The following is a 144,179-nucleotide window of genomic DNA, read 5'->3' as shown; positions in this document are numbered from 1 at the left end:
ACCTGGAGCATTGTCCGTGACAGCTTGGGTGTGTCAGTGCTTTTCAATTTGGTGTGGCCGTAACAATGTGATTTTGAAGCATAAGATGTCTGTTTCAACAAAGTTGTTGCATCGCCATTGCAGCGGATGCCTCTCTTACCGGCAAAGCATAAAGACGCGCTAATAGCGGCAAAGGGAAAGCTTCAGTGGAAGGTGAGGGAGCTTCTCCTAATCTGTGGCTTCCCTCGATATGTTGGGTAGTATGGTCAGTCTTTATGTTCTGTGTCTCTGACTCTTTGGTGCGCTTGCCTGCGTTGGAGTTGTATGCTGGCTGCAAGTGAATCTGTGAACGCTTTATGTGTCCTGTCTGTTTTGTTGGTCCAGCTTAAACCTTTGCTTTCTGTAAAGCACATGTGTTCTGATCGCTGGACATAATCATGAAGATTTCGTGAAGATCAACATCTGAAGATTTTCTGGAGATCAACATCGATGACATCTCAGGCAAGTGCAATGGCGTGGTCCATGGGTTGGGCTCGCATAATCCACGCGGAGATGATCGCCCGCTTGAATGCAGTTCAGTTTGTGGCTGAAGTTAGAATGGGTCCCGTCATTATCGAGAAGGATGCATCTATACTTTATGCCCGCTCTCCAATCCAACAAGCACGACCCTAAACACCGTGGAGGTGAAGTTTCTCCTGTTCAATATATTTATTTTGATTTTAAGAACCGACAGTGCAGGCGTGCGCGTGTAATTTGGTGGCTCGCGATTTAACCGATGGAGCTCACATATGGCTCCTAGTGGCCTTGGATTGGCATGATGATCATGTTTCTCACTTTGTATTTGTCGTGGTGGCCAACGATTTGGCGGCACCAGTATGTCAGTAAAGCCCAGTCGTTGGAATATCGTACAACCAAGACATGAGTGAGGCATGCGGTGGTCAATACAGACCATCAGTAGTGCTGTAACTTTTCTTTTCGTTGCAGAAAACCTCAAAGTACTTTGGCAAATTAGGGATTTGATGCAAGGATTAATGATAGCAAAAGCAGTGTGTAAATGTATATATTACATGGTGTGCCTGACCGTGTGGAGTACTTGCCCAGTCAAACAAGTTTAATTTTTGATATTCCTGACGCCCTCCAATTCGTCCCAATGAATTAAGCAAGTAATGCGGTCGCAACTTTTGAGTTCAAAGTTCAGACAAATCTGCACCTATAGTGGATAACTTGTGTTGTGAGCTCAGTGCTCGCGTCTGCTGGAATCTGCAAGGCCGCTCTTTCTTTGTGTTGAAAAACATGTTCCATGAGGCAAATTCGACAGTCTTGTGTAGATATGGAACATTAAGATAGACTGAGCATACTTCTCATTCTTTTTGTACGAATCAGAGCGTCAATAAAATCGCGCTTTTGTGGTGTGAGCACGATCATAGAGATATGCACATCATGAATTCCTGCTGCCTTCCAAGCCGAACCATGAACATGCAAGGAGATAATATACACTAAACATATATGCATATGAGCTAGCCATTCATGAGTGATAAGAGAGAAGAGTCTTGCACGTACTAGCTAGTCTGCCACACCTCTATATATATAGTCGTGGCCAGTAACCTCGACTCGAGTGATGAGTGTATGTGACGCATGACATATGGTTCACCGATATGAATTCCAAGTTGTCACTACTTCTCGATCTGGTTACATATATGCAGATATAACCGTCAAGGGAATTAATTGACTCGCTAGTAGTACAAGAAAGTAGTTGGGAGCAATTGAGCCCGAAAGATTGAATGTGGCGTCTTCTCCTAACGTTGCATGCATGTTACTTAGACATTGGAATCTAAATGAGTCATGTCATGCCAAAGTGCAAAAGTCTCTCGAGCCTGAAACATCCCCCTTGCTGGGGGCCTGAGCAGAAGCTTGGGAGTCAAATACATTAAAGATATCTCCACTAAAAGAAAAATGAGTTCAATGTTTGAACCGCCAAATTTCAAAATTGTATGAAGTCTAACTTTGTCAGTTTATGTACATGTTTTGGGTTTGATTTGATTGTAGGAACTACTATGCAAGTAAAATTTTCCTAGTCTCTTTTTCCGTAAAAAAAAAATCTTATTCACGTCAACTCGAGCGGTCTTCATCCAGATTAGTAACCTGCCCGGTCCTACTAGATACTCCCTTACATCACTGTGTTTTAAAGCCTGCCCGGTCTTACTAGATACTATCTTACATCACTGTGTTTTGAAGCCTGCCCGGTCCTACTAGATACTCCCTTCAATCACTGTGTTTTGATTCAGAACACAATGATGCAAGGGAGTACTATCTAGTAAGACTGGGCAGGCTACTAATCTGGATGAAGAAAGGTTTTTTTTATAAAAATGAATGGTAAAAAACTATGTTGAAAGAATGTGATCGCCTATTTTCATTAGGTAAATGGAAAAATTGTTCTCTGTTAGTTTTGGGGGCTGTTAGATCTCCATCCAACGGCCAACATTCTGCAACTGTTCATCTTCTTCCTCCATGTACCTGTTGCGCGCCTCCTTGCCGTCCCGCACTCCCCTCAACACTTCCCCGCCTGGCCTACCGCCGTGACCATCTCTCTAAGCCCCCCGACCTGCAGCAACTCCGGCGAACCCACACGGTGTCAGACTCGCTCCCGCAGGCTACCGCTGGCTCCCGCTCGTCAACAACTCAGTCTCAACGTGGTAGGCGCTCCTAACACCGTCCTCACCTTGGGTCTCAAGCGAAGCGGAAACGGTCCTGATCATGCAGTAATATGGTCGCTATGTTTTGCAAGTCTTTGTTGCACGTGATCGTGCGCCTGTGAACTAGGGCTGGACACGAGCCGAGCCGAGCCGAGCTTGATCCGAGCCTGGCTTTGGCTCGCTCTGGAGCGGCTTGGCTCGGCTCGGCTCGCTCAGCCAACGAGCCTACTTCAACCGGCTCGGCTTGCTTTGGCTATGGCTCGGCTCAGACCGAGCCGGCTCGTAAGCCAGTTTCTCCCAGAACCATTTAATAGTACAGACCTCTGTATATAGTGCATATACTTGATTTTTTGCGGCAATTAAACCTACATTTTGTACAACAAACAGTTTATACTACTAAAAATGAACAATCCAGCAGTCTATTGTTTTAAGAAATGGTCATAGTAATGAAAAATAATGTTCTTATATGAATTCTTCTACAAAAATTGTAACAATGGAACACATATAAGAGAAAGAATTGGGCAGCATTTCTGTTGAATTTTGGACAGCACTTCAATTGAACTTCACACAGGAAAACATCAAATATTGACAGCCAAACAAGGAAATTTTGCATATATAGCATAACACTTACCACTTTGACATAAAACTGAGAAAATGTTGACAACCAAACAATGACCAGTGAAAACCACATAATACAAAGTTCATAGTTCATCACAAGTTCACAACAACATTGTTGAAAGTGCATGGTTCATCACAACATCATTCAAGGTCCATAGTTCATCACAACAGCACACATAATTAATTCGAAGTTCATCACAACGGCACACATAATTCGAAGTTCATCACAACAAAAGAAATGGCACGAGATGATCACGTTGACCTCAACAATCCACATGAGAAGATCATGTAGACATCCATCTTCAAAATAGCAAGAGCAACACCCACATGGCGAAAATCTACATGTAACACAGATTTGTAAACTTGATATTCTCAATATGTCAAGATAGGAAAACTGAGACATGTAAAAACATTAGTTACCAATTGTTGTCACCCCCCACATCAACAATCTTGGGCAACTTGATATTCTCAACATCGTCCTCCTCATCTTCATCCCTCTCCTAATTATTTGTAAGTTAGCCACATACAAGAAATAGACAGAAATCATAGAAGAAAAAGATAGGAATCATACCACCACATTGAAGTCCTTGTGAGAACCTTTGATATAACTAGCACCGCACACCAAGGCTTCCACCATTTCTGGTTTCAAAGAACTCCTGTAGTCATCTAAAACCACACAAGTAGACATATCTAAGTTCGAGCATAGGATGACAAGTTGACAAGCTAACATCCAATGTAACAAGTAGACATACCTAAAACTCTTCCACCCGTGCTGAAAGTTGACTCCGAAGACACGGAGGTAGCCGGGACAGTCAAGAACCTCTTTGCCATCATTGCCAATACGGGGTATCTAGGTGCATTCACCCTCCACCAATCAAGAAGATTGAACATAGGATCCATTGCCTCATTCAAGTCATCTAGATAGTTTCTAAGCTCACTTTTTGATGGTGTTGATGAAGTGGCTGACAAGAAGGACTGAAACTCACAATCCATAAGTGGCATCGAGGTACTTGTGTTGCAATTGTTCTTGGCTGATGACCCACTAGCTCTTTCTTCAGCTTGCTTATTTTTTGCAACAAACTTCTCATACAATGTGTCCAACTCTCCACGCACAATATTCTTCTTGGTATTTGCTTTCCCCACAGCATACATTTGGTGATAGCCCCACTCAATATACCTCATCTTGTACCTTGGGTCCAAGATGGTAGCAAGCACCATGACATTGTTCGGCTCATCCTAATACTTGTCAAATTTATCCATCATTGCATCACCCATTTTGTTGTAGCATTCGTCATCATGAGCCATGGCTTTTCTCAAAGCAATCTTGATGCTCACAATATGAGGGTAGAATATGTTGGAGGTGGGATATAATTGCCCTGAAAACGCAGTGGTCACACGAGATAAAGAGAGGAGCAATGGCTTAATAACTTCAAACTTGTCCCATTCTTCTTTTTCCGGCTCCCATTGATAGTTGGCATTTGAAGCTGCATAAGAGGACAAGGCTTCCCTATATGAGCAGGCTGTATCAAGCATCTTGTACGTTGAACTCCACCCTGTGACACAATCAAGATGCAAATGGTCGCCAACCTTAACACCCGATATTTTGCAAGTCTCAACAAACTTGTGGAGGCGACTCGGTGACTTCTTGAAATACTTAACCGTGTCTCTCAAATTCTCTATCAAAGGGGTCATGATGGTTGTCCCATCTTGCACCACCAAGTTGATAATGTGTGCACAACAACGGACATCGAAATATTTGGCTTCAAAGTCCGTACCTACAAAAAAACAGCAAGCATATGACAATATATTCAACCAAAACAGCACACATATGAGCATATGTACAACAAAAACAGCAAGAATATGACCATATATTCAACCAAAATAGCAAGCATATAACCATATATTTGAAGCATTGTCTAGTGTGATGGATATTTGAAGCATTGTTTGAAGCAAGTATATGAACATATGTACAACAAAAACAACAAGTATATGAACATATGTACAACAAAAACAGCAAGCATATACCTCTCCGAACAGCAAACTTTGCCTTCAAACCTCTGACCGCAACATCATTGTTTGAAGCATTGTCTAGTGTGATGGATATAATTTTCTTCTCTATCTTCCATTCAGTAATTCTTGCTCTTGTAAAAAATAGAGTAGATTTTTCTAAAATCAGTAATTTTTTACTCTATCTTCCATTCAGTAATTCTTGCTCTTGTAAAAAATCAGATTCAGATGGATATAATTTTCTTCTCTATCTTCCATTCAGTAATTCTTGCTCTTGTAACTAGTATCATGGTTTTTCTAAAAAATAGAGTAGCTTGGATGAGATCCCTATTAACCTTGTCCTTGTAATTCTTGCATGTGTCCATATGTCTTCCCATGGATGAGGTGCTTCCACCTTGGACATATGCATATTGATTGTCACAATAATTACATTGTGCCTTCAACTCCATCAAACCTTCTTTCGATGGCACCTTTACCTTATTAAAGAAGGTCCAAACCGCCGACCTCGACCTCGAAGGAGCTTGACCTCTTCGCTTCTTGGCACTCTTTCGTTGCACTTTTCTTGCTTCATCCTCACCCGAACTAAGAAGTACGGTTTCTTGCTCTTGAGGCATAGGACCAAGGCTTAGACCATCCTCGGACATGTCATCACCTTCGAAGGCTTCTTCTTCACTATCCACAAACCCATCTGAATCTGATTTGTCACCAACCCGAGGTGGCACCTCAAACAAAGTATCTTGCTCTTCCTCGTCCTTCTCCCCATCCTCTTCCACCTCTTCATGATCCTCCTCCGCTTGCTTATCATGCTCCATTGCCTAGCACACAAAAACAACACACATGAGCTTGGACACACATATATTTGACTTATGGATAGCAAAAACAGCACACACATGAGCTTGGACACACATATATTTAACTTTTGGATAGCAAAAACAGCAACACATGAGCTTGCACAAACATATATTTGACACTTGGATACCAAAAATAGCACACACAGGAGTTTGGACACACATATATTTGACATTTGGGTACCAAAAACAGCACATATGAGCTTGGGCACACATAAATTTGACTTTCAAAAAGCAAAAACAGCACATAGAGAAGCTTGCACAAATATATATTTTGCACGTACATACCTGCGATTGCGAAGATGTAGCCTCCCTCTCATAGTAGTTTGCGGAGCCGGAGGCAACGGCGATTCCGGCACACACGCCAGTGCCGGAGGGGTCAGAGGGACGTCGAGGCGGAGGTTTCTTTTTTACCCTATACAACAACTCAGCGATTGGGACATTGCTGGAATCATTTGTCAGCTTCCTCGGCAGCCGTGTAGTAGCTGCTGCATTGCCCTTCCCATTTCCCTTGTGCATCCCCGAGACCGGCAACTTTCTCTTCATAATGGAGTCCAACGTCCTCTCTTTCTCCTTCTCCTTCCCACTCGCCTTCCCTTTTTGCTTGTCCATTGTTGCGACGATAGGCGTCTGCACACATCAGCAAACAACAAACGGTCGATCATCAACAATAGTAAACTAACTAGACATGGAGTCTATGTAATTTTTCAGCAAGTAGATTTTTTTTCAAGCTGCTATGCTACAGCAAGTAGATCATCAACTAGTTCATCAACAACAGAAAACTAATTACACATGGAATCAATGAAAATGTTGATCTATCCATCCATTCGGTCCTACAAGTCCATCCATCCATGATCTATCCATCCGTTGCTGCTACATCTGGCCGTACGACTACAACACATCCATCCATCATCCACCCATCTAGCACTACATCTACCTGACTACGTCCATCGATCCATCCATCCATCCATCCACCAGATGTGTACTAGTGTAGACACCTACGGCTAGGGTTTGGGAAGTTCGAACTACATGACTACATCCATCGATCCATCCATTCATTGGTCCATCAGATGCGTACTAAGTTCAAAGAGCTGCTGCTAGAGATTGGGATTTGGGAAGGAAGGAAGCACCTGCTCTGGCTCGTCACGTTCCGCGAGAAACCAGGGGAGGCGCGTCCGTCTACGTCGGGTGTGGTGAGGAACGGTCGCGCCGCCCGTCGCCGTCGGTGCCGAGTTGGCGAGGAAGCGCGGCGTCGCTCGTCGCCGTCGATCCAGATTTGCAGCGTGGCGAGAGAGAGGCGAGGCGGCGTAGAGCAGAGAAAGGGAGAGATGAGAGACTGGCTGTCGTTGCTTGTGCCCTAATGCGCTAGCTATTGTGATCGATGGTGGAATTGGGCTGGGCTGCAAGCGAGCCACCGAGCTGGACCGGCCGAAACTCGGCTCGGCTCGGTCGTGAAACGGGCCTATTTTCAGACCTCGGCCCGCTCGATAATCCTATCGAGGCGAGCTGTAACGGGCCGAGCTGGAGCGAGCTTCGGGCCGAGCCGAAAAGCTCGCTCGTACGTCCAGTCCTACTGTGAACGCTATATGTATCTTGTATGTTTGGTTGTCTTCAGGCATGGGTTTGTCTGTAAGAGTTTGAGGTCATGTACTCTCTGGTTGCCCCGCTTTAAACCTTAGATTTCTACAAAGTAGTGCCCGATGGCATTTCCTCTAAAATATTGCTTTGAAAAATGTTGAATCTTTGCTGCAAGTGTGCATGTAGTCATCTTTGCACAAGCAAACAAACTATTTTCATGTGTACTGATCTATGGAGTAAGCCATCTGAGGATCTCCTGAAGATCAACATCGATGGCTCCTTCTACCAGGAGACAAGTACATGGGCCGCGGGGGCTTCTGCATGTGCGACTGCAATGGCGTGGTCCATTGGTCGGGCTCCCATATTCTTCCCCGTTTAGCAGACGCTCTCCACACGAAGATGGTCGCCTGCCTGAAGACACTTGAGTTTGCGTCTGAAGTTGGAACGGGTTGCATCATTATGGAGACGGATGCCTCTGTACTCATGGTTCCTCTCCAATCCAACGAACACGACGTGTCTTTTCATGGAGGTGAAATTATTTTTCCTGTTCATTAGCTTTATTGATTATAAGATCCTAGAATGTAAGCATGTTTGCAATTGGGTCATGCTTTAGTTACCCATGGACCTGATATATACGGCCCCTTTGTGATACCTTGTATTGGCAGGATCATGTATGGTAGTTTCCGAAAACACATCACCGTACATGTTTGCAGCAGAAATACATCATTTGATCGTAAAACATATCACAAAAAATTCAGTGTTATTTGTATCTCTTTTAAAGAAAACATGGAGTACATGACATGATTGGAGTAATAATGCTGGGACCTAATGTAACACTACTAGAAAAGGGGGCATTGGTCCAGGCCAGGTCAGCCCATTAGTCCCGGTTCAATCCAGAACCGGGACCAATGGGGGCATTGGACCCGGTTTGTTAGCCTCGGGGGCCGGCCGGGCCACGTGGGCCATTGGTCCCGGTTCGTCTGGACCTTTTGGTCCCGGTTGGTGGGACGAACCGGGACCAATGTGCCTTGCTCCTGGCCCACCACCATTGGTCCCGGTTGGTGGCCTGAACCGGGACCAAAGGCTTCCCTTTAGTCCCGGTTCAAGCCACGAACCAGGACCAATTAATTGCCTATATATACCCCGCGAGCAGAGCACTCTCACTGCTCTGTTTTTCGTGGCCGGTGAGGAGAGAGCTTTATGGTGCTCTAGCTCACCTCCTATGCACACGAGGTGTTCGATGGAATGCCCGAGCCACACTACTTAAGCTTTCTCCTCTCCAAGCTCCACCTCCAAGCTCCACCTCCAAGTTCCATTTTTCTCAATATTTGTCTAGGTTTAGCGGTCTGTCACGCCCCGTCCCCGTCTTCACTGCCGCCGATCGCCCGCGCCGATGGCGTCACCGGCACCACCGTGGTGAGCCTCTTGTTCTTATCTTCTTTTTGAAAGGAAAAAAAACTCTTACTTGTATGTTTATATAGATACTTGTATAATTTTCTTACTTTTATTATTGCATCTTATATAGTGCGATGGTTTTGGTATCCGCCCCCGTCGGCCCTCGTCCTGTCTATGATTCAGATGTGGTATATATTATCTTTTCGTAACTATTAGTTCATTTATTGTTTATGACAATTATGCCGACCAACGTGACATAGATTTTATTTATCTACGAGGTTGTTGAACCGGAAATTCCAACCGACCCTATTGTCGAGAGGTTAAATTTAGTTGAAGAAGAAAACAATTTGTTGAAGGAAAAAATTAGAAAAATTGAGGAGGAGAAGATGATATTGGAGTTGCATGTTGCGGATGTCGTCGATGATCGCAAGATCAAGATGGATGCAATGCGCTTGAAGATTAGAAAGATTAGAAAATATGCCATTCATACCGAGGCTTGGTATCATTATGCCGTTGGATCAGTTGTTACATTGGTTGCGATTATGATCACATTTGTTTTCGCATTGAAATGTTTTACATAGTTTCAGTGTATGGTTTAATTAATTTAGATGCTCTGCAGAGCTTTATGTTGTTAGATGAGAACTATGTATGTACTTTGGTTTTAATGTGATGATGAACTTCTATTAATTTGGTCACTTAATTATCTATTCATGATGTTCTGTAATGATTTTTGACACACTTAATTATATATAATGCACGCAGATGAACCGGCAATGGATGTACGGTTCAAGACACACCTCCGAGTACATTAAGGGCGTGCATGATTTTCTCGAAGTGGCTGAGGCAAACAAGCAGAATGGTTTTATGTGTTGTCCATGCCCTATATGTGGGAATACGAAGTCTTACTCTGACCGGAAAATCCTCCACACCCACCTGCTTTACAAGGGTTTCATGCCACACTATAATGTTGGGACGAGGCACGGAGAATTAGGGGTTATGATGGAAGACGGCGAAGAAGAAGAGTACGATGACAACTATGTGCCCCCTGAATACGGTGATGCTACTGAAGATCAAGAGGAACCAGATGATGTGCACGATGATGCTGCAACGGGCGAAGCTGCTGAAGATCAAGAGGAACCAGACGATGTGCCCGATGATGATGATCTCCGCCGGGTCATTGTCGATGCAAGGACGCAATGCGAAAGTCAAAAGGAGAAGCTGAACTTCGATCGCATGTTAGAGGACCACAAAAAAGGGTTGTATCCCAATTGCGAAGATGGCAACACAAAGCTCGATATCGTACTGGAATTGCTGCAGTGGAAGGCAGAGAATGCTGTGCTTAACAAAGGATTTGAGAAGCTACTGAAAATATTGAAGAAGAAGCTTCCAAAGGATAACGAATTGCCCGACAGTACATACGCAAGAAAGAAGGTCGTATGCCCTCTAGGATTGGAGGTGCAGAAGATACATGCATGCCCTAATGACTGCATCCTCTTCCGCGGTGCGTACAAGGATCTGAACGCATGCCCGGTATGCGGTGCGTTACGGTATAAGATCAAACGAGATGACCCTGGTGATGTTGACGGCGAGCCCCCCAGGAAGAGGGTTCCTGCGAAGGTGATGTGGTATGCTCCTATAATACCACGGTTGAAACGTCTGTTCAGAAACAGAGAGCATGCCAAGTTGATGCGATGGCACAGTGAGGACCGTAAGAAAGACGGGAAGTTGAGAGCACCCGCTGACGGGTCGCAGTGGAGAAAAATCGAGAGAAAGTACTGGGATGAGTTTGCAAGTGAGCCAAGGAACGTATGGTTTGCTTTAAGCGCGGATGGCATTAATCCTTTCGGGGAGCAGAGCAGCAATCACAGCACCTGGCCCGTGACTCTATGTATGTATAACCTTCCTCCTTGGATGTGCATGAAGCGGAAGTTCATTATGATGCCAGTTCTCATCCAAGGCCCTAAGCAACCCGGCAACGACATTGATGTGTACCTAAGGCCATTAGTTGAAGAACTTTTACAGCTGTGGAATGGAAACGGTGTACGTACGTGGGATGAGCACAAACAGGAGGAATTTAACCTAAAGGCGTTGCTGTTCGTGACCATCAACGATTGGCCCGCTCTCAGTAACCTTTCAGGACAGACAAACAAGGGATACCACGCATGCACGCACTGTTTACTTGACACCAATAGTATATACCTGGCAAGCTGCAGGAAGAATGTGTACCTGGGCCATCGTCGATTTCTTCCGACCAACCATCAATGTCGAAAGAAAGGCAAGCATTTCAAAGGCAAGGCAGATCACCGGAAGAAGCCCGCCATGCGTACCGGTGATCACGTACTTGCTATGGTCAATGATTTACACGTAATCTTTGGAAAGGGTCCCGGCGCACTAGCTGGTCCGAGTGACGCTGGGGACACGCACCCATGTGGAAGAAGAAATCTATATTTTGGGACCCTACTGGAAAGACCTAGAGGTCCGCTCTTCGATCAACGTGATGCACGTGACGAAGAACCTTTGCGTGAATCTGCTAGGCTTCTTGGGCGTGTATGGGAAGACAAAAGATACAGCTGAGGCACGGGAGGACCTACAACGTTTTCACGAAAAAGACGGCATGCCTCCAAAACAGTATGAAGGTCCTGCCAGCTATGCTCTTACCAAAGAAAAGAAGGAAATCTTCTTTGAATGTCTGCTTAGTATGAAGGTCCCGACTGGCTTCTCATCTAATATAAAAGGAATAATAAATATGGCAGAGAAAAAGTTTCAGAACCTAAAGTCTCATGACTGCCACGTGATTATGACGCAACTGCTTCCGGTTGCATTGAGGGGGCTTCTACCGGAAAACGTCCGATTAGCCATTGTGAAGCTATGTGCATTCCTCAATGCAATCTCTCAGAAGGTGATCGATCCAGAAATCATACCAAGGCTAAGGAGTGATGTGGTGCAATGTCTTGTCAGTTTCGAGCTGGTGTTCCCACCATCCTTCTTCAATATCATGACGCACGTCCTAGTTCATCTAGTTGACGAGATTGTCATTCTGGGCCCCGTATTTCTACACAATATGTACCCCTTTGAGAGGTTCATGGGAGTCCTAAAGAAATATGTCCGTAACCGCGCTAGGCCAGAAGGAAGCATCTCCATGGGCCATCAAACAGAGGATGTCATCGGGTTTTGTGTTGACTTCATTCCTGGCCTTAAGAAGATAGGTCTCCCTAAATCGCGGTATGAGGGGAGACTGACTGGAAAAGGCACGCTTGGAAGGGACTCAATAATATGCAGGGACGGATATTCTTGGTCTCAAGCACACTACACAGTTCTACAGAACTCTACCTTGGTGACCCCGTATGTCGATGAACACAAGAACAGTCTGCGCTCCAAACACCCGGAGCAGTGCGACGACTGGATTACATGTGAACACATCAGGACTTTCAGCAGTTGGTTGGAAGCACGTATCAGAGGTGACAACACTGTTTGTGATGAGCTGTACTTGTTGTCCAGGGGACCATCTTTGACTGTATTGATTTGGAAAGGATACGAGATAAATGGGAATACATTTTACACGATTGACCAAGATCAAAAGAGCACCAACCAAAACAGCGGTGTCCGCTTTGATGCAACAACCGAGAGGGGAAAGGACACATATTATGGTTACATAGTGGACATATGGGAACTTGACTACGGAGTAGATTTTAAGGTCCCTTTGTTTAAGTGCAAATGGGTCAATCTGTCAGGAGGCGGGGTACAGGTAGACCCACAGTACGGAATGACAACAGTGGATATGAAAAATCTTGGGTACACTGACGAACCGTTCGTCCTAGCCAATGATGTGGCACAGGTTATCTATGTGAAGGACATGTCTACCAGACCGAGAAAGAGAAAAGATAAGGAAGCGAATACATCATACGATGAGCCAAAGCGCCACATAGTTCTTTCAGGAAAAAGGGACATCGTGGGAGTGGAGGACAAGACAGACATGTCTGAAGATTATGAAAAGTTTCATGAAATTCCTCCCTTCAAAGTCAAGGCTGACCCCAGCATCCTGATAAACGATGAAGATTATCCATGGTTACGGCGCAATAAGCAAATGACACAAGCGAAGAAAAAGTGAAGACTTTCTCCCGCAACTATTATGATGATACCATGCCAACTTTATAACTGACGAGTATGATACCATTGTCCGTTTTGTACATGCACATGCTATGTGGGTCAATTTATGATACCATGCCAACTTTCAACTTTTTCAGAGTTCATTTGAAATGCTTTAATGTCTTATGGTTCGGCCCTCGTAATAATTAAAAATAGCAACAATAAGTATTTTGTTGTAAGTAGAAACAAAATAAAATAAATAAAGCAAGAAAGAAAACAAAAAACAAAAAAAGTGTTTTCAAATTTGAAAACTAATGGCACTAACAGAAAGTTTATAATTTTCCTAAAACTAAAAGCAAAAACAATTAAAAAATAAAGCAAAAAACAAAAGAAAATAAACAATGCAGAAAACAAAAGAAGAAACAACAATAAGTATTTTGTTGTAAGTAGAAACAAAATAAAATAAATAAAGCAAGAAAGAAAACAAAAAAACAAAAAAAGTGTTTTCAAATTTGAAAACTAATGGCACTAACAGAAAGTTTATAATTTTCCTAAAACTAAAAGCAAAAACAATTAAAAAATAAAGCAAAAAACAAAAGAAAATAAATAATGCAGAAAACAAAAGAAAAAACTGGAAAAAAATAAATATAGCAACAATAAGTAAAGAAAACAAAAAAACAAAAAAATGCCTCCTACTGGGCCCCCACGGCCTGAATACGACTAGAAACCCTACTATGGGCCAGGATTCAGGCCCGCAGTAGGCCCAGAAGGCCCATCAGGCAAAGCAATAGCAAGTAGGCCCGAAAGCCTGCGGTGGAGAGGAGCTCGAGAGGGGTGCGGCAGTGGGGCTTATAAACCACTGCGCGCCCCTCTCGACTAGCGAGGTGGGACTAAACTTTGGCCCCGAGGCGGGCAGCACAGAGGCCTTTGGTCCCGGTTGGTGGCACCAACCGGGACTAAAGGGGGGGCATTAGTCCCGGTTGGTGCCACCAACCGGGACCAAAGGCCGCCGGTTCCCGCCCTTTGGGCTGCCGAAAAAGAGGCCTTTGGTCCTGATTGGTGGAACCAACCGGGACTAAAGGGGGGCATTAGTCCCGGTTGGAGTCACGAACCGGGACCAATGCCCTTCGTATATATACAACACTTAGCAGTTTTCGCCAAAATCCATCTGTTTCTTCTCGCCCCGACGCCTTCTGCTCCTCGTCGCCGTCGCCGCCGAGCCCTGCCCCGACACCGTCAGGCTGGTCCACCTCGCCGTCGCCGCCGCCGAGCCACTGCCCCGACACCGTCGCCGCGCCTGCCACCCCTGCCGGCCCCGACCCCGTCGCCGTCGCCGCATGCGCCGCCCCTGCCCCAACCCAGTCGTCGTCGCCGTCGCCACGCGCGCCGCCCCTGCCCCGACCCCGTCGCCGTCGCCGCATGCGCCTCCTGTTCCCCGACCCCGTCGCCGTCGCCGCGCGCCGCATCTTCCCCAACCCCGTCGCCGTCGCCCCGACCACACGCCGCCGCCTTCGGTCCGGCCGCCGGCGCCCTTTCCTCTTATTTTTTTGTGCATTTTATGTATATGTTCTCTGTGTATATATGTATATGTTCTCTGTGTATATATGTTCATATATGCAAAAGTTAGATTTTAGAAAAACTTTAGGATATATGCATTTTTTCTGTTGATGATATGATGATGTTTTTTTTCATATATGCATTTTTTCATATATGTATTATTTTTTAAGTTGTCAGTAGATATCGATTTTAGGTTAGTGCATTTTATCACTGATTTTAGGTTAGTTGATCAATTTAGTGCATTTTATGTTTGTTGCATTTTAGGATAGTTCATTTTATGTTAGTGGAGAGGAAAAAGTAAAATAAGGAAAAGGAAAATAAGTAGAGAAAGAAGGAGAAGAAGAAGGAGAAGACGAGGAGAGGAAGAAGAGAAAGAAGAAGAAAAAAGAGGAGAAGAAGAAGGAATAGAGGAGCTTCTTCTCCTTTTTTTCTCCTCTTTTTTTTCTTCTTCTTCTTAATTTTTATCGGGAACGAGGGTGTCGAGGATCGCCGAGGGGTCGAGGGTCGGGAACTAGGGTAGAGGGTCGAGGGTCGTTAAGGGGTCAAGGGTCGAGGGTTTCAGGGTCGAGGGTTCGAGGTTTCTAGGGTCGAGGGATCGAGAGGGTCGAAGGAAGAAAAGAGGAAGAAGGAAGAAAGAACAAGAAAAAGAATGAGAGGAAAAAGGAAAATAAGAAGATGAAGAAGAGGAGAGGAAGAAGAGGAGAAATAAATAAGAAGAGGAAAAAAGAAAAAAAGAAGAGGAGAAGAAGAAAGGAATAGAGGAGAAGAAGAAAAAATATAAATTTTTTTCTATTTCTTCTTCTTCTCCTCTATTCCTTTCTTCTTCTCCTCTTTTTTTCTTCTTCTTCTTCCTTCTTCCTTCTTCCTCTTTTCTTCCTTTTCCTTAATTATTTTCCTTTCTCGTCGTTGTCGCGTCGTTGTCGATATAACCCCCTCGAGATAACTTCGACATGAGGGGCGTTCGATATAAATACCCCCCCCCCTCGGCCCTCTCGCTCGACCAAAACTCTTGAGGACACCCAAACCCTAGAGAGAAAACGATCTTGGTCTCCTACCCCCTCCCGCCGCGCCCCTACCCGACAAATTAACTCTCTCGAAGCGTTGTTGTGTCGAGGCGACCCCAAACCCTAGAGAAGCAGCGTCGATGCCACTAACATGATTCCTTATTGTGATTAGCTGGCTAGTTCTACGTTTGCCATCTGTACCATATATAAACATGTTGTAAATATTTGCAGAAACTATGGAGCACTGCCGAGACGAAGAAACAGAAGCGATATTGAGGGACATAATCGCAAATGGAAGGGATGAAGTTGCGTCATTTCTCCTCGACTCCGTTGGTCAGCTGGAAGAACGGGGTGAAGAAGAGGGCTATGTTCATGATGGCTTCGGCCCATTAATGCCGGTACAAGAACAAGACTATGTTCATGATGGCTCTGATGACACAATGGAGGAACAAGAAGGAGACCATGCTGATTGCTCCGGTGACCGAACCGATCCCGGCCAGGTATATATATATTAGTTAAGCCCGTGCTGACTAGTTAATTGATGCTTCCATTGTTTTGGTATATGTACACATATTAATTACTCTCGTCTTTCTTCCTTATAATTTCTAGCCCTCCGGATCGAGCACAACTTCGGTAAGGAGACGAGGCCCGAAGAAAAAGTTGAGCTCGGATGAAAAGTTTGAGATCATAGAAATCGCGCCCGACGGCGAACCGATTGAACCCATCCGGACAAGGAAGGCATTTTCTTCTCAGTGCGGGGTTCTTGTTAGGGACAAGATCCCGATCAGCATCCAGCAATGGTATAAGCCTAAGGAGGAAGACCCTGAGGTGTCTTATGTCAATGATATGCAGAAAGAAGATCTTTGGACTCAGCTGAAGGCAAATTTCACCCTACCGCCAGAGGAGGATCCGGAGAAGCCAGTTAAAGAGGAATTAATCAAGTCTTGTGCTCTTAAGAAGATGGCAACCCTAATGAGGAGGTGGAGGAAAGAGCTGAACCAGTTTGTCAAAAATAAAAAGACACCAGAATTCATCGGCAAATATGAGAAGATCAAAGATCACTGGCCCGCATTTGTGGCCCACAAGACATCGGAAAAGAGTAAGAAGATGTCGGAGACAAACAAGAAAAATGCTGCGAAGAAGACGCTTCACCATCGCACGGGGTCAGGTGGCTACCTGCAAGCCCGGCCTAAGTGGTCCAAGGCTGAGAATGATCTGCTTGAAAAAGGGATCGAACCAGAGACAATGAGATGGCCAGACCGTTGCCGGACTTGGTTCTTCGGGTCTGGCGGAACCTTGGACCCTGTAACAGGGTTTTGCCAGTGGACGGACGAGCAACTGGAAATACCAGTCAAGAACCTTCGACACTATATCGATGCAGCGCAGCGAGGGACGTTCCTTCCAAACAGGGAGAAGGACGAGCTCACAATGGCCCTTGGGAATCCTGAGCACCCTGGACGGACACGAGGCACGCCAGGCTCCATTCCGTGGAAGGTTGGTTTTCCGGACGCAGGGGGTTACAAAACCCACGAGAGGAGGAAGAAACTGGAGCAGGACCAACTGCAGGCGCTGCACGAAAGGGTAATGGGGCTAGAGGATCGAGAAGAGGAACGAGAAGCAGCAGATCGCAGCAAACGACCTGCCGAAGCTTCCCCCGAAGCTACCCCGCCATCTCAGCGGAGAAGCAGCGTGGCTTCCACCGAGCTGCTTCAGCCGGAGCATGTCTTGACGGCTCCTGCCAGCTATCCCGTGGATGGTATCACGGAGTCTCAAAATTGCCACATGATGGCGCGATGGATGACTTTGAAGGTCAAGGCGGCTGTTGGCCAAGTTTATCCTAGTGGACCCGGCACAACTTATCACTGCCAGCCGATTCCAAAAGGATATGCTAAGGTGATGGTGGATGAAATAACGGAGGGATTTGAGGACCTCGTGCTTGACCACCCTACCGGTGAAGGGGAGACTAGGCTGGGTTCTGCTCTGAAGACTCCATGCCTATGGAAGAAGGAGCTCATCAACCTTCTGAACTGGACGCCTCCGCCTCCTCCTCCTGCTCCGGCGAGTCAGGGCACTCCGCCTCCTCCACCGCCTCCTCCTCCGGCGAGTGACGATCAGGGCACGCGTGGCGGCACTCCGCCTCCTTCTCCGGCGCATGGCGGCACTCCGCCTCCTTCTCCGCCTGCGCCGGCGCTCCCGAGCAGCCAGCAGCATCCTCCTTCTCCGCCTCGCCAGCAAGGGCGGAAGAGACCCGCCGCCGCCCCGGCTGCTCCGGCGCGTCGTACTCCTTCTCCTCCGCCTCGTAAGCAAGCACGAAAGAAGACAGACGCCGCAGCCGCTCCGTCTGCTCCGGCGTCTAGCAGCACAACCAGAGGCGGGAGGCAATACAAATACGGTCCATCATCTCTCAAGCCTCTAGAGAAGTTACCGTACGAGAGGTCCGAGGAGGAAAACGATACGATTGTGCGGACCCACGTGAAGGAGTTCTTTGAAGGGGTGAAAGCAAAGAGACATCCACCTCCGGAGGAGAAGGTAGATCCGGTGAAAGCAAAGCGCACTATCGATGCCCTGAGGAAACCACCAAAGTCTCCGCCGAGAACCAACTATGAGCGCATTACTGAACAGACATATCTCCAAGCCCAGCGGTCGGGAACTACTGTCAGTGCTAAAAGGTCAAAAGAACGAGCAAAGGGGAAAAAATTGCCCAGCTCGGCGAACAAGCACAGCAATCGTGCCCCCCGCTCAATGTGTCTAATGCTCCGGGGACGGTGGCCGGTTATGGCAATCTTGACGATTACCTGCCTGACGATGCACTTCCTGATTTCTTGGAGGTGGACGGATTCAGATACGAGTACGGGAAGCCTCTCGTCAAAGATGAAAAATCTCTGACAACAATGATGCGAAGATTCCATAATTGGTACATGGAAACCTGCAGAGAGTCTGAGGGTAAGAATGCTTTGTATCTGCATATTAAAGAGGAGCACGATCTCGTTGCAAATGATCTGTTGACTGTTCCATTTGAGGAGTTCTTCGAGTTCTTCAATCAAAAGGCCCTCGATAAATTAATGGTCTTTTGCTACTGCCTGTAAGTACTATTTCTGTCATTAAGTCTCTATATATAGCTCGGCTCTTTCATTGCATGTATTTATAATTAATTATCCTCAATATATTATGCAGATTGAAGATCGTCGAGTGCAAAAAACAAGAAATTTATGATATTGGGTTCATTAACACAAATATCATAGATGTATTTCTGGTTGAAAAGAACGTCAAAGAGGCCGAGGACAACTTGCTACAATCATTGATCAAAAATCAAAACAAAGATACCATACTCTTTCCTTACAACGGCCCGTGAGTGTTACTGTCGTGTGCATATTCGGTTTCCCTTATTACTCAAGCGAGCTTATAGTAATGTAATTGATGAGTTATGCATGCGTGCGCAGGTACCACTATATTCTTCTGGAGATTAAGCTTGAGCGTGGACTAGTAACCGTCTTAGACTCGAGACGGAAAGATCCCAAATCCTATGCGGACATCACTGAAATGCTCAGCAAGTAAGTTCAATCGATCATTATCGCACCATATCGGCAACTTTTTGTTCATTTCCTGATATCTCAAGTAATAATAATTATTTTCTTTGTCTTGCAGGGTTTGGAAACAGTTCACCGCAGAAGCTCCGGGACTGCCGAAGGAGCTGACATATAAATACCCGAAAGTAAGTACTACTGGCTAGCTAGTTGCGCGCATCTCCCGTTGATTCTATAGCTATACTTTCATCAATGCCATTTATAATGCTTCATTATCAGTTTGATTGACCTCTATTTCTCGTAAAGTGCTTGTGGCAGGAGGAAGGGAATGATTTCTGTGGATACTACGTGTGCGAGTTCATCCACACCGCGACTTTGAAAAACAAGCGGGGCTACTCTAGAAGACAATATGAAGTGCGTAAGCAATAATATTCACAATTTCATTTTATTACACCATCATTTCTGTTGAGTTTCATTCATATATATGTATTAATTAACCCCCTTCTTCAAATTAGACGTGGCAGATGCGGGATGAACTCCTAGAACCAGATCGCATGAAAGCAATTCAAGAGGAATTGGCGGGATTCTTTCTTGACCACGTCATCAGTAAAGCCGGAGAATACCATGTGGAAATTGATTTCAAATGCTAGGGGTTTGTAATTAAGAGATCTTATACATATTGTACATGTATGTAGCCAGTAGCGTCGGATACATGATACGAAAACTTGTTGTTCGACCAATCTCTCGGAGAAGGAGAGGTCGATCGATCACTTCTCTCGGTATGCATGACGAACTTCTGTACTGAATGGTTCTCTCGATCACTTATGTATATATAGTACGTAGCGTCGACCAAGCACGGACATAAGAGAGGACACTTCTCTCTATTAATTAGCTAGCTAACACAATATATGAAACACCTAAATTAACCCCCCAAAACCCCCAACCTCCCCTCCTTTCAAAAAAAAACAAAAATCCCAGCCACTGGAATGCTGACGCGTGGATGCCTTTTGGTCCCGGTTGAAGCCACCAACCGGGACCAAAGGCCCCCTCACTGGGCTCGGCGCACAGGGCCACGTGGAGGGACATTGGTCCCGGTTCTGGTTCGGTTTGAACCGGGACTAATGGGTGGAGGTATTAGTAACGGCCCATTAGTCCCGGTTCATGAACCGGGACTAAAGGCCCTTATGAACCGGGACTATTAGGTGTTTTTCTACTAGTGTAAGTAGTAATTACAACAAAGCAGGGTGTAAAATTGTGCAGTACATGACATGATTGACCGTGTGGATTAGTTGCCCTTTCAAACTTAAAATTTCTGACACCTTCGGACTCGGCCAAATGCATTAAGCTAGTAAATACTGTTGCAGTTATCGAGTTCAAAATTCGGACACATCTACACGAGGCAGTTGATGTCTTTGTGTTGCAAACTCAGTGCTCTCTTCTGCGTGATCTCCAGCGCTATCCTTTATGTTGGAAAGTGTGTTCCATCTCCAGCATATCCAGCATACTCGAGCAACATTGCAACTTACTCGAGAGGAATTAATATGAAGACATGGAACATGAAAGAATGAGCAAACTTGAGTTCAGTTCCCAGCTAGGCAAAGTGTCAACAATGACAGAATGGCGTTTGATTTTTTGAGAGGGATCTACTCCCTCTGTTCCTAAATGTAAGTCTTTTTAGAGCTTTCAAATGGACTACCACATTTGAATGTATATAGACATATTTTAGAGTGTAGATTCACTCATTTTACTCCGTATGTGGTCACTAGTTGAAACATGTAGAAAGACTTATATTTAGGAAGGGAGGGAGTAATGCGCATGAAGACCCTAATTCCCTCTGCCTCCCAAGCCGAACCAACGAACATGAAAAAGAGATATACACTACACATGTACATGAGCTAGGATTTATGCGTGAGAAATGAGGAGCAGTGATGAGGAGCCTTGCATATTACTGTCACGTACAAGTGTGTTCCACCTCAATATAGTCGTAGCTAGTAACACTTACTCAGTTGATAAATGTAAGTTGAAATATCAATGTTGTAAGGTTGTCCCATATGGACATTTAGCTCTCTCTAGTCTCTACTTCTCAATTTAGTACATATATGCATATATCACCATTAATGAAATTAAACTTGCTAGTAGTACCTATATAGTAGTTGGGACTTGGGAGCAACTGAGCCATGTGATATAATTTGCGTCCTTTGCTAACTTTGTGTGTGCATGTAGCTTAAGCATGGAAACGAAAATAAGACATGGTCATGCCAAAAGTCGAAGCCTCCGGGGTATAAAACCATTATTATTTTTCTTGTGGCAGGCCTGCTGAGCAGAAACTCGGTTCTCAAATTGATTAACAATATCTTATACAAAGGAAAAATGAGTTGAAGACCTGAGCAGAAGGCTAGTGATGTGCGTGATTTTTATTTAATGGTCCATGGGTCGGGCTTACGTGATCTTCATCATTTTGTCGATGCTCTGCATGCGGTGACAAGACGGTCACCTTACCCAAAAAGAATCTCGCACCCGCTTTATAAATAAAGCAATGATCAACAACACCTGGTACAAACGCACACCCCACAACACAGGCAAAAACACACACAGACGGTCGTCTTCCTGAAGGCTGTTTAGTTTGTGGTTGAAGTTGGAATGGGTCACCCGGCAAAAAAAAGAAGAACTTGGAATTGGTCGCATCATCATTCATTGATACGGATACCTCTGTACTCGTGGTTGCTCTCCAGTCCAACGAGCGCGATGCATCACACATGTAGTGTTTGTTCTTCAGGGAGGTGAAGTACCTCATGTTCACTACTTTTATTGATTTTCAGATCCTACTCCCTCCGTTTCAAACTAATTAAAGTTCTAGGATTGACTTAAGTCAAACTTCATTAAGTTTGCCCAAATCTATATTAAAGTATACCAATAGATACAAAACAAAATTTACTACATTAGATTCATTATGAAATGTATTTGCATATTATATATATATTTCATAACATAGATCTTTGCAGATTTTTCCATAGACTTGGTTAAACTTAAAAATGTTTGATTTGGACAAATCCTAGAACTTCAATTATTTTGGAACAGAGGGAGTACAATGCCATGTTTGTAATTCGGTAATGTTGGAATTATGTATCCTGCAACTATATTCAAATTACTTGAAATTGTTAATATGCGGAATACCTCATAAGGGAATTATACATGTATTTATACATGGAATTGCTTTACATGTTTAACATGGAATTGTTACTTGCTGGAATGTACTTCAGTAAGATATGCTTAAGGAAGCTGGTCGATTATCAGTGAAATATAATATACTATTTATATTGGAAAGACTATCTGGGTCACTGATGATTGGAAGTGTTGAAATATATTGCCCACCTCCAGTGGCGGAGGCAGGAATGCATATAATCGGATGTTGGGGAGGGCCGGCTGCAGGCAACAGTAAAAATTTGTCACTGTTCATATGCATAATACAAAGGAAATGAGGATGTTGGGGAGGGCCCGGGCCCTGGCTGGCCACCCCCCTGCCTCCACCACTGCCCACCTCCCTCCACCAGTTCGGACTTTTGGATGAGTTAGCTGGAGCACGAATTCAATATGGTATCTGAGCCAAGAGGTCTTGGATTCAAAACCCAACCAACACAATATTAAATAAAACGATTCTACCCTAAAATAGCCTAGACGTGAGGCGTAGCTAGATCGTATTGTTGGATTACAACCCTAATATTGATATATGTAATTAGAGAAATTTACATTCTGTTATGGCGTGTTGCTCACAAGCGCGGGCTCCGGGGACATAACGGATAGAATCCGTTAACAGAAAAATAAGATTGTGGTCCCTACCCCTAGCCTCAGATATGCAAATTGTGAGCGGCACCCCGAATAAGTACGGAGTAGAGGGTAGACCACTTTTTAATACGTCTCATTCTTTAGCTACCATGGAGATCATATCGCACCTTGTGCTGCCTTGCACTGGTGCACAATTATATAACTGACTTCGTAATTAATTGTATCATCAAAGCGTGTCCATAATATTTGGACTATCAGGAGCGCAGAAAAGCACCCCACACCCTCGGTTCGTTGCAATAACAAAACCGAGAACCCATACAACATGCAAAGCATGTTTGAAACTAAAGTGCAAGAGTTGAGAATAAACGCAATCAAGTCTTTTTGTTTGTTCCGAGGAAAAAATGAAATATAAAACATCTTCCAATTATCAACCACCTGCAACTACAACCAAGGCCGGCTGGCATGCGGTGTAACGTGCAACACAACACCTATATATCTTATCGTCTTGCCACCTGCCTTCCAAAACTGCCCCCACGCGCCACATAGCCCCAATGGACTGAGTGAAACCCATGTACTCCCTCTCTCTCATATTGGTTGTCGCTCAAACGGATTTATCTGGCACGGAAATATGTTTAGATACATCCATTCCATTGACAACCAATATGGGACAGAGAGAGTCTATCGTAAGTAGACATAGCCTATGCCGTCCTAAAATAAAAGGATTTGGCCAATCGAACTCAAGAGAACTTGGTGAGCTGGTAATGACTGTATTGCTGGTTTTACATTGTGTAACGAACATCTCTGTGCCGCCCATATGGCAAAATCTCTTATGCATGGCTCTCATACACGTTGAGGTTCTCTTGCTTCTAGTGAAGAGTCTCCTTTTGTTTAGCTAAAAAAATGCCAGGAAATCAATGTTGTGTGAAGACGGGACATTGTAATACTCACAAACAGATCCGCATGATGCAAGCATCGCACGTTGAGTTTCGGGTTGCCTCCCGAGCCTAGATGCAACACAGAGACATCAAAAGGTGATGAAATTGTTAGCATGAAAGCAATTATGCTTTCATACATCACTATTTTTGCGAGGGGGCATGCATACATCACTGAACCAAAAAACAACCACTTGCCACTGGCTAGCTTCTTTCAAACTACCCGTGGAATATAAAGAACTACATTGATACTGACCAAATTATTATTTTCAAAAGCATGAAGATTTATTGGTGCTGAAAGTAACCTATTAATCCGGGTCAATGGTACGATTTGATCCATAGCTCAACATGTTTGCATGTGTTCGGTTGCTACTATCAAGCCAAGATTTGATAATCTAATTGTCGTGGTTCTAAGTCTGACAGTAATATAGGGGGTACTAAGGAGAGACAAGATCCTAGCTATGGAGTAGTTGTGCGCACAAGAGTTTTACGAGTTCATGCCCTTCTCAGAGGAAGTAACAGCCCTACGTCTCGGTGCCCGGAGGCGGTCGACTGGATTATATGTGTGAGAGTTACAGGGGTGCAAACCCTTCTACCTGTGGAGGGGGGGTGCCTTATATAGAGTGCGCCAGGACCCCAGCCAGCCCATGTAGCAGAGAGTTCAATGTACATAAAGGCCAAACGTTACTGGTAACGCCTTACATAAAGTGATATCATGGCCATAAAGACTATTTAATAACGCACCGTTTGGATGTAGAGTGACCTTAGGTCTTTCTGGTGGTCGAGTGAGTCTTCATGGTCGACTGTCTTCGAGTCCGTCGAGTGGAATCCTTCCAGGTCGACTGAAAGGTAGTTTCTTCTAGAGATGTCCTTGGGGAGGGTATTTTGGACAGGTCCATGACCCTACCCTAGGTACATGGCTTCATCATTCATTACTAGTAAAAGGCATACTAATGGCGCACCGGTTTTGCCTACTAATAGCGCACTACCGGTGCGCCATTAGTAGCACGCCACTAGTATTTTTACTAATGGCGCATCACTGGTGCGCCATTAGTATCTGGTATACTAATGGCGCACCACGCAGTGCGCCATTAGGTTTGCCCACAGTGCGCCACTAGAGTCTGCCATACTAATGGCGCACCACATGGTAGTGCGCCATTAGTAACAATTTTTTTAATTTTTTTTTCTTAATCTCAGGTCACTATTTCACATATGAGATATCCAACACATATATATACAACAAGCATCCATATAACAATCATAGCCCACACACAAGTTCCATCATATATACATACATAGCCAACACATAATTCCATCGTTACATATTACAAAAGTTTCACATTGTTCATCCAACACCGTTATCCATCAATTCACAAAAGTTTCACATTGATACAAAATAAAAATACAAATGGAAAAGAAGCACTCCATCCATGCAAGCTTCCGTGAATTAAATCAAATCTGCAAAATGATAAACAAGAAGTTAGAAGAAGAAGAAGAAGAAGACTAGAAGAATACTAGAAGAAGAAGAACACTAGAAGAAGAATAAGAAGAATTTTCGAAAAGAAGAGGAATAAGAAGAAGACTATAAGCTTATTATGTAGACTTGATCATTTTGTGCTAACATAAGTAATTTTGAAGCTAACCTATAGGAAACTAAGCATATAAGCTCTAAGTTAGCATATTAGAGCCAACTTAGGTAAAATGAAGCTAACCTATGTGATTTTGGAAAAGAAGAAGAATAAGAAGAAGACTATAAGCTTATTATGTAAACTTGATCATTTTGTGCTACCATAAGTTATTTTGGAGCTAACCTATAGGAAACTAAGCATATAAGCTCTAAGTTAGTATATTAGAGCCAACTTAGGTAAAATGAAGCTAACCTATGTCATTTTGGAAAAGAAGAATAAGAAAAAGACTATAAGCTTATTATGTAAACTTGATCATTTTGTGCTAACATAAGTTATTTTGGAGCTAACCTATAGGAAAGTAAGCATATAAGCTCTAAGTTAGCATATTAGAGCCAACTTAGGTAAAATGAAGCTAACCTATAGGAAACTAAGCATATTAGAGATAACATAGGTAACTAAGTATATATATATATATATATATCATTTTGGAGATCTGACATACCCGAAAAAGTTCAGTTCTCATGCATTGTTCTTCTCCTTCTCCTTCCTCGGCCCGATGCGCCAAGAGCGGCGAGGCAGTGGAAGCAGTGGGATGTAGTCTTCTACCATAATTGGCGTGGTCATGTCGCCCAGCTGTGGGATTGCCGGCGCCACCACCGATGCGTGGTCATTGTTAGACACAACCACCATCGCGAGGCCACCTTCAGGCACGACCATCGCTAGGTCATCCTCAGCCACCTCCATCTCTTGCCCATGGTCAGCCGCCACCATCTCTTGCCCATGGTAAGCCACCACCATCTCTTGCCCTTGGTCAGCCACCACTAGCGCTAGGTCATCCTCAGCCTGATGCCCATCGTCATCCTGCAGCTCCTCATCCCCACTCAGCTCCTCTTCTCCCGCACTCCAGTCCGGATCATCCTTCTTGTTGTCTATGCTGCTGCCAGAATCGCTGCTGCTTTCGCTACATCCAGAATCGTTGCTGCTTTCGCTACAGCCATATTCGCTGCTGCTTTGGTTGTAGCCAGTGTCGCTGCTGCTGCTCCCATTACCTGTCCAAATGCAACAATGACCGTTAGCAATCGATGTGAGACAAAGCCAAATGTAGAGGAATAAGAAGAGGCAGAATGTACCGGCATCATCATCGTCAGCGTAGCGCATGCGACACATAGTCACATTGAACACCTTCATGATGAGCATGGTGGTGTCGTCGTCGTACCTGAAGAGAAGGAAGTACCCCAGCCGCAGGTCGTAGGCACGGTAGAACTTCTCCCACCCACGAGACAAGTACATGTGGCACTCCTTGATCACCAACTCCACATCCCATTGCCTGCGAAACCCGCTGCCGGCCTGTCGCAGCTTCACATTATTTGGCGGATCTTCACCCATCAGCTGTTGGGGAACGTAGCAGAAATTCAAAATTTTCCTACGTGTCACCAAGATCTATCTATGGAGAGACCAGCAACGAGTAGAAAGAGAGTGCATCTACATACCCTTGTAGATAGCTAAGCGGAAGCGTTCAAGTGAACGGGGTTGATGGAGTCGTACTCGTCGTGATTCAAATCACCGATGATCCTAGTGCCGAACGGACGGCACCTCCGCGTTCAACACACGTACAGCCCGGTGACGTCTCCCACGCCTTGATCCAGCAAGGAGAGAGGGAGAGGTTGAGGAAGACTCCATCCAACAGCAGCACAACGGCGTGGTGGTGGTGGAGGAGCGTGGCAATCCAGCAGGGCTTCGCCAAGCACCATGGGAGAGGAGGAGTAGGAAGAGAGGTAGGGCTGTGCCAGAACTTCGTGTATAGCTCTCATGCGCCTCCCCACTATATATAGGGGTGGAGGGGCTGGTTTCTTGCCGTCCAAGTCCATTGGGAGTTGGCCAAGGTGGGAGGAAAGAAATCTCATTATTTCCTTCCCCACCGATTGTTATCCCCCCTTTTTAGGGATCTTGATCTTATCCCTTCGGGATATGATCTTATTTCTTCTAAGGGGGGATCTTGGTGCGCCTTGACCAGGGGTGTGGGGACTTGCCCCCACTACCCACGTCCATGTGGGTCCCCCCATGCTGGTGGGCCCCACTCCGGAACCTTCTAGAACCTTCCCGGTACAATACCGAAAAATCCCGAACATTTCCGGTGGCCAAAATAGGACTTCCCATATATAAATCTTTACCTCCGGACCATTCCGGAACTCCTCGTGACATCCGGGATCTCATCCGGGACTCCGAACAACATTCGGTAACCACATACAAACTTCCTTTATAACCCTAGCGTCATCGAACCTTAAGTGTGTAGACCCTACGGGTTCGGGAGACATGTAGACATGACCGAGACGTTCTCCGGTCAATAACCAACAGCGGGATCTGGATACCCATGATGGCTCCCACATGTTCCACGATGATCTCATCGGATGAACCACGATGTCAAGGACTTAATCAATCCCGTATTCAATTCCCTTTGTCTATCGGTATGTTACTTGCCCGAGATTCGATCGTCGGTATCCAATACCTTGTTCAATCTCGTTATCGGCAAGTCACTTTACTCGTTCCGTAACACATCATCCCGTGATCAACTCCTTGGTCACATTGCGCATATGATGATGTCCTACCGAGTGGGCCCAGAGATACCTCTCCGTTTACACGGAGTGACAAATCCCAGTCTCGATCCGCATAAAACAATAGATACTTTCGAAGATACCTGTAGTGCACCTTTATAGTCACCCAGTTACGTTGTGACGTTTGATACACCCAAAGCACTCCTACGGTGTCCAGGAGTTACACGCTCTCATGGTCGAAGGAAGAGATACTTGACATTGGCAAAGCTCTAGCAAATGAACTACACGATCTTTTGTGCTAGTCTTAGGATTGCGTCTTGTCCATCACATCATTCTCCTAATGATGTGATCCCGTTATCAACGACATCCAATGTCCATAGCCAGGAAACCATGACTATCTGTTGATCACAACGAGCTAGTCAACTAGAGGCTCACTAGGGACATATTGTGGTCTATGTATTCACACGTGTATTACGATTTCCGGATAATACAGTTATAGCATGAATAAAAGACAATTATCATGAACAAGGAAATATAATAATAATACTTTTATTATTGCCTCTAGGGCATATTTCCAACAGTGTCCCACTTGCACTAGAGTCAATAATCTAGTTCACATCGCCATGTGATTAACACTCACAGGTCACATCGCCATGTGACTAATACCCAAGAGTTTACTAGAGTCAGTAGTCTAGTTCACATCACTATGTGATTAACACTCAATGAGTTTTATGTTTGATCATGTTGCTTGTGAGAGAGGTTTTAGTCAATGGGTCTGAACCTTTCAGATCCGTGTGTGCTTTACAAATCTCTATGTCATCTCCTAGATGCAGCTACCACGCTCTATTTGGAGCTATTCCAAACAACTGTTCTACTTGGAGCTATTCTAAATTATTGCTCCATTATATGTATCCGGTCTCTCTACTCAGAGCTATCCGGATAGGTGTCAAGCTTGCATCGTCGTAACCTTTACGACGAACTCTTTTACCACCTCCATAATCGAGAAAATTCCTTAGTCCACTAGTTACTAAGGATAACTTTGACCGCTGTCCTGTGAGCCATTCTTGGATCACTCTTGTACCCCTTGACTGACTCATGGCAAGGCACACTTCAGGTGCGGTACACAGCATAGCATACTGAAGAGCCTACGTCTTAAGCATAGGGGACAATCTTCGTCCTTTCTCTCTATTCTGCCGTGGTCGAGCTTTAAGTCTTAACTTCGTACCTTACAACTCAGGCAAGAACTCCTTCTTTGACTGGTCCATCTTGAACACCTTCAAGATCATGTCAAGGTATGTGCTCATTTGAAAGTATTATTAAGCATTTTGATCTATCCTTATAGATCTTGATGCTCAATGTTCAAGTAGCTTAATCCAGGCTTTCCATTGAAAAATACTTTCAAAATAACCCTATATGCTTTCCAGAAATTCTACGTCATTTCTGATCAACAATATGTCAACAACATATACTCATCAGAAATTCTATAGTGCTCCCACTCACTTCTTTGGAAATACAAGTTTCTCATAAACTTTGTACAAACCCAAAATTTTTGATCATCATCAAAGCATACATTCCAACTCCGGGATGCTCACTCCAGTCCTTAGAAGGATTGCTGGAGCTTTGCATACTTATTAGCATCTTTCGGGATTGACAAAACCTTCCGGTTGTATCACATACAACCTTTCCTCATTAAAATCGTCGAGGAAACAATGTTTTGACATCCTATCTGCAAGATTTCATAAATAATGCAGTAATCGCTAATATAATTCCAACAGACTCTTAGCATCGCTACGAGTGAGAAAATCTCATTGTAGTCAACTCCTTGAACTTGTCGGAAAACATCTTAACGACAAGTCGAGCTTTCTTAATGGTGACATTTACCATCATTGTCCGTCTTCCTTTTGAAATCCATCTGTACTCATTAGCCTTACGACCATCGAGCCGTTCTGCCAAAGTCTACACTTTGTTTTCATACATGGATCCTCTCTCGGATTTTATGGCCTCAAGCCATTTATCGGAATCCGGGCCCACCATCGCTTCTCCATAGCATGTAGGTTCATTGTTGTCTAGCAACATGACCTTCAAGACAGGATTACGTACCACTCTGAAGTAGTACGCATCCTTGTCATCCTACGAGGTTTGGGAGTGACTTGATCCGAAGTTTCATGATCAATATCATAAGCTTCCACTTCAATTGGTGTAGGTGCCACAGGAACAACTCCCTGTGCCCTGTCACACACTAGTTGAAGAGACGGTTCAATAACCTCATCAAGTCTCCACCATCCTCCCACTCAATTCTTTCGAGAGAAACTTTTCCTCGAGAAAGGACCCGATTCTGAATTAGGAGGTATACCCAACTGTTTTGGGTTTCCTATGAAGATGCATTTTATCCGCTTCGGGTTCGAGCTTATCAACCTGAAACTTTTTCATATAAGCGTCGCAGCCCCAAACTTTTAAGAAACGACAACTTAGGTTTCTCTAAACCATAATTCATACGGTGTCATCTCATCGAAATTATGTGGTGCCCTATTTAAAGTGAATGTGGTTGTCTCTAATGCCTAACCCATGAACGATAGTGGTAATTCGATAAGAGACATCATGGTACGCACCATATCCAATAGGGTGCAACTATGATGTTCGGACACACCATCACATTATGGTGTTCCAGGCGGTATTAATTGTGAAACAATTTCCACAATGTCTTAATTGTGTGCCAAAACTCGTAACTCAGATATTCATCTCTATGATCATATCATAGACATTTTATCCTCTTGTCACAATGATCTGCTACTTCACTCTGAAATTACTTGAACCATTCAATAATTCAGACTTGTGTTTCATCAAGTAAATATACTCAACATTTACTCGAATCATCTGTGAAGTAAGAACATAATGATATTCACTGCATGCCTCAGCACTCATTCGACTGCACACATCAAAATGTGTTACTTCCAACAAGTTGCTATCTTGTTCCATCTTACTGAAAATGAGGCTTTTCAGTCATCTTGCCCATGTGGTATGATTTGCATATCTCAAGTGATTCAAAATCAAGTGAGTCCGAACGATCCATTTGCATGGAGTTTCTTCATGCATATACACCAATAGACATGGTTCGCATGTCTCAAACTTTTCAAAAACGAGTGAGTCCAAAGATCCATCAACATGGAGCTTCTTCATGCGTTTTATACCATTATGACTTACATGGCAGTGCCACAAGTAAGTGGTACTATCATTACTATCTTATATCTTTTGGCATGAAAATGTGTATCACTACGACCGAGATTCAATAAACCATTCCTTTAGGTGCAAGACCATTGAAGGTATTATTCAAAAATAGAGTAACCATTATTCTCCTTAAATGAATAACCGTATTGCGATAGACATAATCCAATCATGTCTATGCTCAACGCAAACACCAATCTCGGTGGTAGAGGGAGCGTGCGATGCTTGATCATACCAACCTTGGAAACACTTCCAACATATATCGTCAGCTCACCTTTAGCTAGTCTCCATTTATTCCCTAGCTTTTATTTCGAGTTACTAACACTTAGCAACCGAACCGGTATCCAATACCCTGGTGCTACTAGGAGTACTAGTAAAGTACACATTAACATAATGTATATCCAATATACTTCTATCGACCTTGCCAGCCTTCTCATCTACCAAGTATCTAGGGTAATGCTGCTCCAGTGGTTGTTCCCCTTATTACAGAAGCACTTAGTCTCGGGTTTGGGTTCAACCTTGGGTTTCTTCACTAGAGCAGCAGCTGAATTGCCGTTTCATGAAGTATCCCTTTGTTCCCTTGCCCTTCTTGAAACTAGTGGTTTCACCAACCATCAACAATTGATGCTCCTTCTTGATTTCTACTTTCGCGGTGTCAAACATCATGAATATTTCAAGGATCATCATATCTATCCCTGATATGTTATAGTTAATCACGAAGCTCTAGCAGCTTGGTGGCAATGACTTTGGGGAAACATCACTATCTCATCTGGAGGATCAACTCCCACTCGATTCAAGTGATTGTTGTGCTCAGACAATCTGAGCACAAGCTCAACGATTGAGCTTTTCTCCCTTAGTTTGCAGGCTAAGAAAATCGTCGGAGGTCTTATACCTCTTGACGTGGGCACGAGCCTGAAATCCCAATTTCAGCCCTCGAAACATCTCATATGTTCCGCGACGTTTCGAAAAACGTCTTTGGTGCCTCTACTTAAACCATTTAATTGAACTATCACGTAGTTATCAAAACGTGTATGTCCGATGTTCGCAAACATCGACAAACGACGTTGGGGTTCAGCACACTGAGCGGTGCATTAAGGACATAAGCTTTCTACTGATCGCATAATCGCTACTATCAACTTTCAACTATATTTTCTCTAGGAACATATCTAAACAGTGGAACTAAAGCGCGAGCTTACGACATAATTTGCAAAAGGTCTTTTGACTATGTTCAGGATAATTAAGTTCATCTTATGAACTCCCACTTAGATAGACATCCCTGTCATCTAAGTGATCACATGATCCGAGTCAACTAGGCCGTGTCCGATCATCACGTGAGACGGACTAGTCATCATCGGTGAACATCTTCATGTTGATCGTATCTACCATACGACTCATGCTCGACCTTTCGGTCTCCGTGTTCCGAGGCCATGTCTGCACATGCTAGGCTCGTCAAGTTAACCCTAAGTGTTTTCGCTGTGTAAAACTGTCTTACACCCGTTGTATGTGAACGTAAGAATCCATCACACCCGATCATCACGTGGTGCTTAGAAGCGACGAACTGTAGCAACGGTGCACAGTTAGGGGAGAACACTTCTTGAAATTTTGTAAGGGATCATCTTATTTACTACCGTCGTCCTAAGCAAACAAGATGCATAAACATGATAAACATCACATGCAATCAAATAGTGACATGATATGGCCAATATCATTTTGCTCCTTTTGATCTTCATCTTCGGGGCTCCATGATCATCATCGTCACCGGCACGACACCATGATCTCCATCATCATGATCTCCATCATCGTGTCTTCATGAAGTTGTCACGCCAACGACTACTTCTACTTCTATGACTAACGCGTTTAGCAATAAAGTAAAGTAGTTTACATGGCGTTCTTCAATGACACGCAGGTCATACAATAAATAAAGACAACTCCTATGGCTCCTGCCGGTTGTCATACTCATCGACATGCAAGTCGTGAATCCTATTACAAGAACATGATCAATCTCATACATCACATATCATTCATCACATTCTTCTTGGCCATATCACATCACATAGCATACCCTGCAAAAACAAGTTAGACGTCCTCTAATTGTTGTTGCATGTTTTACGTGGCTGCTATGGGTTTCTAGCAAGAACGTTTCTTACCTACGCAAGACCACAACGTGATATGCCAATTGCTATTTACCCTTCATAAGGACCCTTTTCATCGAATCCGTTCCGACTAAAGTGGGAGAGACTGGCACCCGCTAGCCACCTTATGCACCAAGTGCATGTCAATCGGTGGAACCTGTCTCGCGTAAGAGTACGTGTAAGGTCGGTCCGGGCCGCTTCATCCCACAATACCGTCGAAACAAGATTGGACTAGTAACGGTAAGCATATTGAACAACATCAACGCCCACAACTACTTTGTGTTCTACTCGTGCAAAGAATCTACGCAATAGACCTAGCTCATGATGCCACTGTTCGGGAACGTAGCAGAAATTCAAAATTTTCCTACGTGTCACCAAGATCTATCTATGGAGAGACCAGCAACGAGTAGAAAGAGAGTGCATCTACATACCCTTGTAGATAGCTAAGCGGAAGCGTTCAAGTGAACGGGGTTGATGGAGTCGTACTCGTCGTGATTCAAATCACCGATGATCCTAGTGCCGAATGGACGACACCTCCGCGTTCAACACACGTACAGCCCGGTGACGTCTCCCACGCCTTGATCCAGCAAGGAGAGAGGGAGAGGTTGAGGAAGACTCCATCCAACAGCAGCACAACGGCGTGGTGGTGGTGGAGGAGCGTGGCAATCCAGCAGGGCTTCGCCAAGCACCATGGGAGAGGAGGAGTAGGAAGAGAGGTAGGGCTGTGCCAGAACTTCGTGTATAGCTCCCATGCGCCTCCCCACTATATATAGGGGTGGAGGGGCTGGTTTCTTGCCCTCCAAGTCCATTGGGGCGTTGGCCAAGGTGGGAGGAAAGAAATCTCATTATTTCCTTCCCCATCGATTGTTATCCCCCCTTTTTAGGGATCTTGATCTTATCCCTTCGGGATATGATCTTATTCCTTCTAAGGGGGGATCTTGGTGCGCCTTGACCAGGGGTGTGGGGCCTTGCCCCCACTACCCACGTCCATGTGGGTCCCCCCATGCAGGTGGGCCCCACTCCGGAACCTTCTAGAACCTTCCCGGTACAATACCGAAAAATCCCGAACATTTTCCGGTGGCCAAAATAGGACTTCCCATATATAAATCTTTACCTACGGACCATTCCGGAACTCCTTGTGACGTCCGGGATCTCATCCGGGACTCCGAACAACATTCGGTAACCACATACAAACTTACTTTATAACCCTAGCGTCATCGAACCTTAAGTGTGTAGACCCTACGGGTTCGGGAGACATGTAGACATGACCGAGACGTTCTCCGGTCAATAACCAACAGCGGGATCTGGATACCCATGATGGCTCCCACATGTTCCACGATGATCTCATCGGATGAACCACGATGTCAAGGACTTAATCAATCCCGTATTCAATTCCCTTTGTCTATCGGTATGTTACTTGCCCGAGATTCGATCGTCGGTATCCAATACCTTGTTCAATCTCGTTACCGGCAAGTCACTTTACTCGTTCCGTAACACATCATCCCGTGATCAACTCCTTGGTCACATTGCGCATATGATGATGTCCTACCGAGTGGGCCCAGAGATACCTCTCCATTTACACGGAGTGACAAATCCCAGTCTCGATCCGCATAAAACAATAGATACTTTCGGAGATACCTGTAGTGCACCTTTATAGTCACCCAGTTACGTTGTGACGTTTGATACACCCAAAGCACTCCTACGGTGTCCAGGAGTTACACACTCTCATGGTCGAAGGAAGAGATACTTGACATTGGCAAAGCTCTAGCAAATGAACTACACGATCTTTTGTGCTAGTCTTAGGATTGGGTCTTGTCCATCACATCATTCTCCTAATGATGTGATCCCGTTATCAACGACATCTAATGTCCATAGCCAGGAAACCATGACTATCTGTTGATCACAACGAGCTAGTCAACTAGAGGCTCACTAGGGACATATTGTGGTCTATGTATTCACACGTGTATTACGATTTCCGGATAATACAGTTATAGCATGAATAAAAGACAATTATCATGAACAAGGAAATATAATAATAATACTTTTATTATTGCCTCTAGGGCATATTTCCAACATCAGCATGTTCATAAAACTGTCAGGCAGCCTCTGCAGTTTGGGACAATGAGTGATGTAGCAAACAACAGATATCATAATGAGATGGGTGAAGGGGAGATCTCTCGTTTTATATACCTGCATCATGGATGATACTGAAGTCTCAAGTATGATAGTGAAGAACTCGGAAGCATCCAACTCGTACTGTGGTGTCGCAGAGCGGCGGTGGCTGCTTCCCGCCATCTCTGATAAGCAGCAGAAGAGACCAATTATTACCCTTACAACAGATCATAAAACATGCATTAGTCGCAAGTACCCCATATGTCCTATTTTTAGCAAGGTCATGCTAAAATTCACGGAAAATTTCAGCATGACCTTTTGCTGAAAATAGGACATATGGAGTGCCCGAATTTGCCGGAACGGAAGTTAATCGACATTCCGGCAAACTCAAGGGCCTCTCGGCAAACTCAAGTTAATCGACATCACAATAAAGCAACACCCTGCACTAGCCTAAAAACAAGTGAAGTTTCACCCATATAAGAACAACTTTATAAAATCAGAGAAGTTGCTAAATTTTTTGTATCCTTCATACACATTGGAGTACAATGCTTTATAATGTTCCATCATCATTACAGAAATCCAAGACCATGTGTTCCATCATCATCATCATTACAGAAATCCAAGAAACATCATGCTTTTTAACAGTTTTCAGTTTGGACAGAATACTGAAAACTACAGTTTGGACAGAATTCCTAACACTTTGGTCTTCTAGTTACAAAACAAAACTGACATAATTACATAAAAAGTATCCCAGGTTTCCATCTTAATATAACAATATAACACCATCTTAATATATGAACCCAGCTGATTTCTCTGAATTTATGACAGCAACCACCAACGGACAGAAAACAGTAATATGATCTACATCATCTAGATGATGAACCAAATCATAGCTCCTGACTAAACTTAAAATCAGCACTGTGTGTGTAAGCAGTGGTTAGTGGTTAATACATTCAGCAACAAGTACATGCAAAATTGCACTATGTCCACTATACTTGCCATCCTCGATTTTGGAAGCAGTGATGGTAGAATGTCCAGTTTTCAACTTAAAAAGCAACACGCCAGAAAGTAGTTTAGGTGTGTACCCCATATGGAACACCTAAACAGAAGCCTACAATAAAGTTCTGAACAGATATAAGATCATGATGCAATTGGCAGTGCATCAACTAGACAAGAAGCAAGTCAAAGCTTCTTATTGGAGTTCAAAATAAGATCAAAATAAGAAGTGAATTCCAGGTTAGTTGTCATTTTCCTTTACACTGGTAGACTTGCATCCAGAGTTTTCTTACATTATATTCACATTCACATTTTCCAAACAGTAAATCAAGTACAGTAAACTAATCAACCAGTCCTAAGCTTCAGGTATTTAGCAGTCCTACAGGCTACAGTTAAATGGCACGAAACTATATATGGACAATTCTGTGAAGTACAAACATTCAGATTTATATGTTGCCACTATCTGAAGCCAGCACAAAGGAGCCAACGGATCCTATGCTTCAGATGATAGATACTGCAGTGCAGAGCCAAAATCCTCTTCAGTTTCAGTGTGGCATCTATGGCCTGAGGAAGCCGTGGTTGATGAATTCTTATAACGACAACCGGAGGGGAGGGAGGAGAGGGAATGGGAAAGGGTGGAGAGGGAGGAAGGAGGAAGGAGGAAGGAGGAGAGGTACCTGGTCGCCGGAGGGGTCGGGATCCCTAGGGCTCGGGGCCGGCACAAGACCACGCCGGATTCCTAGAGGCGGTCGTCGTCTCCTCCTCCTCGTCGTCCTCCTCCTGGTGCTCCTCCTCCGGCTCAGGGCGCGGGGGCGTGGGGGCGGCGGCACGGGGGAGCTGCATGTTGGGGAACGTTGCAGAAAATTAAAAATTTTCCTACGGTTTCACCAAGATCCATCTATGAGTTCATCTAAGAAACGAGTGAAGGGGAAGAGTTTTCATCTACATACCACTTGTAGATCGAGTGCGGAAGCGTTCAAGGGGATGGTGATGATGGAGTCGTACTCGTCGTGATTCGGATCACCGATGACCAAGTGCTGAATGGACAGCACCTCCGCGTTCAACACACGTACGGGACGGACGACGTCTCCTCCGTCTTGATCCAGCAAGGAGGAAGGAGAGGTTGAGGAAGGCAGCTCCAACGGCAGCACGACGGCGTGGTGTAGTTGGTGCAGAAGTACTCCGACAGGGCTTCGCCAAGCATGTACGGAGGAGGAGAGGTGTTGGGGAGGGGAGGGGCTGCGCCTTGAGTTGTGTTTAGCAGCCCTCCCCTTACCCCTCTATATATAGGAGGAGAGGGGCAAGGGGGCCGGCCCTCTAGTGGAAACCCTAGAGGGGGGCGGCGGCCAAAGGGTGGGGTGCTTGCCCCCCAAGCAAGGGGGTGCGCCCCCTTTAGGGTTTCCCCCCCAACCATAGGCGCATGGGCCCAAGGGGGGGGCGCGCCAAGCCCACTAGGGGCTGGCTGCTATCCCTACGCAGCCCAAGTGGCCCCCCGGGAGGGGTGGCCCCACCCGGTGGACCCCCGGAATCCTTCCGGTGGTCCCGGTACAATACCGGTATGACCCCGAAACTTTCCGGTGTCCGTTTAACAACTTCCCATATATAAAACTTTACCTCTGGACCATCCCGGAACTCCTCGTGACGTCCGGGATATCATCCGGGACTCCGAACAACTTTCGGTAATCACTTACAAGTCTTCCTAATAACCCTAGCGTCATCGAACCTTAAGTGTGTAGACCCTACGGGTTCGGGAGACATGCAGACATGACCGAGACTCTCCGGTCAATAACCAACAGCGGGATCTGGATACCCATGTTGGCTCCCACATGCTCCTCGATGATGTCATCGGATGAACCACGATGTCGAGGATTCGATCAAACCCCATATACAATTCCCTTTGTCAATCGGTACGTTACATGCCCGAGACTCGATCGTCGGTATCCTAATACCTCGTTCAGTCTCGTTACCGGCAAGTCACTTTACTCGTACTGTAATGCATGATCCCGTGATCAACCACTTGGTCACTTTGAGCTTATTATGATGATGCATTACCGAGTGGGCCCAGAGATACCTCTCCGTCATACGGAGTGACAAATCCCAGTCTCGATCCGTGTCAACCCAACAGACACTTTCGGAGATACCTGTAATGCACCTTTATAGTCACCCAGTTACGTTGTGACATTTGGTACACCCAAAGTACTCTTACGGTATCCGGGAGTTACACGATCTCATGGTCTAAGGAAGAGATACTTGACATTGAAAAGGCTCTAGCAAATGAACTAACCGACCTTTGTGCTATGCTTAGGATTGGGTCTTGTCCATCACATCATTCTCCTAATGATGTGATCCTGTTATCAACGACATCCAATGTCCATAGCCAGGAAACCATGACTATCTGTTGATCACAACGAGCTAGTCAACTAGAGGCTCACTAGGGACATATTGTGGTCTATGTATTCACACGTGTATTACGATTTCCGGATAATACAGTTATAGCATGAATAAAAGACTATTATCCTGAACAAAGAAATATAATAATAACACTTTTATTATTGCCTCTAGGGCATATTTCCAACAGTCTCCCACTTGCACTAGAGTCAATAATCTTGTTACATTGTGATGAATCGAACACCCATAGAGTTCTGGTGTTGATCATGTTTCGCTCGCGAGAGAGGTTTAGTCAACGGATCTGCGACATTCAGATCCGTATGTACTTTGAAAATTTCTATGTCTCCATCTTGAACATTTTCACGGATGGAGTTGAAACGACGCTTGATGTGCCTGGTCTTCTTGTGAAATCTGGGCTCCTTCGCAAGGGCAATAGCTCCAGTATTGTCACAGAAAAGTTTGATCGGCCCCGACGCATTGGGTATGACTCCTAGGTCGGTGATGAACTCCTTCACCCAAATAGCTTCATGCGCTGCCTCCGAGGCTGCCATGTACTCCGCTTCACATGTAGATCCTGCCACGACGCTCTGCTTGCAGCTGCACCAGCTTACTGCTCCACCATTCAACATATACACGTATCCGGTTTGTGACTTAGAGTCATCCAGATCTGTGTCGAAGCTAGCGTCGACGTAACCCTTTACGACGAGCTCTTCGTCACCTCCATAAACGAGAAACATGTCCTTCGTCCTTTTCAGGTACTTTAGGATATTCTTGACCGTTGTCCAGTGTTCCTTGCCGGGATTACTTTGGTACCTTCCTACCAAACTTACGGCAAGGTTTACATCAGGTCTGGTACACAGCATGGCATACATAATAGATCCTATGGCTGAAGCATAGGGGATGACACTCATCTCTTCTTTATCTTTTGCCGTGGTCGGGCATTGAGCCGAGCTCAATCTCACACCTTGCAATACAGGCAAGAACCCCTTCTTGGACTGATCCATTTTGAACTTCTTCAAAATCTTATCAAGGTATGTGCTTTGTGAAAGACCTATGAGGCGTCTCGATCTATCTCTATAGATCTTGATGCCTAATATATAAGCAGCTTCTCCAAGGTCCTTCATTGAAAAACACTTATTCAAGTAGGCCTTAATGCTGTCCAAGAATTCTATATCATTTCCCATCAAAAGTATGTCATCTACATATAATATGAGAAATGCTACAGAGCTCCCACTCACTTTCTTGTAAACGCAGGCTTCTCCATAAGTCTGCATAAACCCAAACGCTTTGATCATCTCATCAAAGCGAATGTTCCAACTCCGAGATGCTTGCACCAGCCCATAAATGGATCGCTGGAGCTTGCATACTTTGTTAGCATTCTTAGGATCGACAAAACCCTCCGGCTGCATCATATACAGTTCTTCCTTAAGATGCCCGTTAAGGAATGCCGTTTTGACGTCCATCTGCCATATCTCATAATCATAGTATGCGGCAATTGCTAACATGATTCGGACGGACTTAAGCTTCGCTACGGGAGAGAAAGTCTCATCGTAGTCAATCCCTTGAACTTGCCGATAACCCTTAGCGACAAGTCGAGCTTTATAGATGGTGACATTACCATCCGCGTCCGTCTTCTTCTTAAAGATCCATTTGTTTTCTATCGCTCGCCGATCATCGGGCAAGTCAGTCAAAGTCCATACTTTGTTTTCATACATGGATTCTATCTCGGATTTCATGGCTTCTAGCCATTTGTTGGAATCTGGCCCGCCATCGCTTCTTCATAGTTCGAAGGTTCACCGTTGTCTAACAACATGATTTCCAGGACAGGGTTGCCGTACCACTCTAGTGCGGAACGTGTCCTTGTGGACCTACGAAGTTCAGTAGCAACTTGATCCGAAGTACCTTGATCATCATCATTATTTTCCTCTTCAGTTGGTGTAGGCATCACAGGAACATTTTCTTGAGCTGCACTACTTTCCCGCTCAAGAGGTAGTACTTCATCGAGTTCTACTTTCCTCCCACTTACTTCTTTCGAGAGAAACTCTTTTCCAGAAAGGATCCGTTCTTAGCGACAAAGATCTTGCCCTCGGATCTTAAGTAGAAGGTATACCCAATGGTTTCCTTAGGGTATCCTATGAAGATGCATTTTTCCGACTTGGGTTCGAGCTTCTCAGGTTGAAGTTTCTTGACATAAGCATCGCATCCCCAAACTTTCAGAAACAACAGCTTAGGTTTCTTCCCAAACCATAATTCATACAGTGTCGTCTCAACGGATTTAGACGGTGCCCTATTTAAAGTGAATGTAGCTGTCTCTAGAGCGTATCCCCAAAATGATAGCGGTAAATCGGTAAGAGACATCATAGACCGCACCATATCCAATAGAGTGCGATTACGACGTTCGGACACACCGTTACGCTGAGGTGTTCCAGGCGGCGTGAGTTGTGAAACGATTCCACATTTCCTTAAGTGTGTACCAAATTCGTGACTTAAGTATTCTCCTCCACGATCTGATCGTAGGAATTTTATCTTTCGGTCACGTTGATTCTCTACCTCATTCTGAAATTCCTTGAACTTTTCAAAGGTCTCAGACTTGTGTTTCATTAAGTAGACATACCCATATCTACTCAAGTCATCAGTGAGAGTGAGAACATAACGATATCCTCCGCGAGCCTCAACACTCATTGGACCGCACACATCGGTATGTATGATTTCCAACAAGTTGGTTGCTCGCTCCATTGTTCCGGAGAACGGAGTCTTGGTCATCTTGCCCATGAGGCATGGTTCGCATGTGTCAAATGATTCATAATCAAGAGACTCTAAAAGTCCATCAGCATGGAGCTTCTTCATGCGCTTGACACCAATGTGACCAAGGCGGCAGTGCCACAAGTATGTGGGACTATCGTTATCAACTTTACATCTTTTGGTATTCACACTATGAATATGTGTAACACTACGTTCGAGATTCATTAAGAATAAACCATTGACCATCGGAGCATGACCATAGAACATATCTCTCATATAAATAGAACAACCATTATTCTCGGACTTAAATGAGTAGCCATCTCGTATTAAACGAGATCCAGATACAATGTTCATGCTCAAACTTGGCACCAAATAACAATTATTAAGGTTCAAAACTAATCCCGTAGGTAAATGTAGAGGTAGCGTGCCGACGGCGATCACATCGACTCTGGAACCATTCCCGACGCGCATCGTCACCTCGTCCTTCGCCAGTCTCCGCTTATTCCGCAGCTCCTGCTGTGAGTTACAAATATGAGCAACGGCACCGGTATCAAATACCCAGGAGTTACTACGAGTACTGGTAAGGTACACATCAATTACATGTATATCAAATATACCTTTAGTGTTGCCGGCCTTCTTATCCGCTAAGTATTTGGGGCAGTTCCGCTTCCAGTGACCCTTCCCCTTGCAATAAAAGCACTCAGTCTCAGGCTTGGGTCCATTCTTTGACTTCTTCCCGGCAACTGGCTTACCGGGCGCGGCAACCTCTTTGCCGTCCTTCTTGAAGTTCTTCTTACCCTTGCCCTTCTTGAACTTAGTGGTCTTATTGACCATCAACACTTGATGTTCTTTCTTGATTTCAACCTCTGCTGACTTCAGCATAGAAAATACTTCAGGAATGGTCTTTACCATCCCCTGCATATTGTAGTTCATCACAAAGCTCTTGTAGCTTGGTGGGAGCGACTGAAGGATTCTGTCAATGACTGCCTCATCAGGGAGGTTAATATTCAGCTGGGTCATACGGTTGTGCAACCCAGACATCTTGAGTATGTGCTCACTGACAGAACTATTTTCCTCCATCTTACAACTATAGAACTTGTCGGAGATGTCATATCTCTCGACCCGGGCGTGAGCTTGGAAAACTAGTTTCAGCTCTTCGAACATCTCATATGCTCCGTGATGCTCAAAACGCTTTTGGAGCCCCGGTTCTAAGCTGTAAAGCATGCCGCACTGAACGAGGGAGTAATCATCAGCACGAGACTGCCAAGCATTCATAATGTCTTGGTTCTCTGGGACGGGAGCGTCACCTAGCGGTCCTTCTAGGACATATTGTTTCCTGGCAGCTATGAGGATGATCCTCAGGTTCCGGACCCAGTCCGTATAGTTGCTGCCATCATCTTTCAGCTTGGTTTTCTCTAGGAACGCGTTGAAGTTCATGTTGACATGAGCGTTGGCCATTTGATCTACAAGACATATTTGCAAAGGTTTTAGACTAAGTTCATGATAATTAAGTTCTAATCAAATTATGAACTCCCACTCAGATTAGACATCCCTCTAGTCATCTAAGTGTTACACGATCCGAGTCGACTAGCCCGTGTCCGATCATCACGTGAGACGGACTAGTCATCATCGGTGAACATTCTCATGTTGATCGTATCTTCCATACGACTCGTGTTCGACCTTTCGGTCTCCGTGTTCCGAGGCCATGTCTGTACATGCTAGGCTCGTCAAGTTAACCCTAAGTGTTTTGCTGTGTAAAACTGTCTTACACCCGTTGTATGTGAACGTAAGAATCCATCACACCCGATCATCACGTGGTGCTTAGAAGCGACGAACTTTAGCAACGGTGCACAGTTAGGGGAGAACACTTCTTGAAATTGTTGTAAGGGATCATCTTATTTACTACCGTCGTCCTAAGTAAACAAGATGCATAAAACATAATAAACATCACATGCAATTATATAAAGTAGTGACATGATATGGCCAATATCATATAGCTCCTTTGATCTTCATCTTCGGGGCTCCATGATCATCTTGTCACCGGCATGACACCATGATCTCCATCATCATGATCTCCATCATCGTGTCTTCATGAAGTTGTCACGCCAACGACTACTTCTACTTCTATGACTAACGCGTTTAGCAATAAAGTAAAGTAAGTTACATGGCGTTCTTCAATGACACGCAGGTCATACAAAAATAAAGACAACTCCTATGGCTCCTGCCGGTTGTCATACTCATCGACATGCAAGTCGTGAATCCTATTACAAAGAACATGATCTCATACATCACAATTCATCATTCATCACAACTTCTGGCCATATCACATCACATGATCAATCGCTGCAAAAACAAGTTAGACGTCCTCTAATTGTTGTTGCATCTTTTACGTGGCTGCAATTGGGTTCTAGCAAGAACGTTTTCTTACCTACGAATAACCACAACGTGATCTTGTCAACTTCTATTTACCCTTCATAAGGACCCTTTTCATCGAATCCGCTCCAACTAAAGTGGGAGAGACAGACACCCGCCAGCCACCTTATGCAACTAGTGCATGTCAATCGGTGGAACCGGTCTCACGTAAGCGTACGTGTAAGGTTGGTCCGGGCCGCTTCATCCCACAATGCTGTTGAAGCAAGAAAAGACTAGTAGTGGCAAATAAGTTGACAATATCCACACCCACAACAAAATTGTGTTCTACTCGTGCAAAGAGAACTATGCATAGACCTAGCTCATGATGCCACTGTTGGGGAACGTTGCAGAAAATTAAAAATTTTCCTACGGCTTCACCAAGATCCATCTATGAGTTCATCTAAGCAACGAGTCAAGGGGAAGAGTTTTCATCTACATACCACTTGTAGATCGAGTGCGGAAGCGTTCAAGGGGATGGTGATGATGGAGTCGTACTCGTCGTGATTCGGATCACCGATGACCAAGTGCTGAACGGACAGCACCTCCGCGTTCAACACACGTACGGGACGGACGACGTCTCCTCCGTCTTGATCCAGCAAGGAGGAATGAGAGGTTGAGGAAGGCAGCTCCAACGGAAGCACGACGGCGTGGTGTAGTTGGTGCAGAAGTACTCCGACAGGGCTTCGCCAAGCATGTACGGAGGAGGAGAGGTGTTGGGGAGGGGAGGGGCTGCGCCTTGAGTTGTGTTTAGCAGCCCTCCCCTTACCCCTCTATATATAGGAGGAGAGGGGCAAGGGGGCCGGCCCTCTAGGGGAAACCCTAGAGGGGGGCGGCGGCCAAAGGGTGGGGGGCTTGCCCCCCAAGCAAGGGGGTGCGCCCCCTTTAGGGTTTGCCCCCCAACCCTAGGCGCATGGGCCCAAGGGGGGGGCGGGCGCCAAGCCCACTAGGGGCTGGCTGCTATCCCTACGCAGCCCAAGTGGCCCCCCGGGAGGGGTGGCCCCACCCGGTGGACCCTCGGAACCCTTCCGGTGGTCCTGGTACAATACCGGTATGACCCCGAAACTTTCCGGTGTCCGTTTAACAACTTCCCATATATAAAACTTTACCTCCGGACCATTCCGGAACTCCTCGTGACGTCCGGGATCTCATCCAGGACTCCGAACAACTTTCGGTAATCACTTACAAGTCTTCCTAATAACCCTAGCGTCATCGAACCTTAAGTGTGTAGACCCTACGGGTTCGGGAGACATGCAGACATGACCGAGACTCTCCGGTCAATAACCAACAGCGGGATCTGGATACCCATGTTGGCTCCCACATGCTCCTCGATGATGTCATCAGATGAACCACGATGTCGAGGATTCGATTAAACCCCATATACAATTCCCTTTGTCAATCCGTACGTTACATGCCCGAGACTCGATCGTCGGTATCCCAATACCTCGTTCAGTCTCGTTACCGGCAAGTCACTTTACTCGTACCGTAATGCATGATCCCGTGATCAACCACTTGGTCACTTTGAGCTCATTATGATGATGCATTACCGAGTGGGCCCAGAGATACCTCTCTGTCATACGGAGTGACAAATCCCAGTCTCGATCCGTGTCAACCCAACAGACACTTTCGGAGATACCTGTAATGCACCTTTATAGTCACCCAGTTACGTTGTGACGTTTGGTACACCCAAAGTACTCTTACGGTATCCGGGAGTTACATGATCTCATGGTCTAAGGAAGAGATACTTGACATTGAAAAAGCCCTAGCAAACGAACTAACCGACCTTTGTGCTATGCTTAGGATTGGGTCTTGTCCATCACATCATTCTCCTAATGATGTGATCCCGTTATCAACGACATCCAATGTCCATAGCCAGGAAACCATGACTATCTGTTGATCACAACGAGCTAGTCAACTAGAGGCTCACTAGGGACATATTGTGGTCTATGTATTCACACGTGTATTACGATTTCCGGATAATACAGTTATAGCATGAATAAAAGACTATTATCATGAACAAAGAAATATAATAATAACACTTTTATTATTGCCTCTAGGGCATATTTCCAACACTGCAGTGGTGGGGGCGTGGGGGCGTGGGGGCGGCGGCGCGGGGGAGCTGCAGTGGTGGGGGGCGCGGGAGCGGCGGGGGTGGATTCCGGCGGGGGTCGGGGCGGCGGCGGCAGGGGATGGAGGGGACGGATGGGGCGTGCAGGTGCGGCGGCGGCGTACGGCAAATTAGGTCGAGTGGGGAGGAAGGGAGGGAGGGGAATAGGTGGAGTGGGGGGAAGCTTGCTAATGGCGCACCCCGCAGAGGTGCGCCACTAGAATGTTTTGTTTTATTACAGTTCGAGCACTCAGGTTATATTCCACCTAACCCAATCCACACCAGAACCCGCCCACTAGCCCGACTGGTCAGCACGCAACACACACCAGGAGGTCCTGGGTTCAATTCCCAGGCTCCCCAATTTTTTTATGCATTTTAAATGTTGTTTGATATTTATTTGTGTTTAAATATGTTCAAACTTGTTTAAATCATAACAGTAATATTTTTTTATAAAAACAGTAATAATTTTTTTAAAAAATATGTTCAAATTTGTTATTTGAAAATATTTATGAATATGAAAAAGATGGAGTGGAGGGTGCGGTGGCGACGGTGGAGTGGGGGAGGGTGCGGGCCGGGGGTCGGCAGCGGCAGCCGGTGGAGCGGGGGAGGGTGCGATTGATCGTCGGCGGCGGTGGAGTCGGGAAGGGTGCGGGCCGGGGGTCGGCGGCGGCGGCCGGTGGAGTGGGGGACTGGATCATTTCTCGATTGTATAAAATGCTGTTTGATATTTATTTGTGTTTAAATATGTTCAAAGTTGTTTAAATCATAACAGTAATATTTTTTTATAAAAACAGTAATAATTTTTTTAAAAAATATGTTCAAATTTTTTATTTGAAAATATTTATGAATATGAAAAAGGTGGAGTGGAGGGTGCGGTGGCGACGGTGGAGTGGGGGAGGGTGCGGGCCGGGGGTCGGCGGCGGCGGCCGGTGGAGCGGGGGAGGGTACGGTGGGTCATCGGCGACGGTGGACTGGGGCACCGGATCATTTCTCGATTGTATAAAATGTTGTTTGATATTTATTTGTGTTTAAATATGTTCAAACTTGTTTAAATCATAATAGTAATATTTTTTTATTAAAATAGTAATAATTTTTTTAAAAAATATGTTCAAATTTTTTATTTGAAAATATTTCTGAATATGAAAAAGGTGGAGTGGAGGGTGCGGTGGCGACGGTGGAGTGGGGGAGGGTGCGGGCCGGGGGTCGGCGGCGGCGGCCGGTGGAGCGGGGGAGGGTGCGGTTGATCATCGGCGGCGGTGGAGTGGGGGAGGGTGCGGGCCGGGGGTCGGCGGCGGCGGCCGGTGGAGCGGGGGAGGGTGCGGTGGGTCATCGGCGACAGTGGAGTGGGGGACCGGATCATTTCTCGATTGTATAAAATGATGTTTGATATTTATTTGTGTTTAAATATGTTCAAACTTGTTTAAATCATAACAATAATATTTTTTTATAAAAACAGTAATATTTTTTAAAAAAAATATGTTCAAATTTGTTATTTGAAAATATTTATGAATATGAAAAAGGTGGAGTGGAGGGTGCGGTGGGTCATCGGCGACGGTGGAGTGGGGGAGGGTGCGGGCCGGGGGTCGGCGGCGGCGGCTGGTGGAGCGGGGGAGGGTGTGGTTGATCATCGGCGGCGGTGGAGCGGGGAAGGGTGCGGTTGATCATCAGCGGCGAGGGGGACGTCGATGTCCCATGAACACGGTTTTCGAAGACCCGGGATCTCTATCTAGCTGGCGATACGTTGTGTCATCCATGCACCTTACGCATCCAGAAAATCCATGGACTACCTGCCCCGCGAGATATCCGTAATCGAGATAGTCGTGTAGTAGTGCAAAATATATATATACTAATGGCGCACCGCGTAGTAGTGCGCCATTACTAGTTTAAACTAGTAATGGCGCACTGTGACACGATGCGCCATTAGTAGTTTTGCAAAAAAAGAATAAAAAAATACAGTACTGGCGCACTCCTTTTCTGGTGTGCCATTACTAGTTAGAACTAGTAATGGCGCACTTCGGTCGGATGCGTCATTAGTATGTATGTAAAAATGAAAAAAAAATTATCACTAGTGGCGCAACTTTTGTCTGGTGCGCCATTAGTGTCTTCCACACTAATGGCGCATCCCCAACTAGTGCACCATTAGTATATAGTAGTGGCGCACTACATCCCTGGTGCGCCATTAGTGTCAATCCTATCTATAGCCCTTTTCCTAGTAGTGATTAGCCCCCGAATGGATCGAGGTTTGAGTGAGGAAGGAGTTGAGAATTCTTCCGACTCCTCTTTCTATGCTATGAGTATGTCTTGTTCTGGATCAAATGACCGTAGGTGACGGCATCAACTTATTTTTCAGTCGCCTTCATCCATTCTGGATATAGGTCGAGTGAATTTTCTATACTTGGAGATCTCCGAGCGACAGATCAGAGGAAATCTTCGGTTTGACAAGTTGCCCTGCTATCCGCAGATTTAGTGGGATCTGAATTTTTGGGAAGCACGCGGGACGGAGGAAGCCGCAGTACTCGAATGGGATAAGGCAGGGATGCCTCGATTTCCGAGCCACCTTTTTCGCCACGTATCGCGCGCACGACTGTTGCGGGATTTGACAGGATCGCCCGGGCCTACCAGTAAGCCACTCGGAAGAGACTTCATATAAGGCGCCGGACGGGGTTTTTTCAAACAGTGCGCCCCCAATCTCTTCTCCCTCCCTGAATCCGCCCGCTGCGTTTGCTTCTGCCTCCGCCCCGCTGCTCCTTGCGCGCCTCACCGGCGACGATGGTGAAGGGAAATACGGCGGCTTTGGACCGGGCGAAGAAGGCGACGGGGAAGGCGAAGGGAAGAGCGCCCAGTCGGGGCGGATCCTCGTCACGGTCTAGCCTGCCGCAAGGCTGGATCCATGGAGATTGGATCCGCTCGACCATCACGCAGAAGGATCTCGACGACCTGGCCAACGAGGGACTGATCCCCCATGGGTCAGCGAGGCTTCCGGGGAAGGAGTGGCAGCCGCAGCCTCAGGAGGGTGAGTGTGTCCTCTTAGCCACCCACATAGATCGCGGTTTTTCTCTGCCACCGAATCTTTTCTTCCGGGGTTTCTGAACTTTTTTGGTGCACAACTCCATCACTTCACGCCCAACTCCATTGCCTACCTCGCCGCTTTCGTGTCTTTGTGCGAAAAGTTTTTGGGTTGCCGGCCGCACTAGGGCCTCTTCAAACACATTTTCACCTGTCGCTCCCAGACGTTGAAAAAGGCTAGCCCGAATGACGAGAGAACCCAAGTTATGCAGATGTGCGAGGGTCTCTGGGTTCAGATGAGGAGTAAGAGTGCCTTTCTAGCCATGACCCTTCCCGAGCCAGTTCAAGGGTGGCAGTCAACCTGGTTCTACTGCCAAGACCAGTCGACGCCAGGATAGTCGACTGGCCTCCCTCCGTTCTCCATGGACCGAGCAAACAAGCCATCTTCTCTGAAGGTGCTCCCGGAGGAGAAGGCTCAGGTTAGGATGTTGATGGAGCGCATGGTCCAGCTCATTCGCGACGGAGTGACGGGCATGGATCTTCTAGAGGTTTTCCTTCAATGGCGCATTCAGCCACTTCAGTATCGGGGGCATCCGATGTGGTTGTACTCTGGTCCCGAAGACACCTCTCGGGTCCACCCGGAGGAGGTCGACGATGTCACTTTGGAGAGGTGGATGACCGCCATCACAGGGAACAGGGACAATCCTCTTGGAGCCAGGAGGATCCCGCCACTCGACCAGTCTTACGAACCAGACAAGTGTTGACCACATTCTTCTAACTGTGCCTCTTGTTTTCTTCATTCCGCTTTGTTACAATCTGGTCGACTAAAATTTTGTTTGTTGTCTTCCAGATCACTACCGAGATGTACTTGATGCCCAACGGGGCGCAAGAACAGACTGAAGAAGAACAAGGAAGCGGAGGCGAAAGCCAGGAGGAGTGGGAGTCGGACGGTGATGAGGGTGATGAAGATGCTGGCTCTGAAGAGGAAGAGGAGGAGGCAGTCGAGCCTCCTCGCACTGAAAGAAGTTCCAAGCTCGCCCACGATCCCGCGGTCGAGCGCGGCAAGGGAGTCGTGCCTGCTGGGCAATCGACAAAACTCCCTCGGGCGACTTCTCCGGCGCCGACTGAGAAAGCGTCGAAGCAACCCCGAGCGGCGCCGACAAAACCGGCGAAGGCCTTACCGAAGATGAGGATGAAGATTCCGACTGTTTCTGGGTAATAGCATAACTCATGTTTTATATATTAACATGGATATATTCTTGGTCGACCTGATCGCTGACCGACTGATTTCTGAAATCGCAGTGCTGCTACTTCTGAGAGTTCAGCCAGGCATGAGGATCAAGAAATGGAGGATGCTGCTACTTCCCATCCTGGTATGATCTGCGCAGTTTCACTTTCGGTCGATTGGATCTTTATTTTTGACTTTGAACTTTTTCTGCAGCTCCACCTAGCATTATCATCGATCTCCCTGACGATGACGATGAAGCGCCGCTGAGGCCAAGGAGGAGCAGGAAGGCGACTGCTGGCAAGACTGCTCAGGTTGCGTCAGCGCCCGAATCATTGGTTCCAGAGGGGAGCAATGTTGCTTGGGCTACCATGTCCTTTGCGGAGCCGTTGACGAGTGCCCGTCCTCCGTCGTCGAGTCCTGATCCACCTTCTCTCTTCTCCACATACCACGTCCCGGAGGACCAAGCAGGTGCTGCCAAGGAAGCCATACGCCAAGCGGGGATCATGATGGAGCAGGTGAAGGCGATTCGAGCTGCCAGCCAAGCAGCTTATGATGCGAGTTCAGCTCTTCAGAGCAATGTCTAGATTAGTTGAACACCGACTGAAAATCTTAATGTTTGTCATGCACCCAGTGGGTGTGTCGATTGGAATGTCTGGATTAGTGGGGGCACGCTGAGTGCACCCACTGGGTGTAGTCCCCGAGAGTACAGTGGACTGCTGGCAGTCTACTATAGTCTTTATGTCTTGAACTTTTTTCTCTTTTACTTGCTTCACTCGGGCTGGTCGAGTGGAATCATGGAACCAGTGGGGGCACTCTGAGTGCACCCACTGGGTGTAGTCCCCGAGACCGTGGTCGACTACTGGTAGTCGGCTATGGTCTGAAGAATTCTTCGTTTTTTTACTGTGTCTAACTGCTGACAGTTAGCTGCTTCCGGTCGACTGATTGATCCGAGCCGGTAGAACCAGTGGGGGCACTCTGAGTGCACCCGCTGGGTGTAGTCCCCGAGACTCTAGTTGAATATTTTGATTCGACTGTAGTCTTAAAAGTGCTACAATTTTTCTCTAGTCACTCGAAAGTGACCTATCTTTGATGTCTGTCGACTGATCTTTCGCAGAAATCTTGCGACCTTGTTTCTCGTTATACTGAGTTGGAGAACAAGCATATCCAGCTTGAACTTGATCTGAAGCTTGTCCAGGAGAACTTCACGAAGTCAAAGGAGGAGGCAAAAGGTATGTTTGGTGAGAATCTTGACGACTGTCCTTATTTTTGTCCATTCTTGAGTCTGATCTCACAGTCATTTTGCAGATAAACTAAAGGATGCTCTGAAGAAGAAGGACTTTGACCTTGCTGAGGCACAGAAAGCGGCTTCGGACAAGACGAAACTTGCAGAAGAGAAGTTGGCTTCGGTCAGCAAACTTGAAGAGGAGAATGCCACTCTGAAAGCTGATCTCGACGCGGCCAACAAGGAGGTCACCCAACAGAAGCGTGAGAAGATAGCCCTGAGTGACAAGGCTAGCAAACTGTCGGGAAAGAAGAACGACTTGGAGGCTTATCTGGGAGGGCTCCCCAAGAAGTTATTCCTCATGCTCGAAGGTAACCCCTTATATCCGACTGGTAATCACTGACTTTGTGGGAACATTAGCTTATCCTTGGATCGCATCCACAGAATTCTGCCAAAATTTTGAGGAGGAGACTAGTCGAGTGGAGACTGGCTTGGATCCCATCAACTCCCCCGTGAAGGATGAAGCTGCTATGAACGTGCTCCGTCTCGAGTCTCGCATTGCTGTTGTGGTCGACTATCTGGCGAGACTGAAGGCCGCAACATCGCGCATCGACACAGCACTCTGGCCAGAAGAAACACTTCAGAATGACCTCGAGTCTCTGATGACTCAACTGAACGAAGTTCCAAGTCGAGTGCAAGAATGGAAGAAGTCTTCCGCCAGGTGTGGTGCCGACGTTGCCGTGTCTCTAGTCCGTGTTCACTGCAAGGAAGCGAGAGAAGACAAGCTGGTGTCTCTCAAGGTGGCCAATACCAGGAAGCATGACTTCCGTTCTTTCATGGAGACCTTCATTGCTGCTGCTACTAGGATCGCAGACGGAATCGATCTGGACGAGTTTGTTGCACCTTCCAGCCCTCCGCAGGAGGGGTAAAAAACTTCTATGCTTGATGCTTTAAATTTGCCTCGGAATGCCGAGTGATTTTTGTAACCGATAAACCTTAACAGGCTTGATGCCTGAGCACTTCTGGATCCATAGGACGTTATCTGAACTTGGTTTTGCCGTTGAATATGTTTGTATCTGCTTTCGAGTGAAGACTTTCCCTCACTCGGTATATTTTTTAGTGCTTGTGATGCACCTTTGCGGGTAAGGACGAAGCACAGACCGCGATCGGCTTCGTACTTCGCCGCGCTTAGGCGAGCCCTGGGCCGCAGCTAAGCCTCCGAGTGGGAGGTTTGCTTTCCACTCGGTAGGATTTCAGAAACTTAGGCGAGCACTGGGCTGCAGCTAAGCCCCCGAGTGGGAGGTTTGCTCCCCACTCGGTAGGATTTTCAAAAACTTAGGCAAGCACTGGGCTGCAGCGAAGACCCCGAGTGGGAGGTTTGCTTTCCACTCGGTAGGATTTTCAAAAACTTAGGCGAGCACTGTGCTGCAGCTAAGCCCCCGAGTGGGAGGTTTGCTTTCCACTCGGTAGGATTTTCAAAAACTTAGGCGAGCATTGGGCTGCAGCTAATCCCCCGAGTGGGAGTTTTGCTTTCCACTCGGTATGATTTCAAAAACTTAGGCGAGCACTCGGCTGCAACTAAGCCCCCGAGTGGGAGGTTTGCTCTCCACTCGGTAGGATTTTCAAAAACTTAGGCGAGCACTGGGCTGCAGCTAAGCCCCCGAGTGGGAGGTTTGCTCTCCACTCAGTAGGATTTTCGTGGCATAGCTCTGGAGGAGAAGGTAGCAGTCGACCTGTGTTTCGTCCTCCTTGCGGAGCGCACGTTGTATTTGTGGCGTAGCTCGGAAGGTGAAGGTAGCAGTCGACCTGCGCTTCATCCTCCTTGCGGAGCGCACGTTGTATTTGTGGCGTAGCTCCGAAGGAGAAGGTAGCAGTCGACCTGCGCTTCGTCCTCCTTGCGGAGCGCATGTTGTATTTGTTGCGTAGCTCAGAAGGAGAAGGTAGTAGTCGACCTGTGCTTTGTCCTCCTTGTGGAGCGCATGTTGTATTTGTACTTAGGCGAACACTAGGTTGCAGCTAAGCCCCCGAGTGGGAGGCTGGCTCACCACTCGGCAGGATTTTGTTTAAACTTAGGCTAGTACTTTGACTGCAGCTAAGCCTCCGAGTGGAAGGCTGGCTTACCACTCGATAGGATTTTGTTGAAACTTAGGCGAGTACTTTGACTGCAGCTAAGCCTCCGAGTGGAAGGCTGGCTTACCACTCGGTAGGATTTTGTTGAAACTTAGGCGAAACGAATTCGCAGCTAAGCCTCCGAGTGGAAGGTTGGCTTACCACTCGGTAGGATTTTGTTGAAACTTAGGCGAAACGGATTCGCAGCTAAGCCTCCGAGTGGAAGGCTGGCTTACCACTCGGTAGGGATTTTTTCACAAACTTAGGCGAAATGGATTCGGAGCTAAGCCACCCACTGGGGGACTGATTTATGTGAACAAAAGTAATAACGATCACTGGGAAAATTATGGAACTCTTGTCTTTGATAAATAAACTACAGAAGTACTTTTATTACAACTCATCCGAGTGAATACTTAAGCATAGAAGGGGCGGAGCGGATCCGCATTCCAAGCTCGTGGCTCGTCAATCTGGCGATCGACGTTGTAAAGACGGTATGCTCCGTTGTGGAGAACTTTCGTAACAATGAAGGGGCCTTCCCACGTAGGGGCAAGTTTGTGTGGCTTCTGTTGGTCCACTCGGAGTACCAAATCTCCCTCTTGGAAGGCTCGGCTCTTCACATTTCTGGCATAGAATCGATGCAAGTCTTGCTGATAGATGGTTGATCGGATCATGGCCATCTCTCTTTCTTCTTCTAGAAGGTCGATTGCATCTTGCCGGGCATGTTCTGCTTTAGCTTCAGAGTAGAGCTTGACTCGCGGCGCATTGTGAAGCAGGTCACTCGGCAGAACCGCTTCAGCTCCGTAGACCAGAAAGAACGGAGTCCTCCCGCTCGACTGATTTGGAGTAGTCCTCAATCCCCAAAGAACTGATGGGAGTTCGTCGACCCACGCGCCTGCTACGTGCTTGAGGTCGCGCATAAACCGGGGTTTCAGTCCTTTGAGAATTATGCCGTTTGCTCTTTCCGCTTGTCCATTAGACTGGGGGTGGGCGACTGAAGCGTAGTCGACTCGTGTGCCTTGGGAAGCGCAGAAAGCTTTGAATTGAACGGAGTCGAAGTTTGACCCATTATCAGTGATGATGCTATGCGGAACTCCATATCTGAATATTAATTCTCTGATGAAGCTGATGGCAGTGCCAGCATCAAGATTTTTAATGGGCTTGGCCTCGATCCACTTGGTGAACTTGTCGACTGCCACCAGTACATGGGTGAAGCCGCTTCTACTAGTTCTCAGCGGTCCAACCATATCTAAACCCCAAACAGCGAAAGGCCAGACGATCGGGATGGTCTTCAAGGCTGAGGAGGGTTTGTGTGACATGTTGGAGTAGAACTGACATCCTTCACACTTGTCGACTATATCTTTCGCCATTTCATTTGCTCTGGGCCAGTAAAAACCCGCTCGGCATGCTTTAGCCACAATGGTCCGAGAGGACGCATGATGGCCACAGGTCCCCGAGTGGATGTTGTTGAGAATCATTCGACCCTCTTCCGGTGTTATGCATTTCTGGCTGACTCCAGTCGTACTTTCTCTCTATAACTGTCCCCTCATGACAGTAAATGCTTTGGATCGACGGACGATCTCTCGAGCCTCTTCTTCGTTCTCTGGGAGCTCTTTTCTTAGAATATACGCGATATAGGGCACTGTCCAGTCGGGAGTGATAACCAAAACTTCCATGATTAAGTCGACCACAGCTGGGACCTCGACTTCAGTCGGATCTGTGGCGCTTTTTGGCCGCGGGACTTCTTCAGTGAAAGGATCTTCTTGAACTAACGGCGTGTGCACATGCTCCAAAAATACGCCACTCGGGATGGCTTCTCTTTTGGAACCTATCTTCGCCAAGTCATCGGCTGCTTGATTTTTTAGTCAGGGGACGTGATGTAGCTCTAATCCCTCAAATTTCTTCTCTAGCTTTCTGACTGCAATGCAGTAACCAGTCATGGCTGGGCTTCTGACGTCCCACTCCTTCATCACTTGGTTAACCACTAAATCCGAGTCACCGTAGACCATGAGGCGACGGACGCCGAGTGAAATGGCCATACGCAACCCATACAAGAGTGCTTCGTATTCTACTTCATTGTTGGAGGAATCAAAGTGAATTTGGAGAACATATCTGAGATTATCTCCTCGGGGGGAAACCAACACTACCCCGGCACCGGAACCATTCAGCATTTTAGAGCCATCGAAGAACATAGTCCAGTGCTCCGAGTGAACTTGAGTCGGTAACTGCTGTTCGGTCCACTCGGCGAGGAAATCTGCTATTGCTTGGGACTTGATAGCTTTCTTTGCCTCAAATATGATATCCAGGGGAAGAAGTTCAATCGCCCCATTTTTCCACCCGGCCAGTTGCATCTCTGTTGTGCAGAATCTCTGATAAGGGGGCATCGCTGATGACTGTGATGATATGGTCAGAGAAGTAGTGAGCAACTTTCTTTGTGGTCATATAGATCCCATATACAAGCTTCTGATAATGAGGATATCTTTGCTTTGATGGGGTTAGGACTTCAGAAATGTAATATACTGGGTGCTGAACTTTGAAGGTTTTCCCTTCTTCTTCCCGCTCGACCGTAAGTATAGTACTGACGACTTGTCCTGTGGCAGCAATGTAAAGCAACAAAGACTCTTTGCTGATCGGGGCAGCGAGCACCGGCTGGGTGGAAAGCAGGGTTTTTAACTCTGCAAACGCTGCTTCAGCTTTAGGAGTCCACTCAAACTTGTCTGACTTCTTCATCAGTCGGTAAAGAGGCAATGCCTTCTCATCGAGACAAGAGATGAATCGACTTAAAGCGGCCAAGCAACCAGTAAGCTTCTGAACATCGTGCACACGCACATGTCGTTTCATTCGGAGTATAGTGCCCACTTTCTCTGGGTTTGCATCGATTCCTCGTTCGGAAATGAGAAAACCGCGTAACTTTCCACCAGGAACTCCAAATGTGCACTTGGATGGGTTAAGCTTGATATCATACCTCCTCAGGTTGGCAAATGTTTCAGCGAGGTCAGTCCGCAGGTCGGAACCTTTCCGTGACTTGACCACAATGTCATCCATGTACGCTTCCACATTCCGATTGATTTGAGTGAGCAAACACTTCTGAATCATCCTCATGAACGTGGCTCCGGCATTCTTGAGGCCGAATGGCATGGTGACATAACAGAAGCACCCGAATGGGGTGATGAAAGCTATTTTGATCTCATCGGGCCCAAACAGACGGATCTGATGGTACCCGGAATAAGCGTCTAAGAAAGACAGACGCTCACATCCCGCAGTCGAGTCGACTATCTGGTCGATGCGGGGAAGAGGAAAATGATCTTTCGGGCAGGCCCGATTGATATGTTTAAAATCAATGCACATGCGAAGTGAATTGTCCTTTTTGGGGACCATGACGACATTGGCGAGCCACTCGGAGTGGTAAATCTCTCAGATAAACTCTCCTGCTAAGAGCCGAGCCACTTCTTCGCCAATAGCCTTCCTTTTCTGGACGGCGGACCGTTGCAGATGTTCCTTGACAGGTTTTGCCTTTGAATCGACTCGCAGACGATGCTCAGCCAGTCCCCTGGGTACACCCGGCATGTTAGAAGGTTTCCATGCAAAGATGTCCCAGTTCTCACGGAGGAACTGGATGAACGCTTCTTCCTATTTGGGGTCGAGTATTGTGGAGATATGAGTCGGAGCAGCGTTGGGGTCGGTCGGGTGGATGTGAACTGGTTTTGTCTCACCGGACGACTGAAACGCTGATTCCGTAGCAGGCTTTTTGGCTCGCAACAAATCACTCGGGTCTGCATTCCTCTGGTGTTCCTGCCACTCTTCTGCCACCATCTAAGCATCGGCGATCTTTGAGCCTTTCTAGAAGCACTCTTCTGCCTTCTTGCGATTACCAGTGACAGTGATCATGCCTTTAGGGCCAGGCATCTTTAATTTGAGGTACACGTAACATGATCGGGCCATAAAACGTGCATAAGCTAGCCTGCCCAAAATAGCATGGTAGGCACTCTGGAAATCTACAACCTCAAATGTCAGCTTCTCTTTGCGGAAGTTCTTGGAATCACCAAAAACCACATCAAGAGCAATCTGGCCGAGTGACGTGGCCTTCTTGCCAGGAATGCCTCCATAGAAACTCATGTTGCTTGTGCTGAGTCTGGACATCGGGATGCCAATCCCATTCAGCGTCTCAGCGTATAGTATATTCAAACTACTGCCGCCATCCATCAACACTTTAGTCAGTCGAGTGCCCTCAACGACTGGGTCGACCACCAGAGCTTGCCTCCCAGGGGTGGCTATGTGCGTCGGGTGATTAGACTGGTCGAATGTGATGGCGGTTTGAGACCACTTCAGATAATTGAGTGTCGCTGGAGCAGCCATATTCACCTCTCGGTTTATGACTTTCAGTCGGTTTTTGCTCTCAACGTCAGCAAAAATCATCAGGGTGGAATTGACCTGCGGATATTCTTCGTCACTGTCCTCCTTGTCCTTGACTTTGTCCGACTCTTTTTCCTTATCCTTGTGCTGCTTCCCTTGGAACTGCTGTATCAGGAGTCGACACTGCCGAGTGGTATGCTTCGGGTAAATGAAGTTACCCTCTTCATCTTTCTTTGTGTGGATGTGACATGGTAAATCCATCACGTCGTTTCCTTCTTTATCCTTTACTTTTTTGGGGTTCCAAGGCCCCTTGGGCTTTCCTTTGAACTTTCCTTGAGTCACCGCCAGGGCTTCTCCAGGAGCAGCTGGCTCGGCTTTCCGCTTTTGCTTCCGACTGGAGTTCCCTCCTCCGGTTTCCTGGACGACTGACTTATGCTTGCCACTCCGGAACCGATCCTCTTCCTCACCATTGGCATATTTGGTGGCTATTTCCATCATTCGACTCAGAGACATGTCTCCGGTTCGACCGAATTTCAGGCTTAGCTCTCTGTACTTTACGCCCTCCTTGAAGGCGCAGACTGCTTGGTGATCAGATACATTCTCTACTGTGTGATGCAATGTGATCCATCTCTGGATGTAATCTCTCAAAGTCTCATTCGACTTCTGCACACAAGATTGCAGCTCCGTCAGTCCTGCTGGTCGCTTGCATGTTCCTTCGAACGTTCTGACAAACACTCGGGAAAGGTCTTCCCATGTGTAAATGCTGCTGGGCGTCAACTGATTCAGCCATGCTCTGGCTGACCCTTCCAACGTAAGAGGCAGATGTTTCATGGCCACCTCATCATTTCCGCCGCCGATCTGAACAGCCACTCGGTAGTCCTCAAGCCAAGTATCGGGCTTAGACTCACCGTTGAACTTGCTGACTCCAGTCGCCAACCTGAAGTTGCGGCTCGGATGGCTCTGCTGAAACACTCTGGTCCGGAGACATGCACTCGGCTGCTGATGGGTACATCTCTGTCATTGCCCTCTCTGTGAGCTCTGTTCCGGTCGACCAGACCTTGAACGATGATGGATCTCACATCAAAGCCTGGTTCTCTGGGGTCGACCGGGATCCTTCGTCCGCCACTGTGTTGGCGTCTATCATCCTGCTGTCGAGGCACATAAGATCCACCCCTTTGGGGAGGAGTGGGCACTTGACGTCGATCGTTGCGATCGAATCGATGATCATACTGCTCATAGTTCCTGTACTGATCATGCCGGTCACCACGCCCTTCACGCCTCGGGGGCGATCTGGGGCTATGAGCCGACTGGACCGTATTCGCTGCCACGGATCTGCTGTGAATCCTGTTTCGCGACTGCGATACAGCTGAATTCTGATCTCCTGCTGCCCGGAGCAAATCTTTGATCTGCATCAAGCCTCTGCCGGCCTCCAACTGGGACGGCTGAATCGATTCTGTTATACGGGCTGCAGCCGCTAAATTTTGAATCGGAGTTCGATATACCTGAGTCGGAGGTGGAAAGAGCTGGCGTCGACTGGACTCTGGAATCCGTTGCCGCGCGCACTCGTCGAGTGCCCGCTGAAGGTTCTCCAGTCGAGTGCGCTCGGCCAGGTTAGCCAAGCGTGCGTCCTCCAAGGCGCGAGACTCAGGGGTTTCTCCAACGATCGGAGTGTGAAGCGCATCCATGTTCCGGCGGCGAAGCTCTTCCCTCTGCTGCGAGTTGAGGGGCTCGGGGAGGTATTCCTTGTGGACGTGTGACAGATCGCCTCCGCCGTTTCCTCCCTCGGCACCGGGAAAGCCGGGGGAACGTGCGGTCCATTGACCATCAGGACCTCCGCCGCTGGATCACTGCTGTTGCACTCGGATGCAGTCTTTGCGGAGCCAGTCGACAGGTCGAACATGCCGTAGAGAGATTCGTCGGGCTCGATTGCCGCGACTTGGGCGGTGGTCGACTGGCGAGCCACCGCGTGCCTTACCCACCGCTGAAGCCTCGACCGACCGGAGCGCTTGCACCGGCGGGAAGCCGGGAGGGAGGACGACAGGAAAACCGGCCGATATTGGGTTGACGGTTGCCACAGAAGGACGCCGCAGACGCACGCTCGAAAGTGCGTAGCTCCGCAGACTGGGAGCGCGTCAACTTCAAGTGGAGCCTCCTACAGCCAGGCAGAGTCGTCGGCGATGAACGTGAGTGCGCCGAGACGGATCTCGCGGCCCTCAACCAAAACTCCACCTGAAATCATGATGATGGGAATCGGAAAAATAACTTCTCCAAAAAGTCGCTAAGACGCCTACCCCAAGGTGGGCGCCAACTGTCGTGGTTCTAAGTCTAACAGTAATGTAGGGGGGTACTAAGGAGATACAAGATCCTAGCTATGGAGTAGTTGTGCACACAAGAGTTTTACGAGTTCAGACCCTTCTCAAAGGAAGTAACAGCCCTACGTCTCGGTGCCCGGAGGTGGTCGACTGGATTATACGTGTGAGAGTTACAGGGGTGCGAACCCTTCTGCCTATGGAGGGGGTGGCTTATATAGAGTGCGCCAGGACCCCAGCCAGCCCACGTAGCAGAGAGTTCAATGTACATAAAGGCCAGACGTTACTGGTAACGCCTTACATAAAGTGATATCATGGCCATAAAGACTACTTAATAACGGACCATTTGGATGTAGAGTGACCTTAGGTCTTTCTGGTGGTCGAGTGAATCTTCATGGTCGACTGTCTTCGAGTCCGTCGAGTGGAATCCTTCCAGGTCGACTGAAAGTTAGTTTCTTCTAGAGATGTCCTTGGGGAAAATATTTTGGACAGGTCCATGACCCTACCCTAGGTACATGGCTTCATCACTAATCGCTTTCCATTTCTTCTCTGAAAAGGAAGGAACTATGATGTTCTGTTCTTTAAGTAATTGAATGATGAACAAACAAAATTAGTCAAACATTAAGCTAAACAAACTCAAGTATATTATTCTAGCTAATTTAGAGATTTTTTCAATAAAGGACATTTTATTGAATTGATATATCAAGGTCATACAACCACATCAAAGAATGCCCAATCTCTGTATAACACGATGCACACAATCAAAAAGTCCAACACCGCCACAAAAATAAACATCATATTACAACAATAATAAATCAGTTCAACCTATGGTGGGGTAGATCCATCCGAAGATTACACCGCCATTCATGGAAGGAGAAAACATCCATGGCCGCATACTCCAGCCGTGTAGACGCCATCACAAAAGGTCCCTGTCCTCCGGCCTCTGCAGGATATACCAAGTGCGAGGCCATCATGTACATGCATGGATAAGCTGCACCGGAGATGAAACACATTTTTGTTAAAAACACACATCATTCCTTGTAAGCCACAATACCAAAAATAAGGCATCCACCCACACAAGAATATGTACAGAAAATTGGTTATCAATACGCCGCAACCAATTGTCGAACATGTTACATGCATTACATGGGGGATATAGATTTGAAGCTACATATACAATGGCCCACACCGCAAGAGCAAACTTACACTCAAAAAGTAAGTGTTTAATAGTTTCGTCATGTTGGCAAAAACACACTCTTGCTACTTTGCCAATTGCGTCGTGTCGGGTTATCTCTCATTAAGATGAGCCCTTTGTATAGAAAGCAGAGGAATATCTTAACTCTTAGAGGAATTTTGAGCTTCCACAATTTTTTGTTATCAACTAGAACATTCACTATGGACCAATGCATCGTACATAGACTTGACTGAAACCTGCCGTTCTGATGCAAATTCCACCGAAACATGTGTGGTTCACTTGACAACAAAATGACCTCCAGACGATTGAGTAATTCATTCCATGCTGTCAGGAAAGACCCTAAAAGGTCCCCACAGAAATAAATATCTGGGTTTTCTAGTCACAAAACTTGTTTGATAGTCACTAATTTATGTGTGACGATTCTGTACAAGTTAGGATATTGCACCATAAGTGGAGTGATGTCCAGCCAGGTATCTTCCCAGAATCGAATTTGAGAACCATCCCCAACCGAGAAAGAGCCAAATTGGAAAAGGAATTCCTTGGACTTCATCACACCATACCAAAAATATGAATCACTTGATTTCCAATGAACTTGAGTAAAAGCTTTGGACCCCACATACTTGTTACGAATGATTTCCTACCACACTCCATCCTTAGTGAATTGTTTGTACAAGTATTTACTCAGAAAAGTGATGTTTTTAATCACAAGATATTGAATTGCAAGGCCCCAATGGATTTTAGGTTGGCATAATACGCTCCACCTAGTGAGCCGATATTTCTTGGTATCATTATCACATTGCCAAAAAAATCTGGATCTAAAATAATCAAATTGCTGAAGAACCCCTTTCAGTAATTGGAAGAATGACGAGTTGACGACATGTATTGAACCATATTGCTGGGGACGGAATTGATCCAAACTAGTTGCCTCACATATGTCAACAGTTTGTCCTTCCAATTTTCTAGACATTTCTCAAGTCTCTCTTCCACATGCTTCCACTCAGTGGTAGTTAAATGCCGATAGTGAACCGGAGTACCCAGATACCGAATCAGGACAAGTTGGCAGCCAAAAATCTCAGTATACTAAATTGCATAATCAGCAGCTTCGACAAAGCAGAAAAGCTCGCTCTTACGGAAATTAATTTTGAGGCCAGGAGCTCCCCTCAAAAGCACATAAAAGCAGCGTGAGATTTCTTGCTTTCTCTAGGTCATGATCCATAAAAATTATAGTGTCATCCGCATATTGTAGAATAGATAGATCTTCTTCTACTAAATGAGGAATAACACAACTAGTCTGACTGACCATCTTAGCCCACTCAAAAAAAGTGGCTAACATATCGGCCACAATATTGAACAAAATAGGGGATAGTGGATCTCTTGGCAATGCCCCTCCCGAGTCTGAAAATAGTGGTCAACATCATCGTTGACTTTGATAGCCACACTACCTTTAAAAACAAAATCCTCTACCCATGGACACCATTTTGTTGAAAACCCCTTCATGCGTACAGTTAGCAAGGGGAAGAGCCATTTGACTTTCTCATAGGCTTTTTCGAAGTCAATTTTTAGGACGACTCCACTCAACTTTTGACGGTGAAGCTCATGTACGATTTCATGCATCACAACAACTCCATATGGTATGTTGTGTCCTTACACAAACGAAGTTTGTGTGGGTTTGACCACCCGATTAGCCATCCCGTTCAACTGATTAGTTGCAACCTTCGTAAAGATTTTAAAGCTGACATTTAGAAGGCAAATCATTCAATATTGTTGAATACAACTAGCCTCCTTAGTATCGTGCACTAGAATGATTTCCCCGAAGTCTAAAACGGACAATATCAAGGCTTTCGCTGTGCAGTTGGTTATACTAAACCAAGTCCGCCTTAATCATATCCCAAAAACACTGTTTAAACTCTGCTGGAAAACCATCTCGCCCATGAGTCTTGTCGTGTTCCATCTGAAACACCGTGCTATAAATTTCCTCCTCAAATAATGGAGAGGTTAAGAACTCATTTTGTGCCTCCAAAACTTGAGGAATGTCATGAGTAAAAGACTCATCCAACGCAAAATAACTTTCAGCTGAAGGTTCGCGAAGCTCTTTGTAGTACTTAGTACTAAAATTCCTGAGCCGTACATCCCCCCTAGATATGTTGCTCGTCCTGGTCAAGAGCGAAGATACCTTTCTATCTATGCCTGCCATTTTCCAGCATTTGAAAGTATTTCGTATTTTCATCACCTTGAACAAGTGAGCTGTCCTTTTAATGTTGGTACCATTTAATCTGTTCCTCGTGTAAAAGGCAGACAATCTGCTCATTTAGATCGCTCTTTTGCTCAATCTCAACAACAACAAGTGGCCCCACCTTGCAATTTTATCAAGGGTATCGATTAAGGTGGATAGTCGCAACTTCTCCTTTTTGTATATACTGGTGCTGTGTTTAGTCCATCCACACAAAAAATCGGCGCAAGGTACAAATTCGATTGTTCTGCCATTTAATGGGCGTGTTACCCCGAGGTTGACACGGCCATCCTTTCTTAACCAGGTCGTGCAATCTCTCTCTAGTAAGCCATCCCATTACTAATTTAAACTATGGACGATTAGATCTTAGATTTTTTTGTTAGAAATTGGTTAGCAACGGAGCATGATCCGATAAGTCCTCAATTCTTTCTAGAGCCCGTACCGAGGCAAGAGGATATTTTTATTCCTAGTCGGTGGTTACTAGCACCAGGCAAAGTTTCTCGAAGGTTGGAATTGATCAGCTATTGGCCCAGGTGTATAGGCGACGAGACGTAGCTGAGCTCCTCTGGTCTAGACTGGCAATAACAATGATGAAGATGAAAGGCCACCTAGTGTTAAACAGGTCATTATTTTTTCCTGCTAATATAGAAGGACAATGGAATCCCCCTGATTAACATGGGGTGAGGATTGGCCCGACTGGCATTGACCAGTTCTTTAAGAAAAGCCGAATTAAACTCCTCTTGAGCGGCCCCATATATAGCCACCCGACTCGAGAGAAACTTGTCAGACCTATTTTGAAGGTGAAAGTTGATGTGATACTCACCCTTCGACGTGGACAAATGTTCCAAAGCATGTCGAGTGGATGCCAAGCAAGATTCCACATGACCTCAAGGATGGGGTCAAACATGCCAATCATAATCATAACCACATGATACGTAGTCGGCTATTATGATGGATGGGATTTATCTGGGCTTGTGTAGCCTGCTAACCTTAACTGCTTTCAATGAACTTGTTTCCTTGAGACTGTTGTTGCAGGATGTCCACCTCACGGGGAGCCCCGGATGAAAGATCGCTGCTCAACGAGGCTGCCTTCTCCAACAACGGGGCTACGACGCCCTTGCCTCTCAATTGGCCGACCCAAACCTCGCTCACATCTGGGAGGCGAGGGTTCCTAGCAGGGTACGGGTGTTTGGTTGGTTGTTCTATCTTGACAGGCTTAACACTCGAGCCAATCTACACAGTAAGTCCTTCATCATGTCATCTTCATGTCTCCGTTCCAACTGTGCGTAGGAAGACCGTGCTCACTTGTTCTTAGCTTGCCCCGCTGCCACCATTTGGGATGCACTTGGGCTACAGCCATGTTTCTTCCCACTTGAGGATCTATGGAACTCGCCATGCCACCCCCACCCTGCCGCAGTCAGTGTGGCCCTTCGTCCTGCTGCTACTACTCTGGAAAGTATAGGATGCACGGAATGCGATGACCTTTAGGGGGGTAAACCAAACCCCAAATGATGTAATTAGGGTCGTAATCTAGGCAGACCAAAAAATCCACGCCGGATTGTGGCGAGATTTTTTCTCCTCTCGTCTTGCATCAACCTTGTTGATTAAATCCTTTTGAAATATATTCAGGTGGGGAGCCTCCCCCCCCCCCCCCGGTGATAGTTTCAAAAAAAAAGTAGTCAAGATCATGTTTGTGGAAATCATGTTTACCCGATTCAGTGATGGCCAAAAGTCCAATGCATAATCCCTCACACAATCGGCGATGTGTTTGTGTTTAGCCAAGTCACCAAGACCTCTATTATTTCAAAACATGCCTCTCATGATGAACAATTTTGAGGTTTAAATGCCTTTGCCCTCTTAGATGGGCGCCCTCTTTTTTTCGCTTAAGTAGACTTGTTTTTTCATATCATCGCGACAAGCTCGCATAACATAGTGTCAAGTATAATACCCTCCATGTCTACTTCAGTCCTGTGGTTAACCAGATGGGAGAGAAGCTTGCCATGATATTCGGCTTCAGCACCCTCATCCTCCTCATCTGACACGAGGCGGTCAAAAAAATCGGCCATGCAAAGGAACTGGATAACTTGTTTTGGAAGTTGCAGCCATGAAAAAGAGGTCCAATAACTACGTAAATAGACCCAATAAGACATGATAGCATAGTACATCAAACAAGGACCAACAATTAATTGTATCCAACAATGAAGGAATATTAGGAGTCCTCATATTCGAAAGGAATAGCACAGGTTGCGAACAAAATATAATTCCTGACCATGTGCTTACATTATTTTTCCTTGTGTCATAGTAATGAAAACAAAAAGGAACATAGAGGGGGAATTACTCTCTAAAGTAAGCCCCTATGGAGAAGTACATCATTACAGAAAGGTAACATATAATGTAGAAGAAATGCAATTGAAACTGGAGCACAAAGAGGCTCCTAATTTTAAGACGAGGTGACCATACCTTGAGAAGAATTGACACTACCTCCCTCACAACCTCCTCTTCTCAGGTCTCACCGGCACACCCAGTCGGCCGGCAAGAGGAGAGGAGAGGAGAAGAGCTCCAACCTCGAGTCTGCAAACGAGATGCTCCTTGTTTACATAAAGTATAATTTCTACCTCATAGGGTCCTTCATGTTGATTGCCTGCCAACACATGGGACACTGGGACCTTCTGTGGCACCTACAACAGGAATAGCATTAGCACATCAGAAGGTGTATGATAAGGAGTCACAGTCGCAACACGAAGATGTGCTAAACCAAATCAACCAATAGTTCAGAAGAGTCAACTCTTCTGAATTACAAGTGGCAGTCAACCGGTCATTGTAGTGATCAAGCTACTATCTAGATAACATGGTGTTTCATCTGAAAGCTCAGAATGAGTGGTAACAGTAAAAAATGAAGATAAATGGTGCAGAACAACAAATCCTCCAGCCAAAATTGTGCAACGCAGTAAACTGATCATTCAACAACCAAAAATATAAACTACAACTCTAGAAATGTGGTTCTCAAATCAATTCGTTAATGTTTCAAATCTTACCATTAACAAACTAACAACAGCAAAATGCATACTTGTATGATAGCATCAGGAAATATCATTCTAAATTTCTAATCGAATGGTTACAAAACTTTAGGGGAAATTGTAAAGAGAAGAAAGCATGGTCCTCACCACTCAAGGATGCACTGGAGATGCAAATCATGCTTGCAGCTTGTAACCTGTGACAATTAGAAATAAAAAGACAGAACAGATTCCACTTCAGACATGTCTACCACCGAATCGAAAGATTTTCATCACTGATCACCATTACATCTGCAAGATAGAGGCAGCTACTGTGGAGGAGTCACTGTCGCAGAAGGCCTTGAGGCAGATGTTGCAGGTGTGGTCGTAGGCGTACACACCGCCATCCACGAAAGCCACTGCCGATGAGAGCATATCCATCCCTCCATCCCCCGGCCCCCTCCTCCCTCTTTGTTTACTAATCCAATCAAGAACTAGGTCGACCACAGTTGGTTGGACTGTTGCATCCCGCATCCCTACAACAATGCAAACGACAAGATTTTAGATGTAAAATTCGCGTGGAAATCCAACCAATTGAGGTTATTCAACAAACCAAAGATTGTGAGGCGGCGTGCTGGCCAGGACCTTCTCTTCGTCCCACAATCTCCCTCTCTGCTTCCTCATCATTCAGTCAGCACCATGTACCGCCATGAAAATGCAAGGAAAGGACGGGAGGACTGACCTTGGCTTGATGATGCCAGAGGGTAACTTATAGGACGAGGCGAGCTCGGCCTCCGACCGACCAGCGCAGCGTCCCCGGCGGCGACTTGGTGACACACGAGATGGAGGTGTTGAGCATCGGATCCAGCGGGGCCACGAGACGCGCATCGATGAGCCACTTCCCCGCATGAACTTCCTTGGCACTGTCTCAACATCGAGGCTGGCAGCTACGATGCCGAATTGGAGGCCATGGATCTCGGACCGCCATGGAACTTGTACCCAGTGAAGTAGCAGCGCAATATCGCAGGGGAAGGGAGGGTGTGTGACGGGAAGGGATGAGGCAGAGAGGTGGCGGGGGATGAAGGGACGGGTGGTGGTGGCGCTTAGCGGCGCTTCCCGCGTCGGCCACCGCATCCGCGTTCGTGCAGAGCGGTAGGCGGCGGCCCTTGGGCTGCTTCTCGGATAGGAACGAGGAGGGGATGGTAGCGCGGGTACGGCTGGTCGGTGGCGGCGGCAGATGGAGAGGATGGCCGGCGAGCGCGAGTTTGGAAGGGGAGGGGGCGGCGGCGGCTGTCCCTCCATGAACAGGAAGAGGGAGGAAGACAATTGGGCAGAAATCCTGTGGGCATTGGGCTTTTATACCCCACAACGAAATTACGAAAATGCCCTCGACGGGTGACAGGTATTACGCGCGGTGGCATGAGATTTCTACCGCGAGACAGTAACTATTCATTTCTATAGTGCGTTGGCTCGATCCGATGGCCCAGCTCCTCCCAGCTCTCGATCCGACGGCCAGAATCGCATCAAGGAATCAAGATGGACGGTCAGATCTTTCAAATCGTTGAGGAGGCTTGTAGGATGACTCTTCTCTTATTTCTGGATATGCGATCAGTCGGAAGTTACTCGTGTCCATTAGTTAATCTATTATGTAACGGACTGATAAAAAAGATCAAATTGAATATTCTGTGTTGGAGGCCGTAAATACAAACTTCGCTAAATATTTGCATATGACAAGATATTTGTCACTTACTAACAAATTGTACCGCTAACCTTGTCATCTGAAAGAATTAGTGCATGCTTGAAGGTTTGTGGTGTTTGACAACTTCATCATAACTCCAAAGCTTAAATCATGTAGAGTGTGCACAACCAGTACAAGAGTTCACCAACCAATGGATCTAGTGCTTATCCTGCTCCTCGTTGATGTTCTCGTATGGCTTCTACAGAGGGGCCTTCGCTGGAGCAGCGTTAAACACCTCATGAGACAATGTTACCGGCCTTAGTTCCCGATTGCCTCCCAGGCCTAACATGAACGGAGGTACCGTATCTAAGGTGATGTGGTCGTAAGCATGAAAAGAAAAGATACTTCCGTTCACTTGGTTTAGTTTAACTCTCTGGCAAACATCACTGAAAAGAATCCCACATACCTAAGAGCATACCCAACAGGCGCGCTAATTATTTTTAAGCGTCAAAATTGCCTTTTTCTTACGCGCAGCAGGGCGCTTTCTACAGCGGCCGCTGCAAAATATGGCGCGACGCTATAGCTCCAGCAGGGGCACTAAATTTCCAGCGCGCGCGAGCAGCCGGCTGTTGGCAAATATGATCAACACATGTGCATTTGACAATATAATGATGTTTCAAACATTAAACAGGTGTGCAAAATAAGAGTTGGGGCAACATAGCACAGTTCAACTGCATAGGCATAGTTCAAAGTCACCCAACCAAGTTCATGACAAATAGAAGTTCACACAAACAAATGGCACATGAATAATCATGCCACATCATCATCCTTCTCATCTTCATCCTCCTCATTCGAAGACGATTCTTCCTCCTCCTCTCCATTTCAAGCGTCGCATCGTCATCGGGAGCTCGGATGGTGTTCGTAAGATCTCCAACGGCATCATGCGAAGGCGGGGCGCAAAACTATTGTGTCCATCCATGTCACCCGGAGGTGCTCCCATGCCTCCCAAGAGAGATCCAAAACTCATGCCTTTCAAGCCTCACATGGTAGCTCCGAAGCCACCCATGCCTCCCGTAGATGCTCCCATGCCTTCCAAGCCTCACATGGTAGCCCTCATGCCTCCGAAGTCTCCCATGGTAGCTCCCATGCCTCCTAAGCCTCCATGCTTGTTCCCAAGCTTCTCATGGTAGCTCGCATGCCTCGGAAGCTTCCCATGGCCATGGATCCTTTTTGGACCAAGACGTCATCACGGGAAAGATTGATGTACTGCTTTTACGTATCATCGAGGGTAGATGTGACCATGAAGAACAAATACTTCTCCCATTCCAATAATCTATCTCGCTCCTCCATGGCCAATTTCTTCTCCTCCAATGCCACCTTTCTCTCGTCGGTCGCCACCCTCCTCTCCTCGGTCACCAACCTTCTCTCCTTGGCCACCGCATCTTGACTCCTTGCCATCCTCCTCGCCTTGTTTGCTTCCTTTCTTGCTTTCATAGCATTTTTTAACTCATCATCTCCTTTCTTCTTCTTCTTTAATTTTGCTTCTTTCTTACCTCCATTTGATCTTTTTGGCTTGGAGTAGGCAACCGAGTTTGGTGTTGGTCTTCTCTTACCAGCATCAACCGAGTTTCTTCTTCGGCCGCCTAGAAGAGCCATCCGCCGCTTTGTTCTTCCTCCAGGACGCCGTCGTCACCGTCGCCGTTGCAGCATTCGGTATCTTGGAGACGGGGGCCCATGGCTTCACGGCGGGCGGCGGCGCGACGCCACCCTGCGAGGTCGTCAGTGGCGCCATGAGAAGGCCGAGCGTGAGACCGGTGCTCGGAGGAGGGCCACCGTTGGCGAAGCCGAAGCTCAACCCCGCCCTAGGATTTCCGGCGTCGGCGTCGGCGTCGGAGGGGTTGCGTGTGTAAGGAGGGGTTGGGGGGATCTTGGTGTGGCCTTCCATCGGTCGATCACCGGCGGCGGCGCAGGGCGGGGTGAAGGTGGGGCGACCGGAGAGGTTGCATGTGTAAGGAGGGGTTGTGGGGATGTCAGTGCGGCCTACCATCGGTCGATCGCCGGCAGCGGCGTGGGGCCGGGCGAAGGCGGGGCGGCCGGAGAGGTTGCGTGTGTAAGGAGGGGTTGGGGGATGTCGGTGCGGCCTTCCATCGGTCGATCACCGACGGCGGCGCGGGGCGGGGCGAAGGTGGGCGGCCGGAGGGGTTGCGTGTGTAAGGAGGGGTCGGGGGATGTCGGTGCGGCCTTCTACGGTCGATAGCCGGCGGTGGCGCGGGGCGGGGCGAAGGTGGGGCGGCCGAAGAGGTTGCGTGTGTAAGAAGGGGTTGGGGGGATGTCGGCGCGGCCTTCCATCGGTCGATCGCCGGCGATGGCGCGGGGCGGGGCGAAGGTGGGGCGGCCGAAGAGGTTGCGTGTGTAAGGAGGGGTTGGGGGGATGTCGGTGCGGCCTTCCATCGGTCGATCGCCGGCGGCGGCGCGGGGCGGGGCGAAGGTGGGGCGGCCGAAGAGGTTGCGTGTGTAAGGAGGGGTTGGGGGGATGTCGGTGCGGCCTTCCATCGGTCGATCGCCGGCGGCGGCGCGGGGCGGGGCGGCCGGAGAGGTTGCGTGTGTAAGGAGGGGTTGGAGGGATGTCGGTGCGGCCTTCCAACGGTCGATCGCCGGCGGCGGCGCGGGGCGGGGCGAAGGTGGGGCGGCCGGAGAGGTTGCGTGTGTAAGGAGGGGTTGGGGGGATGTCGGTGCGGCCTTCCATCGGTCGATCGCCGGCGGCGGCGCGGGGCGGGGCGAAGGTGTGGCGGCCGGAGAGTTTGCGTTTGTAAGGAGGGGTTGGGGGATGTCGGTGCGGCCTTCCATCGGTCGATCGTCGGCAGCGGCGCGGGGCGGGGTGAAGGTGGGGCGGCCGGACAGGTTGCGTGTGTAAGGAGGGGTTGGGGGGATGTCGGTGCGGCCTTCCATCGGTCGATCACCGACGGCGGCGCGGGGCGGGGCGAAGGTGGGGCGGCCGGAGAGGTTGCGTGTGTAAGGATGGGTTGGGGGGATATCGGTGCGGCCTTCCATCAGTCGATCACCGGCGACGGCGCGGGGCGGGGCGAAGGTGGGCGGCCGGAGGGGTTGCGTGTGTAAGGAGGGGTTGGGGGGATGTCGGTGCGGCCTTCCATCGGTCGATAGCCAGCGGCGGCGTGGGGCGGCGCGAAGGTGGGGCGGCCGGAGAGGTTGCGTGTATAAGGAGGGGTTGGGGGGATGTCGGTGCGGCCTTCCATCGGTCGATCACCGGCGACGGCGCAGGGCGGGGCGAAGGTGGGGTGGACGGAGAGGTTACGTGTGTAAGGAGGGGTTGGGGGGATGTCGGTGCGGCCTTCCATTGGTCGATCGCCGGCGGCGGCGTGGGGCGGGGCGAAGATGGGGCGGCCGGAGAGGTTGCGTGTGTAAGGAGTGGTTGGGGGGATATCGGTGCGGCCTTCCATCGGTCGATCGCCGGCGGCGGCGCGGGGCGGGGCGGCCGGAGAGGTTGCGTGTGTAAGGAGGGGTTGGGGGGATGTCGGTGCGGCCTTCCAATGGTCGATCGCCGGCGGCGGCACGGGGCGGGGCGAAGGTGGGGCGGCCGAAGAGGTTGCGTGTGTAAGGAGGGGTTGGGGGGATGTCGGTGCGGCCTTCCATCGGTCGATCGCCGGCGGCGGCGCGGGGCGGGGCGAAGGTGTGGCGGCCGGAGAGGTTGCGTGTGTAAGGAGGGGATGGGGGGATGTCGGTGTGGCCTTCCATCGGTCGATCGCCGGCAGCGGCGCGGGGTGGGGCGAAGATGGGGCGGCCGGAGAGGTTGCGTGTGTAAGGAGGGGTTGGGGGGATGTCGGTGCGGCCTTCCATCGGTCGATCGCCAGCAGCGGCGCGGGGCGGGGCGGCTGGAGAGGTTGCATGTGTAAGGAGGGGTTGGGGGGATGTCGGTGCGGCCTTCCATCGGTCGATCGCCGGCGGCGCGCGGGACGGGGCGAAGGTGGGGCGGCCGGAGAGGTTGCGTGTGTAAGGAGGGGTTGGGGGGATGTCGGTGCGGCCTTCCATCGGTCGATCGCCGGCGGAGGCGCGGGGCGGGGCGAAGGTGGGGCGGCCGGAGAGGTTGCGTGTGTACGGAGGGGTTGGGGGGATGTCGGTGCGGCCTTCCATCGGTCGATCACCAGCGGCGGCACGGGGCGGGGCGAAGGTGGGGCGGCCGGAAAGGTTGGCGGCAGTTGGTCGCTCGCGTGCAGGAGCTGACGCACGAAATAAGCAACGCAAGATGCCGTTTTCCTCCTTTCGCTGAACCCATTATATCACGCGCGCGATTATTGCGCGGCTGTTGGAGCACCCATTACGTCCCCGCGCGTTAAAAATAAACAGTTTTTGCAAATGCACGGCTAAGATAGCGCACCTGTTGAAGATGCTGTAAGTTGCGGTAGCTTTTCGGAAACTATACTCCAGTTTTTAAAATTTATAGAGCTGGGCTAATCATAGAGCTACATCCTATGTATATACACTCATTTGCCGAAGTCCTCACGTACATTACTAATTTGATATTTCCCTGAATACTGGGCTGCCTATCTTTAATTTCATTTTGACGGGTTTTGAATTTTTTTGATAAATAATTTGAAGTGATCATCGATTCACTTGGATAAATTAACCTATAAAACAAGCAGATTAGTTCGTGCTTGTTTAAAAACGAATTAACAACAATGTTAATCTCAGCTGAGCCCCATCGACATGCGACATGCAGGCACGTATGGAGCTCCACTAGACGATGAGCAAGGCGGGTCGCTTGTCAGCGCCGGGACGGCAGGGTAAAATGCAGGCTTCACAGCCACCACAGTAATGGATTAGCCCGAGGCGAAGAAACAGCAAGCCGTGGCAATCTGATCAGCCGCCTCCAATGCTTTTCCGCGCAGTGGACAGACTGGCCTTCAGCGCCAGCACCACAACGCCAACCTATCGGCTAGAAGTAGCCAGCGATGGACCAAGAGCTACATGCTTGCAAGTGAGTTCTGGGAAATCGAAAGCTAAGATGCCACTGTTTCTGATGCTTCTCAAGCCTAAATCTAGGAGAGTGCCAAACTAACTGCTTCTACTCGATCCACTCGAAATTTTGAATCGCTTTCTGCAGATAACATAAACACACGGCTCCATGCGGCGCTCAATTGATTTAGGTGGACAAACTGTCCTGTAGATGTGTCATCCAGTTCACCCAAATACTTGATCCCAGTAGGAATGGTCGGCCGTGCACAAGGACGATAGGTGTAGGCACGTCCAAGGTGTGACTGTGAACCACTATTTATGGTGCTTCGCACACATGTTTACCCCAACAAGAATGGGCTATATATGGTCCTTGTAGCTTAAAGTAAGGTGGAAAAAAGACATCCCGTGGCCTTCGATAAGGTGCCATTTTTTCACCTCCAGATCCATCTTTATTGAAAGCTAACAGTGCACTGCTGGTGCCGGGATAAGAAATAAGCAAAAAGAGACACATTCATGGCTTTAACCACGACCACCACGACTTCAAGAAACCAAAATCGAGAAGAGAACACACTGCTGCAGCAATCAACTTCCTCTTATTCTTCTGCAGCAATCCTAGTTTGGCCAACTCAGTAATTACTAAATAAATTCGTGATAATTTTGCGCGCTTTAGTAGTGACAAGGGTGTGGCACAAGCTAAACTGGACCAGGAATACCATTTATTCTCAGTCCGAGTCTGCTTCACAATATGAGACAATGTTATAGATAAACTAGGAAACATGCCCGTGCGTTGCAACGGGAGAGAAAAAAAATATATCACATGCCCCTTACCTGATAAGCACCCGTATCATTGCTTACCCTCCTTTCAATCTATTATTTGTAATGAGTAACAACTACTTGGCAAATGACAGAAGATAGAAAAATGGAAGGAGCCGTCGTGTGGCGACGGGGAGGGAAACTCGAAATCGCCGCCGTCCGTTCCCTTCCCTCCTCCCTCGCCGCCGCCAGAGGCACGGCTGGGCAAAGTCTAGTTGGCGCTAGTGCGGGCAGGGCTCTCACGTCCTCCCGTTGGGAAACGAGTGTGGGACAGTGTCTTTGGCAAGGGTGTGCCATAAACCGGGCGCCATGGTGTGTTGGTGCTCCATCATGCGGCGGACGGCGCGATGACGGGCTGCAGGTGATTGCGGCGGATCCAGGGCTGGCGCACCCGGATCCTCTCAATACGAGCGGCGTCTCCGCTAGTCGGGTCGGGGTAGACAGGCTCTGGCCATGTGCTCGAATTTGATTCGCTTGACGCAAGCATTACTTTTACTTTAGAGGTGTCTCGACGAGCGTTTTTGCCTCCTGCTCTCCCGGTTCGAGGGACTACCAGTGATGATGGAACAACAATCACGTACTGCCACATCCAAAAGGAAAGTGGTAACCTATGCAGAAGAAGTTCTCTTCAAGGAAGATGATTTGTGGCTCTCGGGTGCCACACACCCCTATCAACATAATTTTAAAAAACATATTAGGAATTTTCCAAAAAAGTCTGAAATTTTGAGATATGAAACATGGTGGGTGTCTGTTGTACATCCGTGTTCAATTTCGTGGGGAATGGGTGCACATGATAATGCCAGTAGAAAAGACAAAAAAATCGTATGTATAGAAAAGAATGTTGGATGTATTGTATGTCAGATCAAAGATACCACGGGCATCTATTCCCCACGAAAATGAACAGGGGTGTATAATGGGCACCCATGTTTGGTATCCTAAAATTTCAGTTTTTTTTGAAATTTTCTAATATTTATTTTAATGTTACGTTCATATAGGAGGGTGTGGCACCCAGGTGCTCCAATGCATTTCCCGTCTCTTCAATAGGAAATAATACTCCAGTAATTACATGTCGATATGTATATTTGGTGTGTACTGTGTATATCAATTAGAAAAACAGAATCAGAGTTTTTAGAAAATGTTACCTTCGCCATGGCATTCACTACAAATATGTAGACATTGGCAAAAAGAAGAAGAAAAACTATATTAACCAACTGCAGTTCAACTGAACTGAACTTGCAGAAGCACTATCATTTGGTAATTCGCAGCTCCCAGCAATTCTATCTAGGAAAGTTGAGGCTAAAATAAGTTGGACCCCACAACTCCACTCTACTGATAAGCATCAAAGGAACATATTAAAATTCTAAATCCAGGCTGTGTATGCCTAACAGAGGGGATTAAATGGGCTGTGGCAGCTTGGATTTAGAATTGGAGGGAGTATCTAGTTAGGGATCATGGTCGTTGTCCCCTACCTTGGCGCGGTGAACAGAATGACTGGGGAAGTGCAGTTAACTCCTCGTCCCCAATAGTTCATGTATGGTCTCAAACGCCACCAAACGCAGTCATCAGTTCCACTCGCCCATTAAGGGATACAATAGCACAGACAGCAGCATGTAAATCACAGGTCACCAGAGTGCGTACCAATGGGTGTACCCACCGCTGTGCTGACGCTCGTCAGCCACGACGACGTGAGATTTTTTTTTAGAAAAGGAGGATGACTCCCGGCCTCTGCATCTGGGAGATGCATACGGCCACTTTATTGATTATTCTCGAGGACCTTACAAAGTATTACAACAATGAGCCTGAATCCACCATCTTGGCAACACATGCCGCAACTCCTGTCCAAAATGATGAAGGGGTGCTAGCTGGGCCACTACCCAAACCACTCACCTAAGCCTAACATCAAAAAGCCGGAAACCGAAACATATTCGGAAGCCCCAGCCGAGCCACATACCGGGTCTGGGGCACAATCCGGTCAGACGCACTCGTGTGTCGTCGCCACCATCTTCCACAGGTCCGTCTTCAGATCATATTGAGGCTTCTACCTTGTCTGGCCACTCTGCCATCGACGTCACCATGACGCCAGACATCAACCTCCTCCTGCGCGAGTCAATCTCCGCGCATCGGGCGGCGAGCCTCCACAGCACCATGCCGCCGATCTTCGCCGCCATCAATGAGTGAGATGAAGTACCGTTCCACCACGGCATGTACAGGGTGAGGAAGGGCGAGGTCCCCATCGGAGACACGACCGGAAGAGAAGCACCGCAGCCCTGAGACACTGCCCAGAGCTGCGACGCAGCAGATCAGGTGGGCCGCCACCAGGAACCAGACAAGCTCGCCATGCACACCCAGCATCTCCATGCCCAAGTCGGCACCTTCAAGAAGGTGACGACGCTATGGCGCCGCCGCCGCTTAGCCACCAGGGCTAGGGTTTTCACCCGGGCGCAGGGGAAGGGGGGAGGCAGGGGAGGTTTAGCCTCGGCGCCGCCACCAAGGAGGGAATGGCGTCCGGGACGCCATCGATGTCGTGACCGCCACCGGAAGCCAAGGGTTTCCCCCGGCCAAGCACCCTGCCGCCACCTCCGAACCAGCCACAACATCCGCAGGCGCGAGTAAGCCAGAGATCTAGGCCGGCCGGAGGTCATGCATCACGAGCGGACTCGGATCGCCTCCGATCTGATGCGGGGAGCCCGGGGCCTCCCCGCGCCAAGACCTGCGCCCACCGGTACCTCGCTGCCCGCGCAGCCGAGGGGAACCGGCCTACGTCACCGACGATCACTCCCCGCCGCCGGAGGAGCGCCTTCCACACCAGCGAGGCCGCCGCCTCAGATTCGGACTCTCACCACCGAAAGGGAGCCTCGCCCCGCCGCCACCATCCCGGGAGCCGGCGCCGGCTTCGCCGGCCGTTCCTCTGGTGGCGGCGAGGTTGGGATGGAGACGGGAAGGGTGAAGGGCGGCTAGATCTGAGTTCCCCCGTCGCCGCCAGGTAGGGCGACGCGGGGGACGGGTGGGACCAATATACGGACGACGTGAGATGAGCCAAATGAGCCCTTTGAAGGGCACGACCACGTCGGTGACCTGCCATGCGCCCGTCCCAGCCGGAACTGGGTCCATTCCGAGCGTCACGCAAGCATGTATTCTCCGTGGAAGTTGTACGGTCTCACATCGAGCATGGCGACCATGGCGGTGCATGGCCAGGTCAGCCATGGCGGGTACGGGACGTCCGCCCAGGATGTGGTGGTCGGATTTCTCAAGAAGTTGTCATCGGCTGGCGAGTAGCAGCATGCGACCCAGACTGACGATGACATCAAGCGGACGCCCGAGGAGTCCGGGATCGACGAGGAAGAGATGGTGCCGTCGATCGGACCCGTCGAACTGAAGGAACCCGGCAAGTGAATTGAACTTTAGCGCAGAAGTGCCGCATGCGCCATGGTGAGAAGAGCGGCGAGGCGATCGAGCGCAAGCACGACGGCTGAACGAGGCAGATGTACATGTCCGTAGGTGAACCACCGCGTTCTCGCCGGATCCATAGTCGCTACCCGAGATGCCCACAGCCGTTGTCGCGTAGTAGATAATAACATTCGATGAGAAGAATCCCACGGAGGACCATGCGGGGAAGATGTATAAAAGATGATAGATGAAGCAATCTTGAGGGGAAGACGAGGATGATCTGGGGACGAGGTTGAGGAGGGAGGTATAGCAAGATTTACGGGATTGATAATCATTACTTGCCAAACTGGCCAGTTGTGGGACAACTTAGCATAGGGGGAAGGAACGGAAAAAAAAGGAAGGGTGGGATCGATCGGCTGGACGAGAGGACTAACGTAAGAGGGGAGAGGGAACCTTACATTTCTTTTAGGTAGTAGAGATTGATGTTGAAAGGCAGAAGTCCGATCAGCCAAAATACCAGGAGTAACTATGACCGAATAAGATATGTTCCTTTTCTTGCCCTGCTTTGTCTTGTACAGAACTATACGATAGTACAATACACCGAGTTAGTTCTGAACTCTCTTTTTTATTACCATTAATTACTTAGATAATCTCGATTTGTACACCATCCTAAGAAATCAAAAGAATCCTCCGCTCATACTACTGGCTTTGTTTCGAACTTGCATGGTTTGAACGAGAAGGTTTCTAATAGAGGCAAAGGTGTCCCGTCTTTCAATGAGATGATGGATTTCGCTTTGGTGGAAGTTGACTTTGACGATCCGACTACGAACGTGCGAGGACGTCGCGCCTTAGCAATCGCTAAACCAACTCCGAGAGGTTTTTGACCACGCCGAAGCACGATCAACCTGACCACGAGGGTCTGTTTTCTGCGAGCAAACGAAGAACAAGCAAGAAACTGAGATTGCAATCTGGATGTTGCGAATATAAGATGAAAGCTTTATTGATCAAAGTGGGGTTCTGTGACGCCTTTGTCTGGTCGTTGAACACAAACGAAGTACGCGAAGTTGCAGCTATGGCGAACTTTAATCTAAACAAAACCCAAAGTCTAAACGGTGCCCTAAGGGCTGTATATATGGAGGAAGAGAGGGGGAATTTCATGGTCCTTAGTGGAGGGGTTCGAAATCAACCCTATCTCTTGTTTCCCTACACATACGGACTCTAAAAATAGCCTATACTTATGTATTTCGAAATTACATGGGCCTGGCCCAATAAAAAGGTGACGCAGCATTTATAATAGCTTCTGGACGAAATTTATGAAGTGACATCTTGTATATTTCGTCCAAGGCTTCATGCACTCGTTATGGTGGCTTCAAAGACCTGAAATCATCACTCGTAACTCCGTTCTTGTTCCCCTTGCGCATGCCATCATCTCCATGCTTGTTCTTGCTCCAATGTTCATCCTTCTCCAAGCTAGGCCCTTCATTTGTAAGCAAAACAAATGTATCCCATTTAGGTAGCATCATATTCTCATGAACATTAGAATCATTACCAAGAAACGAAAGTACCTGGTAATTTATTTGGCGTGTGCGAGCTCTAGTAATTGATCCAGTATGTATAGCAGCAGGGGTTGTGGGTGTAACAATGGTATTGATGTTCTCATCATCCTTCCCTTCTTGAAATGAAGTTGTCCTCGACGGAAGCTCATCTTCCTCACCCAAATAAGGCTTCAAATCTGCAATGTTAAAAGTGGGACTAACCCCAAAATCTACAGGCAGCTCAAGTTTATATGCATTATCATTTATTTTCTCTAACACCTTAAAGGGACCATCAGCACGTGGCATGAGCTTTGATTTGCGCATATCAGGAAATCTATCCTTACGCAAATGTAACCAAACAAGATCTCCAGGTGCAAACACAACATGTTTTCTACCCTTATCTCCAGCAAGTTTATATTTGGCATTCATACGCTCAATGTTTTCCTTAGTTAACTCATGCATTTTTAAAATCAGTTTAGCACGTTGTTTAGCATCCAAATTAACCTTCTCCGAAGATGGAAGAGGCAACAAATCAATAGGTGCACGAGGTAGGAAATCATACACAACTTCAAAATGGCACATCTTAGTAGTAAAATGCAATGAATGATTATAAGAAAATTCAATATGAGGCAAGCATTTCTCCCACATTTTCTTATTACTCTTCAAAATAGCCCTAAGCATAGTAGACAATGTTCTATTGACTACTTCAGTTTGTCCATCAGTTTGTGGGTAACAAGTAGTACTAAAAAGCAGTTTAGTCCCCAACTTAGCCCATAAACATCTCCAAAAGTGGCTATGAAATTTAGTATCACGATCTGAAACAATAGTATTTGGCACACCATACAAGCAAATAATTTCACGAAAGAACAAATCAGCAACATTAACAACATCATCGCTTTTATGGCATGGTATAAAGTGTGCCATTTTCGAGAATCTATCCACGACAACAAATATGCTATCCCTCCCTTTCTTTGTTCGAGGTAAACTTAAAACAAAGTCCATTGATATATCCTTCCAAAGAACACTATGTACAGACAAAGGCATATATAAACCATGAGGATTGAGTTGTGACTTAGCTTTTTGACATGTAGTGCAGTGAGCAATAAAACGTTCAACATCCCGTCTCATTTTTGGCCAAAAAAAATGTGTAGCAAGTACGTTCTCCGTCTTCTTCACGCCAAAGTGTCCCATTAATCCTCCTCCATGCGCCTCCTGCAATAACAAAAGACGAACGGAGCTAGCTGGAATGCATAGCTTGTTAGCACGAAACACAAATCCATCGTTAACGACAAACTTGTTCCACATTCTTTCTTCTTTACAATTCTGCATTACATCTTTAAAATCAGCATCATGCACATATTGATCTTTGATGGTCTTCAAACCAAATATTTTGAAGTCAAGTTGTGAAAGCATAGTATAGCGACGAGATAATGCATCAGCAATAACATTTTCTTTTCCCTTCTTGTGTTTAATGACATAAGGGAAAGTCTCAATGAATTCAACCCATTTAGCATGTCTACGATTTAGTTTAGCTTGACTTTTAATATGTTTCAAAGATTCATGATCAGAATGTATAATAAATTTTTTGGGCCATAAATAATGTTGCCATGTTTCTAAAGTCCGAACAAGAGCATATAATTCTTTATCATAAGTAGAATAATTCAGACTAGGCCCATTCAATTTTTCAGAAAAGTATGCAACAGGTTTGCCATCTTGTAATAACACACCTCCTAATCCAATTCCACTAGCATCACATTCAAGCTCAAAAGTCTTATTAAAATCAGGAAGTTGGAGTAAAGGAGCATGTGTCAACTTATCTTTCAATACCGTGAAGGCTTCTTCCTGTGCGGTACCCCACAGAAAAGGCACATCTTTCTTTGTAAGCTCATTGAGAGGTGCAGCAATGGTGCTGAAATCTCTCATAAAACGCCTATAGAATCCAGCGAGGCCAAGAAAACTCCTCACTTGTGTGACCGTTTTGGGTTGCGGCCAACTCTCAATAGCTTCAATCTTGGCTTTATCAACTTCAATTCCCTGTGGAGTAACAACATAGCCAAGAAAAGATACTCGGTCGGTGCAAAAGGTGCACTTCCCAAGGTTACCAAACAAATGTGCATCACGTAGAGCAATAAAAACAGCACGTAAATGTTCCAAATGTTCTTCAAAAGATCTGCTATAAATCAATATGTCATCAAAGTAAACTACCACAAATCGTCCAATGAAAGCACGTAAAACTTCGTTCATTAATCTCATGAAAGTACTAGGTGCATTACTTAACCCAAAAGGCATGACTAACCACTCATATAATCTAAACTTAGTTTTAAATGTTGTTTTCCATTCATCTCCCAATTTCATACGAATTTGATGGTATCCACTACGCAAATCAACTTTGGAAAATATTGTAGAGCCACTCAATTCATCAAGCATATCATCTAGCCTAGGAATAGGATGACGATAACGAATAGTAATATTATTAATGCCTCTACAATCAAGACACATACGTGATGTACCATCCTTTTTCGGCACTAGAATAATAGGAACAGCACAAGGACTAAGGGATTCGCATATATAACCTTTGTCGAGAAGCTCTTGTACTTGACGCATAATCTCCTTCGTCTCCTCTGGATTGGTACGGTATGGTGCACGGTTTGGCAGTGAAGCACCGGGAATAAAGTCAATCTGATGTTCAATCCCTCGAATAAGTAGTAATCCCGGTGGCACGTCTTGTGGAAAGACGTCAGCGAACTCCTGCAAAATGTTAGTGACAACAGGAGGCAAAGAGGAAGGCACGTCCTCGAATGAAAATAATGCCTCTTTGCACACAAAAACATAGCAAACAGATTTGCTGAAATCTAGCTAATCAATATCAGATTTGGTGGCAAATAAACACTTTTCAATTTAATTTCAGAAGCAACACTAGATGGTTTATTATTAGGCTTCATTTGTTGCTCAAATTCTTTTGCCGCAATCTGATTTTCACTCTTATTCTTCTCTTGTTTTGCTTTATTAGCTCTATTAATATCATCTTTCAAAATGGAATCAGGAGTCATAGGAAGCAAAGTAATATTTTTATCCTTATGAACAAGAGTATAGTGATTGTTTCTACCATGGTGTACATAATTTTTATCAAATTGCCATGGTCTACCAAGTAATAAGGAACATGCTTGCATAGGTACCACATCACAATCAACATAATCAGCATATGTAGAGATACTAAAATGCAGACGAACAGTACGTGTTACCTTAACCTTGCCGCTGTTGTTGAACCATTGGATGTAGTAAGGATGTGGATGCGGTCTTGTGGTGAGAGAAAGCTTCTCCACCATCTCCATGCTAGCCAAGTTGTTGCAGCTCCCTCCGTCTATGATGACGCGCACAGAACGTTCCTTCACAACTCCCTTGGTATGGAACAAATTGTGCCTCTGATTTTGCTCAGCTTGTGTGACCTGCACACTCAAAACACGTTGAGCAACTAAACATTCATACCTGTCAGCGTCTTCAGGAGCCATGTATTGCGTCTCATGATCAGAATCATCTCCACCATGTTCTTCACGTGTAATAAGAGCCAAAGTCTCCTCATCATAGTCACTAGCGGACTCATACCCACCATCCTCAGTAGCAATCATCACATGCCGAGATTTGCATTTTCTCGTATAATGACCTCTTCCCTTACAACACGACAAATAATATCACTTGTGTGCCCTGTTGATCCCATGGAAGAAGAAGAGCTCTGTGCAGGCCCGGCAGGTGCGCTCTTGGCAGATAATGGTGGTTGTGCCTGTTTTCTTCTATCAACGTGATTAGGTGCTAGAGGAGGCACCTAATTGAGGTGCTGGTGCAGTGGAAGTAGAAGATGCACGCGGTGTCCATGATGAAGGTCGGCCTGCAAAAAAGTTAGTTCGCGCCAATGCTTGTCGATCCTGCACTTCACGTTCAGCTTTACAAGCAAGATGGAATAAACGAGTGATATTAGTATACTCCTTATAGTCTAGAATGGTCTGAATCTCTCTATTTAATCCACCCATAAAATGTGCAAGCATAGCTTCATTCTTCTCAACAATACCACATCTAATCATGCCAGTTTGTAATTCCTGATAATATTCTTCTACAGAATTTTTCCCTTGTCTTAAACGCTGCAATTTTTGAAGCAATTCACGTTGATAATATGGTGGAACCCAACGCGTACGCATAGCAGTTTTCAAAGCAGCCCAAGTAGCTAGAATATGATATAATCTATAATGTTCAGACCACCATACACATGCAAAACTAGCGAAAGCACAAACAGCAGCAGCAACCCGTCTCTCCTCGGATATTGTAAACATGTAAAACGTTGTTCAGTTTCTAACTCCCAAGTATGATATATATCAGGAACATATCTACCCTCAAATGGTGGAATATTCAATTTCAGTTTAGGAATATGGACATCATCTCGTACCTGAGGTGGTGGTGCAGGCCTACCATTGCGAATATTTGCATGTGGACGACCTGGTGGTTGTGGAGCAGGTGGTTGCACGTAGTTCTGATTTTGATCAACCTCATCCTCGTAATCTCCCACATAATCATCCTCCTCCGCATCAGCAGCAGGAGCCACAGAAGTATCAACAGCAGCACCAACAGTTTGGCCAAATGCAAGAGGGACACGGCTCGCTCGGCGGAGGTCTGTTTCGTGACATGGAGGTAGTCGTTGTTGTTGTTGTTGGAGAGGTGCGTTAGGTGCAGCGGGTGGTGGTGGTGGAAGACGCGCAAGCAATTCATTAAACTTGTTATCGAGCTTTGGTTCGAACGTCTTCTCCATGCCATCTATCTTCTCATGGCCTCGTCAAATCAGTTTAGCACATCTTGCACTTGTCCACTCATCATTTGCTGAAATTTATCATGTAGTTGTTTGTTCATCAGGTTCTCCCAATCAGTCTCATAGGCTTGTGATCCTACCATGGTTAGCAGCAAATAGAAACACACAAGAATATAATCCTACAGACTACTAAGAAGTGGTGGTGGTGTATCACAAACCCATCAAGCAAATCTCAAATTTTTACCAGTTCTTACCCAGCAGCAGGTGGTGATCGGCAACTGTTGTAGTCAAAACTCTCAAAGCTTGGATAGAGCGATTACCAGGGAGAGTCAAACGCACGACGTAGATGTATGTGGAGATAGGAAGGCTTATAATATGGTAGCAAAAAGGGTCAGCAATAATCAATTCAGAGATGCAAAGTTGAATAAACGCTCAACGACGGTACTGTGCTGGTCCTAGGCTACACTGTGCTAAAGACGCGAGCCTAGAACACTAACAAAATCACGGCGCTGCACGTAAACAAGGGAGGAGCACACTCTGAATTTTTTCTCTCTCTTTTTGTGCACTTTTTTTTGCTCCGCAACAATTTTTTTTTGAAAAAGTCTACAATTTTTTTTGAAACTGGAGCTATTTTTCTACTGCGGGTAACACGAAAGTTCGGGAGTCCTTCTCTATCACGACTCGGAGTATGGCGTGATCTGGAAGTCGAAAACAAAGCAACAAATACTAGACTCGTACTAGGACTGGTGGCGGAGATGAATCTAGTGGAACTCGAACTCACAACCTAGACTGTTGTACTGCAGTTCGGACAGATGTACACCCGGCAGTTGATGCCTATGTGTTGTGAGCTCAGTGCTCGCGTCTATTGCATGCCTCACTGCAGCTTCTTCTTTGTGTTGGAACTCGTATTTGGCCAGGACCAACCAACATCTTGGCGTAGATAGTGAACAGGAGAAAAGATCGAGCATACTTGAGATATCATTCCGTCGAAGCAGATCGTCAATAAAGGCACATAGCCATCTTGTCTCACAAGCATGACCCAACAAGTATGCACGCCCGGACTTCCCGCTGCCTCCCAATCCAAACCCATGATCATGCAATGCAAGGAGATATACATTGAACATCTATATGAGCTAAGAATTCATGTGTGAGAAGAGGGGAGAGCCTTGCATGTTACTACCACGTACTAGTGTGTGCTCCACCTCTATATAGTCGTAGCCAGTACCACTCGATTTGAGTACTGAATGTGTAAGTAGAGTTGTTGATGGCATATAGTTGACCGATTTGGATTCCAAGCTGTCTCCACCTCTCAGGTATATATATGCATACATCACCATAAATGGAATTACTTAACTCATTAGTAGTACAGGAACGTAGTTGGGAGCAATTGAGCCCCAAAATAGAATATATGCAGCGTCCTCTACTAAAGTTCCATTCATGTTGCTTACACATTGAGACGTAGATGAGAAATGCTCATGCTAAAGCCCAGAAGCCTCTCGAGCCTAAAACACTTCCGTTTTACTTGTGGGAGGCTTGAGGAAAAGCTCAAGAATCAAATATATTAAAGATATCACTATTAAAAGGAGAAGTGAGTTGAAATTAAACCAAGATATGCCAATCCATGATGTTGAGGATTATGGGCTATTTTTTTTTCCGTTTGATTGGATTGTTGATACCATGTAACTAAAATGTTCCGAGCCTCTTTTACCATAGATGAAAACAATCTAGTTCACCTTAAGATGTTCTGTCTTCTGTCAAATTACTAGCTGCCTAGCCGGCCCGGCCCTAATAAGTATTCCTGTACAGCACTACCCAAAAAAAGGTGAAATTAGAATATGTACAACATGCTGCTGTCAAAACCATTTGAAGTGTACCGAAGGATCGGAGCTATGCAAGTAGAATATGCACTGCCCATGTCGCTGGGGGAGGGGGGTGGGGTCGAGGAAACCCTAGGTGCCACCACATCTCTTCTTCCCACCGTTTTGCTCGGCAAAATCCGCTCGACCGACGGCGACAACTTCTTGTTCAACAACTTCTCAAGCGCTGGGAGCGCTCCATTATCCTACATCCTGGTGGCCATAAACAACGCAACATACGTGATGGCTCTTGGTCTCTAGGGCGACGGCCCCGAACACTTTAGGAAGTGGCCGTGCTGCATGGGCAAAGACATCTGGTGTGGATGGACTTCGGCGCTTGAATGTAGCCACCAACCATTTTCGGCGGCTCCAGGAATGATCTGTGGCATATTCGGCGGTGGCAACAATGATGGGCAGTGATTGCGGCGATACAAAGTGGTGCAGCAATGTGGTGGGGGTGGTGCAGCTACAACCTGCATTATCGTCGTCGGCCAGCTCTACCACAGTCGCTCTAGAGGACCCATCGTGTACTGCAAGAATTCTGTGTTTGTAAGCATGGATTTGGACACATGGTAATTTTCATTGTAGGGATATGCTCACGAGTGGCTGCTCCCAAGAAAGTATGCCATGGAACAGTTGATTTCAATCTCTTAAGACAAGGTGTGTGCTCCTCCATGCATCACTGTCTTCTTCGAAAGGGGTGACGGAAACACACCGTGACTTCAGCTTCATGGTACTTTTCGACAACTGGGTCTCAATCTCTAGGGTGAAAACCCTAAGTCTAATCTTTCATGGTTGCACCTGGAAATGGTGGTGTTTACGCGCTGGTCCTTGTTGAAGGCACAGTTTACTGAGACATGCTCTCCGGGGTAATTTCCCAGATCTGACCCTCAGGGGTTGGATCCGGCGACGTCAGTTCTTCCTAGATGGATCCATCGACGTCAGTTCTTCCTAGAGGCATTGCTTTCGGAGAACCTTTTTCTTAGTTCTTGTGATGTCAAGAACAATGATGGAGTTGCTTCTCATCAGTTGCAAGTCATTGCTTTTCTCTTATACAACTTTGCTTAGATTTTTGTTTGTGTGTGCTGGTGTTGGTTGTGTACATCCTAACTATGTAGAGGCCGGGTTTGTGTTCATTGTGTTTGTGTCCTCTCCATGCTTCAATTTGAGCCTATAAAATTCTCCCTTTGCCGAAAAATATAATTTTAAGATAAGATGTGCCAACTCATGATGCCAAGAGCCTAAATACTATATTTTTAGTTTTATTTAATTAACTGGAAAAAAATTCCTCCATGTGAACGTGTCAACTCTATCACGTTTGCAGCTGAAAAACAATGTCCACCATGTGAACGTGTCGACGCTATCACGTTGCAGCTGAAAAACAATGTCCTCCATGTGAACGTGTCAAATTGATAATAGTTTCACAAAGCTTGTCACCATATCACGTTTGCAGCTGAAAAACACCACTCAGTTGGTATCATCCTCAAATTCAACTTAATTTGTAGCTTTATTTGTTACAGAAAACATCAGAGTACTTTAGACAATTAATAATGGACATGATGCAAGGATTAACGATTGCAAAGCAGGGTGAAACTTAAGCAGATGGAATACATTTGACATATTTTCTTTGGGTTGAATGAGTACATTTTTTGATAAAGGGAATATAGCAATATCGCGAAGATACCAATTACACCCAGCCTCGGTCAAATCGAGTACATGGCGTATTGACATCACTGGTCGTGTAGATTAGTATCCCTTTGAAACGTTCCAAGTTTCGTTATTTGTGACACCATCCGAGCTCGATGCTCGCTTCTTATGAACTATCCACCACTGCAACTTCTTTGTGTTGTAAAACGTGTACCATGAGAACAATTGGACGGCTCGTTCTAGTTTCAGAACAAGAAGAAATATTGAGCGTACCAACCTTCTCTTTCGATTGGAGCAACATACAAATAAAGTCATAATGGAATTTGATTTTGCTAGCACAATCCACTATCCATGAACACCTGGATTCCCTCTATCTCCAAGCCTAACCCATTAGCATGGAAAGAGATATACACTCCACATGTACATGAGCAAGGATTGCCTACATGAGAAGGGAGAAGAGCTAGCCTTGTGTATTACAGCCATGTACCAGTGTGCTCCACCTCTATAAACATCTATGATCTAAGGATGATCGATGTCGATTTCTAGCTCTCTAGACTTCTCGATCTAGTACATATATGCATATATCAGCATCAGTGAAATTAAGCAACTTGCTAGAAGTACTATATGGTAGTTGGGACTTAGGAGTAACTGAGCCACATGACAAAATGTAACGTCCTTTAACTTTGTGTGCATGTAACTTAAGCATCAAAATATAAATAAGACATTGTCCGAAAAAAGCCTGGAAGCCCGCGTGGCCTAAAACCATTACTTTTCTTGTGTTAGGCCCCAGCAGAAGATCAGGAATCAAACTTATTAACAATATCTCTATGAAAAGTAAAATGAGCTGAAGACCTGAGATTTTAGATTCTAGTACATATAGTTTTAAGCCAAGATGTTCAAGTCATGATGCGGAGAATCTAAATGCTATGTTTTCAGTTTTATTTAACTAACTGAAAACAATGCTCTTCGAGCGGATGTGTCAAATCATGATGTGTCGTCCCATGACTTACTGGATGCTCTCCATGTTGTTTCATGCCTGACTGCAATTCAATTTGCGGCTAAAGTTGGATTGGATCACATCATTATCAAGACGGATGCCGCTGTGTTCATTGCCACTTTCTAGTCCACCGAACACGACTTGTCACACCATGGAGTGTTCTTCAGGGACACGGAATCCCCCGGGCACTAAATACGTCTAGATACATGTATTTAAATGACAAGTAATAAGGATCAGAGGGAGTACTCTTGAATACAAAATTATTGAATATGTATTTAAAAAAGTTAACATGTGTTGAACAAAGAAAAATCGATGAAAACGACAAAGAAACAAAGAAACCTAAAAACCCTAAAAAGGAAATAAAGAATCCAATGCTAAATAATGGAAATAGTGAAAACCGAGAAATAAAAAAAGAAAGAGAATGAAGAAAATCGATGAAAATCAAGAAACAAGCAGAGAAAAACAAACAAATATGAAGAAAAGAAAAAAATTAGAGAAAAACCAAGAAAGAAACGGAAAAACCTAGAGAGAAAAAAAAATTAAAACCATGAAAGAAACGAAGAAACCAATGAAAACTAAAAGAAAACATTAAAACCAAAGCAGAGCGAACAGCGACACGAGCAAACTACCACAAACATTTTTTTAAACAAACAACAAACTACAAGAACAACAGTACAAATGAGCTGCGCTAAAGGGCCGGCTCATATGTGCACACCCTTGACTCAAGGTGGATGACATACTCGCTATAAGCGAGATATAGCGTTCGCCCTGCCACTACCGAAAGAAGTCCACGTAACCCCCTGATATTTCACATAACGACTACATAACCACCTGCACTTTAAAACAGGCTCCACCGCCTAAACTTTACAAAACCATTCAAAACACCCCTTATGAGCATTTAAGGTGGTTTTAAAAGTGGTCTTGTACACGTGGCCTACAAACCAACAGGGTTCTTCCGTGCCGGCCGAGACCGCCGCGTACTAGGTCGAGAAAGTCATGCTTGCTCGATGTTTTCTGACCCCGAAACCATAGAAAAATTGCTCTACGGTATATTTTCATTGATTTAATAAGTATATACAAAAAAAGATAAAATGAAAGGCTATCACAGAGCCTATCCAACACCAGTTTTCTCTAACATACTTAAACAATGTAAAAGGGGATCTAGACTAAAGAGGGGAGGTGATCCATTACTCTAGGCATGCAATGTGCTTTCTTTTGGTTCTATGCATTACAAGAAGCAGATCTTGCTTTAGACCATGTTTCCAGGATTCAATCCCAGGGTTCTCATTCATAAAAATCCTTCCACTTCACTACATCTGGATGTTCGAACAACCCATAATGACAACATACATGGCAATCTGCTTGGGGAAGGCTTGAAGCAGGATGCACACTTCATCAAATTATGATATTCCCCTGTGTTTGTTTGGTGCAATTTTACCCCAGCAATCTGTAGCAAAGTAGCAGTGCCATAGTAAGTGTAGAGCGGTTTCTTCGGTATGATCTTGGAGAGCGCACAATCATAGGTTGGCATGAGGAAATTTTTTCTTTTGAGCAGACTCCTGGTACTTGTTCTGTCATATAAAAGAAGCCAGAAGAAGATTTTGTGCCTAATTCTGCTAGCGGATTTCCACAATCTTCTAAAAAGAAAGTTGACTTGTGAGTTCCCCATGAGCTGTTTATACATCTTGTTGAACGAGAACTGTTCAGATTGCCACATATAGCTCCACTTGTCCTTTATATTTTCAGTTTGCTGAAACTGCGGGATTAGTTCATTCAGTTGTTAAAAGGCAGTGACAGACAGAGGTGTGTGAAATTGGTCAGTAATGGAGGGCGATCCTTTGAAGTTGGCCACAGAACAATGATCATTGATTATACTGCTCCATTAGTGGTCTTCCTTACCAATTGTTTATCCAAACAAAACAGTGTCCCCTGTACCAGACTTGCAACTTGCAATGTCCTTAAAAAGTGGGATGAGTTTCAGATGCGCCTTCCACCAATGTGATCCTTCCAGTTTATCCTTAGGCGGAGCATTTCTATAATAGGTATCCCAAAGAAGAGAACCCAAGGCAAATTGTGCCTGTTATAGAACTTGTGAAGGTTTTTGACTAGGAGTGCTCTATTGTGCATCAAGATATCAATCACTGCTAAACCACCATAGGTTTTGGGTTTGCAGACATTTTCCCAAGCTATCATAGAAAAACCTATGACCTCAGTCCCAAATTTTCTCCAGAAACAATGCCTTAGATACTTTTTTTATCTGATCAATAACTCCAATTGGGAGAGCTAGGCAACTCATGAAGAAGGTTGGTAATGATGAGAAAACCGATTTAATCAATTGCAACCTTCCATCATATGAGATTAAAGTGGAGCATCCAGATATCCTTCTCTCAATCCTTTGCAACATGGGGCTAAAATCTTCAATCCCGAGCTTATTAATGCTGAGGGGGAGACCCAAATAGGTGAATAGAAAGGATCCTTGCTGGCACTGCAAAATATTGATGATGGATGTGATTTTGTGGTTTGGAATATTGATTGGGATCATAGTTGACTTGCTATAATTGACCTGAAGACCAGTTTGCTCGGCAAAATGTGAGAGTAGATTTTTAATATGTATTAGTTGCCTCTCCTCAGCAGGTAGTACCAACATGATATCATCAGCATATTGTATTACTCAAAAGTCAGGGCAGCTATTGACATTCAGAGGAGGGGAGATCAATTTATTTCCCATTGCTTCATTTAATATGGATTGTAAAAGATCAGCAGCTAGAACAACTAGGAGGGGAGAAAGAGGATCCCCTTGCCTCACTTCTCTTTTGCAGATGAATATCTTCCCAGGAATACCATTAAGAACCATAGCAGATGTTCTAGTTTTGAGAATCATATCAATCCAGCTGATCCATTTCTCTCCAAACCCTTTGGCTTTTAGAATTTCCAAAATAGTGTTGTGCTCAATGAGGTCAATGGCCTTTTCAAAATCCAATTTCAAAATGCTTCCTCGATGTTGGCATCCCCACGCTGCAACTCCTACTCGCTCCCATCCCATCCACGTCGCTCGCGTGAAACCACTCAGCCCACAGCCACTCACCCAAGAGCATGTCGTCCTGGATTCGTCCCTTGCTGCATCCAGCTCTGGAGAGGCCTTCGCCTTGCTATTGTCCATGGATAGGAAGAACTCGTGGAGCTCTTGGGGAGCCCAACTCCAGAGAGGCCATTGCATTAATAACTACCTCGGCGCAACCATGTCAGGGAACCTGCACACATATTCGTAGTGGGTAGTCCAACGCTTAGTATACTTGTTATGCAGAGGTGCCTTGAACAACTCCAACTATTGTTCGTCGCTACCGCCAGCAACAGAATTCGCAACAGAAGCACCAACAGTTGTAAGGCTACTTGGTGGTGTGCCGCGAGCTAGCATTGCCGCCGGGCATGGAGACACGCCTCTAGTCCATGGGTCCATGATCGACATGTATGGACCTGGAGGAGCTGAACCCGCTGGGCTGCTTCAGGTGATCTGTGCGTTGACGGTGGCCGCCGTCAGGGAGGTGGTTTCTGTTAGAATTAGAGATAGAACTCTATTGTAATCTCAACAAACTCCTTCTCCTCCTCCCGTATGTATCTATCCTATCAGTCCTGTAACCACCGCATCCTAGCGATCGGTGAAGACTTGTAAGCCACGACAGAGGCTATTCCTACCAACATTCAATATAAACAACGCGGCTCCCTTGCGAGGGAGTAGGAACGCTTCCATCTGACATGGTATCAGAGCCATCCTCTTCCTATCGATCTAGCCAGCAGCCTCCTTCCTCGATCACCCTCGCCATCAACCTCGCCACGTCGTCCTCATCCACCATCTCGCTCAACCTTGCTGCTCTCCCATCTGAGAAGCTCACCAAGACCAACTTCATCCTATGGAAGGCACAGGTCTTGCCGGGCCTGCGAGGAGCGCAGGTCACCGGCCTCCTGGACGGATCAGATACAGCGCCACCGAAGACAGTGCAGCAGTAGCAGGCGGATAAAACTACCGCCGCAGCACCCAATCCCCTGTATGTGCAGTGGATATCAAAGGACCAGCAAGTCCTAAGCCATCTCCTGAATTCTCTGTCAATGGAGATCCTCACCCAAGTTGCGAGCAAGGAGACGACGTTCGATCTCTGGACTGCCATCACCACCATGTTCGCCTCGCAGTCCCAGTCACGCGTCACCAACCTAAGGATCGCCATCACCAACACAAAGAAAGGATCCATGTCTAGCAGAGCCTACATCTCCAGGATGAAGAACCTGGGGGATGAGCTCACAGCGGCAGGCCACCCCGTCTCGGACCCAGAGATGGTGGACTACATGCTTGCCGGCCTCGACAGAGATTATGACCCTGTTGTGGCAGCCCTTGGTGCAGTCAAAAACCAAATTTCAGTAGATGATTTATTCACCCAAATTGCAGCGTTTGATCAGCGCGTGGAGATGCTCGGTGACGGTCCTGACACAGGCTTCAAGACCTCGGTGAACCTAGCTTACAGGGGGCGCGGGCGTGGCTACAATAGAGGCCGCGGCGGCCCACAGCAACAACGTCATCTGGTGGAAACGGCGGCGGCGGAGGTGGCCGCGGCCGCCCATAGCAACAACGTCAGCAGCAGGTGCGAGACTACCCAGAGTGCCAAATTTGTTACAAGCATCATCCAGGAAGTGCTCGTGATTGTTGGCATCACTATGATGATGAAGATGAGCATGAGGAGAAGGGGGCCAACATGGTTACCGACTCCTACGCCGTTGACACAAACTGGTATGCGGATATCGGTGCCACAAACCACATCACAGGGGAGCTCGAGATGCTGACGATCAGAGACAAGTATCATGGACATGACGAAGTGCATACTGCAAGCGGTTCTGGTATGAAAATCACTCACGTTGGTAGTTCAATTGTCAAAACCCCCATGAAAAATTTGCATCTAAAACGAGTCTTATATGTCCCTACAACATCGAAAAATCTTCTTTCAGTTCATAGATTTACTCTTGATAATCATGTTCTTATTGAATTCTATCCTTATTTCTTTTTGGTAAAGGACTTGGACACGAGGAGAGTGCTTCTTAGGGGCAAGTGCGTGGGAGGTCTCTACCCACTTATATCTTCGTCATCACCATCAAATAAACAAGCCTTTGTTGCTGTCAAGCCTTCTTCAGCAAAGTGGCACAGTAGATTAGGCCATCCTTCATCAGCTATTGTTAAAGTCGTTCTTAGCAAGAATAAACTTCCCCACTCTCATGAGTCTAGTATTGAGTCTGTTTGTGATCCATGCCAACAAGCTAAAAGTCATCAGTTGCCATATCCTATTTCTTTCAGTATTTCCACTACACCCTTGCAACTTGTGTTTTCTGATGTTTGGGGGCCAGCCCCTACCTCTGTTGGTAGACACTCGTACTATGTCAGCTTCATTGATGACTATAGCAAATTTACATGGATCTATCTTCTCAAGAAACGATCCGAAGTGTTTCAAGTTTTCAAGAACTTTTAGAATCTTGTTGAGCGAAAACTAAACACTAAAATCATTGCCATGCAAACCGACTGGGGAGGTGAATACAAGAAACTCAATCTTTTTTCCAAGAACTTGGCATCTCACACCATGTGTCGTGCCCTCATGCACACCAACAGAATGGCTCGGCCGAAAGAAAGCATCGCCATGTTGTTGAAGTAGGGTTAGATCTACTCGCAAACGCATCCATGCCACTAAAGTTCTGGGATGAAGCATTTTTAACTGCTACATATCTCATCAATTTGCTTCCTGGTAAAGTCATCAAATTTGAGACTCCCATCACACGTCTTTTTGGTACTACTCCTGACTACAAATCACTTCGTGTGTTTGGTTGCGCTTGTTGGCCCAACCTTCGCCCATATAATACACGCAAGCTTGCTTTTCGATCCAAGAAGTGTGTATTTCTTGGGTATAGTCCAATTCACAAGGGAGTTAAATGTCTTGATGTGTCCACTGGTAGGGTTTATATCTCTCGAGATGTCGTATTTGATGAATCCATCTATCCCTTTGAATCCCTTCATCCTAATGCCGGAGCACTCCTCAAGAAAGAGATACTTTTTCTTCCACCACATCTCCAAAATATTGATCATGGGGGCGATAATTGTACTAACCCAACTGATGATTATACTAGTGGAACTGTGCCTCTTCACATGCAGGATCATGCAGCAGAATTCGATGCAGAAATTGGTGCATCAAATGATCAAAATTTTGAAGAAAATGATCTGGTATTGCATGTGCCAGAAGAAGACGGAATAGGCACGGAGCACGAAGCAGATCCCGCGTCACCTGGCACTCCTGTGCGTCAGGCAGCCTCGGATCGGGCGCGTAGATCTGCGTCGGATCACGCGCCATGCAGAAGCCCACACGCGGGTCCGCGCCAGTTGGAAGGCGACGCGTCACCCCAACCAGACGAGACGCCGCGTCCAGTACCGCGTCCCACGCATGGGACCGACGGGTCGACAGCGACAGGAGGATCCGGATCGGGATCTCACGCGCATATGCCGGTTGACAGCGCCAGGTCTTCTGCGGCGGCTGCCTCTAGCGGATCGCACACACAGCAGGCTACACGGTCTGGATCGGGATTCGCTGTGGAAAGTGGATCTGAGTCTCTAGGATCCTCTACGGCTAGTCCTACTGCATAAACCTTTGTGCCGCAGACTACTACACGACGGAATCAGCCTCAACAAACAGTTTCACGTGTCACAACTCGGCTTCAGAAAGGTATACTAAACCCAAAGGTTAGAACTCACGGCACTATAAGATATGGTATGTTGTGTATCACAGGAGAACCAACAAGGTTGGAAGATGCACTAGGGGATCCAAGATGGAAAAGTGCAATGGATGAGGAGTACTCAGCTCTCATGAGGAACAAGACTTGGCATCTTGTACCTGAAAAACGAGGTAAAACATTATTGACTGTAAGTGGGTCTACAGAATCAAAAAAAGGGTAGATGGCACAATTGACAGGTATAAAGCACGTTTAGTTGCAAAAGGTTTTAAACAACGTTATGGTTTAGACTATGAAGACACATTCAGTCATGTTGTTAAGGCTGCAACTATTAGGCTTGTGTTAGCTATTGCTGTTTCCAGGGGATGGAGCTTGAGACAGCTAGATGTTCAGAACGCGTTTTTGCATGGTGTTCTGGAAGAGGAGGTTTACATGAGACAACCACCTGGGTATGAAAACAAGAAGACACCTCACTATGTGTGTAAACTTGACAAGGCACTATATGGCTTGAAACAAGCGCCAAGAGCATGGTACTCAAGGTTGAGCTCTCAGCTAAGGCACCTTGGTTTTGTTGCATCCAAAGCTGACACATCTCTCTTTATCTACAACAAAGCAAACACAACTATATTTGTCTTGATATATGTTGATGATATTATAGTTGTAAGTTCTTCACAGGGTGCTACTAATGCTCTTTTGCATGATCTAAGTTCAGAGTTTGCTTTGAAGGATCTTGGTGATTTGCACTTCTTCCTAGGCATTGAAGTTAAGAAGATTCAAGATGGCATAATACTAAATCAAGAAAAATATGCCACTGAACTTCTAGCTCGTATGGGGATGAAGGACTGTAAGCCCTCACCCACACCATTGTCTTCTTCAGAAAAACTTTCAGCCTTTGAAGGTGAGCCACTTAAGGAAGAAGAGAGTACAAGTACAGAAGTGCAGTAGGAGCCCTATAGTATCTTACACTGACAAGACCAGATATATCCTTTGCTTTTAACAAGGTTTGTCAGTATCTCCATGCACCTACTACTGTACATTGGACAGCTGTTAAAAGAATTGTACGGTATATCAAGCACACTGTGAACTTACGCCTTCAGTTCAGGCGTTCCACCTCGACCCTTGCTAGTGCATTTTCTGATGCTGACTGGGCAGGGTGTAGTGATGATAGAAGATCAACTGGAGGTTTTGCTGTTTTCTTTGGTGCTAATCTTATTTCTTGGAGTGCTAGAAAACAAGCCACAGTATCCAGGTCAAGTACAGAAGCTGAATACAAGTCACTAGCAAATGCTACTGCTGAGATTATCTGGGTAGAATCATTGCTCAATGAATTGGGGATTAAACAACATCATGTGTCTTGCTTGTGGTGTGACAATTTCGGAGCTACATATCTCTCTGCAAATCCAGTGTTTCATGGTAGAACCAAACACATAGAAATTGATTTTCATTTTGTACGAGAAAGAGTTGCAGAGAAGAAGCTGGACATACGGTTTATTCCTTCAAGAGACCAAGTGGCAGATGGTTTCACTAAAGCTTTGCCAGTCAAGTTATTTAAAGAATTCAAAAAGAATCTTAATGTAGGATAGTTGAGATTAAGGGAGGGTGTTAGAATTAGAGATAGAACTCTATTGTAATCTCAACAAACTCTTTCTCCTCCTCCCGTACGTATCTATCCTATCGGTCGTGTAACCACCGCATCCTAGCGATCGGTGAAGACTTGTGAGCCACGGCAGAGGCTATTCCTGCCCACAATCAATATAAACAACGCGGCTCCCTTGCGAGGGAGTAGGAACGCTTCCATCTGTCAGTTTCCGGCCTATCGGCTACAGCGGCGCGATTAGACAGGGAAACGACTACACATGTTGACACATCGATTACCTCAAAGAGGTCGACGTGATGAACATGCCGAGGAGCAACATCTCCGAGCGCACATCCGCCCCATTAGCTGGATGGGCATGCTGCTGAGTGACGCCGGGTGAGGTGCGCCCGCGTTAATGATGCTGGCGATTTTGTACTACAATGCTCCCGTAATTATGAATGCATGGTGCAAGGGCAAAGCCGCCGAGCTCGTGGTATTGCTGGAGCTAGAGAGCATGCTGGATTTCATGAAGATGTTTGCCGACGAGCTGGTCTGTCTCAAACAACCGGGTAGGAATAGCAGCTGGACGCATGCATGCATTGTTTGAGCTGATGTACACTGTTATGCCGTGTTGTTTGAGAAGATTTTTCTCTTTTCGCAGTTTCTGTGTATTGTATTTTCAGCCGTGTGGCAAAACCACCTTTTGAAACCACTTATAACAGTGAGGGGATGATATGTCCGGCTTTGTAAACATTAAGGGGCCAAACACCCGGTTTTGTAGTTCAGGGGATTAAGTGCCCCATTTTTTAAACTTAAGGGGTGTATATGGACTTCTTACGCCACTGCCTACTCGTACACAATATTAGGATGTGGCACACTAGGTATCCACATACACGGCCAAGATACTAGCCCGATTCAATTTCATTGCTTTTCAAAAAGCTGTGTGCGTTCAATGGTGCAATAACAAACTAACTTAGTTAAATACTTGTAGGACTCACACAAGATTAGCTAATTAACGAAGCCAGGGTGTAAATCTACAAAGCACATGACATGCTTGATCGTGTTTGTTACATTTTATTCCGCAGTTTTGTTAGACCTCATCTAGATGAGATATAATTTGGGTTCATTCATCTTTTATAGCCATTGGATGTGATGCTATAAGATGCGTATATGCTGATGTGGGTTGTATCTATTCTTGTTTTCAAAGTGAATGAGACCAAATTATATCTCATCTAGATGAGTTCTAGGTACTCCCTTTATTCCGAAGTCCTAGTGGCGGATATAGGCCCCGGGCTACCGGATGAAGCTCGGGGTACGAAGCTCAAATCTTTTGTATACTGTAGCACAATACCGTAGCAATTGCTACTGTATACAAAATGGGCCCAGGGTGGCCCAGTGGGCTGAGTCCGCCCCTGCTGAGTCCCGACACCTTCCAGATCGCCCTAATTATTAAGCGAGTAAACTCTGTTGGGGCTATTGAGGTTAGAGCTCACCCAGATTTACAGCCGATAGTTGGTGTCTTTTATGTTGTGAGCTCAGCTTTCACGTCTGCTACAATGTGTACCACCGTTGCTTCGTTGTGTTTCAAAACATATTCCATGAGGACCAATTGACATGTAAGCGTGGAGATGGGAAGAGGACAAAAGATCGAGCATATTTCAGATAACTTCCTCGAAGCATAGTGTCAACAATGACACAGTGGTACTTTATTCGTCAACCATGATTGAATACGTACGCACAACCTGACTTCCCACTGCCTCCCAAACCAAACCCATGACCACGCAATGAGATATACGCTGAACACGTGTATATGAGCTAGGGCATTCACGTGTGAAAAGACACAAGAGCTTTGCATGTCATCATATTCTAGTGTGCTCCACATCTATATATTCATAGAAGGTAACACTCAACTCGAGTGATGAACGCAAGATGTGGGTGACATGCATATGTTATTGTACGATTTGGATTCCAAGTTTATTCTAATTTTCAATCTGGTTATATATATACAGATATCACCATCTATGTTTCTCGCAAAAAAAATATCTCCATCAATGGAATTAATTATCTTACTAGCAGTACAGAAAGTGGTTTTGAGCAATTGCGCGAGCCCCAAAATAAAATATAGCGTCCTCTGCTGACCATGCACGTATGTTATTATTTAGACATCAAAACGTAAATGAGACACATGCTAAAGACCAGAGGCCAGTGGAGGCTAACAAAAAATTCTCGTTTCTTTTGAGAGACCAAAGAGCATCTCTAGCAGCTCACGCAAAAACGTCTCCCGCAAAAATTTGCATTACAAGCTTATGGGATCTGTTCCATCAAGTGTCGTGTGATTCCGCAAATCAGTTTTAGGGGGAATACACAAAATCATGATTTTCCACAATATAAATCTTAATAGAACAACGATATAAATCAAACTTATTAATGTTTTAGCATCATACAACACAATAATCATCTCAATTACAACAAATGCTCCAACCCAAATAACTCAAACAACAAGAAATGATCCTGAATTAAAAGATTTTTACAAATCACACATGAATACAAACATGATGAAATGAATGGGAGTCTATCTCCCATACAGTTGCCCCTGGTGCTCAATGAGATCATCGTAGAGCTGGGTGTGTGTGGCAGGCTTTTTGTCATCTGGGTTCCTGGCAGGTTTGACATGGCTACCAATATCGCCATAGTAAAACTCTAAGTTTAAACCCCTCTCATCCTCGATGATCATATTGTGTAAAGTTACACATGCAGTCATGATATCTGAGAGCGGTTTCTTATCCCAAAAGCGAGTAGGACCTCAAACAATGGCAAACCCACCAGGACCTCAAACAATGGCAAACCGAGCTTGCAACACACCAAATCCCCTCTAAATATCCTTTTGGCATGCTTCTTATGCTTGGGAAAACATAGTTTGTTTCATGTCATCTGACTGATTGATGATCTTCACAAATGTTTCCCACAAACGATAGATACTATCAACAAGATGATACCCCATTGTATTATCATGTTCATTGACAGTGTAGTTGCAAGCCGCAGCTTTTTCACTAGCTAGCTGCGCAAAATGATGCGATCTATGCAATACATTGGTATCACTGAGAGACCCCGGCGATCCAAAGAAGCTATGGCAACAACTCCACAAGTCATGCAAAGCCATGGCTTCACTAGTAGAAAACCACCCATTAGTCCCGGTTCGTAAGGGCCTTTAGTCCCAGTTCATGAATCGGGACTAATGGGTCGTTACTAATACCTCCACCCATTAGTCCCGGTTCAATCCAGAACCGGGACCAATGCGCCTCCACGTGGCCCTGTGCGCCCACCCCAGTCAGGGGGCCTTTGGTCCCGGTTGGTGGCACCAACCGGGACCAAAATGCATCCACGCGTCAGCATTTCAGTTGCTGGGGTTTTTGTGTTTTTTTTTGAAAGGAGGGGAGGTTGGGTGTTTTGGGGGGTTAATTTAATTAGGTGTTTCATATATTGTGTTAGCTAGCTAATTAATAGAGAGAAGTGTCCTCTCTTATGTCCGTGCTTGGACGCTACGTACTATATATACATAAGTGATCGAGAGAACCATTCAGTACAGAAGTTCGTCATGCATACCGAGAGAAGTGATCGACCGACCTCTCCTTCTCCGAGAGGTTGGTCGAACAACGAGTTTTCGGATCATGTATCCGACGCTACTGGCTACATACATGTACAATATGTATAAGATCTCTTATAATTACAAACCCCTAGCTAGCATTTGAAATCAATTTCCACATGGTATTCTCCGGTTTTACTGATGACGTGGTCAAGAAAGAATCCCGCCAATTCCTCTTGAATTGCTTTCATGCGATCTGGTTCTAGGAGTTCATTCCGCATCAGCCACGTCTAATTTGAAGAAGGGGGTTAATTAATACATATATATGAATGAAACTCAACAGAAATGATGGTGTAATAAAATGAAATTGTGAATATTATTGCTTACGCACTTCATATTGTCTTTGAGAGTAGCCCCGCTTGTTTTTCAAAGTCGCGGTGTGGATGAACTCGCACACGTAGTATCCATAGAAATCATTCCCTTCCTACAAGCACTTTACGAGAAATAGAGGTCAATCAAACTGATAATGAAGCATTATAAATGGCATTGATGAAAGTATAGCTATATAGAATCAACGGCCGGAGATGCGCGCAACTAGCTAGCCAGTAGTACTTACTTTCGGGTATGTATATCGCAGCTCCTTCGGCAGTCCCGGAGCTTCTGCGGTGAACTGGTTCCAAACCCTGCAAGACAAAGAAAATAATTATTATTACTTGAGATATCAGGAAATGAACAAAAAGTTACCGATATGGTGCGATAATTATGATCGATTGAACTTACTTGCTGAGCATTTCAGTCATGTCCGCATAGGTTTTGGGATCTTTCCGTCTCGAGTCTAAGACGGTTACTAGTCCACGCTCAAGCTTAATCTCCAGAAGAATATAGTGGTACCTGCGCACGCATGCATAACTCATCAATTACATTACTATAACCTCGCTTGAGTAATAAGGAAAACCAAATATGCACACGACAGTAACACTCACGGGCCGTTGTAAGGAAAGAGTATGGTATCTTTGTTTTGATTTTTTATCAACGATCGTAGCAAGTTGTCCTTGGCCTCTTTGACGTTCTTTTTAACTAGAAATACATCTATGATATTTGTGTTAATGAACCCAATATCATAAATTTCTTGTTTTTTGCACTCGACGATCTTCAATCTGCATAATATATTGAGGATAATTAATTATAAATACATGCATGCAATGAAAGAGCCAAGCTATATATAGAGACTTAATGACAGAAATAGTACTTACAGGCAGTAGCAAAAGACCATTAATTTATCGAGGGCCTTTTGATTGAAGAACTCGAAGAACTCCTCAAATGGAACAGTCAACAGATCGTTTGCAACGAGATCGTGCTCCTCTTTAATATGCAGATACAAAGCATTCTTACCATCAGACTCTCTGCAGGTTTCCATGTACCAATTATGGAATCTTCGCATCATTGTTGTCAGAGATTTTTCATCATTGACGAGAGGCTTCCCGTACTCGTATCTGTGTCCATCCACCTTCAAGAAATCAGGAAGTGCATCGTCAGGCAGGTAATCGTCAAGATTGCCATAACCGGCCACCGTCCCCGGAGCATTAGACACATTGAGCGGAGGGCACGATTGTTGTGCTTGTTCGCCGAGCTGGGCAATTGTTTCCCCTTTGCTCGTTGTTTTGACCTTTTAGCACTGACAGTAGTTCCCGACCGCTGGGCTTGGAGATATGTATGTTCAGTAATGCGCTCATAGTTGGTTCTCGGCGGAGACTTTGGTTGTTTCCTCAGGGCATCGATAGTGCGCTTTGCTTTCATCGGATCTACCTTCTCCTCCGGAGGTGGATGTCTCTTTGCTTTCACCCCTTCAAAGAACTCCTTCACGTGGGCCTGCACAATCGTATTGTTTTCCTCCTCGGACCTCTCGTACGGTAACTTCTCTAGAGGCTTGAGAGATGATGGACCGTATTTGTATTGCCTCCCGCCTCTGGTTGTGCTGCTAGACGCCGGAGCAGACGGAGCGGCTACGGCGTCTGTCTTCTTTCGTGCTTCCTTACAAGGCGGAGGAGAAGGAGTACGACGCGCCGGAGCAGCCGGGGCGGCGGCGGGTCTCTTCCGCCCTTGCTGGCGAGGCGGAGAAGGAGGATGCTGCTGGCTGCTCAGGAGCGGCGGCGCAGGCGGAGAAGGAGGCGGAGTGCCGCCATGCGCCGGAGAAGGAGGCGGAGTGCCGCCACGCGTGCCCTGATCGTCACTCGCCGAAGGAGGAGGCGGTGGAGGAGGCGGAGTGCCCTGACTCGCCGGAGCTGGAGGAGGAGGCGGAGGCGTCCAGTTCAGAAGGTTGATGAGCTCCTTCTTCCATAGGCATGGAGTCTTCAGAGCAGAACCCAGCCTAGTCTCCCCTTCACCGGTAGGGTGGTCAAGCACGAAGGTCCTCAAATCCCTCCGTTATTTCATCCACCATCACCTTAGCATATCCTTTTGGAATCGGCTGGCAGTGATAAGTTGTGCCGGGTCCACTAGGATAAACTTGGCCGACAACCGCCTTGACCTTCAAATTCATCCATCGCGCCATCATGTGGCAATTTTGAGACTCCGTGATACCATCCACGGGATAGCTGGCAGGAGCCGTCAAGACATGCTCCGGCTGAAGCAGCTCGGTGGAAGCCACGCTGCTTCTCCGCTGAGATGGCGGGGTAGCTTCGGGGGAAGCTTCGGCATGTCGTTTGTTGCGATCTGCTGCTTCTCATTCCTCTTCTCGATCCTCTAGCCCCATTACCCTTCCAAGCAGCGCCTGCATTTGGTCCTGCTCCAGTTTCTTCCTCCTCTCGTGGGTTTTGTAACCCCCTGCGTCCGGAAAACCAACCTTCCACGGAATGGAGCCTGGCGTGCCTCGTGTCCGTCCAGGGTGCTCGGGATTCCCAAGGGCCATTGTGAGCTCGTCCTTCTCCCTGTTTGGAAGGAACGTCCCTCGCTGCGCTGCATCGATATAGTGTCGAAGGTTCTTGACCGGTATTTGCAGTTGCTCGTCCGTCCACTGACACTTCCCTGTTACAGGGTCCAAGGATCCGCCATCCCCGAAGAACCAACTCCGGCAATGGTCTGGCCAGCGCATTGTCTCTGGTTCGATCCCTTTTTCAAGCAGATCATGCTCAGCCTGGGACCACTTAGGCCGGGCTTTGAGGTAGCCACCTGACCCCGTGCGATGGTGAAGCTTCTTCTTTGTAGCATTTTTCTTGTTTGTCTCCGACATCTTCTTACTCTTTTTCGATGTCTTGTGGGCCAGAAATGCGGGCTAGTGATCTTTGATCTTCTCATATTTGCCGATGAATTCTGGTGTCTTTTTTTCCTTGAAAAACTGGTTCAGCTCTTTCCTCCACCTCCTCATTAGGCCTGCCATCTTCTTAAGAGCACAAGACGTGATTAATTGCTCTTTAACTGTCTTCTCCGGATCCTCCTCTGGCGGTAGGGTGAAATTTGCCTTCAGCTCAGTCCAAAGATCTTCTTTCTGCATATCATTGACATAAGACACCTCAGTGTCTTCATCCTTAGCAGGCTTATACCATTGCTGGATGCTGATCGGGATCCTGTCCCTAACAAGAACTCCGCACTGAGCAGAAAATGCCTTCCTTGTCCGGATGGGTTCAACCGGTTCGCCGTCGGGCGCGATTTCTATGATCTCAAACTTTTCATCCGAGCTCAACTTTTTCTTCGGGCCTCGTCTCCTTACTGAAGTTGTGCTCGATCCGGAGGGCTAGAAATTATAAGGAAGAAAGACGACAGTAATTAATATGTGTACATATACCAAAACAATGGATGCATCAATTAACTAGTCAGCACGGGCTTAACTAATGTTGGAAATATGCCCTAGAGGCAATAATAAAAGTATTATTATATTTCAATGTTCATGATAAATGTCTTTTATTCATGCTATAACTGTATTATCCGGAAATCATAATACACGTGTGAATACATAGACCACAATATGTCCCTGGTGAGCCTCTAGTTGACTAGCTCGTTGTGATCAACGGATAGTCATGGTTTCCTGACTATGGACATTGGATGTCGTTGATAACGGGATCACATCATTAGGAGAATGATGTGATGGACAAGACCCAATCCTAAGCCTAGCACAAAAGGTCGTGTAGTTCATTTGCTAGAGCTTTGCCAATGTCAAGTATCTCTTCCTTTGACCATGAGAGCGTGTAACTCCTGGATACCGTAGGAGTGCTTTGGGTGTATCAAACGTCACAACGTAACTGGGTGACTATAAAGGTGCACTACAGGTATCTCCGAAAGTATCTATTGTTTTATGCGGATCGAGACTGGGATTTGTCACTCCGTGTAAACGGAGAGGTATCTCTGGGCCCACTCGGTAGGACATCATCATATGCGCAATGTGACCAAGGAGTTGATCACGGGATGATGTGTTACGGAACGAGTAAAGTGACTTGCCGGTAACGAGATTGAACAAGGTATTGGATACCGACGATCGAATCTCGGGCAAGTAACATACCGATAGACAAAGGGAATTGAATACGGGATTGATTAAGTCCTTGACATCGTGGTTCATCCGATGAGATCATCGTGGAACATGTGGGAGCCATCATGGGTATCCAGATCCCGCTGTTGGTTATTGACCGGAGAACGTCTCGGTCATGTCTACATGTCTCCCGAACCCGTAGGGTCTACACACTTAAGGTTCGATGACGCTAGGGTTATAAAGGAAGCTTGTATGTGGTTACCGAATGTTGTTCGGAGTCCCGGATGAGATCCCGGACGTCACGAGGAGTTCCGGAATGGTCCGGAGGTAAAGATTTATATATGGGAAGTCCTGTTTTGGTCACCGGAAAAGTTTCGGGCGATATCGGTATTGTACCGGGACCACCGGGAGGGTCCCGGGGTCCACCAAGTGGGGACACCTGCCCCAGAAGGCTGCGTGGGCCAAGTGTGGGAGGGGACCAGCCCCTAGGAGGGCTGGTGCGCCCCCCACAAGGAGTCCAAGGCACAAGAGAGAGTGGGAGGGGGCAAACCCTAGTCCAGATGGGCCTTAAGGCCCATATTGGTGCGCCTCCCTCTCCTCTCCCCCCTTGGCCGCCTCCCCTTTGCCATCTAGGGCTGGCCGCACCCCTTGGGGGTGGGAAACCCTAAAGGGGGCGCAGCCCCCCCCCTTCCCCCTATATATAGATGAGGTTTGGGGCTGCCATACACATGAGTTCTCTCCCTCTTGGTGCAGCCCTACCTCTCTCCCTACTCCTCCTCTCCCATGGTGCTTGGCGAAGCCCTGCGGGATTGCCACGCTCCTCCACCACCACCACGCCGTTGTGCTGCTGTTGGATGGAGTCTTCCTCAACCTCTCCCTCTCTCCTTGCTGGATCAAGGCGTGGGAGACGTCACCGGGCTGTACGTGTGTTGAACGCGGAGGTGCCGTACGTTCGGCACTTGATCATCGGTGATTTGAATCACGACGAGTACGACTCCATCAACCCCGTTCACTTGAACGCTTCCGCTTAGCGATCTACAAGGGTATGTAGATGCACTCCTCCTTCTACTCGTAGCTGGTTTCTCCATAGATAGATCTTGGTGACACGTAGGAAAATTTTGAATTTCTGCTACGTTCCCCAACAGTGGCATCATGAGCTAGGTCTATTGCGTAGATTCTTTGCACGAGTAGAACACAAAGTAGTTGTGGGCGTTGATGTTGTTCAATATGCTTACCGTTACTAGTCCAATCTTGTTTCGACGGTATTGTGGGATGAAGCGGCCCGGACCGACCTTACACGTACTCTTACGTGAGACAGGTTCCACCGATTGACATGCACTTGGTGCATAAGGTGGCTAGCGGGTGCCAGTCTCTCCCACTTTAGTCGGAACGGATTCGATGAAAAGGGTCCTTATGAAGGGTAAATAGCAATTGGCATATCACGTTGTGGTTTTGCGTAGGTAAGAAACGTTCTTGCTAGAAACCCATAGCAGCCACGTAAAACATGCAACAACAATTAGAGGACGTCTAACTTGTTTTTGCAGGGTATGCTATGTGATGTGATATGGCCAAAAGGATGTGATGAATGATATATGTGATGTATGAGATTGATCATGTTCTTGTAATAGGATTCACGACTTGCATGTCGATGAGTATGACAACCGGCAGGAGCCATAGGAGTTGTCTTTATTTTTTGTATGACCTGCGTGTCATTGAAGAACGCCATGTAAACTACTTTACTTTATTGCTAAACGCGTTAGTCATAGAAGTAGAAGTAGTCGTTGGCGTGACAACTTCATGAAGACACGATGATGGAGATCATGATGATGGAGATCATGGTGTCATGCCGGTGACAAGATGATCATGGAGCCCCGAAGATGAAGATCAAAGGAGCTATATGATATTGGCCATATCATGTCACTACTCTATTTGATTGCATGTGATGTTTATCATGTTTATGCATCTTGTTTACTTAGGACGACGGTAGTAAATAAGATGATCCCTTACAAAATTTCAAGAAGTGTTCTCCCCTAACTGTGCACCGTTGCTACAGTTCGTCGCTTCTAAGCACCACGTGATGATCGGGTGTGATGGATTCTTACGTTCACATACAACGGGTGTAAGACAGTTTTACACAGCGAAAACACTTAGGGTTAACTTGACGAGCCTAGCATGTGCAGACATGGCCTCGGAACACGGAGACCGAAAGGTCGAGCATGAGTCGTATAGTAGATACGATCAACATGAAGATGTTCACCGATGATGACTAGTCCGTCTCACGTGATGATCGGACACGGCCTAGTTGACTCGGATCATGTATCACTTAGATGACCAGAGGGATGTCTATCTGAGTGGGAGTTCATAAGATGAACTTAATTATCCTGAACATAGTCAAAAGACCTTTTGCAAATTATGTCGTAGCTCACGCTATAGTTCTACTGTTTTAGATATGTTCCTAGAGAAAATATAGTTGAAAGTTGACAGTAGCAATTATGCGGACAGTAGAACGCTTATGTCCTTAATGCACTGCTCAGTGTGCTGAACCCCAAACGTCGTTTGTGGATGTTTCGAACATCGAACATACACGTTTTGATAACTACGTGATAGTTCAGTTAAATGGTTTAAGTAGAGGCACCAAAGACGTTTTCGAAACGTCGCGGAACATATGAGATGTTTCGAGGGCTGAAATTGGGATTTCAGGCTCGTGCCCACGTCAAGAGGTATGAGACCTCCGACGATTTTCTTAGCCTACAAACTAAGGGAGAAAAGCTCAATCGTTGAGCTTGTGCTCAGATTGTCTGAGTGCAACAATCACTTGAATCGAGTGGGAGTTGATCTTCCAATGAGATAGTGATGTTTCTCCAAAGTCATTGCCACCAAGCTGCTAGAGCTTCGTGATGAACTATAACATATCAGGGATAGATATGATGATCCTTGAAGGTATTCACGATGTTTGACACCGCGAAAGTAGAAATCAAGAAGGAGCATCAATTGTTGATGGTTGGTGAAACCACTAGTTTCAAGAAGGGCAAGGGAACAGAAGGGATACTTCATGAAACGGCAAATCAGCTGCTGCTCCAGTGAAGAAACCCAAGGTTGAACCCAAACCCGAGACTAAGTGCTTCTGTAATAAGGGGAACAGCCACTGGAGCAGAATTACCCTAGATACTTGGTAGATGAGAAGGCTGGCAAGGTCGATAGAAGTATATTGGATATACATTATGTTAATGTGTACTTTACTAGTACTCCTAGTAGCACCAGGGTATAAGATACCGGTTCGGTTGCTAAGTGTTAGTAACTCGAAATAAAAGCTACGGCATAAACGGAGACTAGCTAAAGGTGAGCTGACGATATGTGTTGGAAGTGTTTCCAATGTTGATATGATCAAGCATCGCACGCTCCCTCTACCATCGAGATTTGGTGTTTGCGTTGAGCATAGACATGATTGGATTATGTCTATTGCAATACGGTTATTCATTTAAGGAGAATAATAGTTACTCTATTTATGTGAATAATACCTTCAGTGGTCTTGCACCTAAAAATGGTTTATTGAATCTCGATCGTAGTGATACACATTTTCATGCCAAAGATATAAGATAGTAATGATAGTACCACTTACTTGTGGCACTGCCATGTAAGTCATAATGGTATAAAACGCATGAAGAAGATCCATGTTGATGGATCTTTGGACTCACTCGTTTTTGAAAAGTTTGAGACATGCGAACCATGTCTATTGGTGTATACGCATAAAGAAACTCCATGCAGATGGATCGTTTGGACTCACTTGATTTTGAATCACTTGAGATATGCAAATCATACCACATGGGCAAGATGACTGAAAAGCCTCGTTTTCAGTAAGATGGAACAAGATAGCAACTTGTTGGAAGTAACACATTTTGATGTGTGCAGTCCAATGAGTGCTGAGGCATGCAGTGAATATCGTTATGTTCTTACTTCACAGATGATTCGAGTAGATGTTGAGAATATTTACTTGATGAAACACAAGTCTGAATTATTGAATGGTTCAAGTAATTTCAGAGTGAAGTAGAAGATCATTGTGACAAGAGGATAAATGTCTATGATATGATCATAGAGATGAATATCTGAGTTACGAGTTTTGGCACACAATTAAGACATTGTGGAAAATGTTTCACAATTAATACCGCCTGGAACACCATAGTGTGATGGTGTGTCCGAACATCATAGTTGCACCCTATTGGATATGGTGCGTACCATGATGTCTCTTATCGAATTACCACTATCGTTCATGGGTTAGGCATTAGAGACAACCACATTCACTTTAAATAGGGCACCACGTAATTCCGATGAGATGACACCGTATGAATTATGGTTTAGAGAAACCTAAGTTGTCGTTTCTTAAAGTTTGGGGCTGCGACGCTTATGTGGAAAAGTTTCAGGATTGATAAGCTCGAACCCAAAGCGGATAAAATGCATCTTCATAGGACACCCAAAACAGTTGGGTATACCTCCTAATTCAGATCCGAAAGCAATAGTGATTGTTTCTAGAATCGGGTCCTTTCTCGAGGAAAAGTTTCTCTCGAAAGAGTTGAGTGGGAGGATGGTGGAGACTTGATGAGGTTATTGAACCGTCTCTTCAACTAGTGTGTGGCAGGGCACAGGAAGTTGTTCCTGTGGCACCTACACCAATTGAAGTGGAAGCTTATGATAGTGATCATGAAACTTCGGATCAAGTCACTACCAAACCTCGTAGGATGACAAGGATGCGTACTACTACAGAGTGGTACGTAATCCTGTCTTGGAAGTCATGTTGCTAGACAACAATGAGCCTACGAGCTATGGAGAAGCGATGGTGGGCCCGGATTCTGATAAATGGCTTGAGGCCATAAAATCCGAGAGAGGATCCATGTATGAAAACAAAGTGTAGACTTTGGCAGAACAGCTGGATGGTCGTAAGGCTAATGAGTACAGATGGATTTCAAAAGGAAGACGGACAATGATGGTAAATGTCACCATTAAGAAAGCTCGACTTGTCATTAAGATGTTTTCCGACAAGTTCAAGGAGTTGACTACGATGAGATTTTCTCACTCGTAGTGATGCTAAGAGTCTGTTGGAATTATATTAGCGATTACTGCATTATTTATGAAATCTTGCAGATAGGATGTCAAAACATTGTTTCCTCGACGATTTTAATGAGGAAAGGTTGTATGTGATACAACCGGAAGGTTTTGTCAATCCCGAAAGATGCTAATAAGTATGCAAAGCTCCAGCAATCCTTCTAAGGACTGGAGTGAGCATCTCGGAGTTGGAATGTATGCTTTGATGGATGATCAAAGATTTTGGGTTTATACAAAGTTTATGAGAAACTTGTATTTCCGAAGAAGTGAGTGGGAGCACTATAGAATTTCTGATGAGTATATGTTGTTGACATATTGATGATCAGAAATGATGTAGAATTTCTAGAAAGCATATAGGGTTATTTGAAAGGTGTTTTTCAATAGAAAACCTGGATTAAGCTACTTGAACATTGAGCATCAAGATCTATAAGGATAGATCAAAATGCTTAATAATACTTTCAAATGAGCACATACCTTGACATGATCTTGAAGGTGTTCAAGATGGACCAGTCAAAGAAGGAGTTCTTGCCTGAGTTGTAAGGTACGAAGTTAAGACTTAAAGCTCGACCACGGCAGAATAGAGAGAAAGGACGAAGGTCGTCCCCTATGCTTAAGACGTAGGCTCTACAGTATGCTATGCTGTGTACCGCACCTGAAGTGTGCCTTGCCATGAGTCAGTCAAGGGGTACAAGAGTGATCCAAGAATGGATCACAGGACAGCGGTCAAAGTTATCCTTAGTAACTAGTGGACTAAGGAATTTTCTCGATTATGGAGGTGGTAAAAGAGTTCGTCGTAAAGGTTACGACGATGCAAGCTTGACACCTATCCGGATAGCTCTGAGTAGAGAGACCGGATACATATAATGGAGCAATAATTTAGAATAGCTCCAAGTAGAACAGTTATTTGGAATAGCTCCAAATAGAGCGTGGTAGCTGCATCTAGGAGATGACATAGAGATTTGTAAAGCACACACGGATCTGAAAGGTTCAGACCCGTTGACTAAAACCTCTCTCACAAGCAACATGATCAAACATAAAACTCATTGAGTGTTAATCACATAGTGATGTGAACTAGACTACTGACTCTAGTAAACTCTTGGGTATTAGTCACATGGCGATGTGACCTGTGAGTGTTAATCACATGGCGATGTGAACTAGATTATTGACTCTAGTGCAAGTGGGAGACTGTTGGAAATATGCCCTAGAGGCAATAATAAAAGTTATTATTATATTTCCTTGTTCATGATAATTGTCTTTTATTCATGCTATAACTGTATTATCCGGAAATCGTAATACACGTGTGAATACATAGACCACAATATGTCCCTAGTGAGCCTCTAGTTGACTAGCTCGTTGTGATCAACAGATAGTCATGGTTTCCTGGCTATGGACATTGGATGTCGTTGATAACGGGATCACATCATTAGGAGAATGATGTGATGGACAAGACCCAATCCTAAGCCTAGCACAAAAGATCGTGTAGTTCGTTTGCTAGAGCTTTGCCAATGTCAAGTATCTCTTCCTTTGACCATGAGAGCGTGTAACTCCTGGATACCGTAGGAGTGCTTTGGGTGTATCAAACGTCACAACGTAACTGGGTGACTATAAAGGTGCACTACAGGTATCTCCGAAAGTATCTATTGTTTTATGCGGATCGAGACTGGGATTTGTCACTCCGTGTAAACGGAGAGGTATCTCTGGGCCCACTCGGTAGGACATCATCATATGCGCAATGTGACCAAGGAGTTGATCACGGGATGATGTGTTACGGAACGAGTAAAGTGACTTGCCGGTAACGAGATTGAACAAGGTATTGGATACCGACGATCGAATCTCGGGCAAGTAACATACCGATAGACAAAGGGAATTGAATACGGGATTGATTAAGTCCTTGACATCGTGGTTCATCCGATGAGATCATCGTGGAACATGTGGGAGCCATCATGGGTATCCAGATCCCGCTGTTGGTTATTGACCGGAGAACGTCTCGGTCATGTCTGCATGTCTCCCGAACCCGTAGGGTCTACACACTTAAGGTTCGATGACGCTAGGGTTATAAAGGAAGCTTGTATGTGGTTACCGAATGTTGTTCGGAGTCCCGGATGAGATCCCGGACGTCACGAGGAGTTCCGGAATGGTCCGGAGGTAAAGATTTATATATGGGAAGTCCTGTTTTTGGTCACCGGGAAAAGTTTCGGCGATATCGGATTGTAGCCGGGCACCAACCGGGAGGGTCCGACCAGGGGTTCCACCAAGTGGGGCCACCTGCCCCAGGAAGGCTGGTGGGCCAAGTGTGGGAGGGACCAGCCCCTAGGAGGGGCTGGTGCGCCCCCCACAAGGAGTCCAAGGCACAGGCAGAGAGTGGGAGGGGGCAAACCCTAGTCCAGATGGGCCTAAGGCCCATATTGCGTGCGCCTCCCTCTCCTCTCGCCCCCTTGGGCCGCCTCCCCTTTGCCATCTAGGGCTGGCCGCACCCGCTTGGGGGTGGGAACCCTAAAGGGGGCGCCAGCCCCCCCCTTGCCCCCTATATATAGATGAGGTTGGGGGCTGCCATACACATGAGTTCTCTCCCTCTTGGTGCAGCCCTACCTCTCTCCTACTCCTCCTCTCCCATGGTGCTTGGCGAAGCCCTGCGGGATTGCCACGCTCCTCCACCACCACCACGCCGTTGTGCTGCTGTTGGATGGAGTCTTCCTCAACCTCTCCCTCTCTCCTTGCTGGATCAAGGCGTGGGAGACGTCACCGGGCTGTACGTGTGTTGAACGCGGAGGTGCCGTGCGTTCGGCACTTGATCATCGGTGATTTGAATCACGACGAGTACGACTCCATCAACCCCGTTCACTTGAACGCTTCCGCTTAGCGATCTACAAGGGTATGTAGATGCACTCTCCTTCTACTCGTAGCTGGTTTCTCCATAGATAGATCTTGGTGACACGTAGGAAAATTTTGAATTTCTGCTACGTTCCCCAACAGTGGCATCATGAGCTAGGTCTATTGCGTAGATTCTTTGCACGAGTAGAACACAAAGTAGTTGTGGGCGTTGATGTTGTTCAATATGCTTACCGTTACTAGTCCAATCTTGTTTCGACGGTATTGTGGGATGAAGCGGCCCGGACCGACCTTACACGTACTCTTACGTGAGACAGGTTCCACCGATTGACATGCACTTGGTGCATAAGGTGGCTAGCGGGTGCCAGTCTCTCCCACTTTAGTCGGAACGGATTCGATGAAAAGGGTCCTTATGAAGGGTAAATAGCAATTGGCATATCACGTTGTGGTTTTGCGTAGGTAAGAAACGTTCTTGCTAGAAACCCATAGCAGCCACGTAAAACATGCAACAACAATTAGAGGACGTCTAACTTGTTTTTGCAGGGTATGCTATGTGATGTGATATGGCCAAAAGGATGTGATGAATGATATATGTGATGTATGAGATTGATCATGTTCTTGTAATAGGATTCACGACTTGCATGTCGATGAGTATGACAACCGGCAGGAGCCATAGGAGTTGTCTTTATTTTTTGTATGACCTGCGTGTCATTGAAGAACGCCATGTAAACTACTTTACTTTATTGCTAAACGCGTTAGTCATAGAAGTAGAAGTAGTCGTTGGCGTGACAACTTCATGAAGACACGATGATGGAGATCATGATGATGGAGATCATGGTGTCATGCCGGTGACAAGATGATCATGGAGCCCCGAAGATGAAGATCAAAGGAGCTATATGATATTGGCCATATCATGTCACTACTCTATTTGATTGCATGTGATGTTTATCATGTTTATGCATCTTGTTTACTTAGGACGACGGTAGTAAATAAGATGATCCCTTACAAAATTTCAAGAAGTGTTCTCCCCTAACTGTGCACCGTTGCTACAGTTCGTCGCTTCTAAGCACCACGTGATGATCGGGTGTGATGGATTCTTACGTTCACATACAACGGGTGTAAGACAGTTTTACACAGCGAAAACACTTAGGGTTAACTTGACGAGCCTAGCATGTGTAGACATGGCCTCGGAACACGGAGACCGAAAGGTCGAGCATGAGTCGTATAGTAGATACGATCAACATGAAGATGTTCACCGATGATGACTAGTCCGTCTCACGTGATGATCGGACACGGCCTAGTTGACTCGGATCATGTAGTCACTTAGATGACCAGAGGGATGTCTATCTGAGTGGGAGTTCATAAGATGAACTTAATTATCCTGAACATAGTCAAAAGACCTTTTGCAAATTATGTCGTAGCTCACGCCATAGTTCTACTGTTTTAGATATGTTCCTAGAGAAAATATAGTTGAAAGTTGACAGTAGCAATTATGCGGACAGTAGAACGCTTATGTCCTTAATGCACTGCTCAGTGTGCTGAACCCCAAACGTCGTTTGTGGATGTTTCGAACATCGAACATACACGTTTTGATAACTACGTGATAGTTCAGTTAAATGGTTTAAGTAGAGGCACCAAAGACGTTTTCGAAACGTCGCGGAACATATGAGATGTTTCGAGGGCTGAAATTGGGATTTCAGGCTCGAGCCCACGTCAAGAGGTATGAGACCTCCGAAAATTTTCTTAGCCTACAAACTAAGGGAGAAAAGCTCAATCGTTGAGCTTGTGCTCAGATTGTCTGAGTGCAACAATCACTTGAATCGAGTGGGAGGTGATCTTCCAAATGAGATAGTGATGTTTCTCCAAAGTCATTGCCACCAAGCTGCTAGAGCTTCGTGATGAACTATAGCATATCAGGGATAGATATGATGATCCTTGAAATATTCATGATGTTTGACACCGTGAAAGTAGAAATCAAGAAGGAGCATCAATTGTTGATGGTTGGTGAAACCACTAGTTTCAAGAAGGGCAAGGGAACAAAGGGATACTTCATGAAACGGCAAATCAGCTGCTGCTCCAGTGAAGAAACCCAAGGTTGAACCCAAACCCGAGACTAAGTGCTTCTGTAATAAGGGGAACAGTCACTAGAGCAGAATTACCCTAGATACTTGGTAGATGAGAAGGCTGGCAAGGTCGATAGAAGTATATTGGATATACATTATGTTAATGTGTACTTTACTAGTACTCCTAGTAGCACCAGGGTATAAGATACCGGTTCGGTTGCTAAGTGTTAGTAACTCGAAATAAAAGCTACGGCATAAATGGAGACTAGCTAAAGGTGAGCTGACGATATGTGTTGGAAGTGTTTCCAATGTTGATATGATCAAGCATCGCACGCTCCCTCTACCATCGAGATTTGGTGTTTGCGTTGAGCATAGACATGATTGGATTATGTCTATTGCAATACGGTTATTCATTTAAGGAGAATAATAGTTACTCTATTTATGTGAATAATACCTTCAGTGGTCTTGCACCTAAAAATGGTTTATTGAATCTCGATCGTAGTGATACACATTTTCATGCCAAAAGATATAAGATAGTAATGATAGTACCACTTACTTGTGGCACTGCCATATAAGTCATAATGGTATAAAACGCATGAAGAAGCTCCATGTTGATGGATCTTTGGACTCACTCGTTTTTGAAAAGTTTGAGACATGCGAACCATGTCTATTGGTGTATACGCATAAAGAAACTCCATACAGATGGATCGTTTGGACTCACTTGATTTTGAATCACTTGAGATATGCAAATCATACCACATGGGCAAGATGACTGAAAAGCCTCGTTTTCAGTAAGATGGAACAAGATAGCAACTTGTTGGAAGTAACACATTTTGATGTGTGCAGTCCAATGAGTGCTGAGGCATGCAGTGAATATCGTTATGTTCTTACTTCACAGATGATTCGAGTAGATGTTGAGAATATTTACTTGATGAAACAAAAGTCTGAATTATTGAATGGTTCATGTAATTTCAGAGTGAAGTAGAAGATCATTGTGACATGAGGATAAAATGTCTATGATATGATCATAGAGATGAATATCTGAGTTACGAGTTTTGGCACACAATTAAGACATTGTGGAAAATGTTTCACAATTAATACCGCCTGGAACACCATAGTGTGATGGTGTGTCCGAACATCATAACTGCACCCTATTGGATATGGTGCGTACCATGATGTCTCTTATCGAATTACCACTATCGTTCATGGGTTAGGCATTAGAGACAACCACATTCACTTTAAATAGGGCACCGCGTAATTCCGTTGAGATGACACCGTATGAATTATGGTTTAGAGAAACCTAAGTTGTCGTTTCTTGAAAGTTTGGGGCTGCGACGCTTATGTGGAAAAGTTTCAGGATTGATAAGCTCGAACCCAAAGCGGATAAAATGCATCTTCATAGGACACCCAAAACAGTTGGGTATACCTCCTGTCTCAGATCCGAAAGCAATAAGGGATTGTTTCAAGAATCAGGTCCTTTCTCGAGGAAAAGTTTCTCTCGAAAGAATTGAGTGGGAGGATGGTGGAAACTTGATGAGGTTATTGAACCGTCTCTTCAACTAGTGTGTGGCAGGGCACAGGAAGTTGTTTCTGTGGCACCTACACCAATTGAAGTGGACGCTTATGATAGTGATCATGAAGCTTCGGATCAAGTCACTACCGAACCTCGTAGGACGACAAGGACATGTACTACTTCGGAGTGGTAAGGTGATCCTGTCTTGAAGGTCATGTTGCTAGACAACAATGAACCTACGAGCTATGGAGAAGCGATGGTGGGCCCGAATTCCAACAAATGGTTAGAAGCCATGAAATCCGAGATAGTATCCATATATCAGAACAAAGCATGGACTTTGATGGACTTGCCCGATGATCGGCAATCCATTGAGATAAATGGATCTTTTAAGAAGAAGACGGACGTGGATGGTAATGTCACCATCTATGAAGCTCGACTTGTGGCGAAGTGTTTTCCGACAAGTTCAAGGAGTTGACTACGATGAGATTTTCTCACTCGTAGCGATGCTTAAAGTCCGTCGGAATCATGTTAGCATTAGCTGCATTTATGAAATCTGGCAGATGGATGTCAAGACAAGTTTCCTTACTAGTTTTCATAAGGAAAGGTTGTATGCAATACAATCAGAAAAGTTTTGTTGATCCTAAGGATGCTAAAAGGTATGCTAGCTCCAGCAATCCTTCTAAGGACTGGAGTGAGCATCTCGGAGTTGGAATGTGTGCTTTGATGGGATGATCAAAGATTTTGGATTTATACAAAGTTTATGAGAAACTTGTATTTCCAAAGAAGTGAGTGGGAGCACTATAGAATTTCTGATGAGTATATGTTGTTGACATATTGATGATCAGAGATGATGTAGAATTTCTAGAAAGCATATAGGGTTATTTGAAAGGTGTTTTTCAATAGAAAACCTGGATTAAGCTACTTGAACATTGAGCATCAAGATCTATAAGGATAGATCAAAATGCTTAATAATACTTTCAAATGAGCACATACCTTGACATGATCTTGAAGGTGTTCAAGATGGATCAGTCAAAGAAGGAGTTCTTGCCTGAGTTGTAAGGTACGAAGTTAAGACTTAAAGCTCGACCACGGCAGAAAAGAGAGAAAGGATGAAGGTCGTCCCCTATGCTTTAGACGTAGGCTCTACAGTATGCTATGCTGTGTACCGCACCGAAAGTGTGCCTTGCCATGAGTCAGTCAAGGGGTACAAGAGTGATCCATGAATGGATCATAGGACAGCGGTCAAAGTTATCCTTAGTAACTAGTGGACCAAGGAATTTTCTCGATTATGGAGGTGGTAAAAGAGTTCGTCGTAAAGGTTACGACGATGCAAGCTTGACACCTATCCGGATAGCTCTGAGTAGAGAGACCGGATACATATAATGGAGCAATAATTTAGAATAGCTCCAAGTAGAACAGTTGTTTGGAATAGCTCCAAATAGAGCGTGGTAGCTGCATCTAGGAGATGACATGGAGATTTGTAAAGCACACACGGATCTGAAAGGTTCAGACCCGTTGACTAAAACCTCTCTCACAAGCAACATGATCAAACATAAAACTCATTGAGTGTTAATCACATAGTGATGTGAACTAGACTACTGACTCTAGTAAACTCTTGGGTATTAGTCACATGGCGATGTGACCTGTGAGTGTTAATCACATGGCGATGTGAACTAGATTATTGACTCTAGTGCAAGTGGGAGACTGTTGGAAATATGCCCTAGAGGCAATAATAAAAGTATTATTATATTTCAATGTTCATGATAAATGTCTTTTATTCATGCTATAACTGTATTATCCGGAAATCGTAATACACGTGTGAATACATAGACCACAATATGTCCCTGGTGAGCCTCTAGTTGACTAGCTCGTTGTGATCAACGGATAGTCATGGTTTCCTGACTATGGACATTGGATGTTGTTGATAACGGGATCACATCATTAGGAGAATGATGTGATGGACAAGACCCAATCCTAAGCCTAGCACAAAAGGTCGTGTAGTTCATTTGCTAGAGCTTTGCCAATGTCAAGTATCTCTTCCTTTGACCATGAGAGCGTGTAACTCCTGGATACCGTAGGAGTGCTTTGGGTGTATCAAACGTCACAACGTAACTGGGTGACTATAAAGGTGCACTACAGGTATCTCCGAAAGTATCTATTGTTTTATGCGGATCGAGACTGGGATTTGTCACTCCGTGTAAATGGAGAGGTATCTCTGGGCCCACTCGGTAGGACATCATCACATGCGCAATGTGACCAAGGAGTTGATCACGGGATGATGTGTTACGGAACAAGTAAAGTGACTTGCCGGTAACGAGATTGAACAAGGTATTGGATACCGACGATCGAATCTCGGGCAAGTAACATACCAATAGACAAAGGGATTGAATACGGGATTGATTAAGTCCTTGACATCGTGGTTCATCCGATGAGATCATCGTGGAACATGTGGGAGCCATCATGGGTATCCAGATCCCGCTGTTGGTTATTGACCGGAGAACGTCTCGGTCATGTCTACATGTCTCCCGAACCCGTAGGGTCTACACACTTAAGGTTCGATGACGCTAGGGTTATAAAGGAAGCTTGTATGTGGTTACCAAATGTTGTTCGGAGTCCCGGATGAGATCCCGGACGTCACGAGGAGTTCTGGAATGGTCCGGAGGTAAAGATTTATATATGGGAAGTCCTGTTTTGGTCACCGGAAAAGTTTCGGGCGATATCGGTATTGTACCGGGACCACCGGGAGGGTCCCGGGGTCCACCAAGTGGGGCCACCTGCCCTAGAAGGCTGCGTGGGCCAAGTGTGGGAGGGGACCAGCCCCTAGGAGGGCTGGTGCGCCCCCCACAAGGAGTCCAAGGCACAAGAGAGAGTGGGAGGGGGCAAACCCTAGTCCAGATGGGCCTTAAGGCCCATATTGGTGCGCCTCCCTCTCCTCTCCCCCCTTGGCCGCCTCCCCTTTGCCATCTAGGGCTGGCCGCACCCCTTGGGGGTGGGAAACCCTAAAGGGGGCGCAGCCCCCCCCTTCCCCCTATATATAGATGAGGTTTGGGGCTGCCATACACATGAGTTCTCTCCCTCTTGGTGCAGCCCTACCTCTCTCCCTACTCCTCCTCTCCCATGGTGCTTGGCGAAGCCCTGCGGGATTGCCCCGCTCCTCCACCACCACCACGCCGTTGTGCTGCTGTTGGATGGAGTCTTCCTCAACCTCTCCCTCTCTCCTTGTTGGATCAAGGCGTGGGAGACGTCACCGGGCTGTACGTGTTTTGAACGCGGAGGTGCTGTACGTTCGGCACTTGATCATCGGTGATTTGAATCACGACGAGTATGACTCCATCAACCCCGTTCACTTGAACGCTTCCGCTTAGCGATCTACAAGGGTATGTAGATGCACTCCTCCTTCTAGTCGTAGCTGGTTTCTCCATAGATAGATCTTGGTGACACGTAGGAAAATTTTGAATTTCTGCTACGTTCCCCAACAACTAATATATATATACCTGGCCGGACTAGGTTCGGTGACCGGAGCAGTCAGCACGGTCTCCTTCGTCTTGTACCTCCATTGTGTCACCGGAGCCATCATGAACATAGTCCTCCTCTTGTACCGGCATTAATGGGTCGAAGCCACCATCATAAACATAGCCCTCTTTTTCATCTAGCTGATCAACGGTGTCGAGGAGAAATGACGCAACATCATCACTTGATCCATTTGCGATTATGTCCCCCAACATCGCTTTTGTTTCTTCGTCTCGGGAGTGCTCCATAGTTTCTGCAAATATTTACAACATGTCAATTATTATTCAAACATGGTACAGATGGATATATATATATATATATATATATATATATATATATATTAGTGGCAAACGTAGAACTAGCTAGCTAATCACAATAAGGAATCATGTTAGTGGCCTCGACACAACGCTTCAAGGGTTTGGGGTGGCCTCGACGATAACGCTCTTTTAACTTGATAAATTTGGGTGGCCTCGAGAGAGTTAATTTGTCGGGTAGGGGCACGGCGGGAGGGGGTAGCAGACCACAACATCGTTTTATCTCTAGGGTTTGGGTGTCCTCGAGAGTTTTGGTCGAGCGAGAGGGCCAAGGGGGGTGCTGCAGTTGCATAAGTTATCATGGTCAAGAGGGGGTATATATATATATCGACCGCCCCTCATGTCGAAGTTATTTAGAGGGGGTTATATCTTCTTCTCCTCTTCTTTTTCTTCTTCTCCCTCGAGAAAGGAAAATAATGAAGGAAAAGGAATAAAAGAGAAAAAGGAAGAAGGAAGAAGAAGAAGAAAAAAAAGAGGAGAAGAAGAAATGAATAGAGAAAGAAGAAAAAATAGAATTTCTTCTTTCTCCTCTATTCCTTTCTTCTTCTCCTCTTCTTTTTCTTCTTTTTTCCTCTTCTTATTTATTTCTCCTCTTTTTCCTCTCTTCTTTTTCTCCTTTCTTCCTCTTCTTATTTTCCTTTTTCCTCTCATTCTTTTAGTATTGCTTGTTCTGAACAATAAATACACATATGAACAATAAATACATATATGAACAAAAACATGCTCTGAACAATTTTTGAACATTACATACACATAGCCACATACATACACATATACATTATATATATATATATATGAACAAAAAAATTAAACTAATAAAAATGAAAAAACAGAGCCGCATATATATATATAGCCACATACATACACACATATATATATATACATTGAACAAAAAAATTAAACTAATAAAAATGAAAAAAAACAAAGCCGGTGCGGCGCGGCGGCTCATAGCGGTGGCGGCGCGCGGGGCGACGGCGACGGGGCAGGGGCTCGGGGCGCGGCGCGCGGGGCGGGCGACGGCGATGGGGCAGCCTGGCGGCGACGACGGCGGGCGCGGGCTCGGGGAGGACGGCGTGGGCTCGGGGAGGCCGGCGACGACGACGGGCGCGGGCGACGGCGACGGCGACGGCGGGGGCGGCGGGCGGCGTCGCGGCAGCCTGGCGGCGTCGATGTGCTCGGCATCGTCGGGGGGCAACTGGTGGCGATGAACTCTGCAAAACTGCGAAGTGTTACTTATATACAAGGAGCATTGGTCCCGGTTGGTGGCACAAACCGGGACTAATGCACCCATTAGTCCTGGTTGGTGCTACCAACCGGGACCAAAGGCCTCTTTTTCGGCAGCCCAAAGGGCGGGAAGCTGCGGCCTTTAGTCCCGGTTGGTGGCACCAACCAGGACCAATTCCCCCCTTTAGTCCCGGTTGGTGCCACCAACCGGGACCAAAGGCCCCTGTGCTGCCCGCATCGGGGCCAAAGTTTAGTCCCACCTCGCTAGTTGAGAGGGGCGCGCAGTGGTTTATAAGCCCCACTGCCGCACCCCTCTCGATCTCCTCTCCACTGCAGGCTTATGGGCCTACTTGCGACTGCTTTTTCTGATGGGCCTTCTGGGCCTACTGCGGGCCTGAATCCTGGCCCATAGTAGGGTTTCAAGTCGTATTCAGGCCGTGGGGCCCTAGTGGGGGGCATTTTTTTTGTTTTTTTGTTTTTTTACTTATTTTGTCTATTTTTATTTTTTTTTTCCAGTTTTTTTGTTTTGTTTTGTGCATTATTTATTTTCTTTTGCTTTTTGCTTTATTTTTAATTCTTTTTGCTTTTAGTTTTAAGAAAATTATAAACTTTTCACTTTTTTGTTTTATTTTGTTTCTACTTACAACAAAATACTTATTGTTGCTATTTTTAATTATTACGAGGGCCGAACCATAAGACATTAAAGCATTTCAAATGAACTCTGAAAAAGTTGAAAGTTGCCATGGTATCATAAATTGACCCACACATAGCATGTGCATGTACAAAACGGACAATGGTATCATACTCGTCAGTTACAAAGTTGGCATGGTATCACCATAATAGTTGCGAGAGAAAGTCTTCACTTTTTTTCGCTTGTGTCATTTGCTTATTGCGCCGTAATCATGGATAATCTTCATCGTTTATCAGGATGCTGGGGTCAGCCTTGACTTTAAAGGGAGGAATTTCATGAAACTTTTCATAATCTTCAGACATGTCTGTCTTGTCCTCCACTCCCACGATGTCCCTTTTTCCTGAAAGAACTATGTGGCGGTTTGGCTCATCGTATGATGTATTCGCTTCCTTATCTTTTCTCTTTCCCGGTCTGGTAGACATGTCCTTCACATAGATAACCTGTGCCACATCATTGGCTAGGACGAACGGTTCGTCAGTGTACCCAAGATTTTTCTGATCCACTGTTGTCATTCCGTACTATGGGTCTACCTGTACCCCGCCTCCTGACACATTGACCCATTTGCACTTAAACAAAGGGACCTTAAAATCATGTCCGTAGTCAAGTTCCCATATGTCCACTATGTAACCATAATATGTGTCATTTCCCCTCTCGGTTGTTGCATCAAAGCGGACACCGCTGTTTTGGTTGGTGCGCTTTTGATCTTGGTCAATCGTGTAAAATGTATTCCCATTTATCTCGTATCCTTTCTAAATCAATACAGTCAAAGATGGTCCCCTGGATAACAAGTACAACTCATCACAAACAGTGTTGTCACCTCTGATACGTGCTTCCAACCAACTGCTGAAAGTCCTGATGTGTTCACATGTAATCCAGTCGTCGCACTGCTCTGGGTGTTTGGAGCGCAGACTGTTCTTGTGTTCATCGACATACGGGGTCACCAAGGTAGAGTTCTGTAGAACTGTGTAGTGTGCTTGAGACCAAGAATATTCGTCCCTGCATATTATTGAGTCCCTTCCAAGCGTGCCTTTTCCAGTCAGTCTCCCCTCATACCGCGATTTAGGGAGACCTATCTTCTTAAGGCCAGGAATGAAGTCAACACAAAACCCGATGACATCCTCTGGTTGATGGCCCATGGAGATGCTTCCTTCTGGCCTAGCGCGGTTACGGACATATTTCTTTAGGACTCCCGTGAACCTCTCAAAGGGGTACATATTGTGTAGAAATACGGGGCCCAGAATGACAATCTCGTCAACTAGATGAACTAGGACGTGCGTCATGATATTGACGAAGGATGGTGGGAACACCAGCTTGAAACTGACAAGACATTGCACCACATCACTCCTTAGCCTTGGTAAGATTTCTGGATCGATCACCTTCTGAGATATTGCATTGAGGAATACACATAGCTTCACAATGGCTAATCGGACGTTTTCCGGTAGAAGCCCCCTCAATGCAACCGGAAGCAGTTGCGTCATAATCACGTGGCAGTCATGAGACTTTAGGTTCTGAAACTTTTTCTCTGCCATATTTATTATTCCTTTTATATTCGACGAGAAGCCAGTCGGGACCTTCATACTAAGCAGGCATTCAAAGAAGATTTCCTTCTCTTCTTTGGTAAGAGCATAGCTGGCAGGACCTTCATACTGCTTTGGAGGCATGCCGTCTTTTTCGTGCAAACGTTGCAGGTCCTCCCGTGCCTCAGCTGTATCTTTTGTCTTCCCATACACACCCAAGAAGCCTAGCAGGTTCACGCAAAGGTTCTTCGTCACGTGCATCACGTCGATCGAAGAGCGGACCTCTAGGTCTTTCCAGTAGGGTAGGTCCCAAAATATAGATTTCTTCTTCCACATGGGTGCGTATCCCCCAGCGTCACTCGGAACAGCTAGTCCGCCGGGACCCTTTCCAAAGATTACGTGTAAATCATTGACCATAGCAAGTACGTGATCACCGGTACGCATGGCGGGCTTCTTCCGGTGATCTGCCTCGCCTTTGAAATGCTTGCCTTTCTTTCGACATTGATGGTTGGTCGGAAGAAATCGACGATGGCCCAGGTACACATTCTTCCTGCAGCTTGCCAGGTATATACTATCGGTGTCAAGTAAACAGTGCGTGCATGCGTGGTATCCCTTGTTTGTCTGTCCTGAAAGGTTACTGAGAGCGAGCCAATCGTTGATGGTCACGAACAGCAATGTCTTTAAGTTAAATTCCTCCTGTTTGTGCTCATCCCACGTACGTACACCGTTTCCATTCCACAGCTCTAAAAGTTCTTCAACTAATGGCCTTAGGTACACATCAATGTCATTGCCGGGTTGCTTAGGGCCTTGGATGAGAACTGGCATCATAATGAACTTACGCTTCATGCACATCCAAGGAGGAAGGTTATACATACATAGAGTGACGGGCCAGGTGCCGTGATTGCTGCTCTGCTCCCCGAAAGGATTAATGACATCCGCGCTTAAAGCAAACCATACGTTCCTTGGCTCACTTACAAACTCATCCCAGTACTTTCTCTCGATTTTTGTCCACTGCGACCCTTCAGCGGGTGCTCTCAATTTCCCGTCTTTCTTACGGTCCTCACTGTGCCATCGCATCAACTTGGCATGCTCTCCGTTTCTGAACAGACGTTTCAACCGTGGTATTATAGGAGCATACCACATCACCTTCGCAGGAACCCTCTTCCTGGGGGGCTCGCCGTCAACATCACCAGGGTCATCTCGTCTGATCTTATACCGGTCAATCGTGTAAAATGTATTCCCATTTATCTCGTATCCTTTCTAAATCAATACAGTCAAAGATGGTCCCCTGGATAACAAGTACAACTCATCACAAACAGTGTTGTCACCTCTGATACGTGCTTCCAACCAACTGCTGAAAGTCCTGATGTGTTCACATGTAATCCAGTCGTCGCACTGCTCTGGGTGTTTGGAGCGCAGACTGTTCTTGTGTTCATCGACATACGGGGTCACCAAGGTAGAGTTCTGTAGAACTGTGTAGTGTGCTTGAGACCAAGAATATTCGTCCCTGCATATTATTGAGTCCCTTCCAAGCGTGCCTTTTCCAGTCAGTCTCCCCTCATACCGCGATTTAGGGAGACCTATCTTCTTAAGGCCAGGAATGAAGTCAACACAAAACCCGATGACATCCTCTGGTTGATGGCCCATGGAGATGCTTCCTTCTGGCCTAGCGCGGTTACGGACATATTTCTTTAGGACTCCCGTGAACCTCTCAAAGGGGTACATATTGTGTAGAAATACGGGGCCCAGAATGACAATCTCGTCAACTAGATGAACTAGGACGTGCGTCATGATATTGACGAAGGATGGTGGGAACACCAGCTTGAAACTGACAAGACATTGCACCACATCACTCCTTAGCCTTGGTAAGATTTCTGGATCGATCACCTTCTGAGATATTGCATTGAGGAATACACATAGCTTCACAATGGCTAATCGGACGTTTTCCGGTAGAAGCCCCCTCAATGCAACCGGAAGCAGTTGCGTCATAATCACGTGGCAGTCATGAGACTTTAGGTTCTGAAACTTTTTCTCTGCCATATTTATTATTCCTTTTATATTCGACGAGAAGCCAGTCGGGACCTTCATACTAAGCAGGCATTCAAAGAAGATTTCCTTCTCTTCTTTGGTAAGAGCATAGCTGGCAGGACCTTCATACTGCTTTGGAGGCATGCCGTCTTTTTCGTGCAAACGTTGCAGGTCCTCCCGTGCCTCAGCTGTATCTTTTGTCTTCCCATACACACCCAAGAAGCCTAGCAGGTTCACGCAAAGGTTCTTCGTCACGTGCATCACGTCGATCGAAGAGCGGACCTCTAGGTCTTTCCAGTAGGGTAGGTCCCAAAATATAGATTTCTTCTTCCACATGGGTGCGTATCCCCCAGCGTCACTCGGAACAGCTAGTCCGCCGGGACCCTTTCCAAAGATTACGTGTAAATCATTGACCATAGCAAGTACGTGATCACCGGTACGCATGGCGGGCTTCTTCCGGTGATCTGCCTCGCCTTTGAAATGCTTGCCTTTCTTTCGACATTGATGGTTGGTCGGAAGAAATCGACGATGGCCCAGGTACACATTCTTCCTGCAGCTTGCCAGGTATATACTATCGGTGTCAAGTAAACAGTGCGTGCATGCGTGGTATCCCTTGTTTGTCTGTCCTGAAAGGTTACTGAGAGCGAGCCAATCGTTGATGGTCACGAACAGCAACGTCTTTAAGTTAAATTCCTCCTGTTTGTGCTCATCCCACGTACGTACACCGTTTCCATTCCACAGCTCTAAAAGTTCTTCAACTAATGGCCTTAGGTACACATCAATGTCATTGCCGGGTTGCTTAGGGCCTTGGATGAGAACTGGCATCATAATGAACTTACGCTTCATGCACATCCAAGGAGGAAGGTTATACATACATAGAGTGACGGGCCAGGTGCCGTGATTGCTGCTCTGCTCCCCGAAAGGATTAATGACATCCGCGCTTAAAGCAAACCATACGTTCCTTGGCTCACTTACAAACTCATCCCAGTACTTTCTCTCGATTTTTGTCCACTGCGACCCGTCAGCGGGTGCTCTCAATTTCCCGTCTTTCTTACGGTCCTCACTGTGCCATCGCATCAACTTGGCATGCTCTCCGTTTCTGAACAGACGTTTCAACCGTGGTATTATAGGAGCATACCACATCACCTTCGCAGGAACCCTCTTCCTGGGGGGCTCGCCGTCAACATCACCAGGGTCATCTCGTCTGATCTTATACCGTAATGCACCGCATACCGGGCATGCGTTCAGATCCTTGTACGCACCGCGGTAGAGGATGCAGTCATTAGGGCATGCATGTATCTTCTGCACCTCCAATCCTAGAGGGCATACGACCTTCTTTGCTGCGTATGTACTGTCGGGCAATTCGTTATCCTTTGGAAGCTTCTTCTTCAATATTTTAAGTAGCTTCTCAAATCCTTTGTCAGGCACAGCATCCTCTGCCTTCCGCTGCAGCAATTCCAGTACGGTACCCAGCTTTGTGTTGCCATCTTCGCAATTGGGGTATAACCCTTTTTTGTGGTCCTCTAGCATGCGATCGAACTTCAGCTTCTCCTTTTGACTTTCGCATTGCGTCCTTGCATCGACAATGACCAGGCGGAGATCATCATCATCGGGCACATCGTCTGGTTCCTCTTGATCTTCAGCAGCTTCGCCCGTTGCAGCATCATCATGCACATCGTCTGGTTCCTCTTGATCTTCAGGAGCATCACCGTATTCAGGGGGCACATAGTTGTCATCGTACTCTTCTTCTTCATCATCTTCCATCATAACCCCTATTTCTCCGTGCCTCGTCCAAATATTATAGTGTGGCATGAAACCCTTGTAAAGCAGGTGGGTGTGGAGGATTTACCGGTCAGAGTAAGACTTCGTATTCCCACATACAGGGCATGGACAACACATAAAACCATTCTACTTGTTTGCCTCAGCCACTTCGAGAAAATCATGCACGCCCTTAATGTACTCAAAGGTGTGTCTTGAACCGTACAACCATTACCGGTTCATCTGCGTGCATTATATAATTAAGTGACCAAATTAATAGAAGTTCATCATCACATTAAAACCAAAGTACATACATAGTTCTCATCTAACAACATAAAGCTCTGCAGAGCATCTAAATTAATTAAACCATACACTGAAACTATGTAAAACATTTCAATGCAAAAACAAATGCGATCATAATCGCAACCAATGTAACAACTGATCCAACGGCATAATGATACCAAGCCTCGGTATGAATGGCATATTTTCTAATCTTTTTAATCTTCAAGCGCATTGCATCCATCTTGATCTTGTGATCATCGACGACATCCGCAACATGCAACTCCAATATCATCTTCTCCTCCTCAATTTTTCTAATTTTTTCCTTCAACAAATTGTTTTCTTCTTCAACTAAATTTAACCTCTCGACAATAGGGTCGGTTAGAATTTCCGGTTCAACAACCTCCTAGATAAATAAAATCTATGTCACGTTGGTCGGCATAATTGTCATAAACAATAAATGAACCAATAGTTATGAAAAGATAATATATACCACATCTGAATCATAGACAGGACGAGGGCCGACGGGGCGGATACCAAAACCATCGCACTATATAAGATGCAATAATAAAAGTAAGAAAATTATACAAGTATCTATATAAACATACAAGTAAGAGTTTTTTTTCCTTTCAGAAAGAAGATAAGAACAAGAGGCTCACCACGGTGGTGCCGGCGACGCGGGCGATCGATGGCGGTGAAGACGGGGATGGGACGTGACAGACCGCTAAACCTAGACAAATATTGAGAAAAATGGAGCTTGGAGGTGGAGCTTGGAGAGGAGAAAGCTTAAGTAGTGTGGCTCGGGCATTCCATCGAACACCTCGTGTGCATAGGAGCTGAGCTAGAGCAACACAAAGCTCTCTCCTCGCCGGCCACGAAAAACAGAGCAGTGAGAGTGCTCTGCTCGCGGGGTATATATAGGCAATTAATTGGTCCCGGTTCGTGGCATGAACCGGGACTAAAGGGAAGCCTTTGGTCCCGGTTCGTGCCACGAACTGGGACCAATAGTGGTGGGCTAGGAGCAAGGCACATTGGTCCCGGTTCGTCCTGCCAACAGGGACCAAAAGGTCCAGATGAACCGGGACCAATGGCTCACGTGGCCCGGGCGGCCCCCTGGGCTCAAGAACCGGGTCCAATACCCCCATTGGTCCCGGTTCTGGATTGAACCGGGACTAATGGGCTGGACCGGCCTGGACCATTGCCCCCTTTTCTACTAGTGCTTCGAGCACAATAGCGGGTTTACATTTATGACCGGTATACTGCCCGGCTCAAGCCGTAGGAAAGTTCTTCCATCTCGAAATCCACACTGCCAAGCAAGCCCTGGCAACCTCTTGCCTCGTTCATCATGATCAACCTCTTTATGTCCTCCTCATTGGGAGCTCAGAGATGCTAGGGACCAAAAACCAGAATCATTGTCTTGGCAAACACCCACATGCGCATTTGAGCATGGTATCTTCTCCAATGCGAAGATACTCATTGGCGTAGTCAGTCAGAATGCCATATGCTATCACACTCATTGTCGTCGATATTTTTTTGGTGTGCACTAAACCCAAGCAAACCGGTGACATTCCTCTGAGAAGTGAAGAAATGACAATGTTGTTGGCAAGCTTCGACAATGCAAAGAAAAAGAGATCTACACATTAAATAATGCCTACGGAAGAGGTGAGCCGGTAGGTCGGTACCTCGGCAAAACAGTCCTTAATGAGCATATTATGGCCGAGAGCTCAGTTGCGTGGAATGCAAAGATGGCCAACCATCGATCCTCGATGCCTTTTCTTCTTGCCAACATAAAATTCTTGAACGAGATGCAGCAAGACGAGGTGATCGACATCATCGCGAACAAGCATCTCCTCTATGTCAGAATCATCCGATGCTGGTGACGGAGACTTTGAATTCCAATCATCCATCTACAAAATTTAATCTGCGACTTTGTCACAAATCATTCGTCGGCCGGAAATTAAACTGCAAGGAAAGAACTCTACATTAACTTTGACCAGTAGCAAATCTGCCGTCCGGAACGCTCTTACTTACCACCGCCGGACGAATGCAAATTCGCTGCCGCCACCACCTATGTCCCCTCGAACCCCTACCCGCAGCTTCGACATGCACGGCGGCTGCATGGACGATGGAACGACTCAATCGTGGCCGGAGCAGATGGATCCGCCCGCAACGAGGCTCCGTGTGCCAAAGAATGGCCACCCCCGAGTTCTAAACTTGGTGGAGAAGACGCGGATGAGGGCAGCAGAGCAAGGTGACTATGCGGAGTGGCGTGGGCAGGGGGTGCGGCAAATATCGCCAGAGATTTGCGGGGGAACGGCGGGCACGAGCTGAAATTTTGCCTCCTGCCATGTCACGTGAGGGATAAAGGGAACGACAAAAGAGGGGGGAGGTGGGGTATACCAGTTGGGGCCAATTGTCTGGCTCCCAACAAAAAAACATTCGGGACAGGCCGTTTTACAGGACCTGGGCGTGTACGGGACAATTTTTCGTCCTTGTCCCGTCAAACAGCGGTTATTTGAGCTGAAGGGGGAATTTGCTATAGATGCTTTAAGCAAAGCTTGCTTATCAAATACATTAAATATAAAGAAGAAAAGTGAATCGAACACTTGCACCGCCAAATTCCAATATAGTTTGAAGTCAAGATGAGTCCTTATGGTGCTGAGAATATACATGCTATTCTTTTAGTTTGTTAATTATACATACTATGTAACTAAAATTTCCCTTCTCTTCTGTAAATGAAGATAACATAGTCTTCTCGGCCAAATTAGTAGCTGGCCTAGTTCTACTAGGTATTCTCTTGCATCAGAAAGCAGAAGGTTGACACATGAATATGTACAACTTGTTTGATGTCAAGAGAAGGCCGACCAAACCATTCAAAGAACATCCGAACGCTGGGAGCTGCGTCAAGTGGAACTCCGGCTTCACTTTTGTATATAGTTTAGACATGTACTCCCTAGTGATCTAAAAGATCTTATATCAGTTACAGAGGGAAATAATATTTTCCCCCGCAAAAATAAGGAAGTAATATTTTGCTCGTGATGGCATCACAAAATAAACTACGCACCTTACAGATGTCATCGACCTTGTGTACATAAATTTCCACAATCCATATGCAGAGACGAGCAGCTAAAGGAAAATTAGGTCATTTTTTCAGACAAAGCACATACCTAAGCTGTGTTTTTTTAGGGACACAGGTTGTATATTACTCAGCAAGGTTTACAAGGTCTTTTACATGAAGGTCAGCAATCGCTTGCAGCAAATCACCAGCTCGCCAAAAAAGAGCTCACGTCATTTTGTCTAGCTAGAGCAGCTAAAATATGAGCAACAGACCACTTGGCATGAGTGGTAAGCTATATCAAAACAATGAAAAAAAATATGAGCAACAGATTTACACCGTCTTCCAAATTTTTTTAAAACTTGTGTGCTGGCCACGTTTATGTCCCTGTAGCATTTGCAGGACTCTGCGTGGCCATCTTCCCATTAGCAGTGAACTAAGCCGTGTGTCTCTTGCCTATGTTGGGTTGATAAAAAACTAGTATATATAATTCGTAGGCCTAAGACTATTACACCACACCACTACCATTTCAGCACAACGTGAAAGGTAACTCTTACATATTTCTCGATTAGGCCGGTCTAATAATATCCCAATGCTTCCCAAGCCCAATCTTACAACTATAAAATAGATGAGCATTGCGATGTGGAAAAGGAAAAGAAACGTTTAACAAGCATGCTTGCATGGTGTGATTTGAAAAGCAAGTTGTCCTCTAGTATGTGGTTCCTACTTATAGCTGAACGTGGCTTTGAGTAGTCCAGCGGTTCTTGCAGCCTACCGTTTTTAAGTCTTGAAATATGTTTTGTCTTAACTTTATGATTTTATTTGTTCTGAGAAAAAATTGAGATATAAAATATTTCACAAATATCAAGCACCTGCAACTGCAATCAAGGCTGTCATGGTGAGCATTCGGTGTAGGTATATATTCAATTAATCTTCAATCTTGGAACGTGCTTCTCACAACATTTGAATGATTAGGGATGTAATGTAGTGCCCGAAAAAATCCCACAACAAAGAAGAAGAAGAAAACCCTTACTATTGAGTTCCGAAGCAGTAGTATTCATCTAAACAGAAAAGTAATGGTATTTATTATCTGAGAAGACTCAAACCTTACATCCCAATGCAATAATAGGAAGAACATATATACAAGAAAAAAAAGATTGGCATTGTGAGCGATCTAACACCTAACACAACCCCTACATATCTTGCCATCTTGACACATGCCATCAAAAACTGCCTTCACGCGCACACGGCTCCAATGCACCAAGTGAAACCTACATATGTTCGTAAGTAGAGATAATCTTGGTTATCCTAAATAAGACGATTTGGCCGATCCAGCTCTAGAGAACTTGGTGAGTCAGTACTCAGTAGTGATAGAATTGCTTGTTTTACACTGCAAAGGGAACTTGTCCGTGCTACCGATGACCTATTCTCTTACATGCTGCTCCTCCTACTCCATGAGGTTCTTTTGCTTCCGCTGAGGGGTTTCCCTTTGTTCAGTGATGTAAAACCTGCAAACAGATATGCATGACGCAAGTGTCGCACACTCAGTTTTCGGTTCCTTTCGGAGCCTAGCTGCAAGATGGAGAGATGAAAAGGTTATTCCATTGCTAGCATGACAGCAAATATGCACAAGGCGTATTCGTTCTGTAAAGGTATAGTCGTGCATGAAAACCTACCTACTACTAGCTAGCTTCTTTCAATCTAGTGGTTGAAACTTAAAGAACTGCATTGATGCTGGGCAAACAATTGAAAAGCATGAACATTTGTTGGTTCCAGAAGTAATCAATTAATTCAATTCAATGGTACAGTTTGATCCAGGGTTCAACATGCTTGCATGTGTTCTATTTCTTACTCCTGCAGAAGCCGGGGAGCTTTTGATACTGGGTGTACCTAGTGGGAGATGATAGCTCGGGATATCTTCAACTGGGTTGGATGGCAGTCTAATAATAAGCTAGGTGTTTAGTCATCTAGTCCTGTTTTCGCCGGTTGTGGTAAATTTTATCTTCTTTTATTTTTGAGGTTCGAGTGAACTTGTACTTCTAAGCACACCATTTGGATATTTTGTTTAATAATATGTCTGCATGCATCACTCTGATGGAGAGGCCGGGGTATTCCTCCTTTCAAAAAAAAAGTGTTATGATTCTTTCTTCTATTAAGCCAAGATTTAATTTTCTCATGGCCTCCCGCTTCTTGTCTGAAAAGGAAGGCATTATGATGTTCTGTTCCTTAAGTAATTGACGGTAGCAGCTAGCAGGTGAAAAGTGAAGTGGGTTTATGCACTGATGCTAGGCGCAGAGAGTATGTTGGTGCCTCTTATTCAAGATTATCGTATTAATATATACTATTATACTTCAAGTCAATGTGGCGCATCAGATTTGGTGTCTCTTCTGGTTCTCCTTTTGAAGCTTTTCAGCCACGAAGTTTGGTCCAGATAGCTACATGTCCCTTAGAATTCGTAGTCTGCATCCTTGAAGAGCTGATCGAAACAAGTCTATTAATCTAATGAATTGCTTAATTAATTCCACGTTGCCACCAAATCTAACCTCCAAAACTGAGGGATCAACAAGTGAAGTAAGTCCATAGAAGACCCACAAAATAAAGATATGCTTATTACCGAAAAAGGCTTTTGTCCCGCTTTATAAATAAAACAAACCGCCAGAGAGCGCACATACATGGACTAGTTGACACACACACCCAAGTCACATAAGAGGAAGTATAGAGGGTTCTGCTGAGGGCACAACTCAACAAGCCCAAATAAAAGGAAAAAAGGGGACGCCGGAGCGCACGTGAGGCGTCTAGTCTGGCTCCGGGGGTAGCGGAGGGTGCGGCGGTGACAGACGGACGGTCATCGAGGGAAGGTCGGCGATGAAGGCGAAGATGGCGTCCTGGTCCTGAGGGCGGCTAAGCGACCGCCAAAGCTGCAAGTAGCCAGACAGTTTGAAAGGTTTAGGTTGTTTACATGGAAATGGAACACATGTCATGTAACTATAAATACACGTATTTATCTGGAGCGCGCTGTATATTCAACTGAATTCTTGCATCTCATTTCATTCTACGGGCGTCTTGCGGGTGGCCATTGGCCCGCAAGCGCTCCGGAGTGGCCGGCCAAAAAAAAATATATTTTGCCACTAATCCACATTAGAAAAAGCGAACAGGTGTGAACATTATTAAACAGTATAAATAAAAAAATAATTGCAAAGCACCCATATGAACAGATGTGAACGCACTTAATTCAGGTTTTCAAATTTTAAAAAACCAGAACATTCAAATTGTGCATCAAAATTAAGACCCGTTTTCATTTTTGGAACCCTCGCGGCGTGCTCTTCGAAACTAGATCCTGCATGGGTATGTTTTGACGGAAAAAAAATTGCGCAATTTTTTTCCCTATTTTAAGCAACTGCGTAGCCGTCCTTGTGCAACTACCTGACAAGAATGTGCAACTTTTCGCTATATCATAAACGCGCGGTTTTCAATGATCTTATCTCCACCCCAAACTACCTCCTTCCAATGGGATGTGCAACTTCATCTGTTGCGCAGGCCAACTGTATACTAGTTGATGTGCAATTTTTTCCTACCTGTGGATGTGCTTCAGCATTTCATGCATCGTCCAACAACCTAACAGTGGATATGCAACTTCGGATACTGCAACGGCCAACTGTCTAATAGTGATTTGCAACTTTCTCCTATACCCCCATGAATGTGTAGTTTCCCTTATAACACACGGTCCAAACCATCCCTGCTAGTGAGATTCACAACTTTAGCACTCTGCTTATATGTAACTTTTCATAACTCTTATGAATGTCAATTTTTTTCCCATTCAACTATCCTTGCCTGTGAGATGTGCAATTTCGTATGTTGCCTAAGACAACTACCTAGCAGACTATGTGCAACTCTGTTTGTTACTCCCGCCAATTGAAAATACATTCCCATAAATAGGAAGGGGAAGGAGTTGCACATTGACTAATAGGCAGTTGGCTTAAACAATAGACTAAGTCGCACAAATCGCTTGCAGGAATGGTGGGAGTAGGGTGTGTCGGTAGTGAAAAACTATGCATCCACGAGTAGGAAGGAGGGTTGTGCAACGAGTACTTGGTAGTTGGTCGGGACAGTAGACTAGTTGCACATGAAAGTTGTCATGGTTGCTAGATTGCAACCTCGTGAAGTTGGATCATGCAGATCCAAAAATTGGTTTTGAAAAAAGTTGCACGATATAGTACTTGTTGGGGAACGTTGCATAAAATAAATTTTTTGTACATTCACCAAGATCAATCTATGAGTTCATCTAGCAACGAGAGAGAGAGAGAGAGAGATGCATCTACATACCCTTGTAGATCGCGTGCGGAAGCGTTCAAGAGAACGGGGTTGAGGGAGTCGTTCTCGTCGTGATCCAAATCACCGGAGATCCTAGCGCCGAACGGACGGCACCTCCGCGTTCAACACACGTACGGTCAGCGTGACGTCTCCTCCTTCTTGATCCAGCAAGGGGGGGGGAGAAGAGGTTGATGAAGATCCAGCAGCACGAGGCGTGGTGGTGGATGCAGCAGGGCTCGGGCAGGGCTTCGCCAAGCAACTACGGGAGGAGGAGGAGGTGTAGTAGGGGACAAGGAGGCGCCAAGACTTCAGGTGCGGCTGCCCTCCCTCCCCCCCTCCTTTATATAGGCCCCCCCTGGGGGGGCGCCGTCCCTGGAGATCAGATCTCCCAAGGGGCAGCGGCCAGGGGGGTGGAGTGCCCCCCAAGGCAAGTGGGGCGCGCCCCCACCCTAGGGTTTCCAACCCTAGGCGCAGGGGGCCCAAGGGGGGGGCACACCTGCCCACTAGGGGCTGGTTCCCCTCCCACTTCAGCCCACGGGGCCCTCCGAGATAGGTTGCCCCACCCGATGGACCCCCGGGACCCTTCTGGTGGTCCCGGTACAATACCGGGTGATCCCGAAACTCTCCCGATGGCCGAACCTGCACTTCCTATATATAATTCTTTACCTCCGGACCATTCGGGAACTTCTCGTGACGTCCGGGATCTCATCCGGGACTCCGAAAAACTTTCGGTTTGCTGCATACTCATATTCATACAACCCTAGCATCACCGAACCTTAAGTGTGTAGACCCTAAGGGTTTGGGAGATTTGTAGACATGACCGAGACGGCTCTCCGGTCAATAACCAACAGCGGGATCTGGATACCCATGTTGGCTCCCACATGCTCCTCGATGATCTCATCGGATGAACCACGATGTCGAGGATTTAAGCAACCCCGTATACAATTCCCTTTGTCAATCGGTATGTTACTTTCCCGAGATTCGATCGTCGGTATCCCAATACCTCGTTCAATCTCGTTACCGGCAAGTCACTTTACTCGTACAGTAATACATGATCCCGTGACCAGACACTTGGTCACTTTGAGCTCATTATGATGATGCATTACTGAGTGGGCCCAGAGATACCTCTCCATCATACGGAGTGACAAATCCCAGTCTCGATCCGTGTCAACCCAACAAACACTTTCGGAGATACCTGTAGTGCACCTTTATAGTCACCCAGTTACGTTGTGATGTTTGGTACACCCAAAGCACTCCTACGGTATCCGGGAGTTACACGATCTCATGGTCTAAGGAAAAGATACTTGACATTGGAAAAGCTCTAGCAAACGAACTACATGATCTTTGTGCTATGCTTAGGATTGGGTCTTGTCCATCACATCATTCTCCTAATGATGTGATCCTGTTATCAATGACATCCAATGTCCATAGTCAGGAAACCATGACTATCTGTTGATCAACGAGCTAGTCAACTAGAGGCTCACTAGGGACATGTTATGGTCTAAGTATTCACACGTGTATTACGATTTCCGGATAATACAATTATATCATGAATAAAAGACAATTATCATCAACAAGGAAATATAATAATAATCCTTTTATTATTGCCTACAGGGCATATTTCCAACAGTCTCCCACTTGCACTAGAGTCAATAATCAAGTTACATTGTGATGAATCGAACACCCATAGAGTTCTGGTGTTGATCATGTTTTGCTCGCGGAAGAGGTTTAGTCAACGGATCTGCGACATTTGGATCCGTATGTACTTTGCAAATTTCTATGTCTCCATCTTGAAAATTTTCGCGGATGGAGTTGAAACGACGCTTGATGTGTCTGGTCTTCTTGTGAAACCTGGGCTCCTTGGCAAGGGCAATAGCTCCAGTGTTGTCACAGAAGAGAGTGATTGGCCCCGACGCATTGGGTATGACTCCTAGGTCGGTGATGAACTCCTTCATCCATATTGCTTCATGTGCTGCCTCCGAGGCTGCCATGTACTCCGCTTCACATGTAGATCCCGCCACGACGCTCTGCTTGCAACTGCACCAGCTTACTGCTCCACGATTCAATATATACACGTATCCGGTTTGTGACTTATAGTCATCCAGATCTGTGTCGAAGCTAGCGTCGACGTAACCCTTTACGACGAGCTCTTCGTCCCCTCCATAAACGAGAAACATGTCCTTTGTCCTTTTCAGGTACTCCAGGATATTCTTGACCGTTGTCCAGTGTTCCTTGCTGGGATTACTTTGGTACCTTCCTACCAAACTTACGGCAAGGTTTACATCAGGTCTGGTACACAGCATGGCATACATAATAGATCCTATGGCCGACGCATAGGGGATGACACTCATCTCTTCTTTATCTTTTGCCGTGGTCGGGCATTGAGCCGAGCTCAATCTCACAAATTGCAATACAGGCAAGAACCCTTTCTTGGACTGATCCATTTTGAACTTCTTCAAAATCTTATCAAGGTATGTGCTTTGTGAAAGACCTATGAGGCGTCTCGATCTATCCCTATAGATCTTGATGCCTAATATGTAAGCAGCTTCTCCAAGGTCTTAATGTTGTCCAAAAATTCTATATCATTTCCCATCAAAAGTATGTCATCTACATATAATATGAGAAATGCTACAGAGCTCCCACTCACTTTCTTGTAAACGCAGGCTTCTCCATAAGTCTGCATAAACCCAAACGCTTTGATCATCTCATTAAAGCGAATGTTCCAACTCCGAGATGCTTGCACCAGCCGATAAATGGATCGCTGGAGCTTGCACACCTTGTTAGCATTCTTAGGATCGTCAAAACCTTCTGGCTGCATCATATACAGCTCTTCCTTAAGATAGCCGTTAAGGAATGCCGTTTTGACGTCCATCTGCCATATCTCATAATCATAGTATGCGGCAATTGCTAACATGATTCGGACGGACTTCAGCTTCGCTACGGGAGAGAAAGTCTCATCGTAGTCAATCACTTGAACTTGTCGATAACCCTTAGCGACAAGTCGAGCTTTATAGATGGTGACATTACCATCCGCGTCCATCTTCATCTTAAAGATCCATTTGTTTTCTATCGCTCGCCGATCATCGGGCAAGTCTGTCAAAGTTCATAATTTGTTTTCATACATGGATTCTGTCTCGGATTGCATGGCTTCAAGCCATTTGTTGGAATCTGGGCCCACCATTGCTTCTTCATAGTTCGAAGGTTCACCGTTGTCTAACAACATGATTTCCAGGACAGGGTTGCCATACCACTCTGGTGTGGAACGTGTCCTTGTGGACCTACCAAGTTCAGTAGCAACTTGATCTGAAGTACCTTGATCATCATCATTAGTTTCCTCTCCAGTCAGTGTAGGCACCACAGGAACATTTTCCTGAGCTGCTCTACTTTCCGGTTCAAGAGGTAGTACTTCATCGAGTTCTACTTTCCTCCCACTTACTCCTTTTGAGAGAAACTATTTTTCCAGAAAGGATCCGTTCTTCGCAATAAAGATCTTGCCTTCGGATCTAAGGTAGAAGGTATACCCAATGGTTTCCTTAGGGTATCCTATGAAGACGCATTTTTCCGACTTGGGTTCGAGCTTTTCAGGTTGAAGTTTCTTGACATAAGCATCGCATCCTCAAACTTTTAGAAACGACAACTTAGGTTTGTTTCCAAACCATAGTTCATACGGTGCCGTCTCAACGGATTTAGACGGAGCCCTATTTAAAGTGAATGTAGTTATCTCTAGAGCATATCCCCAAAATGATAGCGGTAAATCGGTAAGAGACATCATAGATCGCACCATATCCAATAGAGTGCGATTACGACATTCGGACACACCGTTACGCTGAGGTGTTCCAGGCGGCGTCAGTTGTGAAATGATTCCACATTTTCTTAAGTGTGTACCAAATTCGTGACTTAAATATTCTCCTCCACGATCTGATCGTAAGAACTTTATTTTTCGATCACGTTGATTCTCTACTTCATTCTGAAATTCCTTGAACTTTTCAAAGGTCTCAGACTTGTGTTTCATCAAGTAGACGTACCCATATCTACTTAAGTTATCAGTGAGAGTGATAACATAACAATATCCTCTGCGAGCCTCAACGCTCATTGGACCACACACATCAGTATGTATGATTTTCAATAGGTTGGTTGCTCGCTCCATTGTTCCGGAGAACGGAGTCTTGGTCATTTTGCCCATGAGGCATGGTTCGCATGTGTCAAATAATTCATAATCGAGAGACTCTAAAAGTCCATCAGCATGGAGCTTCTTCATGCACTTGACACCAATGTGACCAAGGAGGCAGTTCCACAAGTATGTGGGACTATCGTTATCAACTTTACATCTTTTGGTATTCACACTATGAATATGTGTAACATTACGTTCGAGATTCATTAAGAATAAACCATTGACCATCGGGGCATGACCATAAAAAATATCTCTCATGTAAATAGACCAACCATTATTCTCGGATTTAAATGAGTAGCCATCTCGCATTAAACGAGATCCAGATACAATGTTCATGCTCAAACTTGGCACTAAATAACAATTATTGAGGTTTAAAACTAATCCCGTAGGTAAATGTAGAGGTAGCGTGACGATGGCGATCACATCGACCTTGGAACCATTCCGGACGCGCATCGTCACCTCGTCCTTCGCGAGTCTCCGCTTATTCCGCAGCTCCTGCTGTGAGTTACAAATGTGAGCAACGGCACCGGTATCAAATACCCAGGAGTTACTATGAGTACTGGTAAGGTACACATCAATTACATGTATATCAAATATACCTTTAGTGTTGCCGGCCTTCTTGTCCGCTAAGTATTTGGGGCAGTTCCGCTTCCAGTGACCCTTCCCTTTGAAATAAAAGCACTCAGTCTCAGGCTTGGGTCCATTCTTTGACTTCTTCCCGGCAACTGGCTTGCCGGGCGCGGCAACATCTTTGCCGTCCTTCTTGAAGTTCTTCTTACCCTTGCCCTTCTTGAACTTGGTGGTTTTATTGACCATCAACACTTGATGTTCTTTCTTGATTTCTACCTCTGCTGACTTTAGCATTAAAAATACTTCAGGAATGGTCTTCACCATCCCCTGTATATTGTAGTTCATCACAAAGCTCTTGTAGCTCCGTGGGAGCGACTGAAGGATTCTGTCAATAACCGCCTCGTCCGGGAGGTTAATGTCCAGCTGGGACAGGCGGTTGTGCAACCCAGACATTTTGAGTATGTGCTCACTGACAGAACTATTTTCCTCCATCTTACAACTATAGAACTTGTCGGAGACTTCATATCTCTCGACCCGGGCATGAGCTTGAAAAACCATTTTCAGCTCCTCGAACATCTTATATGCTCCGTGTTGCTTAAAACGCTTTTGGAGCCCCGGTTCTAAGCTGTAAAGCATGCCGCACTGAACGAGGGAGTAATCATCAGCACGTGACTGCCAAGCATTCATAACGTCTTGGTTCTCTGGGATGGGTGCTTCACCTAGCGGTCCTTCTAGGACATATGCTTTCTTGGCAGCTATGAGGATGATCCTCAGGTTCCGGACCCAGTCCGTATAGTTGCTGCCATCATCTTTCAGCTTGGTTTTCTCTAGGAACGCGTTGAAGTTCATGTTGACATGAGCGTTGGCCATTAGATCTACAAGACATATTTTGCAAAGATTTTAGACTAAGTTCATAATAATTAAGTTCATCTAATCAAATTATTTAATGAACTCCCACTCAGATTTGACATCTCTCTAGTCATCTAAGTGTTACACGATCCGAGTCGACTAGGCCGTGTCCGATCATCACGTGAGACGGACTAGTCATCATCGGTGAACATCTCCATGTTGATCGTATATCCATACGACTCATGTTCGACCTTTCGGTCTCTGTGTTCCGAGGCCATGTCTGTACATGCTAGACTCGTCAAGTTAACCCTACGTGTTTTTGCATGTGTAAAACTGTTTTACACCCGTTGTATGTGAATGTAAGTATCTATCACACCCGATCATCACGTGGTGCTTCGAAACGACGAACTTTAGCAACGGCGCACAGTTAGGGGGAACACTTTCTTGAAATTATTATAAGGGATCATCTTATTTACTACCGTCGTTCTAAGTAAACAAGATGCATAAACATAATAAATATCACATGCAATTATATAGTAGTGACATGATATGGCCAATATCATATAGCTCCTTTGATCTCCATCTTCGGGGCTCCATGATCATCTTCATCACCGTCATGACACCATGATCTCCATCATCATGATCTCCATCATCGTGTCTCCATGAAGTTGCTCGCCAACTATTACTTCTACTACTATGGCTAACGGTTTAGCAATAAAGTAAAGTAATTACATGGCGTTAAATCATTGACACGCGGGTCATACAATAATTAAGACAACTCCTATGGCTCCTGCCGGTTGTCATACTCATCGACATGCAAGTTGTGATTCCTATTACAAGAACATGATCTCATACATCATAATATATCATTCATCATTCATCACAACTTTTGGCCATATCACATCACATAGCAATTGCTGCAAAAACAAGTTAGACGTCCTCTAATTGTTGTTGCATCTTTTACGTGGCTGCAATTGGATTCTAGCAAGAACGTTTTCTTACCTACGAATAACCACAACGTGATTTTGTCAACTTCTATTTACCCTTCATAAGGATCCTTTTAATCGAATCCGCTCCAACTAAAGTGGGAGAGACAGACACCCGCTAGACACCTTATGCAACTAGTGCATGTCAGTCGGTGGAACCTGTCTCACATAAGCGTACGTGTAAGGTCGGTCTGGGCCGCTTCATCCCACAATACCGCTGAAGAAAAATAAGACTAGTAGTGGCAAGCAAGTTGACAAGATCTACGCCCACAACAAATTTGTGTTCTACTCGTGCAATACAGAACTACACATAGACCTAGCTCATGATGCCACTGTTGGGGAACGTTGCATAAAATAAAAATTTTCTACGTTCACCAAGATCAATTTATGAGTTCATCTAGCAACGAGAGAGAGAGAGATATACATCTACATACCCTTGTAGATCGCGTGCGGAAGCGCTCAAGAGAACGTGGTTGAGGGAGTCGTTCTCGTCGTGATCCAAATCACCGGAGATCCTAGCGCCGAACAGACGGCACCTCCGCGTTCAACACACGTATGGTCAGCGTGACGTCTCCTCCTTCTTGATCCAGCAAGGGGGGGAGAGGTTGATGAAGATCCGGCAGCACGACGGCGTGGTGGTGGATGCAGCAGGGCTCCGGCAGGGCTTCGCCAAGCAACTACGGGAGTAGGAGGTGTAGCAGGGGAGAAGCAGGCGCCAAGACTTCAGGTGCGGCTGCCCTCCCCCCCCCTCCTTTATATAGGCCCCCCTGGGGGGAGGGCGCCGGCCCTGGAGATCAGATCTCCCAAGGGGCGGCGGCCAGGGGGTGGAGTGCCCCCCAAGGCAAGTGGGGCGCGCCCCAACCCTAGGGTTTCCAACCCTAGGCGCAGGAGGGGGGGCAAGGGGGGCGCACCAGCCCACTAGGGGCTGGTTCCCCTCCCACTTCAGCCCACGGGGCCCTCCGGGATAGGTGGCCCCACCCGGTGGACCCCCGGGACCCTTCCGGTGGTCCCGGTACAATACGGGGTGATCCCGAAACTCTCCCGATGGCCGAAACTGCACTTCCTATATATAATTCTTGACCTCCGGACCATTCCGGAACTTCTCGTAACGTCCGGGATCTCATCCGGGACTCCGAATAACTTTCGATTTGCTGCATACTCATATTCATACAACCCTAGCGTCACCGAACCTTAAGTGTGTAGACCCTACGGGTTCGGAAGACATGTAGACATGACCGAGACGGCTCTCCGGTCAATAACCAACAGCGGGATTTGGATACCCATGTTGGCTCCCACATGCTCCTCGATGATCTCACCGGATGAACCACGATGTCGAGGATTTAAGCAACCCCGTATACAATTCCCTTTGTCAATCGGTATGTTACTTGCCCAAGATTCGATCATCGGTATCCCAATACCTCGTTCAATCTCGTTACCGGCAAATCACTTTACTCGTACTGTAATGCATGATCCCGTGACCAGACACTTGGTCACTTTGAGCTCATTATGATGATGCATTACCGAGTGGGCCCAAAGATACCTCTCCGTCATACGGAGTGACAAATCCCAGTCTCGATCCGTGTCAATCCAACAGACACTTTCGGAGATACCTGTAGTGCACCTTTATAGTCACCTAGTTACGTTGTGACGTTTGTTACACCCAAAGCAGTCATACGGTATCCCGGAGTTACACGATCTCATGGTCTAAGGAAAAGATACTTGACATTGGAAAAGCTCTAGCAAACGAACTACACGATCTTTATGCTATGCTTAGGATTGGGTCTCGTCCATCACATCATTCTCCTAATGATGTGATCCCGTTATCAATGACATCCAATGTCCATAGTCAGGAAACCATGACTATCTGTTGATCAACGAGCTAGTCAACTAGAGGCTCACTAGGGACATGTTATGGTCTAAGTATTCACACGTGTATTACGATTTCCGGATAATACAATTATAGCATGAATAAAATACAATTATCATGAACAAGGAAATATAATAAAAATCCTTTTATTATTTCCTCTAGGGCATATTTCCAACAGTACTAAAGTTGCACAATACAGTACTAAAGTTGCATCATATAGCATGAAAGTTGGCATCGAAAAAAATTCGTCAAAACATGCCCATGCGGGATCTAGTTTCAAAGATCTCGTCACGAGGAATCCAACGGTGAAGAAGGATCTGAATTTCGATGCGTGGTTTCAAAGATATGACTTTTTAAAAATTTGAAAATCGGAAATAAATACACATTTCCATTCGCATGTGATAAATCTGACCGCATTTAATATCACCAATCACATGCACTAAGAGACAGAACATGCCCATGCATGCATGCGATAAGTGATAGAGCCTTCGAACATGATGTGCGGACAAGAGGGCCGCTCGATTTGTCTAAATAGTGCACATCCACTTTTTAGATTTTAAGAAAAA

Source organism: Triticum aestivum, chromosome 6B (genome assembly GCF_018294505.1).
Source record: "Triticum aestivum cultivar Chinese Spring chromosome 6B, IWGSC CS RefSeq v2.1, whole genome shotgun sequence".
Classification (NCBI taxonomy): Eukaryota; Viridiplantae; Streptophyta; class Magnoliopsida; order Poales; family Poaceae; genus Triticum; species Triticum aestivum.
This window is presented reverse-complemented; position numbering follows the sequence as displayed.